The following is a 144,179-nucleotide window of genomic DNA, read 5'->3' as shown; positions in this document are numbered from 1 at the left end:
ATCACTTGAACCTCATCCAGTCGTCGGCGGAGACTCTCCCTCACCACCCAATGTCAGCGTCACCTCCAGACGCCCAGGGATCTCTCTTCTTCATGTCGCAGTCCCGCATCACAACTACACCTACGCCTTCCCAGCGGACGTGGGACGCTAGAGGACACAGACCCAGCCCCGCCATTACAAACATCATCAAAAATTCCCAATGTTTGTGTAAACACTGACTTTTTAAACAGCACCATCCCCCACACCTCTCTTCTTATATCCCCCAACGGCTGTAATGTGAGTATTTCCCCTCTATACTTTTAGCCTTTTGTTATTACTGTTATTATCATTAGCATTATTATCATCATTATCATTATTATCATTACTATCATTACTATCATTATCATTATAATTATCATTACTATTACTGTTATTATCATTACAGAGAGGGGCCTCGCGGTGGAGACCAAACGGATGTTACAAAATATTTATCTCACAGCCATGTGAATCTTCACCGACGGATCACTTACGAACCAGCTATGTTTCTGAAGCCAACAGAGACGGATGCCTTGAGATGTCACTCACTCATCCCCCACACTGGGGCAGCGCTACACAGCCAGCATGCAGCCCTCCACTCAGCACTAGCCTTCCTCATCAACTCTCACTGTAGAGGGATTCTGATGTGTGACACAGTCACCTACGTCTCCTTCTGTGGTTAACCAAGTCAAGCATTGTGACGCTCCACCAGTACTCCCTCACCACCACGTTGTTATGGATCACTTCTCATACTGGAGCTGAGGAGGAGGACAGGATGGGCAAGCGATCCTGTGATCTTCCAGTTCCCGATACTCCCTACAATTCCTTACATCTCGTGTTACAGGAACTGTATGGTAACATAACGTCACAGCAACACAATCAGTAAATAACTATTTCTTGTGTGCACATCCACGATGATTGAAACACTGATGTTGCGACATTTAGACTGGTCTATCGACTACTCTGGTCGGTGACCAACAACCAAGATGCTCCAGATAAATGTCTCCTTTGTCAACGAGACACCATAGCTCATTACTGCTATGTTGCAATATATTCGTCTCAGTGGTTCAAAAAAAGACACTCCATTTGAAACGTATTTGAAGTTAATAAAGACTCAAGGGCCTTGACACCCTTCTTGCACTTCATCTTCCGCTGGAAGCTGGAGATAAAGTGTTTATTGTGTTCATATTGACTGCAGCACCTTGATCCCACCTTAGACCGCCCTTAGGGCATACTACGCGACCTGCGAGACGTTAGTCCCATTGTTACAGATAACCACCAGGCTCAGCTGGCCTGTGTACAAGGATGTACTCTCTCCCTTAACGGGGGTCTATAATTACCAATTATCATTATTATCATTATCATTCTCATTACTGATGGTGATAGTAGTAGTAGTAGCACTACTACGATTAATAATAACAATGATAATAATAATAATAATAATAATAATAATAATAATAATAATAATTATTATTATTATTATTATTATTATTATTATCATTATTATTATTATTATTATTATTATAATCTACTCACTCACAGTAAAGTATATTTATCTTCACTTGTATAAACTTCAAACACGTACTTTTAACGAGAAAGCTCAGATTAGCAACACACACACACACACACACACACACAATCAGTGTGGAGAACTGTAAGCAACTCACCTTCCATCACACTCACAAGCACATCCAAGTCATAAATGAAAACCCATATAGTCTTAAAAGAATCGCACTCCATCATGCTTACAGACACACATACCAAGATTTCTTTTATATGATATACGGAATTTTAGATCTCGTGTCGAAACACACATTAACATGATATCTATAAACATTATATATTCGGCGATGTCCATTGTCCTCTGCAGTTCCCATAGCAAAACATTTCCCTGACAAAGCCTCTGAAATCTTTAGATTAATTATTTGAATAATTAATGTATTTCCAGCCTTTATGTCAGGGAATAATGACATGACTAATTACTATACATGGCATAAAAAAAAGGTACAGCGACTCGTGGCTGCAGGCAGCTATCGCCTCTGTGTAGTGTTCACATATGTCCGATTTTGCTGCTGTTGATCCCAAAGCTTGGCTTTTGTATAACCCAAACTGCGAGCCATTTACAACCTTGTACGCTCCTGATGCAAAGGTCACCATGACCACTCTCAGTGATGATACTTACGAGAACCAGGGAGTATTGATCAGTAGGAAGACTATGTTGATACCTATTGATCAGAATCACTTGAGGACACCAACAACGATCATGATACCCCTCCAGGAGTACTGTGTGTGAGGTAGGAAGTCCTAATGGTGACCTGTTCGTAAGTGAGGTAGGATGTCCGAATGTTGACCTGTTCGTGCGTGAGGGAGGATGTCCTTAATGATGACCTGTTAGCTTATGACGTAGGATGTCCAAATGGTGACCTCCACGCCAGGTAGACAACCTGATGATGACCTGTTTCTCTGAGAGGTAGGATGTCAAATATGACTGTTTGTGAGGATGTCCCAAACACATCTTGTCTCACTGTGTTGCTCAGTAACTCTAACGTCATCACACTACAACGGTATACCATACTCTCTCTCGCGCGAGATGTAACGTGTGGCGTCATTCAGCATGATCCACATAAGCGAAGGTTTCACAGCCATAACTCAGCGCTGGGACAAGTGCTCCCTGCAAGCTCCATACCCACAGTGTGCTTAGTCTCTCTCTCTCTCTCTCTCTCTCTCTCTCTCTCTCTCTCTCTCTCTCTCTCTCTCTCTCTTCTAACCTCCAATCACCAGAGCTTTCAGTGCATTCATTTTCATCTCCCTTTCACTGCTCTACTTTTAGCTTGAACTCATCCATCACCATCCTCTGCGAAATTTACTCCACGAAATCAAAAGTCATCCACAACTACCAGGTCTTTGCCACTCAAACTGCTATTGCTCCTCGATCTCCCATGCCTTTATAAGAGAAAATAGCCGTATCTGTCTTCGTATTAATCTTCGTCATGCCCACTTTATATACATACAAATATGCCTTAGATTCACAACACGGCATCATCTGCATACACTAAGTGTTGCAGCTTCCATTCAGCACGTATACAACGTATATACTTACGTACATCCGTGACTACAGACTTTCCTGTCCCTTAGATGATATCGAGGACGGCTGGACGCTGTGTGGCGTGAGTGACACGTGACGTCAGACGACGGGGAACGCATGTAACAAACACAGGAACAAGACGACGTGAACACTAAAGTAATGAAACGCCAACATCTTCAGCCACCAGCACACCAACACAGGTCTGTGTGTGTTCCTCTGAGACACAGACACAAGAACAGATACTGTGGCATGAGCACAGCTCTAGCTAGACGTGGTAGTATACTGTTCATGACCACCTGGTGGTATACTAGCCATCACCACCTGAGAGGTGGTAGTATGCTGTCCATGACCACCTGGTGGTATACTAGCCATCACCACCTGAGGTGGTAGTATACTGTCCATGGCCGGCTGGTGGTATACTAGCGATCACCACCTGAGAGGTGGTAGTATGCTGTCCATGACCACCTGGTGGTATACTAGCCATCACCACCTGAGAGGTGGTACTATACTGTCCATGACCACCTGGTGGTATAATAGCCATAAACAATTTGTTATAGTCATCATCAATTTGTTATATCTTCGCCATTACTACCTGAGAACATACCAGACATAACCACCTGGAGGTGGGTTATCCATCACCACTTGAATCTATAACAACCTCACCACTTAGGCGTATACCATTCATCACCACCTAGAGCATCACCATCTGGGAGTCTAACTGCCATCACATCCTACAAGTATACTGCCAATTAGCACGTGGTATTATACATGTCATTGTTACCAGCAACGAGACGAGCTAACCAACCGTCAGCACCCGGAATCATACCAGCATTATATACCATTCCTCCACGCCAGGTACACAACGACCCATTACCACCTGCGAGTCTACCAGCCCTCATCACTTGGCAGTATACCAACAACCATCACCTGCTACTTGAATCCGCTTTTACCAAATGGCAGTTTATAATCATTACCTTTTACTGATATAATGACCGACATGGTACGTGCGAAACATGCCCCAACTGAAAGGCCATCTCGTATAGGAGCGACAACATTAATAAGCATCAGAAGTGGAAATCAATCAGGGTTCCGCAGGTGTTTGTAATCCTGACTCTTAGAAGCAAAAAGGTTGTATGGAGAGAGGAAGACAAAATGAAGGAAAAGAACTCCACAACTAAGCTGGTCGAGGGAAGGAGAGGCATCATTACGGCCACTCCTTGAGTGATCGGTCTCCACAAATAAATCATGGGAAGCAACAGCCAACGCGTGCCTCATATCCAAGCCCTAAGGGAGGGAACACGCGCACACAGCTCACAATAACAGTGACGAAAGTAATCCCTGTAGAAGAGAGAGAGAGAGAGAGAGAGAGAGAGAGAGAGAGAGAGAGAGAGAGAGAGAGAGAGAGAGAGAGAGAGAGAGAAAAGCAATATCGAGCGTGGGCAAAGGGAAGGTTGAAGAGAGGCGATGCCAGGAGAGTCTATGAGACGGAAGGATTTTTATTCCAACTCTGGTCAACAGAGAGGTGAAGGATGGGCCAACCTTGATGTGTGAGCAGTGCTCCACACTTGGGATCAAAACCTCTGTAAGTATGAGAAAGTTGATCATGAGAGAAATAATCATGGCATCTGTATAACACTGCCAACATCCCTGTTGATAAAACCATCATTGCACCGGAATATACCATCTATCATCACCACCTGGCAGTGTACCATCTATCACCACCACCTGGCAGTATACCATCCATCACCACCAGCTGGCAGTATACCATCCATCATAACCACCTGGCAGTATACCATCCATCATCACCACCTGGCAGTATACCATCCATCATCGTCACCACATGGCAGTATACCATCCATCATCACCAGCTGTCAGGGCAGTTGGCTTCACCCGTCACAACCCTGGCAGCACCTCTGTATATACAGGTCCTCGAGGGGCGGGTGTCTCCTGCCAGGGGAACCGATTTCAATTTGAGATAAGTCAAGTGATGAGGGAGCAGGTGAGGCTGACGTGATACATACTGTACACACGACGGTGGAGGATGGCAGGTCCCTGTGGTATAGGCGGGCAGGCACAACACTCCACTACTGGCCAGGTCGTGGACGAGAGGAGACGAATACATTTGGTATACCACCCGGTTAAGGAGAGTGAGGAGGCGAGGATAGTTAGGGGAGAGTGTTATGGAAAAACCTAATTGCTGGCACTATTCACAGTAAAGGGAGATAACGAATCTAAAATCTTTCTTTTTTTTTCTTTTCTCTTTTTGAAATATGAAGTTTTGGTGGTGAAGATGTTCTAGCATTTGAGAGGAGATATGAGAGATATTTGAGAGGGTTTAAAAAAGGGTAGAATATTAGATTTACGATCAATCACTGAAGAAGTTCTGGAGGAATGCGGTACTAGAAAAGTTAGGGGTTATCTGGCGAGGCAGAAGGTATAATCAAGGTTGGAAAAGTTTTCAGGCAGACAGATCATGATGGTGCTAGAGATATGTTGGGAAGGAAAGTAGCGGAGCATGAGTTACATTTTATCTTTTGTTGGGAGTGGGTGGGAGAGAGCAAAGACTCTAACGTTCAGATTCTCTAGGAATGGTAGGATGGTGGAGCAAGTATTGGAGATGTTTGTGAGAGGGAGGGTAGCGGTGCCAGTGTTGAAGATATTCAGTGGGATGTAGAGCAGTAGTGCTAAAGTAGACTTGCCATGTGGGATGCAAGACAGCGATGCTAACGACAGAAAAGTCTTGAGAGAAGCAAAACAGTGATTGAAATGGTGGAAATGTCATGGAGGAGGGTGAGCAGCAGGAAGGTTAATGTTGGAGTTACTGCAAGACACAGACACAAAAATTATACACAATCATCATTCACATAAACAATGTACCACAGTACGTCGTGGGTGAGGTAGTCAGGCGTGGCCAGCACCTGGCTGAGGCAGTGAGAGGCGTCGAGGGACAGGAGCTGTGTCGTGTGAGGTGAACCTGAGGACAACGACTTGATTAAGTGCTTGTGTCCTCGCTGGTGATGACTAGAACACTGGCGTTATGGATCAGTGAGGAATGATGCTTTTCCTGCTGTAAATGACGCCCGAAAGTGTCCATGACAGCACACGGCGCGTTATGATAACCGCAACTCTCTATGCATCTTGGTTGCAGTTCTTGTTTAGCCCAAGACAACAGGAACGAGTGACTTGATCCAGTGAGCAGTAAAACTCCAACTTTAGAGTGGATGAGACGTGTGTGAAATTTTCCCCATGTTATATTACCTTAGTTGAAGAAAGAACATCCACACAATGTAAAGATATGCTTCATCCTTCCCTCAGAGCTGGTTGATAAATGGATACCTGGCTTAGGCTTGGGTGCGCGAGGACATATATGTTTGACAGCAAAAACATGGTACGTATGTACCAGTTTAAGAGACGGAGCAACACGAGCATAAAAGTCTCTCCCTGTAGGACAGTCATCACAATAATCTCTCTCTCTCTCTCTCTCTCTCTCTCTCTCTCTCTCTCTCTCTCTCTCTCTCTCTCTCTCTCTCACACACACACACACACACACACACACACACGGTTACCGTCACAGACCATGATTCAAGCAAGAGCCCGCCCGGGCTCGAATCCTAGGAGTGGCAGTCGGCCCACAGCCAATCGCAGCCGTTCATCCTCCAGAAGAGAGTAAAGACATAATACATATACATTAGGTTACGAGACGAGGCAACACGGGTGTAAAGTTCACTCCCCATAACACACAAATAGTAATCACAAAATGAAAAAAACATTGAAATAAAGTTGTGAGTGTCAATACGAGAACGGCAAACAAGTTTAAAATGTTTGATGGTAGAGAAAGATCAAAAGATGGTCCCCCACGAGCGTAAAACTCCTTCCATCTGCGGTACAAATTGGCATCAGACACACGAATAAAATCATTGACACAAAACCGAAGCTTACTCACATTAAACCTAATAAAATCAACCTCAGGTCTCCTACGACAGACACATGTACAGATATAACCAACCAGCTCATCTCCACACGTCCTATATACACACCACAGACCATCTACACACCTCTCCTTACACCCACATACTTTCTCAGGGACCACAAAGTAAAATAGAGGATGAATAAAATGTCAACGATTCTAACAAACTTTTTGGTAACGAGTCTTGATTTCCCTGGTGGCTGGCGTGAACACTTTAGTTCCCGACATTCTGCTGTTGTCTGGCTGTGTTGACTGGTTATGATGACTGGTTGTGGAGACTGGCTGTGTTGACTGGTTATGATGACTGGTTGTGTAGACTGGCTGTGTTGACTGGTTATGATGACTGGTTGTGGAGACTGGCTGTGTTGACTGGTTAGGATGACTGGTTGTGGAGACTGGTTGTGTTGACTGGTTATGATGTCTGGTTGTGGAGACTGGTTGTGTTGACTGGTTATGATGTCTGGTTGTGGAGACTGGTTGTGTAGACTGGTTATGATGACTGGTTGTGGAGACCGGCTGTGTTGACTGGTTAGGATGACTGGTTGTGTAGACTGGCTGTGTTGACTGGTTATGATGACTGCTTGTGTTGACTGGTTGTGTTGACTGGTTATGATGACTGGTTGTGTAGACTGGCTGTGTTGACTGGTTATGATGACTGCTTGTGTTGACTGGTTGTGTTGACTGGCTGTGTTGACTGGTTATGATGACTGGTTGTGTAGACTGGCTGTGTTGACTGGTTATGATGTCTGGTTGTGTTGACTGGTTGTGTTGACTGGCTGTGTTGACTGGTTGTGTTGACTGGCTGTGTTGACTGGCTGTGTTGACTGGTTATGATGACTGGTTGTGTAGACTGACTGTGTTGACTGGCTATGATGTCTGGCTGTGTAGACTGGTTATGATGACTGGTTGTGAAGACTGGCTGTGTTGACTGGTTATGATGACTGGTTGTGGAGACTGGCTGTGTTGACTGGTTATGATGACTGGCTGTGTTGACTGGTTATGATGACTGGTTGTGGAGACTGGCTGTGTTGACTGGTTATGATGACTGGTTGTGTAGACTGACTGTGTTGACTGGCTATGATGTCTGGCTGTGATGACTGGTTGTGGAGACTGGCTGTGTTGACTGGTTATGATGACTGGTTGTGGAGACTGGCTGTGTTGACTGGTTATGATGACTGGTTGTGTAGACTGACTGTGTTGACGGGTCATGATGACTGGTTGTGTAGACTGACTGTGTTGACTGGTTATGATGAATGGTTGTGTAGACTGGCTGTGTTGACTGGTTATAATGACTGGTTGTGTAGACTGGTTATCATGTCTGGTTGTGTAGACTGGCTGTGTTGACTGGTTATCATGTCTGGTTGTGTTGACTGGTTGTGTTGACTGGCTGTGTTGACTGGTTGTGTTGACTGGCTGTGTTGACTGGTTATGATGACTGGTTGTGTTGACTGGCTGTGTTGACTGGTTATGATGTCTGGTTGTGTAGACTGGCTGTGTTGACTGGTTATAATGACTTGTTGTGTTGAGTGATTTGTTGGATGGTTGTGTTGACCGACTTATCAACTGTGTTGACTGGTTGTGTGACTGGCTATGTTGTTGGGTAATGTTGACTGATTATATTGACTGGCTGTGTTAACTAGCTGTGTTGACAAGCTATGCTGACAGGTTGTGTTGACTGGCTGTGTTTAGTGACTGTAAGTAGGGTATGGTAAAAATCTTTTTGGCAAGTAAAGACTTCTTCCTTCCTCAGCTGTGAGGGGTTGGTGTGTGGTGTACACGAGTGTTCACTATGACGTGACAAACAGCAAATGTCGCCATCTGGATCATCTTGCCCAGCTACAGACACACATCTGATATGACCACTCACAACAACACGCTGTGACACTGGGCTAAATAAGCCACACTGAGGAACACGTCGCTGTGACACTGGGCTAAATAAGCCACAATGAGGAACACGTCGCTCGACCAATGTTGTTCTACCGTCCACCATGAACCACTCAGGGGTAGTAATACGTCAGCTGTAATACATGGAAACATTACCAGCCTCCTGTCGCTTGTAATTCCTCACAAGATATTAATTCCTGCCACTCCTGCCTGCGGGTCAAGGTAACTGTATGGCGCTGTTCATGGTGGGAATAAATAAACAAACAACAATGGGGGTGATAGTTACAAAACTATTATTCTTCGTCTCTCTCTCTCTCTCTCTCTCTCTCTCTCTCTCTCTCTCTCTCTCTCTCTCTCTGCACTGTCCATAGGATTACTGGACTCTTTTTGTCAGTTGAAACTGTACATAGAACGAATATAGAATGGAAACCCTTTCGAGGAAAGAGAAAGAGGTTATTTCCGGTCGAGAAATGACTATCAGTTGCCACCACAAGTTTATCATCGTTCACCAGCCACTGCGCGTTAAGTACTCCTCCTCACACACGAACCTTTAAAACCACGTCATAATGCGAGGACTTCACACCAAACCCTCCATCGTGATACGGGAATAATGTCGTCATGCGTCGAAGTTGTTGTCAAGAAGGAAATCCGACGTTTGAGGGCCAATCATCAGACACCGATACTGGCACGTACGATGATAACCTCCACGATCACCACACTGCACACAGGCCTACCATCACTCACTACCTCACCAGTCGGTGGGTCGGTCAGTCATTCCCCGTCAAATATTCGTTCACTAACGTTGAGAAATTCAGCTACAATCTTTCCACGGAAACTGTTCTTCTTAAGCCAAATATAGAGCACCGAGAAGCAAACTTGTCCGGACGAAATATTGGTTTTTACACTTACTTCAGAAACTGTCGAGCGTTCCTTTACTTACCACGTATCAGAATGCTTCGCTCAGAAACTGTCGAGCGTTCCTTTACTCACCACGGATCAGAATGTTTCGCTCGTCATCCAGAGCCAAGCGTTCACTTCTTTTTTTTTTTTTATACGGCAAATTTCGTCAGACTTTCCAACTATTTCGTCAACATTTTGGGCTTCCGGCAATACGTATGAAAAGCTGTTTCTAGATATTCTGTCGAAACCTCCTACCACATCGGAGGAAGTTCAAGATATCAGCTAGTGTTAAGGCAAGACGAAGGACTGTACTACACACACAGATCTACAGAGTGGTCAATGTACCGTCAAAACAGAGGTCATGAAACACACCTGACCATAGCTCTATCCAGTCCTCTGTCTGTCGAGACACAGGTCTTGAGAGACACCTAACCAGCGGTTCCCAACCCTCTGACACCACCCGTCGAGACACAGGCCTCAACCTTAGTGTGGCTGAGGCGCGTCCCAGGACTTGTCTCCCTGACTGAACCCTCCACCCATGGCTGGCCATCCAAGATGTGTACTCACAGAGCAACACACACACACACACACACACCTCCAACGGGTCGCCCGTGACTACATGTTGCTGGATATGAACTTGCTAATGCCAACGGTATACAAATGCTTCCAAAGCTTCCAAATGGTAGGGAAAGTCTGAGAGATGAGGTCCAGGCAGGGTAGAATTCTCTCCTTGTATTGCACAAATAGTTCATAAAACACGGTCGAAATGGAAACGCATTCTCTCGACGCCATATTTCAATATTACTGACCTGTTGTGTGGAACTTATTTGTACTTTAAGAACGGAGGATTCTACCTTGGTGGGTCCCGCTCCTTTAAACTTTTTTCCAAACTCATATGACATTTGAGACTTCTCTCTGCTGCCCACGCTCACAATTTTGCCAATCGGTTTATTCCATTCCTCCACCATCCGTTCAGTAGGAGCACCAAAGGACCTTACATACATCTCTTCTAAAAAGCCTCCCGCTTAGTTGCATGCTGTGGCATCTGGTTGCTCCATCCTTCATTCTCTCGGAGATCTGTTCTCCTTCGACGTCATCAAAATGGCTTTAAAAACTTAAAAGGTCATGATCAGGGAGACCTTAACTCTTCTCTCCTCTCTTCCATGGCGGACACATCGGAAGGCCCTGCATCTCGGCTCTCTTCGCTTTTGTACCATCTACGTTGCCCTTCTCCAGACCCTCTCTATCTAGTTCTTTTTGCTTCTTTCAGTTCAGTGACCAAACATGAGAAGCGTAATTCAGTTCTGACCTCCAGTAAGGTGCAAGCAGCTTACTGAGCATCTTCGTATTGATTCACGTGAAGTCAATTCCAACATTTGTCATAAGACAAGTGGTCTCCTTTACCATCCTCATGAGATGGGACTTTGGCAGAAGGTTTGGGACGATGTCTACTCCTAGGTCTCTTTAACACACAAGTTCCTGCAGATGTGCGAGTGTGCGAGTGTGTGTGTGTGTGTGTGTGTGTGTGTGTGTGTGTGTGTGTGTGTGTGTGTAATTTTCGTTTTAGGAACTCCTCTTATCATTTCCTTACCTAACAATACAAACATCATGATAATCTATCATTTCAAAATAATAGCTATCGTTTCAGATTAACGTTAATGTTTCACATATCAATATCAGCTTTAAGTACTTAGTTGCATACAATTTTTATTCGTATGATGCTTTCATTATAACTTTTTTGACTGATTATAACATTTTGCTGCATCAATTCATTCTGATTAGCACAAAAACGCAATATCGACTCACTTTAAGAGGATAATGAGTTCTTTAATGGTATAAAGTTAAGAGTTAATTGATATATACGATTTTACCCTTGAGAAATGGCTATGTGATCCTTTCAGTGGCAATATTGGCTTCTACGAAGAGAGAGAGAGAGAGAGAGAGAGAGAGAGAGAGAGAGAGAGGAGGTGCCTCAGCGTAGTGCAAGTGTTGATCTCACAGTTATAGGAACCAGTGGTGTTGACCCTTTTATCTCCTGGTTGTTCTGGTATGTATGTTTCTGTTTTCCAGAAGACCATAACTACTGGTGACCATGAAGGGGTCTTCTTTTTTTTTTTTTTTCTAAGAAACTGTCGCCAGTAGATCTTGGTAAGACCAGACCTGTGTGTAGTGACAACACCGTGACAGTGAATATTGTGGTGATAATGTCTACACAAAATAGATCTTAACATCCCTAATTCAAACAGAATGAGAAAAGAGTTAAAGCAGATGATAATTATGGAGAGAACATCCCTTAGAGAGGACAGTTCTCGGACAGGACAACCTTTGGAAAGGAGGCGCCCTTGCAGAGAAAAGGTCTTGGAGAAGACAGTCCACGGAGAAGACAGTTCTTGGAGACGACAGTTCTTGGAGAAGACAGTTCTTGGAGAAGACAGTTCTTGGAGAAGACAGTTCTTGGAAAAGACAGTTCTTGGAAAAGACAGTTCTTGGAAAAGACAGTTCTTGGAAAAGACAGTTCTTGGAAAAGACAGTTCTTGGAAAAGACAGTTCTTGGAAAAGACAGTTCTTGGAAAAGACAGTTCTTGGAAAAGACAGTTCTTGGAAAAGACAGTTCTTGGAAAAGACAGTTCTTGGAAAAGACAGTTCTTGGAAAAGACAGTTCTTGGAAAAGACAGTTCTTGGAGAAGACAGTTCTTGGAGAAGACAGTTCTTGGAGAAGACAGTTCTTGGAGAAGACAGTACTTGGAGAAGACAGTACTTGGAGAAGACAGTACTTGGAGAAGACAGTACTTGGAGAAGACAGTACTTGGAGAAGACAGTACTTGGAGAAGACAGTACTTGGAGAAGACAGTACTTGGAGAAGACAGTTCCTGGAGAAGACAGTTCCTGGAGAAGACAGTTCCTGGAGAAGACAGTTCCTGGAGAAGACAGTTCTTGGAGAAGACAGCTCTTGAAGGCAGTTCTTGGAGAAGACAGTTCTTGGAGAAGACAGCTCTTGAAGGCAGTTCTTGGAGAAGACAGTTCTTGGAGAAGACAGCTCTTGAAGGCAGTTCTTGGAGAAGACAGCTCTTGGAGGCAGTTCTTGAAGAAGACAGTTCTTGAAGAAGACAGTTCTTGAAGAAGATAATTCTTGGAGAATAGAGCCCTTAGTGAGGACGGCTCTTGAAATAGAAGAGCCTTGGAAAGGACGAACTTCGGAAGAACTGCTGTGGATGACGAGTATCGAAAGTAGGGAGACAGTCATGGAAAAGCACGACTCTGATGAGGACACACACCACACATCCCCTGGGCAGCGAGACCAAAAACAACTGCGAATCGTATGCGGTGGAGTGTGGCCCTGGACAGGATGTCACGTCAGTGCACGTCACAACGAGAGAACATACAGAACAACCTCAAACAGGCCTGAGAAGATGGATCCTCCGGGTAATATCCTTGGAGAAGACGTCCCTGGAGATGTGTAGGAAATGAACGCACCGTGAAAGCCTCGGCCAACGTGTATCATACACAGGCCAGAGTGTTGACTCGCTGAGTGGCAGCCATGGAAATAACCTCTCATCCTTGTGATGTGGCTGCTTCTTGATCACGAGGACCTCCCAGCCTGTGTGGTGCTTCTCGCTAGTTTTTTCTCACGCACTTTTTTTTTTGCACCACTTGAACCAGGTTCACCGAGTGTTTCGCATCAGTTTCGTCTGCAGTTACGGATCACTCCAGTGGTCTCATGTTTATATCATTTCTCTAACGGAGTCCTTCACAGTGTAGAAAGATCAAGTCATTCCGAACATCTTACTCAAGGAGGAATCTACTCAATTCGCTGCTGTTATTTCCTTTACGAGCTGTACGCTGTACAGAAGGCAGTGTTGCATGGGTAAGAGCAAATATTTGCTTCTAAAGCACTTGATATTTCTGGGATATAAAGTTATCGATCTTTACCGAATAAGATATCAGTTCCACCTTGCTTATCTTTAGTCACTGAGACATATACGCTGTCATTCATAAATAAGGAAATAATGATATATGCCTTAAAGCAATATTTTTTAGGGAAAATACAAGCTATTTTTGTTTTAACAAGTAGAGTGTGTGTGTGTGTGTGTGTGTGTGTGTGTGTGTGTGTGTGTGTGTGTGTGTGTTAGCTAGGAATGTGTTCCCTATAGGCGTATTATTAGGCAGCGTTAATGGGTTAGTTCCCCTCTTATAACAGCCAGTTGTCACATAAACGAACATGTTAAAGTGTGTTAATATGTTAACATCAGCCCAGCATGAGCCAGCTGGTCCACGTGACTGACTTGTTGAAATGGGTCGACAAGACGGGTAAGAAAACAATAATAAACATGACAAAAATTTAGCAAATCTCGGGAAAGGAAACTTCAGAATTTCCTGGCGTCAATACCTTCAAATTTTGTCTCGCAAAACTGAAGTTTCCCCTCTCGTACTTGTATCAACACCAGGTCCATAACGAACTTAAATATTCTCTCTTTCGTCGCGTGTTACGCCCAAGCTACACGCAAACATGGCAACGTGAAAACACACACACACACAGGAATGATCGATGAAAAGACACCTGGGTATGAGAGTGAAGACTCGACACATAAGGAACACAGAAGTATACCCGTCCTCGACAACCACCATCACCTCACCTTTTCATATCATTCTGCTGCTTGCATCATAGGTCATCATTCTTCCATACCCTAGAGTGTCATTTCCCAAGGGAGAAAAAAATAAAACATAAAACTCTGGAAAAGTAACTTGAGATTTTCTCCGACCCGAGTTCTGTTGTCCTTGGGTACTGACTGACGGCAGTCGCTGGGTGGCCAAGATGAAGGCTGGGAGCTGGTCATAGTGTAACAGACAGACGAGTCAAGTGTGACCCTGGAGACTACCTCATCCAGGCTCCCACTAGCACCAGGAACTCTTGCCTAGTGTCCAGTACTGCGTCTCCCAGACAAGGGAAGGGTTGGTTATCACTGTATGTTAACGACATACATCTGCTTCATGTCGTTGACGTGTTGAGCATTACTGCGTCACAAAAGGCAACATAACATTTCACCTTAGTATCGTCAAGGGAAATTACTGTGGGTATGACACTGCTCGTTATATACTCAGGAGAGAGAACATGTTTATCATCTAGTTGTATACCGGTAAGGTTTAGGTAAAGCTGCTTGAGTCACATGTTAAACATCACATGTTACATAAAGTTAACACAGTTGGTGCAGTTGAAGGCCGGTGGCTAGTACACACCTGGGGCACGACAGGAAGGTATGTACGTACACTACCATCCTCCAGGCCAACCGCCCACCAGGAGGAGGAGGAGGAGGAGGAGATGTTTCCCCTGATGTACACCTGGTACGTCGGGCCAGGATGTATACACCTGGTACGTCCGGCCAGGATGTATACATCTGGTACGTCCGGCCAGGATGTACACACCTGGTACGTCGGGCCAGGATGTATACAACTGAACGTCAGGCCAGGATGTACACACCTGGTACGTCGGGCCAGGATGTACACACCTGGTACGTCGGGCCAGGATGTACACACCTGGTACGTCAGGCCAGGATGTACACACCTGGACGTCGGGCCAGGATGTACACACCTGGACGTCGGGCCAGGATGTACACACCTGGTACGTCAGGCCAGGATGTACACACCTGGACGTCGGGCCAGGATGTACACACCTGGACGTCGGGCCAGGATGTACATCTGGTACGTCGGGCCAGGATGTACACACCTGGTACGTCAGGCCAGGATGTACACACCTGGTACGTCAGGCCAGGATGTACACACCTGGACGTCGGGCCAGGATGTACACACCTGGTACGTCAGGCCAGGATGTACACACCTGGACGTCGGGCCAGGATGTACACACCTGGACGTCGGGCCAGGATGTACACACCTGGTACGTCAGGCCAGGATGTACACACCTGGTACGTCAGGCCAGGATGTACACACCTGGTACGTCAGGCCAGGATGTACACACCTGGACGTCAGGCCAGGATGTACACACCTGGACGTCGGGCCAGGATGTACATCTGGTACGTCGGGCCAGGATGTACAAACCTGGACGTCGGGCCAGGATGTACACACCTGGTACGTCGGGCCAGGATGTGTACACAGATGAAACTGTTATGCTCACCTTAACCTCTGACCCAACAACATGAGGACCAGCAGCTCATCATCCCCAGCGATACCCTGCAACATAACGACCAGCAACACCCGCTCCCTGCAACATAACGACCAGCAACACCCGCTCCCTGCAACATAACGACCAGCAACACCAGGCAACACACGCTCCCTGCAACATAACGACCAGCAACACCCGCTCCCTGCAACATAACGACCAGCAATACCCGCTCCCTGCAACATAACGACCAGCAACACCAGGCAACACCCGCTCCCTGCAACATAACGACCAGCAACACCCGCTCCCTGCAACATAACGACCAGCAACACCCGCTCCCTGCAACATAACGACCAGCAACACCCGCTCCCTGCAACATAACGACCAGCAACACCAGGCAACACCCGCTCCCTGCAACATAACGACCAGCAACACCCGCTCCCTGCAACATGACCAGCAACACCAGGCAACACCCGCTCCCTGCAACATAACGACCAGCAACACCCGCTCCCTGCAACATAACGACCAGCAACACCAGGCAACACCCGCTCCCTGCAACATAACGACCAGCAACACCCACTTCCTACAACATGACCAGCAACACCAGGCAACACCCGCTCCCTGCAACATAACGACCAGCAACACCCGCTCCCTGCAACACCTGTATTGCACACAACTTGTCCAGGTTCGCGAATACACATTGGTGGGTCAAGAGTTTTCATGGTATAAAGTGTAATGTCTTGCCATAGCGGGAAGCGGGGATGGTGGAAGCCGTGCAGGTTTAAGAGAGACGGTACTTGCTCACACCACGGCCAAGTGCAGAGCAGAGAACCCTTCAGATTCAAGTGTAATGGTAACGTTGATGCTTCCTGTAAAGTGAGGTTGGCAGCGCTCCCTCCTGGCTTCTCCCTCACTCTCATGCTCCCTTCTCTCCGGCTCCTCCAAGCTCCCCTCTCCCTCCCATCCTCTCCCTCCGACCCTCTCCCCAGGTCATTCTGAAAGAGCTAATGGATTTTTTTTTTTTCTGCCTCGAAATTAAAAGTTCGTTCCCAACAGTCGAGTGCCAGACACTTGGTCGCTCATAACACGACCAGAATGTTTTCATTTTGTTTTGCAAGTCTTTTGCCTGGTAACACAGGACGCAGTACACGCCGGGCTTATATGAATATGTATCATTTTTTGTTACGAATGATCTACTTTTTCTCCGCCAACAGGTGTATAGTGCAGTTCCTGGTTGCATCAGCACGAGTGGTTGGCACTCTGCTTATTTCTTGGCTTTTTTTTGCCATTCCTTTTGTCTATGTCCATGTCTGTCTGCTTAAGTGATCCTTTGCTTTCGTAAGGCAAAGAATCATTACCTATCATAATGTACTGTGTATATATATATATATATATATATATATATATATATATATATATATATATATATATATATATATATCTTTTTCTTTCATACTATTCTCCATTTCCCGCGTTAGCGAGGTAGCGTTAAGAACAGAGTACTGGACCTTTGAGGGAATATCCTCACCTGGCCCCCTTCTCTGTTCCTTCTTTTGGAAAATTAAAAAAGAAAAAAAGAAAAAAGAGAGGGAAGGATTTCCAGCCCCCCGCTCCCTTCCCTTTTAGTCGCCTTCTACGACTTCGTCTCCAGTCAATCCCATCCTCTGTACCTCCTGTGTGCCTGTCCCCAGCAAGTGTGACTCGTTGTGTAGTCCTGACCCAACGTATTAGTGATACAGCGGTCAGGAAGGATCCTTCTCAAGACTCTGATAAGCAGATCATTAAAACTATCTATATTTCATCTTAGCTGAGTTGACACGAGCAACTGAATTCCCTAATCAAGGCCATTACATATACACACAGCTGATGATACAGCGCTGGTGGCTGATTTGGGTGACAAACTGCAGAAGCTGGTGACTGAGTTTGGTAAAGTGTGTGAAATAAGAAAGCTGAGAGTACATGTGAATAAGAGCAAGGTTATTAGGTACAGTAGGGTTGAGGGTCAAGTCAATTGGGAGGGAAGTTTGAATGGAGAAAAACTGGAGGAAGTGAAGTGTTTTAGATATCTGGGAGTGGATCTGGCAGCGGATGGTGAGGTGTTTTAGATATCTAGAAGTGGATTTAGCAGCGGATGAAACCATGGAAGCGGAAGTGAGTCACAGGGTGGGGTAGGGGGCGAAGGTTCTGGGAGCGTTGAAAAATGTGGGGAAGGCGAGAACATTATCTTGGAGAGCAAAAATGGGTATGTTTGAAGGAAAAGTGGTCCCAACAATGTCATATGGTTGCGAGGCGTGGGCTATAGATAATGTTGTACGGAGGAGGGTGGATATGTTGGAAATGAGATGTTTGAGGACAATATGTAGTGTGAGGTGGTTTGATCGAGTAAGTAACGAAAGGGTAGGAGAGATGTGAGGTAATAAAAAGAGTGTGGTTGAGAGATCAGAAGAGGGTTTGTTGAAATGGTTTGGTCACATGGAAAGAATGAGTGAGGAAAGTTTGACAAAGAGGTATGTGGGTCAGAGGTGGAGGGAACGAGATGTGGGAGACCAAATTGGAGGTAGAAGAATGGAGTGAAAAAAATTTTGAGCGATCGGGGCCTGAACATACAGGAGGGTGAAAGGCGAGCAAGGAATAGTGTGAATTGGAACGATGTGGTATATTGGGGTTGACGTGCTGTCAATGGATTGAACCACGGCATGTGAAGCGTCTGGGGTAAACCATGGAACGTTTTGTGGGGCCTGGAAGTGGAAAGGGAGCTGTGGTTTTGGTGCATTATACATGACAGCTAGAGACTGAGTGTGAACGAATGTGGCCTTTGTTGTCTTTTCCGAGCGCTACCTCGCACGCGCGCGGGGGGAAGGGGATTGCCATTTCATGTGTGGCGGGGTGGCAACGAAAATGGATGAAGGCAGCAAGTATAAATATGTACACGTGTATATGTCTGTGTATGTATACGTTGAAATGTATAGTCATTTATATGTGCGTTTGTGGGCGTTTATATATATATATATATATATACATGTGTATGTGGGTGGGTTGGGCCAATCTTTCGTTTGTTTCCTTGCGCTACCTTGCTAACGCGAGAGGCAGCGACAAAGTAAAACACAAAAAAAAAAAAAAAAAAAAAAATATATATATATATATATATATATATATATATATATATATATATATATATATATATACATATATATATATATATATATATATATATATATATATATATATATATATACATATATATATACATATATATATACATATATATATATATATACATATATATATATATATATACATATATATATATATATACATATATATATATATATACATATATACATATATATATATATATACATATATATATATATATATATATATATATATATATATATATATATATATATATATATATATATATACATTTATATACACAAACAAAAACACACACACACACAAAATCGCAACAAACACGTGATTTCATAAATGCTGAAAAAAACATGTAAAAGGAAACACGAGAACCTGAGCGTTTACGCGTATCAACACATTTTCAGAGGACAGTTTTCCATGTTTTTCAGTATATCTAACATACTCCGGGCAGCCCGTAGATGCGTCATGGTCAGCAACGCCAACCGGTAATACGAAGTCGGATCTTTTCATTACCCTACAACCTCTTCACACAGTACACTCATGAGCACGATGCGAAAACAGGATATACTCTCAGCATTTCGGGTACCTCACCATTAAAGTAATCTGCCACGTCTTGCCGGATTTGCTTATCCCAAGCTCTGAAAACTTCAGCTTACTCACAATCTATTTTCAAGGCGCTCTGGGAGGTGTGTCCCCACTTGCGCCCACACATACACATTACGATTCATATGATTAACATTTCCACACGAGCTAACCAGGCACCAGTGCACGTAGCCTAACTCTAATCTAGCAGCGACAGCTTGTAGTCTAATAAACCTGTTAATTTCTGGGTACATACACATTAATCAAGATTTTTCAATATGTTGAACATGGAACCTGATAATGCTACCTTAATTCTTCTAATTGCCTCACCAATGACTGACAGCTCTTTCCCGACTGCATCTTTCAAACGTGTATGATAATTCAGTATTATTTATGTACAACAGCTTTATCATCTGCTGTAGATTTGGCCAAGTTATCATCTGTGTCACGTGGTTATCTATGCGAGAGGAAATCCACTGCAATCTGACATGTATCCATTTACTAGCATCGCGAGCATATCTGACCTTGGCTCTAGGGGTTAGCGTGCTACATTCTGATGTTAGGGCATTTATGACAAGGAATGAAGACACAGAGTCAGAGACAAGTAAGGTCTCAGTGGTTGCGGTGACTGGAAGGCCAAGAACAAGGAATGAGGACACAGAGACAAGTAAGGTCTCAGTGGTTGCGGTGACTGGAGGGCCAAGAACGATGAGTACGGTGAACCATTTACTTTACAAGGTAGTTGACCAGTTATACAACACTGTCCCCGATATTGGTGACACTGCCAGCCCGCCGGTGAGAGACCCCGTTATATTCTGTGTTACGTTGTCACCAGTTTGGGTTAGGTATGTGTTCATTAGTACTGGTTCTGGCAACGTGTTGACGGTGAGGACTGTGTGTAGTGAGCTTCTCAAGTGGATGTTAGCAATGCTGTTATCATCGTCAGGGTGGCGGGGGGTGGTGCTGCTACTGCTTCCTGATCTTGTACAAATGGTGTAACCCAAACACTGTCACGTGAATGGCTGTTATTTAAATCACGATGAAATGGAATATGACATGTCACAGAGAGCCAGTTTCACTTTCGAAAAGTTTCCTTAATTAACACATATCCAAAATGTCCTTTACTCCATACACGATAAACTATCGTGTAACATAATTCTTATAATTCGTAAATTTATCACTCCTGGGTAGCGGAGGGTTACGTACTTACGTAGGCTGGTCATGGTTACGATGGCTGGGGAGGAGGTCATGTTGGTTGGGACAAGGCTATTTTGGCAGGTACATTGTCTCGTTCGTTGGCATAAGGTTATTTCGGCCAATACAAACGTTATGATGGCTTGTACCAAGTTGGTTGTGGAATAGCCATATCAGTTGGTGTCCAGCTAGACTAGTCAATGAGAGTTAACACTGGGCAGAGCAAAGGTATGTAGGTCTGCGCATGGCTAGTGCAAAGCCATTTCGATTGGTGTGAGGCCAAGTTGGATGTTTGCACGTCCGCGTAGGCTAGTCAACTCTAAAAGGAGCATTTGCTGGTCTCGTCCGATGCATTATTTTCAATTACCATTAAACATTATGTAAACAATCTAGATGCCTCTGTAACTGCTTCATCTAATGCAACTGATTCCTCCCCTTAACCTACATGAGCTCCACCTCAAATGTTTTATCATCATTTCGACAGTAATATTTCTCTACAAAAGTGATGCGTTAGTCGTGTTAAACAGTCGCAGAACAACGTTTTATCGGACCTTCCAAGTGCTGATGGAAGAAATCGCTTGTAAGTTATCTTCCTAAGTTTTGATCGTTGAAGTATTCTACCGCGTGGTGACCCAAGGAGTTGGGGCGCGGGACCACATGGTGACTGGCTGGAGTTCCCACAAATAAGAGACAAACATTTCGGACTCATCATGCCAAGGCCCAAGGAAGTAATGGACAGTTTTATGTCTACAGTTCTGTCTAGTTTGTTTATACAGTAGCTTGAGACTGGAATACTGATACATACGTTCATCCTTACTCTCTCTCTCTCTCTCTCTCTCTCTCTCTCTCTCTCTCTCTCTCTCTCTCTCTCTCTCTCTCTCTCTCTCTCATCTCCAGTCCCCTGAGGGCTTGTTACCCAGCCATCACCAAGCTGTTACAGTGAGACCCACTCCTGTAAATTGTTTTCCAACTTCACCCTGGACGATGCTCACCCCCGGACGAATGTCTTCATCTCATCATTGCAGTTGGTCCCGCGCCTCCCCAGTGCTCGCCGGTCACAACGTCAGGGACATGAATGATAAGGAACGCTACGCAAAGTAAACCTATTTTCTCGTAGTTCTACCGTGGCTCCTCCGAAGACACTGTCAGTCAAGCGTTGAGAGCCTGAGGAGGCGGGAAATTATCAGGAAAGCTCATTTTCGCTACGTGCTGTTCCCGTTCTCTAAATGTTTGTGTTGTCTCCACTTTTTTTTCTCTTGTCGCTCAAGAACATCATCTACTCAGAGGAGACCAATAAATAATGGATACATTTTCGAAATATACGAAAATGATCCTTTTTCATTTGCTGCCAAAAATGGTCAACAGATACAAATCTGGAACGCGTGAAAATGCATTTTATCACCTCAAGTGAGGCAACATGATAATCAATGAATTTCACGCATCGGAGACAACAATTAATCATTTAACATTTCAATTTCTGTAAAGATTTATGATTAACGATTAGAAAAAAGAACATTGGCTAATTTTTGAAAAGTAGAGTCTTTCAATATATATATTAAGACACATGGAACAAGGGAGAAAGAATACTTCCCACGCATTCCTCATGTGTCGAAGAAGGCGACTAAAGGGGACGGTAGCGGAGGGCTAGAAACCCTTCCCTCCTTGTATCTTAACTTTCTAAACGAGAAAACAGAAGAAAGAGTCACGCGGGGAGTGCTCATCCTCCTCGAAGGCTCAGACTGGGGTGTCTAAATGTGTGTGTGGATGTAACCAAGATGAGAAAAAAGGAGAGATAAGTCGTATGTTTGAAGAAAGGAGCCTGGAGGTTTTGGCTCTGAGTGAAACGAAGCTCAAGGGTAACGGGAAAGAGTGGTTTGGGAATGTCTTGGGAGTAAAGTCAGGGGTTAGTGAGAGGACAAGAGCAAGGGAAGGAGTAGCACTACTCCTAAAACAGGAGTGGTGGGAGTATGTGATAGAGTGTAAGAAAGTAAACTCTAGATTGATATGGGTAAAACTGAAAGTGGATGGAGAGAGATGGGTGATTATTGGTGCATATGCACCTGGCATGAGAAGAAAGATCATGAGAGGCAAGTGTTTTGGGAGCAGCTGAGTGAGTGTGTTAGTGGTTTTGATGCACGAGACCGGGTTATAGTGACGGGAGATTTGAATGCAAAGGTGAGTAATGTGGCAGTTGAGGGAATAACTGGTGTACATGGGGTGTTCAGTGTTGTAAATGGAAATGGTGAAGAGCTTGTAGATTTATGTGCTGAAAAAAGGACTGGTGATTGGGAATACCTGGTTTAAAAAGAGAGATATACATAAGTATACGTATGTAAGTGGGAGAGGTGGCCAGAGAGCGTTATTGTATTACGTGTTAATTGATAGGCGCGCGAAAGAGAGACTTTTGGATGTTAATGTGCTGAGAAGCGCAACTAGAGGGATGTCTGATCATTATCTTGTGGAGGCTAAGGTGAAGATTTGTAGAGGTTTTCAGAAAAGAAGAAAGAAAGTTGGGGTGAGGAGAGTGGTGAGAGTAAGCAAGCTTGGAAAGGAGACTTGTGTGAGGAAGTACCAGGAGAGACTGAATACAGAATGGAAAAAGGTGAGAACAAAGGAAGTAAGGAATGGGGGAGGAATGGGATGTATTTAGGGAAGCAGTGATGGCTTGTGCAAAAGATGCTTGTGGCATGAGAAGCGTGGGAGGTGGGCAGATTAGAAAGGGTAGTGAGTGGTGGGATGAAGAAGTAAGATTATTAGTGAAAGAGAAGGGAGAGAAATTTGGACGCTTTTTGCAGGGAAATAATGCAAATGACTGGGAGAAAAAATAAAAGAAAGAGGCAGGAGGTCAACAGAAAAGGTGCAAGAGGCGAAAAAGAGGGCAAATGAGAGTTGAGGTGAGAGAGTATCATTAAATTTTAGGGAGAATAAAAAGATGTTTTGGAAGGAAGTAAATAAAATGCGTAAGGCAAGGGAACAAATGGGAACATCTGTGAAGGGGGCTAATGGGGAGGTGATAACGAGTAGTGGTGATGTGAGAAGGAGATGGAGTAAGTATTTTGAAGGTTTGTTGAACGTGTTTGATGATAGAGTGGCAGATATGGGGTGTTTTGGTCGAGGTAGTGTGCAAAGTGAGAAGGTTAGGGAGAATGATTTGGTAAACAGAGAAGAGGTAGTAAAAGCTTTGCGGAAGATGAAAGCCGGCAAGGCAGCGGGTTTGGATGGTATTGCAGAGGAATTCATTAAAACAGGGGGTGACTGTATTGTTGACTGGTTGGTAAGGTTATTCAATGTATGTATGACTCATGGTGAGGTGCCTGAGGACTGGCGGAATGCTTGCATAGTGCCATTGTACAAAGGCAAAGGGGATAAGAGCGAGTGCACAAATTACAGAGGTATTAGTTTGTTGAGTAGGAAATTATATGGGAGGGTATTGATTGAGAGGGTGAAGGCGAGTACAGAGCATCAGATTGTGGAAGAGCAGTGTGGTTTCAGAAGTGGTAGAGGATGTGTGGATCAGGTGTTTGCTTTGAAGAATGTATGAGAAATATTTAGAAAAGCAAATGGATTTGTATGTCGCGTTTATGGATCTGGAGAAGGCATATGATAGAGTTGATAGAGATGTTGTGTGGAAGGTATTAAGAATATATGGTGTGGGAGGTAAGTTGTTAGAAGCAGTGAAAAGTTTTTATCGAGGATGTAAGGCATGTATACGTGTAGGAATAGAGGAAAGTGATTGGTTCTCAGGGCAGGGGTGCGTGATGTCTCTATGGTTGTTTAATTCGTTTATGGATGGCGTTGTTAGGGAGGTGAATGCAAGTTTTGGAAAGAGGGGCAAGTATGCAGTCTGTTGTGGATGAGAGAGCTTGGGAAGCGAGTCAGTTGTTTTTCGCTGATGATACAGCGCTGGTGGCTGATTTAGGTGACAAACTGCAGAAGCTGGTGATGAGTTTGGTAAAGTGAGTGAAAAAAGAAAGCTGAGAGTAAATGTGAATAATAGCTAGGTTAGGTACAGTAGGGTTGAGGGACAAGTCAATTGAGAGGTAAGTTTGAATGGAAAAAACTGGAGGAAGTGAAGTGTTTTAGGTATCTGGGAGTGGATTTGGCAGCGTATGGATCCATGGAAGTGGAAGTGAATCACAAGGTGGGGGAGGAGGCGAAAGTTCTCGGAGCGTTGAAAAATGTGTAGAAGTCGAGAACGTTATCTTGGAAAGCAAAAATGGGTATGTTTGAAGGAATAGTGGTTCCAACAATGTTATATGGTTGCGAGGCGTGGGCTATGGATAGAGCTGTGCGGAGGGTGGATGTGCTGGAAATGAGATGTTTGAGGACAATATGTGGTGTGAGGTGGTTTGATTGAGTAAGTAATGAGAGGGTAAGAGAGATGTGTGGTAGTAAAAAGAGTGTGGTTGAAAGAGCAGAAGAGGGTGTTTTGAAATGGTATGGTCACATGGAGAGAATGAGTGAGGAAAGATTGACATAGAGGATATATGTGTCAGAGGTGGAGGGAACGAGAAGTAGGAGACCAAATTGGAGGTGGAAAGATGGAGTGAAAAAGGTTTTGAGTGATCGGGCCCTGAACATGCAGGAGGGTGAAAGGCGTGCAAGGAATAGAGTGAATTGGAACGATATGGTATACCGGGGTCGACGTGCTGTCAATGGATTGAACCAGGGCATGTGAAGCGTCTGGGGTAAACCATGGAAAATTTTGTGGGGCCTGGATGTGGAAAGGGAGCTGTAGGGTTTTCATTTCATGTGTGGCGGGGTGGCGACGGGAATGAATAAGGGCAGACAGTATGAATTATGTATATGCAGGGAAAAAATGCAATTGAGTGGGAGAAGTATAAAAGAAAGAGACAGGAGGTCAAGAGAAAGGTGCGAGAGGTGAAAAAAAAGGGCAAATGAGAGTTGGGGTGAGAGACTATCAGTAAATTTTAGGGAGAATAAAAAGATGTTCTGGAGGGAGGTAAATAGGGTGCGTAAGACAAGGGAGCAAATGGGAACTTCAGTGAAGGGCGTAAATGGGGAGGTGATAACAAGTAGTGGTGATGTGAGAAGGAGATGGAATGAGTATTTTGAAGGTTTGTTGAATGTGTCTGATGACAGAGTGGCAGATATAGGGTGTTTGGGTCGAGGTGGTGTGCAAAGTGAGAGGGTTAGGGAAAGTGATTTGGTAAACAGAGAAGAGGTAGTAAAAGCTTTGCGGAAGATGAAAGCCGGCAAGGCAGCAGGTTTGGATGGTATTGCAGTGGAATTTATTAAAAAAGGGGGTGACTGTGTTGTTGACTGGTTGGTAAGGTTATTTAATGTGTGTATGACTCATGGTGAGGTGCCTGAGGATTGGCGGAATGCGTGCATAGTGCCATTGTACAAAGGCAAAGGGGATAAGAGTGAGTGCTCAAATTACAGAGGTATAAGTTTGTTGAGTATTCCTGGTAAATTATATGGGAGGGTATTGATTGAGAGGGTGAAGGCATGTACAGAGCATCAGATTGGGGAAGAGCAGTGTGGTTTCAGAAGTGGTAGAGGATGTGTGGATCAGGTGTTTGCTTTGAAGAATGTATGTGAGAAATACTTAGAAAAGCAAATGGATTTGTATGTAGCATTTATGGATCTGGAGAAGGCATATGATAGAGTTGATAGAGATGCTCTGTGGAAGGTATTAAGAATATATGGTGTGGGAGGCAAGTTGTTAGAAGCAGTGAAAGGTTTTTATCGAGGATGTAAGGCATGTGTACGTGTAGGAAGAGAGGAAAGTGATTGGTTCTCAGTGAATGTAGGTTTGCGGCAGGGGTGTGTGATGTCTCCATGGTTGTTTAATTTGTTTATGGATGGGGTTGTTAGGGTGGTAAATGCAAGAGTCTTGGAAAGAGGGGCAAGTATGAAGTCTGTTGGGGATGAGAGAGCTTGGGAAGTGAGTCAGTTGTTCGCTGATGATACAGCGCTGGTGGCGGATTCATGTGAGAAACTGCAGAAGCTGGTGACGGAGTTTGGTAAAGTGTGTGGAAGAAGAAAGTTAAGAGTAAATGTGAATAAGAGCAAGGTTATTAGGTACAGTAGGGTTGAGGGTCAAGTCAACTGGGAGGTGAGTTTGAATGGAGAAAAACTGGAGGAAGTGAAGTGTTTTAGATATCTGGGAGTGGATCTGTCAGCGGATGGAACCATGGAAGCGGAAGTGGATCATAGGGTGGGGGAGGGGGCGAAAATTTTGGGAGCCTTGAAAAATGTGTGGAAGTCGAGAACATTATCCCGGAAAGCAAAAATGGGTATGTTTGAAGGAATAGTGGTTCCAACAATGTTGTATGGTTGCGAGGCGTGGGCTATGGATAGAGTTGTTCGCAGGAGGATGGATGTGCTGGAAATGAGATGTTTGAGGACAATGTGTGGTGTGAGGTGGTTTGATCGAGTAAGTAACGTAAGGGTAAGAGAGATGTGTGGAAATAAAAAGAGCGTGGTTGAGAGAGCAGAAGAGGGTGTTTTGAAATGGTTTGGGCACATGGAGAGAATGAGTGAGGAAAGATTGACCAAGAGGATATATGTGTCGGAGGTGGAGGGAACGAGGAGAAGAGGGAGACCAAATTGGAGGTGGAAAGATGGAGTGAAAAGGATTTTGTGTGATCGGGGCCTGAACATGCAGGAGGGTGAAAGGAGGGCAAGGAATAGAGTGAATTGGAGCGATGTGGTATACAGGGGTTGACGTGCTGTCAGTGGATTGAATCGAGGCATGTGAAGCGTCCGGGGTAAACCATGGAAAGCTGTGTAGGTATGTATATTTGCGTGTGTGGACGTGTGTATGTACATGTGTATGGGGGGGGGGTTGGGCCATTTCTTTCGTCTGTTTCCTTGCGCTACCTCGCAAACGCGGGAGACAGCGACGAGGTATAAAAAAAAAAATATATATATATATATATATGTCTGATGTATAGGTATGTATATGTGCATGCGTGGACGTGTATGTATATACATGTGTATGTGGGTGGGTTGTGCCATTCTTTCGTCTGTTTCCTTGCGCTACCTCGCTAACGCGGGAGACAGCGACACAGTATAATAAAAAAAAAATGGAATAAATAAGAGAAATTTACTTTTGTAGCGTCAAGGATTCGAACCCCGGTTCTACCGCATGGCAGGCCGTAAGACAAACCATTAGACAAGGCCACAGAACTTTCCATCTCGGACCAACCAATGGTCAGTGAGTCCCCATCACATGTGACCTGGGAGGCTAGAAAACCCCGCGCCCACATGTCTCGTAAGCAGCACCAAATCAATCCTCCAAGGCTTCGGTAAAGTTTATTACAACAGTGAATCACACCAAGAGAAGACTGGCGCCTTGAGTGATCCCTGTATCACACCATTTGTTACGTCTAACCAATTTGAGGATCACCATGAATCACTACTCTGTTTACGACCAGTCAACTAATTTGCTAACCATTGAAGTACACAACCCTGTGTATCCCATGTGACTTTACTTTTGTTTGTAACCTTTGACGTGGAACTTATGGAATCCTTCTTGAATCTCGAAACAGATGACATCAAATGCTTTACGTTCATCATACATGTTATAATATAACGACAGAAATCAAGTAAATTTGTCAAACATGAACGATTTTGACGAAAATCATGAGAAGATTCGCTTATCAAGAGGTGGTCCTCCAAATGGTTTACAATATTGTCCCGAATGATGGTTTCCACAAGTTTTCCAGCTACAGACGATAATTTCCGGGCGGTGACGTAATACGTGCTTTCAATATGCGTTGGTGTTACGCTGACAAACCTCCATTCCTCTGGAACTTCTCCAGTAAAGAGAGAATCACTGGAAAGAGCAGCCAAGGGTTCAGCTATCTCATTTTACCGCCCCTTCCATTGTTCTTTAATAGAACTCATCAACAGTATTCTTATTCAGGTGACCCACTTACTGCATCCACCACCATAGAAAGTGACCACTGTTCGATTTTCACTTAAAGGAACAAAGAGCCGAACCTCAGATAAAAATGATAATGCGTGTGTGTGTGTGTGTGTGTGTGTGCATGTGTGTGTGCATGTGTGTGCATGTGTGTGTGTGTGTGTGTGCATGTGTGTGTGCATGTGTGTGTGCATGTGTGTGTGCGTGTGTCTATCTATTTGTAATTATTTATACATAACGGAGGAGGAGCCTTGAATTCGCGGGGCTCCATCTCTTAGTACATTTTATACCAACAAGAAAACTTTTCAATATTTGTAATCAGAGACAGTCATCTTCTCTTTGCTTAAACCATTCCAACCATCCGTTCCCCTTACACTAAACCAGTAGTTTTTTTCCACTTTCTGAGCTTCTTGTCACGGCCTCTGGTCTCTGACACTGCACTCCGGGAAGAAATGTTTACAGTCATCTTCATCCAATTGATTTAGGACCCTAATGGATGTTATCAGGTCACTCCTCTCTCTTCTTTCCTCCAAGGTAGGCAGCTATATAGTCCTCAACTTTTCACTGTAGCTCGACTCTCTCTCTCTCTTCAGTTACCAAGATATCTTGATCGTCTCTGAATCATCTTTGTGATTTTCAGGTACGGTGAGCAGACCTGATGGGCGTCATCCAGCTTTGTCAGTATACGTACGTAGTCATCAGTGTTTTCAAATGATCTTTCTAATAATTCTGTAAACCACACTCGTAAGGCCTGTAGTTGAGGTCGCTCTACCGGTCCCTTTCTCAAATACAAGAACAACATTTGGAACGACCCATTCCTCAAGTGTTCCAACGGACTTTATTTCAAGGGCCCAAGCAAGTGCCTCCTCGCATTCCTTCAACACAAGGAGAGTCTTCATCAGGTCCATGGGCCTTATATGGGCCAAGCTGTCTTGGTAGCCTCGTCATATCATCTACCTACGTTGCGAAGCTTCTCCCGCCCACCTTCCTAACACCAGTGTATTATCATCCTCAAGTGTGAAAACACCTTTACAACCGTCACTTATCCCCACACGTTTCCTCGTTTACATCAAGAATTCTTCCCTCTCCGTTCCTTAGCCCGATGAGTTATTCTTTAACCAAGAGTATGTTCCACTGGTAATACTATGGGTTGTCTTTAGCCTTGTCCACAATGTTTCTTTTCAAAACCACTCTGCTCCTCCCTATTCACCTTGCACTGTCCATCTCTTGCTCTTCTGTATCTTTCAAATGTTGTCCCGCTACAGTTACGTGTGTGCCTCCTCCACGGTGCATTTCTAAGCTCTCTTGCTTTTTGAAATTCCACGTTAAACCAAGTCACTTTCCATTTCCTTCTCCATCCTCTTTTTGAGTTCCAAGTCACACATAACCCCGACACTTTGAAGCAGATTTCACAAAACCTCCGATAGCACTAGTTACAAAACTCCTTCCAACCTACATCCTCAAAGGAAGTTTCTTGATATTACCCAAAACGTCGTTCAAAGAAATTCCTGGTGCAACTCAAGGCCTCTTTCAGAGAAAGTCCTGGTAAGAAAAACCCCAGTGTTACCCCAAGACTTCTTTCTAAGTAAGCTCTGGTGTTGCCCAAAACCTCTTTCAGAGAAAGTCCTCGTGCTACCTACGACCTTTTTCTAAGAAAGTCCTGGTGTTATCCAAGACTTCTTACCAGAGCTACTGCGACCCAAGGCTTTACTATTTCCAGGAGCAGGGAAATTGGATTCCTCTGAAGTAAGAAATTCCTTGACAATAATACATTTCCAATGATGTAGCCACGCCAAAGGAGATTTTCACACCCTGTAATACCTCAAGCAGGCGTAGTCCGGCAAGTCAAAAGTTGATATATATATATATATATATATATATATATATATATATATATATATATATATATATATATATATATATATATATATATATGAGACAGACAGACTGAAGTGAATTAACACACTGGAAGGTCAGATTACGGTTCACTGGAGAGAAATGTGTTCTGGAGGGGGATCAAGACATTGTGAAGCGAAGTGATGAGAAATGTGAGAGTAAATGGTGTGGATGAGAGCGAATCTTGGTGATGAGATGGGTAGGAGAAGAGAGTAGGAAGAGCATCTGGAGGACATTGTGCAGGTGAAAGACGTGAATGACGGCGAGGGAGAACCCGACTTGATGAGAAATGAATGATGCAGGGTGAAGGTGTTAAATGAATGATACAGTGTGAGGGCGTGGGCTTAGTGATGTAAGGTGAGGGTGTGGAGTGAGTGATGTAAGGTGAGGGTGTGGAGTAATTGATGCAGGTCACGTGAGGGTGTGGAGTGAGTTACGCAGCGTGAGGATGTCGCGTGAATGAAGAAGAGCGAGGGTGAGGTATGAAAGACGTAGGGTGACTGTGAGGAGTGAATGATACAAAGTGTGTGGGGGAAACTGAATTACACGGGATAGATAGAGGAATGAAAAATGATTGAGGGTGAGAGTGGGGTCAGTCTGGTAACACTATACCGACAACAGTTGAATCATTTGACGCTACGGGCTGGCAACTCTTGTCCCGGCTCCTGTAGAGTCCAATGAGGCAGCAAACATTCACCAAATATGATAAAATCATAAACAAATGTTGAATGCTCAGTACAGTATATCTATGTAATGTCTAAAAAAAACTGATGTATGAGTGGGGGAAGAAATGTACATGTCTGCTGGTACAGAGGACACCGGTTGCTGCTCTGGGCGACCCACACCGACTTCGTGCGTACAGTACATAACAAATCCCCAACAGCCATTCAACTGATGAGTTCGTAACTCCTAGGCTCATCTCATACCCTCCCCATGCACTGCTTTGGAAGTCAAGGACACTGTTAACGGACATGACATTTTGCATCTGTATACACACATTCACGTATGTATAGACAATCAATATTCATCACATACATATAAAAGAAACATGTGTGTAAAGAACTGAACATGTTCTACATCGCTCAAAAGTCACGAGAAATAAAGCTTCCACTGCAGACATGCACAAAGCTTTCAGAGAAAGGTTTGTTCACTTTAGGCTGGCTCCATAGCTCTTGCTGTCTCTCTCTTTACAATATACAAGACCGTCACTTACAATTTCCTTGGTTTTCACCACACCGAATTCTTGTGTTGTCTCGTACTGTGATTTGTTATGAAACTTACGAAACTCGTAACAGACTTTTGTTACCTGCAGACATGGATAAGAACGGGAGAGTCAATAGCAGGGAGGCTGGACGTGGAATACCAACACATCCTTGTGGACCTCTGTGGTGTAGCGGTTAACATCGACGCATTCTCGAGCCGCTTGGGGTTCAGCGAGCTGGTTCGAATCCTGATTCAGGCATTCCGTCTAAAGTCAACCCAGCAGCTCATACCCCCCAAAAAGGTACTCGAAAATTTGGATATCTGACATAAGGAATATATATTATATATATATTATATAGAAGAGCGCGTTCGTATGGATTTGGACGGTATTGCTCTGGAATGCATAAGTTTGATGAGTATTCCTGGGAAATTATATGGGAGGGTATTGATTGAAGGGTTCAAGTCATGTACAGAGCATTAGATTGGGGAAGAGCAGTGTGGTTTCAGAAGTAGTATAGGATGTGTGGATCAGGTGTTTGCTTTGAAGAATGTATGTGAGAAATATTTGAAAAACAGATGGATTTATATGTAGCGTTTATGGATCTGGAGAAGGCATATGATAGAGCTGACAGAGATGCTCTGTGGAAGGTATTAAGAGTATATGGTGTAGGAGGCAATTTGCTAGAGGCAGTGAAAAGTTTTTATCGGGGATGTAAGGCTTGTGTATGAGTAGGAAGAGAGGAAAGTGATTGGTCTAAGTCAATGTCGGTTTGCGGCAGAGATGCGTGATGTCTCCATGGATGTTTAATTGGTTTATGGATGGGGTTGTTAGGAAGGTGAATGCAAGAGTTTTGGAGAGAGGGGGAAATACGCAGTCTGTTGTGGTTGAGAGGGCTTGGGAAGTCAGTTGTTGTTCGCTGATGATACAGCGCTGGCGGGTGATTCGGGTGAGAAACTGCAGAAGTCGGTGACTGAGTTTGGTAAAGTGTGTGAAAGAAGAACGTTGAGAGTAAATGTTAGAGCAGGTTATTAGGTTCAGTAGGGTTGAGGGAAAAGTAAATTGGGAGGGAAGTTTAAATGGAGAAAACTGGAGGCAGTGAGGCGTCTTAGATATCGGAGAGTGGATTTGGCAGCGGATGTAACCAAGCAAGTGGAAATGAGTCATAGGGCGGGGAAAGGGGCGAAGGTTCTGGGAGCGTTGAAGAATGTGTGGAAGGCGAGAACGTTATGTCGGAGAGCAAAAATCGGTATGTTTGAAGGAATAGTGGTTCCAACAATGTTATATGGTTGCGAGGCGTGGGCTATGGATAGGGTTGTGCGGAGGAGGGTGGATGTGTTGGAAATGAGATGTTTGAGGACAATATGTGGTGTGAGGTGGTTTGATTAAGTAATGAAAGGGTAAGAGAGATGTGTGGTAATAAAGAGTGTGGTTGAGAGAGCAGAAGAGGGTTTGTTGAAATGGTTTGGTCACATGGAAAGAATGAGTGAGGAAAGATTGACCAAGAGGATATATGTGTCAGAGGCAGAGGGAACGAGGAGAAGTGGGAGACCACATTGGAGGTGGAAGAATGGAGTGAAAAAGATTTTGAACGATCGGGGCCTGAACATACAGGAGGGTGAAAGGCGTGCAAGGAAAATGATGAATTGGAACGATGTGGTATGCCGGGGTCGAAGTGCTGTCAATGGATTGAACCAGGACATGAGGCGTCTGAGGTAAACCATAGAAAGTTTTGTGAGGCCTGGATGTGGAAGGGTAGCTATGGTTTCGGTGCATTAAACATGACAGCTAGAGACTGACAGTTGAACGAATGTGGCCTTTGTTGTCTTTTCCTAACGCTACCTCGCGCGCACGCGGAGGTAGGGGGTTGTCATTGCATGTGTGGCGGGGTGAATGAACAAAGCAGCATGTATGAATATGTACATGTGTATATATGTCTGTGTATGTACGTGTATGTTGAAATGTATAGGTATGTATATGTGCGTGTGTGGGCGTTTCTGTATATACATGTGTATGTGTGTGGATTGGGCTATTCTTTCGTATGTTTTCTTGCGCTACCTCGCTAACGCGGGAGACAGCGACAAAGTATAATGAAAAAATAATAAATGAAAACAAATATATATACATATATATATATATATATATATATATATATATATATATATATATATATATATATATATATATTTCTTTCATACTATTCGCCATTTCCCGCGTTAGCAAGGTAGCGTTAAGAACAGAAGACTGGACCTCTGAGGGAATATCCTCACCTGGCCTCGTTCTCTGTTCCTTCTGGAAAATTAAAAAAAAAACGAGAGGGGAGGATTTCCAGCCCCCCGCTCCCATATATATATATATATATATATATATATATATATATATATATATATATATATATATATATATACGAATAAAGTGCATATGAACGCGCATCTTCATAGAACATACAAACCTCCAACAGCCAGGATCGAACCTGGGACCCCTGTGCAAGAGGCAGGCATGTAACCGCTAGGCTATGGGACTGTATAATAGGAAACAACTATTCGAAATACTGAGTACTCGAATACCCTTCGTCTCACAATGGTGAGCAACGGGGTCTATACTTGGTTGTTTCCTATAGCCTAGCGGTTAGCATGCCTGCCTCTTGCACAGGGGTCCCAGGTTCGATCCTGGCTGTTGGAGGTTTGTATGTTATATATATATATATATATATATATATATATATATATATATATATATTTAATGATAAGGACTTGATTAGGGCATTCAGGTCCCAGTGCCGTCGCAGCTTATATGAAAAAATTGAAGTTGAGTTTTAACTCTCTTATGTGGGATGTGGTCATTACAGAAATAATGAGAAGGATAACATGAAACAATTTGCAGTGTATCTTGAGGACCATCACCTCAGACGTCCATTAACTTTCATGTTCATGCTAATTTCTGAAGTTTACCATTAAAATCCAGGTAAAAAGATGAGAATTATTATTCTAATCTTAGCTGGCACCCGAATCACAGCAAGACTCTCTCTCTCTCTCTCTCTCTCTCTCTCTCTCTCTCTCTCTCTCTCTCTCTCTCTCTCTCTCCTCACCCTATGAATGGTTCTTGTCACTTTCACTCCCAGTTCTAAATATAGATGTACCACCAAGATAACGACTGTCCTCCCAACATTCTACAGAGCCACAGACACCATCACCGGTCTCGAGGAAACACGTCAACGAGCCCAGACGTATGTTCTTATTACGTCGTGCGTGACAGCTTTGAGGACATCTGGCTCTGTGTAGCGTGAGAGAGAATAAGGGAAAGTTTAAAAACTAATTCACTCTATTGAAGACATAATTTGCCACTATCTATTACTCATATATAAGGTTGAGGGCCACACATTACTTCGATGTAAATAACCAGTGCCATGGAGTCACTACACAGGAGAAACATGTTGCACCTAACTGTATAAAAGTACGAGTGTGGTAATGACTGTGCGAGGCCCTCTTGAGATTCCCACAGGGTAAGGGGCCATTCCTTATTATTTACGGGTCCTGGAGCCCTTTTCTGTGGCAGCCGTGCGTGAGGAGGTGGTGGCCACAGCCAAGGAGTGTTTGTGTTGGGATGTTCACCGTCCTCTTCTTCCTCCTCCTCCACTGTTCTCCGCCACTCTTGCCCCTCGCCTTTCCTCACCTTTCCCTCACACCACATCATCTTTATGTGTCCCATCCTCGACTTTACATCGTGCGGTGTAGTTTCCCTTCCACGGTCCGTATATTTTTCAACCGTACATTCCACTCGATATCACCCCCTCACTCCACCACTTATCCCAGCTCCACTTCCACCTAGTCTCCCCGCTTGTCTTCCACTGTCCACAGCCACTAGGCCTCCCTCTCGGCCGTAGACCATATCTCTACGGGATGGTCCCAACAGGTTATCACATACGCGGCCCACACAGTCATGAAACATTCTCTCCCAGCAACTGTCCCACAGCCAACTCTCTGGGAGGCTCTTCCTCCCACCTGACAGAATTGTGTCTGCAGGTAAGGGAAGAAACCCAACGTCCAAAACATTATTACAGTTTTGTCAACACAAACGTATAATAAATATTCCTCGTCATATTGATAGAATTCATTGTCGATACATGAAAGAAAAGGTCACTCTTTATGCAGTTATATATACAGAGAGAGAGAGAGAGAGAGAGAGAGAGAGAGAGAGAGAGAGAGAGAACAACATAAATAGAGAGAGAATATCAATTAATGAACTCAGCATACGTTCCAGCCCAAACCATTCATCATTTCCATGTTCCAGTCAGAGTCCGGTGACTCTCGGCGTACAGCCGATTCACAAATTTATGAAGCTGTCGCCGGCAGCGAAATTCTGCTCACGCCTGATGTACAACTTCATCTGTTACGTCCCTGAAGCATTACCAAGTGTCAGCACAAATACACAAAATTAAAAGTGTGTGTGATCTGCGGCAACTGTACTACCCAGCGGTCTCCCTATGCTGAACCTACTGACACAATCGCCCCCCCTTGATGTGGCTAACCGACACAGCTGATCCCTCACATGTCAGGTCAGCCACACAGCAGATCCATCACATGTCAGGTCAGCCACACAGCTGATCCCTCACATGTCAGGTCAGCCACACAGCTGATCCCTCACATGTCAGGTCAGCCACACAGCTGATCCATCACATGTCAGGTCAGCCACACAGCAGATCCATCACATGTCAGGTCAGCCACACAGCAGATCCATCACATGTCAGGTCAGCCACACAGCAGATCCATCACATGTCAGGTCAGCCACACAGCTGATCCCTCACATGTCAGGTCAGCCACACAGCTGATCCATCACATGTCAGGTCAGCCACACAGCTGATCCATCACATGTCAGGTCAGCCACACAGCTGATCCATCACATGTCAGGTCAGCCACACAGCTGATCCATCACATGTCAGGTCAGCCACACAGCAGATCCCTCACATGTCAGGTCAGCCACACAGCTGATCCCTCACATGTCAGGTCAGCCACACAGCAGATCCCTCACATGTCAGGTCAGCCACACAGCAGATCCCTCACATGTCAGGTCAGCCACACAGCTGATCCCTCACATGTCAGGTCAGCCACACAGCAGATCCCTCACATGTCAGGTCAGCCACACAGCAGATCCCTCATGTCAGGTCAGCCACACAGCAGATCCCTCACATGTCAGGTCAGCCACACAGCAGATCCCTTACATGTCAGGTCAGCCACACAGCAGATCCCTCACATGTCAGGTCAGCCACACAGCTGATCCCTCACATGTCAGGTCAGCCACACAGCTGATCCCTCACATGTCAGGTCAGCCACACAGCAGATCCCTCATGTCAGGTCAGCCACACAGCTGATCCCTCACATGTCAGGTCAGCCACACAGCAGATCCATCACATGTCAGGTCAGCCACACAGCTGATACCTCACATGTCAGGTCAGCCACACAGCTGATCCATCACATGTCAGGTCAGCCACACAGCAGATCCCTCACATGTCAGGTCAGCCACACAGCTGATACCTCACATGTCAGGTCAGCCACACAGCTGATCCATCACATGTCAGGTCAGCCACACAGCAGATCCATCACATGTCAGGTCAGCCACACAGCTGATCCCTCATATGTCAGGTCAGCCACACAGCAGATCCCTCACATGTCAGGTCAGCCACACAGCTGATCCCTCACATGTCAGGTCAGCCACACAGCAGATCCATCACATGTCAGGTCAGCCACACAGCAGATCCCTCACATGTCAGGTCAGCCACACAGCAGATCCATCACATGTCAGGTCAGCCACACAGCTGATCCATCACATGTCAGGTCAGCCACACAGCAGATCCATCACATGTCAGGTCAGCCACACAGCTGATCCCTCACATGTCAGGTCAGCCACACAGCAGATCCCTCACATGTCAGGTCAGCCACACAGCTGATCCCTCACATGTCAGGTCAGCCACACAGCTGATCCATCACATGTCAGGTCAGCCACACAGCTGATCCATCACATGTCAGGTCAGCCACACAGCTGATCCATCACATGTCAGGTCAGCCACACAGCTGATCCATCACATGTCAGGTCAGCCACACAGCTGATCCCTCACATGTCAGGTTAGCCACACAGCTGATCCCTCACATGTCAGGTCAGCCACACAGCTGATCCCTCACATGTCAGGTCAGCCACACAGCTGATCCTCTGCATGTTGAGACAGTTAACATGACAGATCCCAAACGGTTCGAATCAGAGACACAACACACATCTCGAGTCGAGTCCATCATCACAACAACCAATCAACGATGTCGTGAGGTAACGCGGCTGATCCCTCCATGTTGGGTCAGCTGACACATCTGCTGACTCCCACATGGTCAGGCAGCTGACTCCCACATGGTCAGGCAGTTGACTCCCACATGGTCAGGCAGCTGACTCCCACATGGTCAGGCAGTTGACTCCCACATGGTCAGGCAGCTGACTCCCACATGGTCAGGCAGTTGACTCCCACATGGTCAGGCAGCTGACTCCCACATGGTCAGGCAGTTGACTCCCACATGGTCAGGCAGCTGACTCGCACATGGTCAGGCAGCTGACTCCCACATGGTCAGGCAGCTGACTCAGTTGACCAGTCCACACCAGGTAAATGTCAAAATGATTTGCTTATTTGCTTTATCTCTACATGCGCGCGCAAGCTGAGAGAATCCCATAATCCAAAACAGTACACAAAAACAGCCACCTGTTGTTATGACGCAGACGTACCTGATGTTCACACGTGTTATGAGGAGGAGGGAAAGTGCTCACGAGTTTACAGGCCTCACGTGCGTAATATGTAACTCTGGGAAGAAAAAAAAACACACATTAAAACTTTCACTACGTCACAAGCACCATTGCCGACCCCCAAAATTAATGCAAGTTTTCTCTCCTCTGTACTTTTTTAGGTTCTCAGAATCTGGAGCATCAAGTAGTCGTTGTAATATGATATAGTCGGTATGCAGTTAAGGCCTGGATCTAGGTTCATGAAACACGATCTTAATATGAGATGGAGTCATTATAGTTTTCGATAGATCCTAATTCACAGATTGATATCGTTAGCTTCCATCCTCACATAAAAAAAGGTAAGTTTCACACTGTACATTTGACTAGACCTTGGCAGACCATGCGTTTTGAAGTGCCTATGACGACGCGATTGGTGGATAGTTTAGGAACTTCTTCCAGAACTGCTGGAGGAGGTCCAGGTGATGGCTGGATCGAGTCGTGAGGGGCAGTGAGCTTAGCACCTCATCTTCCAGGTCTTGGAAACCTTAATCAAGTCTTTATTGTGTATATCTTTGGTGTATGCTTTCTGTCTTAACTGCTCTGAATTCAATAAATTGCACGTTATTATCATCATTCTTACTGTCTTATCATCATATCAATGATCTTACTGCTATCTTAATCATTTTATTGATAACACTGGCACATGGCTCTTACTTTTATCAGCACACGATGCAACATAGTCATGCACTTAACTCACATCGTAATCATGTTAACATATTTATCCCTACATTACTTGATCTACCATTCTGTTAGTCTCATATTAACACTCACATCAACATGTTAACATTGTCATCTGCACGGTTAACACTCTTCTTGTTACAGATTTTCATCGTATGAGTTACAAAGTCCTATCATTATTATCATACATTATAATCTACATAATCACAATCTGCTGATCTTACTGCTACGTTCATATTAACACTTTGGGTGAGCCAAGTCAGTGTGGTAGTCAACTTATCAAACTGAGAAACTTTTCTGAACTCATTAAAAAATAATTATACTACTCATTATCCTCAGTATCCAAATTTAATATGGGATTCTCTTTCCGAGAAGCAAGCGGACTAGCCTGTGTGGGGCGCTGAGAAATATCTTTACTCTCCTACTTTCCTGATGTTGTTTTTTTTATCCCAGGGAATGTGGCTGGTTACTGGACCATCATCCTTTATGAACTCGTATCGCTACACTTCTCCACAAAAGCTAAGGATTTATGATTGAAGACAACGTTCCAGATCTGACGTCAAGATTTTGTTTGAGTTATTTTCTTCGTGACAACAATAATCTTGTGATATGAACCCATCATCATCAGTCAGGACTTGCTCAAGTGTCTGGTTATGATGGACGCGATCATGTAATCCCCAGTTACTAATGTATACCTGAGTCTGTACACAGTTACTGTATGTATACCCGACTCTGTACGCAGTTACTGGAGAACAGAGAACTGTATACTTGACCCTCTGCATAGTTAATGATGTGCAGAGCACTGCATATATACATGATCCTATACACAGTTACTGATGTATAAATTAGTAGATATCTGACCATAATACATGTAACGAATCATGTGATGCTGATGACAGTGTTGTACAAGCTGACCTCGGCAGATATTTGAACTCCGTAGCCAACCACGTAACCACCCCTCCTAAGTCAGACATTATAAACAGTTATTAAATAAATAAGAGCACACCATCTCAGGTGAACCTAATGGTACAGCGAGGGTCATCCACCCACGAGAAAGAACATCTATCGTAATAAACATCTGGATGATGTGATATCGCCTCACCACATTATCCTTCAAGTGACAGGGTCCTGTTGCAGAACTGTCTCTCCTCTAAAGTCACACAAGTGATGACCTCAGTAATGATCATCATCACGAAGCGAGTGGAGAGAGTCTTGACCCAAGGATAGTGACGCAAACGTGTGGACGACATCAGGTGTCAATGGCGGAACCTTTCCCTTTGACAGCCGAGGGCGATGGTTCCCCTGGGGACGCGACCTTACACGCTTTGACCCGCCTATCAGAAGGAAGTGCATAGCTCATACATCTTTAGTGGCTACAGAAATTCCACTTCCTGGTGGACATCACGTCGAATTCAACTGACCTTCACAGAAAACCACAAAGAAAGTGAAAAACACATCTTTCATACTTTTATAAAGAGATGTTATCATGTAAGCGGGAGCCACCATCATTTGAGACAGATTCACTGCTTCATTTCCCATCAATGAAGCAATGAAATGAAGCGACGCACTACGAACTCGACTCCGCTAACTTAAAAAAAAAGAAAATTCTTTCCAAAATGTGAAAATCCACTGGAGGACGTTTTTAGGTATTCAGAAGGGAAAAGGCCGTCATTGTCATTAGTGATGAAAACCCCCTGAAGCAGACACTTTTCCATTTGAATTTTCAGATTTACCGGAGACGACCGAACAGAACTGAAATTTGAATTAAACGATTTGCAAGAAAAAAAAAAAAAGTCATGTAGACTACAGAATTTTAAGCCTCGTTAGCGGAAGTTTGAAATCTACAAAAGCAAAGGAAAAAAAAAACCTATCCTGTCGCTTCAAAAGTGAAGGTCGGAATTACTTGACATAGAAAAACGTCGATCAGAATTGGGTTTGAAGTGTGGGATTCAGCATCGTATGCCGAGAGAAACAAGAATTATGCGTTTGAGATTCTTCTCTTCACCAGAGTCCACTTAACCCCGTGAGCGAGTGTTTTCTAGCGGGAAAGTCTATAAGAAAAAAAAACACACAAACTGCGAGATGCTAAATGAACGACGTAAGAGTCACACTCCTGCACATAGCTCAGAAGCAGCAGCCTCTCTCTCCCAAACAATGAGGGGCTCGCCAGAGAAACTCGAGAGCAAATATCGCATTCAGCAGTCAGTAAGCTGGAAATTATCTGAAGATTAATTCGGTAGCAGAATCAATTCATGACCCGTTCTGCTGATATGGAACTGGTTTCTGCAATGTAAAGAATGAGCGATGTTTTGAGACGTTAGTGATGAGTCTTTAAGAGCAAATGATAAAGTCTTGCCTCCATAAGCTGTGGATCTGTCAGACAAATTCAATGTCATAAAGATCGTGCCAACAGTTCAATAAAGGGCAATGTATCGGAATGTACGAAAAAAGTACAAGGTATCGAAATCATATACAGAATATAAGATATCGGAATGTAATATTTAGTATAAGGCGCCCGAATATTTTGTATAGGGTATAAAGAATCCCAATGCTTAAAAAAAGATTATGGTACTAGTACGTCATAAAAAGTATAATGTATCGGATCATCTATCTAAACTATAAGGTATAGGAATATGTACAAAAAATGTGTAAACCCCTTTTCATTTCGTTGCGAATCACAATGTGTGTGTTTATGTATGTGTGCTACACGTGTGTGCTGTAATGATAAAACGAAACATTGTTTGTGCCTGACTCCAATTGTTCCTAGTGACAATAAGGAAATAATAATGATAATAATAATAATAACAATAATAACAACAATAGCAATAATAATGCTAAACGGTTTCTTGTACTGAATGAAGCCAAAGCCTAAAAAAATACATGAAAAAATACTTCCAACAAAGGGGATATAGCAAAGGTAGAAGGAGGAAAAAGACAGTCTTTGAAAAAACGCTGGGGTGGTCGCCTACTGGTCACTTTCCAAGTTTACAGAGGCTGGGATGGGACTGTTCTTGTAGCCGTCTGTACAAGCTTGGACGTGGAGCCACACTGCAGCCATGGGAAGAAGGACTTCTGGTGACAGGAGGTGACGGTGGTGTAAACTGCGCGAAGGCTTCTTTCCGAACTGTCAGATGAGGTGAAAACGGTAGATGAGTCTGGAGGATCAGCGTCTTTCGTGTGTCTTGATTAGTGATGTTACAGGCACCAAGAATTACCATGCTGTGTGCTGGACGGGGAAGAAGGCCAAGCTGGGGAGGAAGGCCAAGCTGGGGAGGAAGGCCAAGCTGGAGAGGAAGGCCAAGCTGGGGAAGAAAGGCAAGCTGGTGTCTTGAATCTACGATGATCATAGAGACGAAGGTAGAAGGATTTGATGATGGTGCTGACGCGTTCCTTCCAGCATCGGGAAGACTCTGGTTACTAATATAGCCTGCAAGCACCTGTACCATATACCTCTGGGTACAAAGTTCCCACAGCCCGTAGTGTGCAGTAACAAGGCGTACCTTGCCTTTCTCTCGAGAGCACACAATCTGTGGTAACAAAATGCTCTTTGATCCAAGAGGAGAGAACTTGCTTTGTTACAAGGGCCTGACTCTCATGTTCCTCTAGGGATCAGCTGAAAGTTGCACTGTATCCTACGTGATCTAAAGAATCCTCAAGCTTAATGAAAATCCACTTTGTGTCTGTCTGTCTGTCTGTCTGTCCGTGTGAACACAGTAACCAAGGCAGTTGTAGAACTAAAGAATGTCTTGATACATCTCAACTGATACCATTGAGCTCAATAACCTATATAAGTGGTTTTACAACCTAGAATATGTACAACAAGTGTTCATCGTCCCACTGTACAGCAGCAGCAGGGAAAGGTGCAGGAGAGAGTAAAGGTAGCACACTGGCTGGGAGAGATGTAGTGGAGAGTGTAGGTCAAACACTGGCTGAGAGAGAGGGTCAGGGTAGGACACTGGGGATATATCAAACACCGAGTGTACATACGTTACACAGCCGATAAGAAGTTACGGGTGTCAGAGGTTTGAACATGTGAGGCAGGGGAATCCTTGGGAGGGAAGGGGAGGAGAGTAATGGCCGTGGAGGATAGGGGAGTGCAACGAAAGGACGTAGGAAGGAGAGGTAACAGGAGACCTGATAGTAAACAACGAGGCTATCTGCTAAGGGACATTGGGAGTGTCTTCGAGTCATAATCTGTGGTAAAGACAAGAGAGAAGTGCAAGCAGCACCTCCCCCACCTACCACTACCCGAGGCTCAACAGCTGTCAGAGAAGAGAGAGAGAGAGAGAGAGAGAGAGAGAGAGAGAGAGAGAGAGAGAGAGAGAGAGAGAGAGAGAGAGAGACAGAGAGAGAGAGAGAGAGACAGACAGACAGACAGACAGACAGACAGACAGACAGAGAGACCGACCTTGTCGTGTGGAAATATAAATACTGCCTTGGAAATTCTATGGGGAAGTATGAAAGGAGTAAGTTCCCTACAGGAGCTGAAGTGGGTTTCTCTGAAGGTAAACTTGGAAATAGAAAAATATGTTAACTTTCAATAGAACTCTTTTTTTCGTCCATCATGAAACAGGACGATTTACTGATGAAACATTTCACTGAAGTGTTTGTCCAGCCTTGATGTGAAGGGACTCCTAGTCTTTTACATCCGGCTTTTGTATATTTCCATATCCTGCAACTCCATAATAGATAGATAAAAAAAAGAACTACATCCACGTTACTCTAATGTTTCCTGCGTTATAATTCCATACTGTTGCTTACGGACATTGGCCTGTTTCTAGGTGGAGAGGACAGGAGAGGACAGGGCAGGGAAAGACAAGGGAGCAAGATAGATAAGATAGAAAGGCAGGGGAGAGCAAACGGAAAACAGTGGAAGACAGTTCAAAGCAGGATAGGAGAGGACAAGGTAGGATAGAGGAAGACAAAGACTTTGGATAGGAGAGGGAAGGGGAGGGCAAGGGAGGACTGACAAGGACAGGAGGTGGCAGAGGAATGGAAGTAAGGCAGGAAGAAGAGTAAGGGAGGGTAGAGCAAGGCAGGAGGGAGAGTAAGCGAGGGAAAGTAAGGCAATAGGGAGAGTAAGACAGGAGGGAGCGTAACGCATGAGACGGCACACACTGGAAAATAAAGGGCAGTACAGGTGTCAAAGACCCAGCAAGGCGCCCCCGGCCATAGACACGATGGACGAAAAGTTCGTGCTATACTTTTTCCCCACCGAGCCACCAGCGGTGTGAGGAGGAACTCCTGGGGAAGAAAAGTTTGTCCTGACGTTTCTTGTGAATGGTGGACGGTTTGCCGTGAGCCAGGTGAGGTCCTGGAGGGTGAAGGGAAGCTAACTGCACTTCGCTGACATAAGAGGCTGTTGATGGTATCCAGGAAGTCGATATACTTCACTAAAACGTGATGATATTGGTAGAAATATAAGGAAGATATGACGACGCTCATGATGGAAATATGGTACACAGATGAGGAAGATCTTGATGGTGGTGAAGTGTGAGGTGACATTCTGCTGGAACAGGAAAGGTAGGCATGGCATTAAGCAGAGCCACTCTGGACACATCACAAACAACCGAAATTATAATTAAACATCCGTTGAGGGCCGGCTTCGGCCACACTAACATCCCTATCAACAGAGCTCAGCTGAATCAATTGTATTTAGAATGGTTCTTGGCCACTGACGCACGATTCACAAAATTGGCGTCAGGAAATACCTAAGAACATAGGAATCAAGAACACGGGAATCAAGAACACGGGAAGCAAGAACACGGAAATCAAAAACACGGGAATCTGTTTCTCTTGATTTATGTAAAACGAGACATTTGTCGGGAAACAATCAACGCTTGACGTCATCATTGCTCGTAAGGATGACCGGATCACATTCTAACGAAGCAACTACAATACTCACCTTACCTAACGTACGTATTTACAATTCGTGGAACTCCTTCACATCGAACCAACCCAGAGAGGATCACCATCAAGTGGTAACTATGTCACTTTCTGATCCAAAAGCCTCAGTCAGAACAGTGACCAAAGGACGTGTCAAGATCCTAGCGGCCCAACTTCTCCACATCCGTAGTGTTGTGATGGGTCTCCACACCTCCGTTGATGCTGTCATGGGTCTCCACACTTCCGTTGATGCTGTCATGGGTCTCCACATCTCTACTGATGCTGTCATTGGTCTCCATACTTTACAGCAAGCCCTCAACCTAGGAACGTATATCAATTCAGCATGTCAAAGACCTATTACTACCAAAACTTCTTGTTTATACTATTTTGAATTATGTATCTATCTACCTCTGTAATCTCAAAATGAGATAATGGCACTAACACTGCTCAGTATCCTTGGCAGGTTTCTGTTATGTCTTCAGTCAACCTTTTCATTTCTAATTACTAATCCAGCGCTTTCCTTCAATTACAGTATGTTCTCGTGCCTATACGAATGTATGACGTAGTACTACGAAAACGTTTGAGACACCTAACTAAACTCCTTCACATACAGTCATCTTCCCACAGCCAACCGCACAGGAGACCACTCAAACTTCCTCTGTAGTCAACTGTGCAGCCTACCAGCCAACGTTCTCCACAGCCAGCAGTGAAGCCTACCAGCCAACTTCCTCACAACCAGCAGTGCAACCTACCAGCCAACGTCCTCAACAGCCAGCAGCGCAACCGAATAGCCAACGTTCTCGAAAAGCTAGCAGCCTACCAGCCAACGTCCTACAAAGCCAGCAGTGTAACCTACCAGCCAACGTCCTCTAAAGCCAGCAGTGACACCTACCAGCTAACGTCCTCTACAGCCAACACTGAAGCCTACCAGCCAACTTCCTCCAAAGTCAACAGTACAGCCTATTACCCAACGTCTTCCATAGCCAGCAGCGTAAACTATTAACCCACGTCCTCTGCAGCCAAAAATGCAACCTACCAACCAACGTCCTCCACATCCAGCTGTGCAGTCTACTACCCACTGTCCTCCACAGCCACAAGTGTTCCCTATCATTCCATGTCCTCTGCAGTCAACAGTGCAGCCTACCAGCCACTTCCTCCACATCCAGCAGTGCAGCTACAAATCAATGTTTTTAACAGTCAAAAATGCAACCTACAAGCCAACGTCCTCCACAACCAGCAGTGCAACCTAACGGGAACTTCCTCCACAACCAGCAATGTAGCCTACCAGCCAACAGCCTCCACAGCCAGCCATGCAGCCTAACAGCCAACGTCCTCCACAGCCGGCATTGCAACCTACCAGCCAACATCCACCACAACCAGCAGTGCAGTCTAACTAAAGTCCTCCACAGCCAGCATTGCAACCTACCAAGCAACGTTCTCCACAGCTAGCAGTGTAACCTACCACCCAACGTCCTCCACAGCCAGCACTGCAGCCTACCAGCCAACGTCCTCCACATCCAGTCGTGCAGCCTACCAGCCAACTACATCATCAACCAGCAGTGCTACCTACCAGCCAACTTCTTCATCAACCACCAGTGCAGCCTACCAGGCAAAGTTCTCTACAGCCTGCTGTGTAACTTACAAGCCAACGTCCCCACAGCTGGCAGTGCAGCCTACCAACCAAAGTCCTCCACAGCCAGCAGTGCAACCTACCAGGCAAAGTTCTCCACAGCAGGCAGTGCAACCTATCAGCCAACGTCCTCCATAGCCAGCAATGCTACATATCAGCCAACGTCCTCCATAGCCGACAGTGCAGCCTATCAGCCAACGTTCTCAACAGCCACAAGTGCAACCTACCAGCCAACGTCCTCCACAACAAGAAGTCCAATCTACCAGCCAACTTCCTCCACAGCCAACAGTACAGCCTACCAACCAACTTCATCCGCAGCCAACAGTGCATCCTTCTGCCCATCGTCCTCCACAGCCAACAGTGGAACCTAGTAACCAAAGTCCTCCACACCAGTAGCGCAACCTACTACCCAACGTCCTCCACAGCCAACAGTGCAACATATCAGCCAACGTCCTCCACAGCCAGCAGTGTAGCGCACTATCCAACGTTCTCTACAGCTAGCAACCCACCAGCTAACGTCCTCCAAAACGAACAGTGCAACCTACCAACTACCTAACGTCTTCCATAGCCAACAGTGCAGCCTACCAGCCAACGTCCTCCACAGCCACAAGTTCAACCTACCAGCCAACGTCCTCTACAGTCTACACCTACCAAGCAACCTACCAGCCAACATCCTCCACAGCCAGCAGTGCAACCTACCACCCAACGTCCTCCACAGTCACGGGTGAAACGTATCACCTAACGTCCTCCACAGCCAGCAACCCACCAGCTATCGTCCTCCAAAGCGAGTAATGCAACCTACCAACTAACGTCCTCCACAGCCAGTAGTGTGGGTTATCAGGTAACGTCCTTCAAAACCAGTAGTGTGACCTACCAGCCAACGCCCTCCACAGCCAGCAGAGCAGCCTGCCACACAAAGTCCTCCAGAGCCAACACTGCAGTCTACCAACCAACGTCCTCCAAAGCCAGCTGTGCAGCCAAACAGCGAACGTCCTTCAAAGCAAGCAGTGCTGCCTATCAACCAAGATCCACCACAGCCATCAGTGCAACCTACTAGCCATTTCCACAGCCAGTAGTGCAGCCAACCAACCAACGTCCTCCACAACCTGCAGCGCAACCTACCAGCCAACGTCCTCCACAGCCAGCAGTACAACCTACCAGCCAACGTCCTCCAAGGCTGGCACTACAGCCTGCCTGCAAACGTCCTCCACAGCCAGCACTCTAACCTACCAGCTAACTTCATACACAGCCAGCACTGCATCCTACCAGCCGACATCCTCCAAAGCCAGCAGTGCAGCCTACCAGCCGAAGTCCTACACGGCCAGGAGTGCAACCTACCAGCCAACGTCCTTCACAGACGACAGTGCAGCATACCAGTCAACGTCCTCCACAGCCAGCAGTGTAGCGTACTATCCAACGTCCTCCACAGCCAACATTGAAGCCTTCCTGCCAATATCATCCACAGCCAGCAGTGCAGCCTACCTGTCAACGTCCTCAACAGCCAGCAACCCACCACCTAGCGTCTTCCAATGCGACCAGTGTAACCTACCAACTAACGTCGTCCACATCCAGCAGTGCAGCCTATCAGGTAAAGTCCTTCGAAGCCAGTGGTGCAGCCTACCAGCCAGCATCCTCCACAGCCAGCAGTGCAGCCTACCAACCAACAGCCTCCACAGCCAACAATGCAGCCTACCAGCCAACATCCTCCTCAGCCAGCAGTGCAGCCTACCAATCAACAGCCTCCACAGCCAAAAATGCAGCCTACCAGCTAACGTCCTTCGAAACCAAAGTCATCCACAGCCAGCAGTCCAACCTACCAGCCAACCACCTCCACAGACAGCAGCCCAGCAGCCAACATCTCCCACAGCAAGAAGTGCAGCCTACCATCCAACGTCATTCAAAACCAGCAGTGCAACCTACCAACCAAAATACTCCACAGCCATCATTGCAAACCTACTAGCCAACGTCATCCACAGCCTGCAATACAGCCTATCGGTCAACGTCATCCACAACCAGCAGCCTAACGGTCAACGCTCTCCAGAGCCAGTACTGCAACCTACCATCTAACGACCTCCGCAGTCAGCAATGCAATCTACAAGCTAATTTCCTCCACAGCCAGAAGTGCAATCTACCAGCCAACGTCCTATATAACCAGTAGTGCAACCTATCAGACAACGTGCTTCACAACCTGCAGTACAGCCTACCATCCACGTCCTTCTAAGCCAACAGTGCTACCTACCAACAAACATCCTACTAGCCAACGTCTTCCATAGTCAGTGATGCAGCCTACCAGCCAACATCCTCCACAACCTGCAGTGCAATCTACCAGCCAACGTCCTCCAAAGGCAGCATTGCAGCCAACCAGTCAACGTCCTCCACAGGCAGCCGAGCAGCCAACCAGCCAACGTTCTCCATATTCAGCACTGCAGCCTACCAGCCAACGTCCTCCAAAGCCAGCAGTACAGCCTACTACCCAAAGTCCCCCACAGCCTGCGAAGTAACCTATCAACCAACGTCCTCCACAGCCAAAAGAGCAACCTATCGATCAAAGTCCACCACAACCAGCAGAAAAGCCTACCAGGGAACTTCCTCCACAGCCAGCAGTGCAGCCTACCAGGGAACTTCCTCCACAGCCAGCAGTGCAGCCTACCAGGGAACTTCCTCCACAGATAGCAGTGCAACCTAACAAGAAACGTCCTCCACAGCCAGCAGTGTAACCAACAGCCAAAGTCCTCCACAGCCAGCAGTACAGCCTACCAGCCAACGTATTCTACAGGCATCAGTGTAAGCATTCATTCAACGTCCTCCACCGCCAGAGGTGCAACCTAACAGCCATCGTCCTCCACAGCCAGCAGTGCAGCCTATATCCAATGTCCTCCTCCACAGCCAGCAAAGTAACCTATCAACCAACGTCCTCCACAGCCACAAGTGCAACCTACCAACCAAAGTCAACCACAGCCACCCGTGCAGCCTACTAGCCAAGGTCCTCCACAGCCAGATGTACAACCCATGTGGAAAAGCCCTCCACAGCCAGCATTGCAACCTACCAGCCACGTCCGCCACAGCCAGCAGTGCAGCCTACCAGCCAACGTTCTCCACAACCAGAAGCGTAACCTACCAGCCAACGTCCTCTAAAGCCAGCAGTGCAACCTCAGCCAAGGTCCTCTACAGCCAGCAGTGCGACCTATCAAGGAAAGTCCACCACAGCCAGCAGTCAAACCTGCCAGCCAACGTCCTCCACAGGAAGCAGTGCATCCTACAAGCCAACTTCCTCTACAGTAAACAGTGCAGCCTATCAGCCAACGTCCTCCACAGGAAGCAGTGCAACCTACCAACCAAAGTTCTCCACAGCCTGTCGTGCAACATACCAACCAACGTCCTCCAAGGCCGGCAGTACAGTCTAACTGCAAACGTCCTCTACAGCCAGCACTCCAACCTACCAGCTAACTTCATACACAGCTAGCACTGCAGCCTACTAGCCGACATCCTCCAAAGACAACAGTGCAGCCTACCAGCTGAAGTCCTGCACAGCCAGTAGTGCAACCTATCAGCCAACGTCCTCCACAGACGACAATGCAGCCTACCAGCCAACGTTCTCCAAAGCCAGCAGTGCAGCCTACCAACCAACATACTCCATAGCCATCAGTGAAACCTACTAGCCAACGTCTTCCACAGCTTGCAGTGCAGCCTATCAACCAACATACTCCACAGCCATCAGTGAAACCTACCAGCCAACGTCATCCACAGCCTACAGCCTGCAGCCTAGCAGCCAACGTTCTCCAGAGCCAGCACTGCAACCTACCACCTAACGACCTTTACAGCCAGCAGCGCAACCTACAAGCTAACTTCCTCCACAGCCAGCAGCGCAGCCAACCAACCAACTTCCTCCACAGCCAGCAGTGCAACCTACAAAGCAACGTTCTCCACAGCCAGCAGTGCAGCCTACCAGCCAACGTCCTCCACAACCAGCCGTGCAGCCTAAAAGCCAACGTCCTCCATAACCAGCAGTGCAACCTACCAGGCAACGCCCTCCATAAACAGCAGTGCTACATATCAGACATCTTCATTCACAGTCAGTAAGGCAGCCTACCAGCCAACGTCCTCCACAAACAGCAACGTTACCTACCAGCCAAACTTCTCCACAGCCAGCTGTGCAGCCTTCCATCCAACTTCCTCCACAGCCAGCAGTGTAGCCTACCAAGAAACGTCCTCCGCAGCCAGCGGTGCAGCCAAACATCCAACTTTCAACGCAGCCAGCAGTGCAACCTACCAAGCAACGTTCTCCAGACCCAGCAGTGCAACCTACCAGCCAACTTTCTCCACAGATAGCAGTGCAACTTAACAGCCAACGTCCTTCAGAGCCAGCATAGCAACCAACAAGCCAATGTCACCCAGAGCCAGCATTGCAACCAACAAGCCAATGTCACCCAGAGCCAGCACTGCAACCTACAAGCAAACGTCCTTTACAGCCAGCAGTAAAGCCTACCAGCCAACGCCCTATATAGTCAATAATGCGGCCTACCAGCCATCATCCTCCAAAGCGCAGCCTATCTGCCAACTTCCTCAACATCTAGCAGTGCAACCTACCAAGAAACATCCTCCACAGCCTACCAAGAAACGTCCTCCACAGCCAGCAGTGCAGCCTACCACCCAACGTCCTCCATAGCCAGCCTTGCAGCCTACCAGCCAACGTCCTCCACAGCCAGCCGCCCAGCTAACGACATCCACAGCCAGCAGTGCAACCTACCAAGAAACGCCCTCCACAGCCAACAGGGCAACTTACCAGCCAACGTTCTCCACAGCCAGCAGTGCAGCAAACCAGCCAACTTCCTCAACATCTAACAGTGCAGCCTACCAAGAAACATCCTCCACAGCCTATCAAGAAACGTCCTCCACAGCCAGCAGTGCAGCCTACCACCCAACGTCCTCCATAGCCAGCTTTCCAGCTTTGCAGCCTACCAGCCAACGTCCTCCACAATCAATAGTGCAACCTACCAGCCAACGTCCTCCACAGCCAGCAGTGCAACCTACTAAGAAACGTCCTCCACAGCCAACAGTGCAACTTACCACCCAAAGTCCTCCACAGCCAGCAGTGCAACCTACCAAGAAACGTCCTCCACAGCCAACAGTGTAACTTACCAGCCAACGTCCTCCACAACCTGCAGTGCAAACCACCAGTCAACATCCTCCACAACCAGCAGTGCAACCTACCAGCTAACGTCCTCCAAAGCCAGCAGTGCAGTCTATCTGCCAACGTCCTCTATAGCCAGCAGCGCAGCATACCATCCAACTTCCTCCACAGCCACCAGTGAAGCTTACCAGCAGCCATCGTCCTCCACAGCCAGCAGTGAAACCTACCAACCAAACTTCTCCATGGACAGCATTTTTTGTTGTTGTTCCATTTTGTTTACTTACTTCTGTTTGTCATATAAAATCTTAAAGAAACAGTGAACATGAACAAAACTGGTGGTATTCGATAATACAAATGTCAGTGATATACTAAAAGCAATCAAAATAACGGATGGAATATTAAACTATTTTCTTAGTATATATCTGATAAACATTAGAAATTGCAGTTGTAATAACAAAACTAGATTATCTAAATTTGTTATACCACTACAATATTTTCTAATTATTAAGATACTCAGAAAATGTAAGGAAGCGTAACGCCATACACGAACATGGACAAGCGAGAGCATCGCTAGGCAGTCTTACCAACAGAAGTGTGAGCAGTGAATACGTGTAAATAAATGTGGAATGTCCCCAAAATGATCCTCAGATATATTCATTTACGTTAGTTAATATCATTTGCAGGGTATACGTATATACTGCTACCCGTTTTCCTAAGTATATTAAAAATCAGGTTTAAATAGTAATGATTATTGACGGCTATTTCTGTTCAAGGTTTCGATACATGAGTTTGGTATCACTACTTCATTATTAGTTTGATGATGATCAGGGAAGTTATGACACCTGTTTTATGTTGAAATGGGTGACCATAACGCCTGCTCTTTGATGAAATGGCTGGCCATGACACCTATTATATGTTGAATGACATTTATTAGATGTTTTGTTCGTGGTTTGAGTGGGCATGAATGTGCTTTTTACAGTGGTTGACGATGTCAGGCAAGCTGGAGGAGACAAACTTAACCTGCAAAAACCATGCCTTTCTTTGCAAGTTGTTATGCTGTGTTACTGCATCTTCCTCTATACAGTTCTATAATCCTCAACACCTGGTGTTGTATCTCATATATATACCGATGCACAGTGTAACACACCCGTCTCTATCTTAAATCTGCCACATGCGTTTTCTCTATGAAAAAGTGACGTCGTCACATCAGTTCTATAAAACCGGTAATCGACTGAATTTATAGATTCGATCAGCTGTCAGAAAAGGCTTCTACATACTAACTTTTTCACTGTTAGCCCTGTTTTGCAAGCTTATGGACAAACACTTCACCTAATACATTACCATGTTATATCTATTTGAGCATCAACAGAAACATTTTATCATGGAACATTTGTAGATGTATTGGTGAAAGTATTATAATATTTGGTCCTACAAAATAACATAATTTCATAAAATATACGAGTTACCGTTACAAACGAATTCATTCTCTCACGACGGAGAAGAATATCCGTTTTCTATAATAAAGAGCTGGAAATATTGTATAGTTATCGTTTAAACAAAGTCTACTTTCCCAAGTACCAAGTATGTTTTCAGTAATAAAGGTGCTAATATTCCAGATGCGACTCCAACACAATTAGCAGAAACTGAAAGTTCCTTTACCTATATTCCTAAGAGCGTGTGGTCGCCTGAGGGTTGCGAGTTCTTTTGGATATTTTCTGTTTCTCCAGGGACTTTGTTCAACATAGATTCATTACTACACGGTTTTGATAAATAGTGAGCTTTGTTACAATCTTTTCTTAATATTCTGATTATCAATTTTGACAATACTCTTTGAAAATCAAGTCATCCATTTTTCTCTCTCCCCTGAGAAAGTTAAAAGTTAAGAGCGCTTGTTATATTCAGTGTATTAATACAAAATCTTTAAGATTACGAAAACAATTAAGTTAATCCAATCACCCTCGACAACATCGAGTCTTGTCACATAAAGTTGGGATCTCGATTGAATCTAACATTTATATATTTGGACAAACGTTAAGAAACAATCTTTACATGTGGTAACTCTTCACCCTTACCCACGAAGTCAGCCTTTTAACAGAATTCTTTTGTAAGAATCAATTGTAAACAGATGTCCTCTGTGCAGGTCAGTTCTATCTGTCAATAACTTGTCAGGCATCTTGTATGCACACCTCTCCAAGATACAAAATTGGTGCATACCCGTACTGTATCTAATGTGGTTTCGTACCCTAATTCTTAAAACAGTTGTGCCTAGGATAGTGAAATTTATTCGTCATCAATGTTTACGAAAGTTCTTTAGCTTAGCCATCTTTGGCGTAGGTGACACGTAGAGAACGTTCGAAATAATTTCGAGCTAAACTCATCTTTCCCTTGGTTTCAGTGGGTTGGGCAACCGTTTGGTTCTTTCCTCTGATGACGCAGTAGGGGTATCGATTCGAAAACTACCTATTCAGCTCCAACGCGATTCATCTCATTTACAGTATTCCTGTGTCACACAAACTATGTAACCCCAGCTAACCGTGGTCATAGTCTAATTCTTCATACGGCAGTATCATAATCAAACGTATAGTTACGATTCTTGGGAAGCTAAAGTTCACGAGCAGGTAGAACTGTATATTTCCTCCTCTCAGCACGTCCACCGAAAGACCAGGGATTTCTAAGCAAAATCTCCAGTGCGCCGGGTCTTTGGGGGGTTTTGTTAGTAAAATAATCAAAAAGATGCTAATAAAGTAATCAAACACCAGAAAATATAAGTTAAACATAATCTATAACCATCTTCTTTTTCAGTCTCTACCGGGGCGGCGTTTGCTATGGATCCACAGTGTGCCAAGCCTTCCCCAGGGACCGCCTCAACTCTCAGTGGCCCTGTAACCCGTGACCCATCTCGTACAAATAAATCTCATGTCACTCGGAGTTCCAGACCATAAACTTGGTCTGAAAGTGATATCGTCCTATGCAGCCGATTCAGAGAGTTGGGTGAATTTTCTGAGCGCCGGAACCACAAAGAATTACAAAATACACAAACAAAAGTCATGGAAAATAGTGTCTTGACCTAACTTTTGGTCTGGAAAACCTAATCTTATGATTTCATTGTTTCTGATATCTATCTTGTCCATAATTTCTATCCGCCTGAAAATTTAGTTTTTTGTGAAATTACTTAAGTAATTAGCTGTGAAGGTACGAGAAAAACAAACAATTTGGCAGAATTCCTATAGTAACTCCTGCAGCATTCTATCCCATTCTCTACTACCATAACAGAAAACGTTGAATTTTGAGAGTAACGAATTCAGATCACTTCTATTTTTACGATACAATAAAAGTTCTTTGTACTAAAAGTAAAGTAAAATGCCTTTAATTGATCTTGACAATTTTGCGGACAGACCTTCGGTTAGCGAATCTACACTCGCCCCGGGTCACATGAATAGGGAGGGTGAATGTGGTCTTAAGAATTATCTTTAACACCTAAAGAAGGTATTAATCGCATTTTCGACCACAACAAACCCGTTACTCGTATAGTGGACCTGAACACTAAACAAAGCTTTATTTAACACAGAAAACTTTCAGTGACCAGCTCTAAGCGCTCTTCCCTCAGAAACGGCGACACTCCCTCCGCCCCGACTCCTCCACCTTCTCATGCACTAGACATGACTCAAGTCTTCACAAACAGGCACGTTGCAAACCTACAACACAACCTCCCAACACAAAGTTCATCAAAACCAACCCGAAATTTCCGTATGAAGCACAATGAGACTCCTACAAACAAGCTCACATACAACAACGTCAAACACATAAAGACAGACACATCTCTTTACAGATACACGAAACCATTCCCAAGCGGCTAACCTCACAATTCTCAGCACCACATACACCCCACGATATAGTGTCATTCCCTGAGCCAAAGCAGAAAGAGACTTACGGCATATTAGAGACATTGATTCTAACAACACACACACACCACGTTAACTACCGTCGGCTCTCACTACCTCCTGTACCACATCCTAAAAAGCTTAAAAGACGACCAAAAAAAAACTGGACAGAATGACAGAAGAAATAAAAACAGAGTTAAATCCCTACGTGACTACTGGAGAGTGATACACAAACTGGAAAGGAATCCCTAGCCCCATTTCTGCTCTCTGACAATATACGACAGAACCACCGCTGACCCAGACGTTACTAAAAGCATCAAACAACACTGGGAACATGTCTTGAATCCCCACACACTCAATCCTCGAGCAGCAACAGAGGCCCGGAAGATCATGGCCTGGAACCGACACAACACACACCACACAAACACCATGCCATAACCCAGACAACATACTGCAAATTCCTATAGTGGATGGATTCAAGGAGTTGTGCAGCGGGCGCTTCAGCCATCGGCCGAGATGTGTGGACACCTCCCGACTCCATAACAACAGCCATAACCCACTCACAACGCCTCACTATCATCCAGCTATTTTCTGGCCCACTTTAAAGAAACAACAAAAATAATCCTTAAGCCTAGCATGGCCTCACACACCACAGTCATTACAGGCCCATAAGTGTGAATCTCTTTCTGAACAAAAAAAACATTCGAAAGATTGATCAACTAAAGACGTAGACTATACAAGAAAGACGCAGACACTCACCCTCAAACATTATGGTTTTACACCACACCGCGACACAAGACGTTCCTGACTTTGTTTAATTACTTAAACATCAATAAGTGAACTGGTTAGAAAGCTTCCTTAATAACTAGAGACATGGCGCGAGCCTTGGACACAGTGTTGCACGGAGGCCTGACCTACAGAGTCTGTACTCCGTCCAACCTTCCCTAATCATTACGAAAACTTATGTACAATTCCCTGCATGATAAGAAGACGCAGATCAGATACCACAATCAACCTTACCTTCGACAACTTCCTATGATTAATCATATACATCAACAAAAAGACTACAAGACACACAACACCCTTGCTGGGCTACATCGATTTCGATCAGCAAACACCAAGACCATACATACGAGGGTATCCATGGTCTAGAGGTTAGCGTTACTGACGATCAGTCATCACGGACCTGCCTAGGGTCGGGCCTGGGCGAAGAAGTCGGCCCAAAGCCAATCCCAAATGTTCATCCTTCCCTTCGGAGCTGGTCGATTAGGATAGAATGTGTGTGTGTGCATAACCAGAAGTAAGACATGATACATAAATATACAGAGATAACAGGGCAGCCCGAGTGTGCTACTCTCTCCTTGTAGTACACGAACAGTAATCAGACTATCACAAAGCCCTCATCCGTCCACTCTCGTCCTATGCCATTACTTTTACCATCAAATCGAAACCATAAAACCACAGCGGGTCCAGATCAAGGCCTCGTGCTCGATACTGACCGCAAAATGGGCCGATCTTTCAACATCCATGTACTAGCGCGCCGAGATGCCTCCAATGAACACTCGAAGACAGGCATGCAATTCGCCTAAGGGCCTACCATGACTCGTTGGTCGATTTCCTAAATTAACGAACCACTCCCAGGCCCAAGATCTAGGCCTGAAGGATAACCTACATTTCTCATAACCTTTCCCATATGCACGTCATCCTCACCGATGCACTTAGGTAGCATATAAAAATGGGGGCTAACTCACCCATATCCTCACCTAGAGGCTAAAATCAATCTTCAAACGGAAAGAAAAACGTAAACCCATAAGAAACCTCTACTTCGAGTCCCGTCCTGCGTTAAGCGGGTCTTAACCCTATGTACGGTGGGTCAAGCGTAGGCTCTACCACTAAAATCCTCCTCTCCCCACTGATTCTTCCCCATCTTGCTTCTGCCCGCCCTCCCCCTGAAGGATGATCATCACCCTTCAGGTATTCACTTCATCATACCCTACCACGACCTGACCCGTGTACGTGACGGCGTCGCTCTACTCGCTGCCTGACTCCCTACAGAGACCGTACTTCGTAAAGGTGGCCAGGCACACAAAAGGAGTGGCACACACAACACTGGGCCACCACTGTCGTGGTTCTTCACCTGGAGTTGGTCATTCCCGCTGGATGAAACTCAAACCATGCTGCCGCAGATCGCCTCCCCCACGTTCATAATCACGACTTACCATACACTCATCAAGTTCTCTTGTTCTCATGTTTTGGACAATCATGTTTACCAAATGGCGTCCTAGCTTCGTCTCTTCGATGTATATCAACTGACTGTTATATTTCTCTCTTGTATCTCCCCTGATTATGTGATTATTACACGAAAGTGCACTTGGGAACTTTTCGTGTTTCAATTTCCCCGTGGGCTCATAGGAATATCTTGATCACGCGCAAAATTGTGATCCTTTCCAATATATATATATATATATATATATATATATATATATATATATAGTCAATTGGGAGGTAAGTTTGAATGGAGAAAAACTGGAGGAAGTGAAGTGTTTTAGATATCTGGGAGTGGATCTGTCAGCGGATGGAACCATGGAAGCGGAAGTGGATCATAGGGTGGGGAAGGGGGCGAAAATTTTGGGAGCCTTGAAAAATGTGTGGAAGTCGAGAACATTATCTCGGAAAGCAAAAATGGGTATGTTTGAAGGAATAGTGGTTCCAACAATGTTGTATGGTTGCGAGGCGTGGGCTATGGATAGAGTTGTGCGCAGGAGGATGGATGTGCTGGAAATGAGATGTTTGAGGACAATGTGTGGTGTGAGGTGGTTTGATCGAGTAAGTAACGTAAGGGTAAGAGAGATGTGTGGAAATAAAAAGAGCGTGGTTGAGAGAGCAGAAGAGGGTGTTTTGAAATGGTTTGGGCACATGGAGAGAATGAGTGAGGAAAGATTGACCAAGAGGATATATGTGTCGGAGGTGGAGGGAACGAGGAGAAGAGGGAGACCAAATTGGAGGTGGAAAGATGGAGTGAAAAAGATTTTGTGTGATCGGGGCCTGAACATGCAGGAGGGTGAAAGGAGGGCAAGGAATAGAGTGAATTGGAGCGATGTGGTATACAGGGTTTGACGTGCTGTCAGTGGATTGAATCAAGGCATGTGAAGCGTCTGGGGTAAACCATGGAAAGCTGTGTAGGTATGTATATTTGCGTGTGTGGACGTGTGTATGTACATGTGTATGGGGGGGGGGGTTGGGCCATTTCTTTCGTCTGTTTCCTTGCGCTACCTCGCAAACGCGGGAGACAGCGACAAAGTATAAAAAAAAAAAAAAAAAAAAAAAAAAAAAAAAATATATATATATATATATATATATATATATATATATATAGATAGATAGATAGATAGATAGATATACATGTATATATATGTATATATATATATATATATATATATATATATATATATATATATATATATATATATATATATATATATATATACTGAAATTAACCGGGGCAAAGTAAGACCCTATCAAGGCCATCTCGAATGAAAGAAACAAGTAAAACAAAAGGATAAAAACAATGCAATTTTGCAGTTTTTCTAAATTTGATTCTTAAAGAATGAAAGGTTATATCAAAAGGGAAAGACAAAAGAAGGATAAGAGTTCCACAGTTTAGGTAGCAGCCCGAAGAAGTGGGCATTGTAACATCAGTCCTTCAGGGAAAGTCTCTACACACAAACATTAGGAAGCAGCACCGAAAATCATCAACCATAATAAATACTTGCTTAAGGTCAAGTGTTCGGCGCTCGAAGAGGCAGACGAGCTGGCTGCCACGGGGAGTCAGGCGTTTTAATGTAATCATCTCGTAACATCGTAAGGGAAGACTACAAGCAAACCCCCAAATGCTTTACGTGCCTGAAACTGGACCGTAAGAGACAGCGCTGTCAAGGAACACATACGTGCTAGGAAAGGGCACTTCTGGTAAGCACAGATAGACACACAAAGTGCTCTAACTCCCAAGTTGCACATATCCTCAATTGCCAGACCGCCATCCCAACCACTCTCAACCAGCCAACTATCCCAGTCCCCTTCTGACCCAGAATCATCACCACCACATACGTCACTTCCCTCTTCAGTGCCTGCATCACTTACGCTCACCCCAATACACAGTGACCCCACTTCAGACGCAGTCCTCGTCAAGGTGGCAACAAGGCAGGACGCGCGACTTGGTCGTCCAAAGTGTGATACTAAGTGGTCATCACTACGCCTTCTCATCCAGAACCCCACAAGTCACACGACTAGTTTTACTGTTCTCGCCATGATTGAAGCCGCTCAAGTCCATGGGGACGATCAGATCTCAACGACCAACAGCGATTCCACCACTGAGGAAGATATACCGACTCATAATGGAAAATGAGGCGAGCCACTTTCAGACTGGTCCACAGTATATCACGCGGAAAGAAAGAGCATCAGCATAAACACAAAACTTAAACAGTTGCTGACAATGACATGCCACAGGTAAAATGTACCGACACTGACCAAGCGTAACTTCCCTGAAGGAACTGATACCGCTCATTGTCAATGGCTGTATGCGGGTAGTCTGGCTAATGTCGTCAAGATCATAACACTGACACGGAATGATAATTATGTCTTCATCACCATAGCCTAGGATTTCATTCAACTCCCACTTAGCACCCAATGTGCTAGCATCAAAACAAAACGCCATCCACCCAAACTGCTGCCTAAGATATACACTGTCATCCACAATGTCAACGACAGTGCGGAGTCTTCCTCATTCAGGATTGACGTAGTCGTCAGTTCACGACGACTGGCCAACCACATCCTGGTCGTAGCCGAGTGGGTTGGTCCTTCTCATATTCCATCACGCATTCCTTTCAGGACGACATTTTCAAGATCCCACAAGATTTCTGTACACCAGCCTTCGATCCTTCAGATGCCAGCGATGGAGACATATAATCAAGATTTGAGTCTCAACCACAAGGAATGGGACCTATGTTGATCCTCAAGATACGAGGAACTGCTGGCCCCACGATAGAGATTCAGAAATCAAGAAGTGGGTGAACTGCCGAGTCGTGGGTGAGGAATATCCCATGGCCACGCCACTACCCAGCAGCGGTGGGCTGCCACTTGTTCCTGAGTGACAAACACCTACACCTCAGACACCCCCCCCCCCCCATAGATGCTAGGCATAGGATAGCAAATCCAGCTAGGCATAGGATAGCAAATCCAGCTAGGCATAGGATAGCAAACCTAACTCCCCAAACCCCTCACCACTTGCTAGGATGCAAGCTAGACATAGGATAGCAAATCCCACTCGTGTGTGTGTGTGTGTGTGTGTGTGTGTGTGTGAATAAGAGCAAGGTTATTAGGTACAGTAGGGCTGAGGGACAAGTCAATTGAGACGTAAGTTTCAATGGAGAAAAACTGGAGGAAGTGAAATGTTTTAGATATCTGGGAGTGGATTTGGCAGCAGATGGGACCATGGAAGCGGATGTTAATCATAGGGTGGGGGAGGGGGCGAAGGTCATGGGAGCGTTGAAGAATGTGTGGAAGTCGAGAACATTATCTCGGAAAGCAAAAATGGTTATGTTTGAAGGAATAGTGGTTCCAACAATGTTGTATGGTTGCGAGGCGTGGGCTGTAGATAGAGTTGTGCGGAGGAGGGTGAATGTGCTGGAAATGAGATGTTTGAGGACAATATGTGGTGTGAGGTGGTTTGATCAAGTAATAATAGGGTAAGAGAGATGTGTGGTAATAAAAAGAGTGTGGCTGAGAGAGCAGAAGAGGGTGTTTTGAAATGGTTTGATCACATGGAGAGAATGAGTGAGGAAAGATTGACCAAGAGGATATATGTGTCAGAGGTGGAGGGAATGAGGAGAAGTGGGAGACCAAATTGGAGATGGAAAGATGGAGTGAAAAAGATTTTGAGTGATCGGGGCCTGAACATGCAGGAGGGTGAAAGGCGTGCAAGGAATAGAGTGAATTGGAATGATGCGGTATACCGGGATCGACGTGCTGTCAATGGATTGAACCAGGGCGTGTGAAGCGTCCGGGGTAAACCATGGAAAGTTCTGTGGGGCCTGGATGTGGAAAGGGAGCTGTTGTTTCGGTGCATTATCACATGACAGCCAGAGACTGAGTGTGAACGAATGTGACCCTTGTTGTCTTTTCCTAGCGATATCTCGCGCACATGCGGGGGGAGGGGGTTGTTATTTCACGTGTGGCGGGGTGGCGATGGGAATGAATAAAGGCAGACAGTATGAATTATGTACACGTGTATATATGTATATATCTGTGTATATACATGTATACGCTGAGATTTATAGGTATGTATATTTGCGTGTGTGGACGTGTATGTATATACATGTGTATGTGGGTGGGTTGGGCCATTCTTTCGTCTGTTTCCTTGCGCTACCGCGCTAACGCGGGAGACAGCGACAAAGTAATATATATATATATATATATATATATATATATATATATATATATATATATATATATATATATATATATATTTACGAACAAAGTGCAGAGGAACGCGCACCTTCATAGAACATACAAACCTCCAACAGCCATGTGTATTAGCAAGGATTTTAAGCTGATAACGCAGTTTCAAGATGAAGCTCTTTACCAACCACAGAGTAGCGTTAGGCAAGTTTTCCACCAACCCCAGGAACGCCTCAAGGATCTTGAACTTCAAGAGCGCCATCACCGCGGGGCACTGGATGCCATCAAGTCTTAGTGTACACAAGGGAGAGTCTCGTGGAGCCTCTCGAGATCATCCATCAGCCTCCTGCAGTGTAAGTGATCGTATGGAAGAGTGTCACACATTCCCTCGCTCCCTCCTCTCTTGCCCCGTTGCCAAAACCGTAGCGCAAACCGCCCACCTTCCCCAGTGGTGTGCATCGTTATGTTAACGTATGTCCCTGACATAAGGAGCAAAGAGTGTATGAGGTCGATTTCTACAGTAGTAAGAAAAAGACGTTCTTTCCTGGGACAGATACTTTCATTTTTACGTCGAAACACTAAGACTATACCCGGCCGACTACCAAACGAACAATGGCTCAATATATTGAACCTTCTGTACTCACAGTCCTGACTTGATCACTGCTTCACTCATAAGGAGGTAGCCTGACCTTCACCATAAAGGTACTACAAAGACAACATGGAGTCCCTTTTGGGTCACTGACACCCAGACTACTTTTTTTGTGTGTGATGTGTTATGAAATTCCTGCTCGTGCGTACAAATTGATGATCATTGTGGAGTTACAAGCATGGAGCTTTATTTCATGGTTTTGCACATGATCATGGAATGCAAAACCATGAAATAAAGCTCCATGCTTGTAACTCCACAATGATCATCAATTTGTATGCACGAGCAGGAATGCTTAACACATCACAGCAGCCAGAATGTACCCAATCAGAACAATACCATAAATTGAGAGATTTTAAAATTCCAGACACATTAAACTGGCAACCCCAATTATACCAACGCAAATGGTCAGCAGCTGTTGATACGGTAATTCACAAGATATACAGCTCTGAACGGACCAAGAGCTAACTTAAGACCAAGACGATATCCTTGATCTATATATAGGTTTCAATATCTCTGGTACTACACATCCCAGGACTACCAAATTTGACATTTCTAACACTATCCTCCCTGGGAGGGGGGGTTACAATTGGCATTTCTTATACCATCCTCCCTCGGAGTACAATTGATATTTCTAATACTATTCTCCCTGAGGATAAGTTCAAAAGAAAGTTACTCAAAATTCCTGCTGATGTATGGATCAATGTCACAACTTTATTTCACACTCGTCAGGCTCTACTGAGGAGTGTCATAATAAGTTAACAACCCAATAGAATTATCCAGCAATTCCCATAGCTACCTTGACGGACTAGGAGACCCAATACCACATCCCAGCCTAACAAAAACAGATATCACTCCTAATAGTGTAACTAAAGAAAAACAAAGTCGCGCTTAGAGAACTTGAATAGCTTTCAGGCAATCACATACAACAGAAATACTGGAAGTGCTCCAGTCTGCCCTAGCAACTGCCTGGCAGCGTATGGCTGTCTTACACAATTTGACAGGGATATATTCGTTGATGGACTGATCATACATACTTTTGGCTGTAAAAGCGTAGAAAAACATTAACAAAATCAACTTTAGGTAAACCAGGCAAGTCTCACATCTAAACGAGCCAACGACTACTTAACGTCCGGGCCACTTTGTCTACTTTTGTAAATCTACAGTTTTCTCGAGATGCAGGCTGAGCTAAACTTAAACTTTAACGTAAAAACTAGTCCACTTCATGATGATTGCAATGTTCTGTTTACTTCGCTGGAACATGTCACAGTGATAAGTACAGGCAAAGCTACATCCCCAGGAGAGAATGGTATTACCAACGAAATCATACGGCTCCGACGCAACGTACCCAGCCATCTCACTCTTGTACTATATAATATAGCTATGTGACAGTTCTCCCTACCCCCTGGACGAATACCCTCATCACTGCAATACCCATTCAGCCTGATGCCTCTGACAAGTTGTTTACGTAAACCCTCTGATGGGATGATCCTCAGTCGTCGTTTACAAAGAAATAGTTTTTATGGTTTTATGATGGCACACCGTCCTTGATCTTAAAACTTCTTCCAACAATGCTAATCGACACGTAATCTTGTAAGAACTAGCTAAAAACGGATATAGGGGCTGGCTTATGCCCTGAATCTTTGGCTACCTGTCCAACAGAGAGTCATCATTCTGTCTTTAGAACAAGAGCCTTGTAGAATCTGGAAAAGTCATCGCCGTAACTATAAATGAACTGTATCGTTCCGAGACATGATAACAACGATGCGAGGAATATCAGGTAATTACCCGATGGTTAGATGATCACTTGCAGAAGTATTACAGACATCCATGAAAAAATCATCAGCCAAATGATTTGATATAAAATTTAAGACAAACATGGTATCCTTGTCTTTCTGCATGAACGAATCATGGGACACGTCAGTTAAAGCCAAGCGGACCTCAGCAAATGAACTTCTCCCCAGATTATATCCAAGGAACTTACCTTGATACCTTGACAAGGTCGAAACTCTCCATGGCGACAATCTAATACAAACGTTGAGTATAACGAAGACGAACGTCACAGAACACACACAACATACCTGAAAAATGAAGATACGTGAACATTCAGAATCAAGAAAAACTATTGGAATCTCTTAAAAGTTATAACCGAGGGTCCTTATAAAATCGAGGAAACGATAAAGAAATGCCAATACAACTCACTAATAATGGGATTAATGTACTAAATGAAAAATACTAAACTTCATGGTCAGGTCGTTGATGGTCAGCTGATTCCTGGATAAACTGTAATTTAATCATTTTGCACTCAATCTAAATTTCTGAAACATCCATGTGGATAACTGACGATAACAATACAGGTACACGAGGTAATGATATACAGTAAAAGTGTAGACCCAGCTTCAGTGCTGTTCTACCTCAAAAGTCATGTTCTCCAATTACCTAAAAAAAATGCGACCAAACTGTCGTGCATTGAGCAAACTCACATATAAACTTATATATTTAAACAAAAAACACCCATTACAGAAGTCCTTAACAGATGGTGCGAGTCCATAAAAGAAAATATAAATAAAGGAAATTATGAAACAAATATAAGTAAACATATATACAACATTAAATATCTATGAAAATAGTACAACACAAAAACGCGACTAGGCTTTCTCACACTACGCTGAACTATATAATTTGTCTTGAAATTACTAATCTCTGTTAAACTCCCTGTAACACATATGGACGACCGTTGATATCTAAATAATTTGCATATCACAAAATGGTACCTATATAAACATCTACTACAGAAAACATAACTAAGTGCTCAATTTGGTCAAACGTATAAGTTTCACTGACCTGTTACATCCTGCAACGTGCATGAGTCCTGGTAATGGAAGATGCAATGCCAACAGACACATCTTCTTCTCTCTTTGATGTCAACACAAGTTCTTTTCACGCTTACACTCGACTTGTTTCCCACAATAGATCAGTTCCAGTATGTTTTTCTTTTCCTTACCTGAACCAATGTACAGAAGTTTACACATCGCAGTTCGTGAAGCATATCACCTGGTATCACGATTTATGAATAGATCAACGCACATTACAACCATACACTTCCGCCGACGATATCTATCTGGTGTTTAGGTGACACACTAACAAATGGGCCGCAAGCCTCGGCCCTCTGTCATTGGTCAAGCTGCACCAATCATCGGACAGAATGGTTTGTTTACATTTGCTGTACGACAACGATTGTTCCAGACACACGTCAGTCGTTACATACATTTCCACTATAGAAATGTGTGAGTTTGTCTCCACTTTTTCACGAAATAGGAAATAAAATATGGCAGTTATGTGAAGGACAGTTGTACAAAACTTGAACAATTCAAAATGTTTAAAAGAATTAGATAGATAACCTTTCATCAACACAATAAAGATGATGTAACGTGTTGACGATGAATGAATTCTTGACACGGAGGGTGAGCCAATAGCAAGATAATAAAGATAAATGTCTTAATTGTAAACTCATTACTGGATCCATATGCAAGATAACCGTCTCAAAAGACTTTTAAAATCAACAAGAAGATTTAATTTTTTGTATTGAGGAAGTATATCACATTACTTATACAGGTAGCAAACTGTGTTTGAGATAAACACTGTCCGGGGTCCAGCCTGCGCGCTCGGAGCAGCGATCACCACAGGAAAATTTTTTAATAATGATGAGACGTGTGCGTTACATATTGTCGAATGAGTGTGTAAAATAGAGAGCGTTTGTGGAATGAATGCCAACTATCCATTAGTATGTAAGACAACCTGGGCCATAGAGGAGACTTTGACAGCCACTGTAATACAAAGTTTCTTTCGGGCCCCCTTCCCTTCTCCATAAGTCATCCTGTTCTTATCCACAACGGTTTTAATCCACGAACTGTAAGGCCAAAAGGGTGTGTGAAATGAGAGTGGGGTGGATTGGGGACTTTGTAGATTTTCTACATTTTCTGAGATATCAGGAAATTCCCGGGGCCCCTTTTGGACCCCGAGCCCGGGTACGATGTACCCCGTGCATTCCCATCTCAGAGGCCCTTGGTACACTGCACCACCGTCATTAACTATCCCGATACCCACGATGCCCTTTTTTGTTATTTGAGATTAAACCTGCTTACAACACAGGAGGTGCGGGCCCTATTCACTGAGGCGGCACGGCGATGGTGAGGGACCTAAGCACTGGGCCTAGGGGGTTGGGCTTGTTATCCCATCCGGGACCCGCGAGAGCCAGGCTTTCTCTGCCCTCTATGTGTGTGTGTGTGTGAAACTTGCCTTACGCATTTGCTTCGTGTAATTGGTAACTGGTACAGTACCGGAGGGATGGGGTGATCTACTCCCATGGGGCCTCATCTGTAAAACATTATTATATATCTTTTTAAAATTTTGTACGCCGGCATCGTTCTTAATTCCATGCATGTCCGTCTGTCTGTCTCCCTGTCAGTCTGTGTGATGTTACATATGCAGATATCCTACACATAAGTACAGCAACGTTTCCAATGTGTACGAAAGAGACAGTTTATGTATAATATACATAATGATATTCCCGTAAGTGTACGAGTATGATGATACGTAACTATAAACAAATGGCGTACTAGCTACGTCTCTTCGTTGTATATCAACTGATACATTTCTTATATCTCCCCTGATGATTTGATTATTACACGGAAGTGCACTTGGGGACTTATTGTGTTTCATTTCCCTGTGAATTCATAGGAATATACTTGAACACGCGCTCAATTGTGACCCTATTCCAATATATATATATATATATATATATATATATATATATATATATATATATATATATATATATATATATATATATATATATATTATATTTATATTTTCCTTTGTCGCTGTCTCCCGCGTTAGCAAGGAAACAAGACAAAAGACCCACATACACATGTATATACATACACGTCCACACACGCAAATATACATACCTATATATCTCAACGTATAAATATATATATATATATATATATATATATATATATATATATATATATATATATATATATATATACACACAGACATATACATATATACACATGTACATAATTCATACTGTCTGCCTTTATTCATTCCCATAACCACACCGCCACACATGAAAAAAACAACCCCCTCCCCCCGCATGTGCGCGAGGCAGCGCTAGAACAAGACAACAAAGGCCACATTCGTTCACACTCAGTCTCTAGCTGTCATGTAATAATGCACCGAAACCACAGCTCCCTTTCCACATTAAGGCCCCACAGAACTTTCCATGGTTTACCCCAGACGCTTCACATGCCCTGGTTCAATCCATTGACAGCACGTCGACCCCGGTACACCACATCGTTCCAATTCTCTCTGTTCCTTGCACGCCTTTCACCCTCCTGCATGATCAGGCCCCGATCACTCAAAATCTTGTTTAATCCATCTTTCCACCTCTAATGTGGTCTCCCACTTCTCCTCGTTCCCTCCACCTCTGACACATATATCCTCTTGGTCAATCTTTCCTCACCCATTCTCTCCATGTGATCAAACCATTTCAAAACACCCTCTTCTGCTCTGTCAACCTCACTCTTTATATTACCACACGCCTCTCTTACCCTATTATTACTTACTCGATCAAACCACCTCACACCATGGGGGCTAATGGGGAGGTGATAACAAGTAGTGGTGATGTAAGAAGGAGATGGAGTGAGTATTTTGAAGGTTTATTGAATGTGTTTGATGATAGAGTGGCAGATATAGGGTGTTTTGGTCGAGGTGGTGTGCAAAGTGAGAGGGTTAGGGAGAATGATTTGGCAAACAGAGAAGAGGTAGTAAAAAGCTTTGCGGAAGATGAAAGCCGGCAAAGCAGGAGGTTTGGATGGTATTGCAGTGGAATTTATTAAAAAAGGGGGTGACTGTATTGTTGACTGGTTGGTAAGGTTATTTAATGACTGTATGACTAATGGTGAGGTGCCTGAGGATTGGCAGAATATTTGCATAGTGCCATTGTACAAAGGCAGAGGGGATAAAAGTGAGTGCTCAAACTACAGAGGTATAAGTTTGTTGAGTATTCCCGGGAAATTATATGGGAGGGTATTGACTGAGAGGGTGAAGGCATGTACAAAGCATCAGATTGGGGAAGAGCAGTGTGGTTTCATAAGTGGTAGAGGATGTGTGGATCAGGTGTTTGCTCTGAAGAATGTATGCGAGAAATACTTAGAAAAGCAAATGGATTTGTACGTAGCATTTATGGATCTGGAGAAGGCATATAATAGAGTTGATAGAGATGCTCTGTGGAAGGTATTAAGAATATATGGTGTGGGAGGCAAGTTGTCAGAAGCAGTGAAAAGTTTTCATCGAGGATGTAAGGCATGTGTACGTGTAGGAAGAGAGGAAAGTGATTGGTTCTCAGTGAATGTAGGTTTTCAGAAGGGGTGTGTGATGTCTCCATAATTGTTTAATTTGTTTATGGATGGGTTTGTTAGGGAGGTGAATGCACGAGTTTTGGAAAGAGGGGCAAGTGTGCAGTCTGTTGTGGATGAGAGAGCTTGGGAAGTGAGTCAGTTGTTGTTCGCTGATGATACAGCGCTGGTGGCTGATTCATGTGAGAAACTGCAGAAGCTGGTGACTGAGTTTGGTAAAGTGTGTGAAAGAAGAATGCTGAGGGTAAATGTGAATAAGAGCAAGGTTATTAGGTATAGTAAGGTTGAGGGACAAGTCAATTGGGAGGTAAGTTTGAATGGAGAAAAACTGGAGGAAAAGAAGTGTTTTAGATATCTGGGAGTGGATTTGGCAGCGGATGGAATCATGGAAGCGGAAGTGAATCATCGTTCCAATTCACTCTATTCTTTGCATGCCTTTCACCCTCTTGTATGTTCAGGCCCCAATTGCTCAAAATCTTTTTCACTCCATCCTTCCACCTCCAATTTGGTCTCCCACTTCTCCTTCCTTCCACCTTTGACACCTCACTCATTCTCTCCATGTGACCAGACCATTTCAATACACCATCTGCTCTTTCCACTACACTCTTTTCACCACCACACATTTCTCTTACCCTTTCATTACTTACTCGATCAAATCACCTCACACCACATAATGTCCTCAAACATTTCATTCCCAACACATCCGCCCTCCTCCGTACAACCCTATCTATAGCTCATGCCTCACAACCATATAACATTGTTGGAACCACTATTCCTTCAAACATACCCATTTTTGCCTTCTCGCCTTCCACACATTCTTCAATGCTCACAGAACCTGTCTGTGGGCATAAGTGATCATAGTCATGCACTGTACATACAAGAATATTTATATGCCAGTTAGGATCACACTTCATGTGCAATCGAAATCAAACACTTCTAAGAAATATCCTAATCCACAGCTCAACAGCAAGTATATCATTGTGTGACAGCAAGGAAACCACAGCTAGCATACCACAATGCCACAGCTAGCATACCATTAGGCACTTCATTTCCATCACATCCACCTTCTTCCATACTTTATAGCTAAGGTTTATGCTTCACATCCATATCACACTCTCAAAAATTCCTATCTTTGCCCTCACAGACAGAGACCTCTCTTTCCATACACTTTTTAATGTGCCCCAACCACTCATCCCTCTTCGTGTAGCTTACTTCAACTCCCATGATTCCCTCTGTCAGCATGTCCAATCCTAAGTATGTAAAACAGCCTGTTTCTAGCAGGTTTTCTCCATTCAAACTCCAACCAACTAGTCTCTCCTTCTTGCTAAACTTTATAACTTTATTTTTAATAACATTAACTCTTAACTTCCTCCTCTTACCCACTTACCCAAACTCAGACACCATGTTCAGCAGTTTCTCAGTTGAGTCTGACTCATCTCCCATCAGACTTGAGACCTACCTTCTTCTCTCCAAAAACTTCACATTTACCTCTCTAACCACCCTAACACATACCCTTGCCACAGACCCACCTTCACCTTCTACAAGCCACCTATCCTCCTCTCTTCCTACTTACTTGCACACCTTACTCTCTCAAGGGAAACTGCTCACTGCATCTGGTGGTTTTTCTCTGACAACATATATATATATATTTGTAGCACTTTCTACAAACCATCTCTGTCAAACCATCTTTAACTCCATAAATGCCACATATAAATCCTTCTCTTTCTCTAAATATTTCTCACACATATTCTTCAAAGCAAAAACCTGATCCACAAAACCTCTACCACTCCTGAAACCACATTATTCCCCCCAAGTCTATCGATATTTATAGCAGCAGTTAACAAACTCACTTCATAATGGATTACACTCAACAGTTAAAGAAGGGACGAGAGCAAATCAAAAACTATTCTTTGTTCCTGGCAATACCTTTCTTATTCAGGTGAACAACTATGAAAAAACCTCTTGATGGTAATGTTACAGAAACAATAAAAAACAGCATCATAAACTAATAATCATTATAAACATTTATGCTTTGCTGACTGTGACCTGTATGTAAATCTTTCATCTTGGGAGTAACAGGAATTCTCAACCCCTCATGCATGGAAATATGAAAAATTTGGATAAAGAATAAACAGCAGTTTAAGTAAATCATCTTTAGAATGAATAATATTTTCATGTGAAGTTAAACAAATGAAAGACCAATCAACCTATTAGAAGGAACAGAAAAAGGTAAGTGCTGGCGAGGGTGTATCTTTAGAGTACAATCTTGTCATGGAACTTCTAACATCAAAGGAGTCCATCCTCTCCCTGCTACTGTTTGCTGTGCAACCTTGGAGCTGCAAAAACCTTTGGGAAGGGGGTCATTGGGTTATACAATAAGGATAAGAAAAAATGTAAAGAACTGAGAACAGAAGAAGGCTTAAAGGATATCAAATATCAACTAAATGGAGTGTCCATCAATAAAACATTAATGAATATTAAAACTACAACCTAGAAAATAGAGTAGTACCACACTGAACATAAAAAAGGACTTATTTTGATGTTAATAAGTGTTAGAAAAACGTCTGGAAATCATCCTTCAACTTTATCTACCTTTATGGTGACCTCAACTAAATTATATCAAACAGTTTTGGTCAAAGAACTATAGAATGTATACAGATTCCCTAAAAGTATGCAGAGAAGACTGAAGAAATTTGTATGAACAATAAGCAATTTTCTATGATGAGATATTGAGAAAATGAAATATCTCTTTATCTATTATCATACTTTGTCGCTGTCTCCCGCGTTAGTGAGGGAGTGCAAGGAAACAGACGAAAGAATGGCTCAACCCCCCACGTACACATGTATATACATAAATGCCTACACATGCATATATATGCACATATACATACCTATACATTTCAACATAAACATACATATACATACATAGACACACATCCTCCTCGAAGGCACAGATTGGGGTGTCTAAATGTGTGTCGATGTAACCAAGATGAGAAAAAAGGAGAGATAGGTAGTATATTTGAGGAAAGGAACCTGGATGTTCTGGCTCTGAGTGAAACAAAGCTCAAGGGTAAAGGAGAAAAGTGGTTTGGGAATGTCTTAGGAGTAAAGTCAGGGGTTAGTGAGAGGACAAGAGCAAGGGAAGGAGTAGCACTACTCCTGAAACAGGAGTGGTGGGAGTATGTGATAGAATGTAAGAAATTAAACTCTAGAGTGATATGGGTAAAACTGAAAGTGGATGGAGAGAGATGGGTGATTATTGGTATATATGCACCTGAGAATGAGAAGAAAGATCATATGAGGCAAGTGTTTTACGAGCAGCTGAGTGAGCGTGTTAGCAGTTTTGATGCACGATACCGGGTTATAGTGATGGGTGATTTGAATGCAAAGGTGAGTATTGTGGCAGTTGAAGGAATAATTGGTGTACATGGGGTGTTCAGAGTTGTAAATGGAAATAGTGAAGAGCTTGTAGATTTGTGCGCTGAAAAAGGACTGGTAATTGGGGATACCTGGTTTATAAAGAGAGATATACATAAGTATACATATGTAAGTAGGAGAGACAGCCAGAGAGCTTTATTGGATTATGTGTTAATTGATAGGCGCGTGGAAGAGAGACTTTTGGATGTTAATGTGCTGAGAGGTGCAACTGGAGGGATGTCTGATCATTATCTTGTGAAGGCGAAGGAGAAGATTTGTAGAGGTTTTCAGAAAAGAAGAGAGAATGTTGGGGTAAAGAGAGTGGTGAGAGTAAGTGAGCTTGGGAAGGAGACTTGTGTGAGGAAGTACCAGGAGAGACTGAGTACAGAATGGAAAAAGGTGAGAACAAAGGACGTAAGGGGAGTGGGGGAGGAATGGGATGTATTTAGGGAAGCAGTGATGGCTTGCGCAAAAGATGCTTGTGGCATGAGAAGCGTGGGAGGTGGGCAGATTAGAAAGGGTAGTGAGTGGTGGGATGAAGAAGTAAGATTATTAGTGAAAGAGAAGAGAGAGGCATTTGGACAATTTTTGCAGGGAAATAATGCAAATGACTGGGAGATGTATAAAAGAAAGAGGCAGGAGGTCAAGAGAAAGGTGCACGAGGTGAAAAAGAGGGCAAATGAGAGTTGGGGTGAGAGAGTATCATTAAAGTTCAAGGAGAATAAAAAGATGTTTTGGAAGGAGGTAAATAAAGTGCATAAGACGAGGAACAAATGGGAACATCAGTGAAAGGGGCTAATGGGGAAGTGATAACAAGTAGTGGTGATGTGAGAAGGAGATGGAGTGAGTATACTGAAGGTTTGTTGAATTTGCTTGATGATAGAGCGGCAGATATAGGGGTGTTTTGGTCGAGGTGGTGTGCAAAGTGAGAGGGTTAGGGAGAATGATTTGGTAAACAGAGAAGAGGTAGTAAAAGCTCTGCAGAAGATGAAAGCCAGCAAAGCAGCAGGTTTGGATGGTATTGCAATGGAATTTATTAAAAAAAGGGGGTGACTGTGTTGTTGACTGGTTGGTAAGGTTATTTAATGTATGTATGACTCATGGTGAGGTGCCTGAGGATTGGCGGAATGCTTGCATAGTGCCATTGTACAAAGACAAAGGGGATAAAGGTGAGTGCTCAAATTACAGAGGTATAAGTTTGTTGAGTATTCCTGGGGAATTATATGGGAGGGTATTGATTGAGAGGGTGAAGGCATGTACAGAGCATCAGATTGGGGAAGAGCAGTGTGGTTTCAGAAGTGGTAGAGGATGTGTGGATCACGTGTTTGCTTTGAAGAATGTATGTGAGAAATACTTAGAAAAGCAAAGGGATTTGTATGTAGCATTTATGGATCTGGAGAAGGCATATCATAGAGTTGACAGAGATGCTCTGTGGAAGGTATTAAAAATATATGGTGTGGGAGGCAAGTTGTTAGAAGCAGTGAAAAGTTTTTATCGAGGATGTAAGGCATGTGTACGAGTAGGAAGAGAGGAAAGTGACTGATTCTCAGTGAATGTCGGTTTGCGGCAGGGGTGCGTGATGTCTCCATGGTTGTTTAATCTGTTTATGGATGGGGTTGTTAGGGAGGTGAATGCTAGAGCTGTGGAGAGAGGGGCAAGTATGCAGTCTGTTATGTATGAGAGAGCTGGGGAAGTGAGTCAGCTGTTGTTTGCTGATGATGCAGCGCTGGTGGCTGATTCGGGTGAGAAACTGCAGAAACTGGTGACTGAGCTCGGTAAAGTGTGTGAAAGAAGAAAGCTGAGAGTAAATGTGAATAAGAGCAAGGTTATTAGGTACAGTAGGGTTGAGGGTCAAGTCAGTTGGGAGGTATGTTTGAACAGAGAAAAACTGGAGGAAGTGAAGTGTTTTAGATATCTGGGAGTAGATTTGGCAGCGGATGGAACCGTGGAAGCAGAAGTGAGTCATTAGGGTCATTAGGGGAGGGGGCGAAAGTTCTGGGAATGTTGAAAAATGTGTGGAAGGTGAGAACGTTATCTTGGAAAGCAAAAAAGGGGTAAGTTTGAAGGAATAGTGGTTCTGACAATGTTATATTGTTGCGAGGCGTGGGCTATAGATAGAGTTGTGCAGAGAAGGGTGGATGTGCTGGAAATGAGATGTTTGAGGACAATATGTGGTGTGAGGTGGTTTGATAGAGTAAGTAATGAAAGGGTGAGATGTGTGGTAATAAAAAGAGTGTGGTTGAGAAAGCAGAAGAGGGTGTTTTGAAATGATCTGGAGAGAATGAGCTAGGAAAGATTGACAAAGAGGATATATGTGTCAGAGCTGGAGGGAATGAGAAGTAGGAGACCAAACTGGAGGTGGAAAGATGGAGTGAAAAAAATTTTGAGTGATCGGGGCCTGAACATGCAGGAGGGTGAAAGGCGTGCAAGGAATAGAGTGAATTGGAATGATGTGGTATACCGGGGTCGACGTGCTGTCAATGGATTGAACCAGGGCATGTGAAGCGTCTGGGGTAAACCATGGAAAGTTCTGTGGGGCGTGGATGTGGAAAGGGAGCTGTGGTTTCGGTGCATTATACATGACAGCTAGAGACTGATTGTGAACGAATGTGGCCTTTATGGTCTTTTTCTAGTGCTACCTTACGCACATGTGGGGGGAGGGGGTTGTCATTTCATGTGTGACAGGGTGGCGACGGGAATGAATAAGGGCAGACAGTATGAATTATGTTCATGTGTATATATGTATATGTCTGCGTGTGTACACATATGTATACGTTGAGATGTATAGGTATGTATATGTGCGTGTGTGGACGTGTATGTATATAAATGTGTATGTGGGTGGGTGGGGCCATTCTTTCATCTGTTTCATTGTGCTACCTTGCTAACGTGGGAGACAGCGACAGAGTATAATGATAAAAAAAATGATAATACATATTCATACATGCTGCCTTCATCCATTCCCAACACCACCCTGCCAAACATGAAATGGTACCCCCCTCCCCACACATGCACACAAAGTAGTGCTGGGAAAAGACAACAAAGACCACATTCATTCACACTCAGTCTCTAGCTGTCATGCGTAATGCATCAAAACCACAGCTCCCTTTCCACATCCAGGCCCCACAAAACTTTCCTTGATTTACCCCAGATGCTTCACATGCCCTGGTTCAATCAAATATATATTCTCTTAAAAGGCAAATAGTCATGATGAACAAAGTTTGTTGAAATGGATGAAGGGACTGAAAAAGATGACATATTTAGGATATTCAAACTAAGTAATCAAGAGGGAGAATGCAACGATGGTTTTAAAAAAGAAAAAATTAGATAACAGAAAGAAATTATGAAGTACTGGTTTTGATATAGATTTGCAGACAAGCAGATTAAGTTGCAATGTAGTATCATTGGTACAAAGACCCTACAAAATATCAAACATAGGCTGGATATACACATTAGGAATACCAACTAGGTGTTAGCAAGAACTGACTTAAAAGGGCCAAAAGGCCTATTCCAGTCTCCTGTTATTATGTTATATAGTCATAACGTCATAAAGTGGTTTTAATGACATGCAACCCAGTTACAGAGAGGAAATTGCTTTTATTCATCAATCTGATATATATCTTTTTAGAGAAATAGATCTATTTGACCAACTGAAACAGGTTGAACGAGAAAATCAAAACAAAGTACAGAAACTCACACCAATGGCATGCCATAACATAAACCTGAAAGATAAGCACCATTTTAAAGCACTTCTTGTTAAATGTGATGTACATAGTGTGTAACAGAGCTTATTTTCTTTTATCTTAATGGACTAGCCTGCATTACTAAAAATTTTACGAATAACCTACACCTAATGAAGCTGGCTCTTTCAACACTGACTTTATACTCACATCTATCTTATGAGTAAAAATTGTGGTAAGTGAATAAATAAGAAATGAATTATCAAAATCATTCCAGATATAGGAATTCCCTTCCTGCAAGATGAGTCTGTATATGAAATATACATGGATACTGATATTACACAAAAAAACTTATTACCAACGTAACCACCACAAGGAAATAATGGAAGTGACAAAGTGTTCTCCCTAAACACATCACAAATAACTTCTTTTTTTCAGGGGATACACAGCCAGGTTTATGGTGTTATATAAGTTGCTGTTAGTCTCTTTAAGGAATCAAAGAATGCTGTTCTGTTGCAGTCACTATATCTATACTAACTAGTGAAAGGAAGATTTTTATGTTCAGCACAACTATTAACTTAATGATGCTCAAACCTCTTCCTTAATAATGACCATGTCATCCATCTCAGCTTTTACAGATGACTCGGAGACAATTTTGGTGTGTTCTGCATCAGTTCTAACTCCATGATTCTCTCCCTCAAAACCATCGGACTTCTCTACCATCGAGTGAGATGTTAAATGGGCCTCACAAGTTTTTTGGCTTCTCTGACCAGTCTTGTTGTGGAAGTCTTCAACAGAGTGAGCACTTGTTAAAGACTTTTCTTGTTTGTGAAGTTCCATGTGCTGCACTAAATAACTCCTTTGGGAGAAGCTTATTTGACACTGTGAACATTCATATGGTTTCTTTCTTGCATGAACACTCATGTGATGTACCAAACTCTTTTTCCATGAGAATGCCTTTTGGCACTGTGAACATCCATATGGTTTCTCTTTTGTATGAACAGTCATGTGCTGCACTAGAGTACTCCTCTGGGAGAAAGTCTTTTGGCACTGTGAACATTCAAATGGCCTCTCTTCTGAATGAACACTCATGTGCTGCACTAGAGTACTTCTCTGGGAGAAGGTCTTCTGACACTGTGAACATTCATATGGTTTCTCTCCTGTATGAACAGTCATGTGTTTCACTAAATTACTCCTCTGGGAGAAGGTCTTCTGGCACTGTGAACATTCATGGGGCTTTTCTCCAGTATGAACAGTCATGTGCTGTGCTAAAGCACTCCTCCGGCAGAATGTCTTTTGGCATCGTGAACATTCATATGGCTTTTCTCTCTTCTCTCCTGTATGAATAGTCATGTGCTCCACCAAACTACTCCTCCACGAGAAAGTCTTTTGGCATTGTGAGCATTCATATGGCTTCTCTTCTGTATGAATAGTCATATGGTGCATCAATGTACTCCTCTGGGAGAAGGTCTTCTGGCATTGTGTACACTCAAATGGTTTCCTTTCAGTATGAACAGTCATGTGCTTCAATAAAGTACTCCTCTGTGAGAAGGTCTTTTGGCACTGTGAACATTCATATGGTCTCTCTCCTGTATGAACAGTCATGTGCCGTACTAGAGTACTCCTCTGCGAGAATGTCTTCTGGCACTGTGAACATTCATATGGCTTCTCTCCTGTATGCACTGTCATGTGCTTCAATAAATTACTCCTACACCTGAAAGTCTTTTGGCACTGCGAACATTCATTTGACTCCTCTCCTGTATGAATAGAAATGTGCGTTAGTAATTGACTCCTCCAGGAAAAGGTCTTTTGGCACATTAAACATTCAAATTGTTTATCATCTCTGTGAACTTTTACACATCTCTCAAGGTTACAATGTTGAATAAAGCTTTTCTGGTACTGTGAACACTTGAAAGGTTTCTCCTCCACGTGGGTGAGCATATGCCTTTTCATCATAGAGTTCTTTAAAAAGGTTTTGTTGCATAGTGAACATGCTATTCGTTTGCCCTCCATAACACAGTACATAGAATAACAATACCCCACAGCACAGTTGCAGCCTCTGACAATCTCAGATGTTCAGTGAGTATAGACACAGGTAGAGTTAATAAGATTTGCTGGTGTGCTGTGGGGAAGATGCATGACAAGATCAGCATGTGGAGCACCTGTCTTGACTTAAACTATCCCAAGTAACCCTGGGTCAACTGATAGACCACAAACTACATGTGCTGGAGAGTGTAGCAGTTTCTAGTGTCACATTTGCCTTTCCCAGTAATGTCATACAAGGTCAACCATCTCTCCCCAATACAATGAAACACTACACTCTCCAACCTTGCATACCCTGCCAGATGTGCCAGTTACCCTGGATTACAATCTGTATTCCTCTTATTTTGTGTTCCCATTATTGCAAATAGAATTCAGTAGAGTTTTTGCATGGACTTCTCTACTGGTCCCTTGCTTTCTTACACTGCAAGTCTGCTACTTATGTCTGCTCTTGACCATGGTTGACAACAACTCGCTCAAATTTGTTTGGTTCATTCTAATATCAATAACTGAACGACTGTCACAAATACCCAATCCTAGAATCATCTTTTAGGGAGGGGTATAAGTACAGAAGTATTTACATCTTGGCATCTATATACATGGTTAGCCTTTTATGAGTTAATGCCATGACTTTTTAAAGATAGCTAACTTGGCACAGGCAGATTTTGTTAACAATGCATATGTTAATACTGACTAACTTCAAGGAGTGAGAAGATTTTTGAAAAATGTACAATCTGCAAAAGACATCTCAATACCAAAGGATTAAACACTTTAATGTCATCAATCATAGGCATAGATATGCAACCAATGATAACAATGTTGATATTACAAAATATGCGATTGCACTTAACATCAAAATTGGTCCTTTTCATTAAGTGAAATCTTTTCCTAAGGCTTTTGACTTGCTACTTATCATAAACCTTTCATCTTTAAGCCATCAAAAATGGTCCTTTTTATTAACAGTGAAATCTTTTCCTAAGGCTTTTGACTTGCTACTTATCATAAACATTTCATCTTTAAGCCAATGTCCCTTCACTGCTGTAATCAACGCTTATCATATTGCCTCCGTTGTTAGTGTTGGTATATGCCCTTACTGTTGTTAATGTTCTTCAGTTGCCTCTACTGTTGCTGCTGCTCTGGCCATAAAGTTTGAAGGGACAAATCACATTCTTGGGCTGAACACAGACAGCTGCCAATATAAAAAAAGAGTAAACATTAGAATTAAATGTCCATGGTAGCACAGAAGACACCCCCTATATTGAGGTATCCCAACAAGTAAGATATTAAGTTTACAGGAAATGCTTATGATGTACCAGGATGATCTTGTCATTATCAAATGCTTATGATATGAAGAGCTTAGACCTTAAATTTATGATGTCAGCATTTTCTGGGATAAGATCCTTAATATCAAATACTATCAAAACAAAGATAAAACCTAAGACATCACATGCACATTAAATTCTGACAATATATTAATAGTGAGGGAGCAAAGGTTCTAGGAGCATGAAAAAAATTTGTGGATAGAGGGGTCACAATCTGGGAGGGTGAAAATGAGTAGTCTGAAAGTATAGCAGCCCCAACAATGTTGCATGAATGCAAGACAGGGAATGGGGTGGATTCATTGGATATGAAATGTATGAGGATAAAATGTAATGTCAGCAGGATTGTTTGACTAAGTAAAGTTAAGGTAAGAGAGAATTGTGGGAACTGAAGAGGGTGTGCACACCTGTAGCACACCACTTTTCACATCTAACCATTCTGTGGGTTGATCATTAATTACTACTCTTTTTTTTGGGCAAGTCAGCCAACTTCCTAACCAGTGAAGTACAGTGGTTCCACGGTACAGCACAGTTTGATATAATTATCTTCTTGTAGCTTGTAGCATGAGCTCCTAAATTATTCTCAGTTTTTATTATAACACAAGTCACCACAATACAATGCAAGCCCAGCTGGCCACACTCAGCGAGGTGCAGGTGGTGTGCATGCCACTCTGTCCACTGCGGCAGTTCTCTGCAAGCATTTAAAGAGTGAAGACACATTGCATGCCACTTGCATATTTCGAAGTGTCTGCCAACTTGAACTAGCCACTACTTTCCCTATGCAACCAGTAAGTGTTCCTACTACATGTGAACTTGCCAAATGGTAATGAAAACCCTTATCTAGAAGGAAAATTTCAAGACGTTGACTGACCTTGAGCATGGGTCTAGCTCTTCAGCAGTACCTCATTGTTTTGGCATTAATGAAAGCAGCATCTGCACCAGAAACAGAACAACCTTTTCTCAGCCATTTATCTTAAAGATGGCAATGCATCTCAGGACACTGACACATGTGAAGATGGAAGATGACCTGAAAATATGAGTGCATGAAATGCAGGAGTGACAATTTTCTAAGACTGGGCAAATGATGAAAAATAAGGCCATAGAGATTCAAGAAGAGTTAATGAAGGAAGAAGATAACCTATCAGTGAAAGTAAATTTATCTTCATGTAATGTTCTTTTGTTATTCACCCTTGTGTAGCGTAATGGCTCAAAACATACATCTATAGTGAATGATATGGTAGATCTAATTCATTATAAATATTATTTACACAGTTCTCTTCAGTACATTCATACCTAATGCATGAATCAATAGTTATCAATATACTCAGAAAGAATATAGGAAAAATCTTATCTATCCTATCCCAGATCTCTACAAAATGTGGATATGAACTGTCTATCATTTTCTGTACATAGTGTATGTTATTTTCCCTGCTTGTATAACATTTTGAGTATTATTTGGTACATTATTTCCATCATCAAAATAATGTTCTGAGCATATTCGTGATTTTTTTACTCTGTAACCTCTTGTTTACATGGAAATTAATGTAACAATATAGCATGATTTGATACTGCGCAAACCTTTTGGTACCTATCATGCTATATCCCAACCCTATTGTACAACCCCATCCATACTACGTGACTTAACTTTTGTTATTGGCCTTTGATGTAGAATTTATCAAATACTTTTAGAAAATCTAACGAGATCACATCAACTGATTTACTGTAATCAGATTTCCCATGCAAGAACATTTCATCAAAAACCATGCTGAGAATTAGATATCAAGTGGTGGTTCTCTAAATGCTTTACAATTTTACCCCAAATGATAGCTTTCATAAGTTTACCAACTATAGATGTTAAGCTAAGTGAATAATAATTTCTCGGCAGCTATTTATATCACCTTTTTCGAATATTGGTGTTACACTGGCAAACTTCCATTCCTATGGAACAATTCCCTTATCAAGTAACATCATGGAATGAGAAGTCATAGGTTTTTGCCTCTTCAATCTTTCCTCAGATAAAGCTGAGCCTGGTCAGCCATTTTATTTACTTTTGTTCCACTTAGCACTGATAACATATCTACATCATTTATGTCAATACATTGCAATATGTTTTCCCTTCTTAGCAATGGAACTGGAATTCAGACATGATTAGTATCTTCAATTGTAAATATAGGATCAAAATAATCATTCAAAATCTTTGCCATATGATTAGGTTATGAATCTCTTACATTTAACATATCATAAAGCCCTTTAGGCCTTCATTTGCTATTTTCAGCAATAAACGCTTCAGACTGATGTGTAAGACACTTAGTTTTGAATGACTGGGACCTGAATATGGAGGAGGGGGAAAGGTGTACACGAGATAGAGTGAACTGGAACAATGTAGTATACAGGGGTCAACATGCTGTCCACGGACAGAACTTGGTCAAGTGAAAAGATTGGGGCAAACCATGGAAAGGTCTGTGGGACCTGTTTGTGGATAGGGGACTGTGGTTTCGGTGCACAGTGCATGACAGCCTCTCTTCATCTGTTCTTCCTAATGCTAACTCACTAACCCAGGAAACAGCACTCATGAATACATATCATTATATATTTATTTATTTTTTATACTTTGACGCTGTCTCCCTCATTAGCGAAGCAGCGCAAGGAAACAAATGAAAGAATGGCCCAACCCACCCACATACACATGTATATACATACACATCCACACACGCACATATACATACCTATACATTTCAACATATACATATATATACATACACAGACATATACATATACACACATGTACATAATTCATTACTTGCTGCCTTCTTTCATTCCCGTCGGCAATCTGCCACACATGAAATGAAAACCCCCTCCCACCCACACACACATGAGGTAGTGCAAGGAAAAGACAAAAAAGGCCACATTCATTCACACTCAGTCTATAGCTGCCATGTATAATGCACCGAAACCACAGCTCCCTTTCCACATCCAGGCCCCACAGAACTTTCCATGGTTTACTCCAGACGCTTCACATGCCCTGGTTCAATCCACTGACAGCACATCGATCCTGGAACACCAAATCGTTCCAATTCACTCTATTCCTTCCATGACTTTCACCCTCCTGTATGTTCAGGCCCTGATTGCTTAAAATCTTTTTCACTCCGTCCTTCCACCTCCAATTTGGTCTCCAGCTTCTGCTTGTTCCTTCCACCTCTGACACATATATCCTCTTTGTCAATCTTTTCTCACTCATTCTCTCCATGTGACCAAACCATTTCAGTGCACCCTCTTCTGTTCTCTCATCCACACTCTTTTTATTACCACACATCTCTCTCACCCTTTCATTACTTACTCGATCAAACCACCTCACACCACATGTCCTCAAACATTTCATTTCCAACACATCCACCCTCCTCCGCACAACCCTATCTATAGCCCATGCCTCGCACCCGTATAACATTGTTGGAACCACTATTCCTACAAACATACCCATTTTTGCTCTCTGAGATAACATTCTCACCTTCCACACATTCTTCAATGCTCCCAGAACCTTCACCCTTTCCCCCACTCTGTGACTTCCTTCCGCTTCCATGGTTGTTTAATATGTTTATGGATGGAGTTGTTAGGAAGGTGAATGCAAGAGTTTTGGAGAGAGGGGCAAGTGCGCAGTCTGTTGTGGATGATAAGGCTTGGGAAGTAAGTCAGTTGTTGTTTGCTGATGATACAGCGCTGGTGGCTGATTCACGTGAGAAACTGCAGAAGTAGGTGACTGAGTTTGGTAAAGAGTGTGAAAGAGGAAAGCTGAGAGTAAATGTGAATAAGAGCAAGATTATTAGGTTCATTAGGGTTGAGGGACAAGTTTATTGGGAGTTAAGTTTGACTGGAGAAAAACTGGAGGAAGTGAAGTGTTTTAGATATCTGGGAGTGGATTCAGCAGTGGATGGAACCATAGAAGCGGATATATATATATATATTATTATTATTATTATCACTATTATTTTTTTTTTCTTTTTTTTTTTTGCTTTGTCGCTGTCTCCCGCATTTGCGAGGTAGCGCAAGGAAACAGACGAAAGAAATGGCCCAACCTAACCCCATACACATGTATATACATACGTCCACACACGCAAATATACATACCTACACAACTTTCCATGGTTTACCCCAGTCGCTTCACATGCCCTGATTCAATCCACTGACAGCACGTCAACCCCGGTATACCACATCGATCCAATGCACTCTATTCCTTGCCCGCCTTTCACCCTCCTGCATGTTCAGGCCCCGATCACACAAAATCTTTTTCACTCCATCTTTCCACCTCCAATTTGGTCTCCCGCTTCTCCTCGTTCCCTCCACCTCTGACACATATATCCTCTTGGTCAATCTTTCCTCACTCATCCTCTCCATGTGCCCAAACCATTTCAAAATGCCCTCTTCTGCTCTCTCAACCACGCTCTTTTTATTTCCACACATCTCTCTTACCCTTACGTTACTTACTCAATCAAACCACCTCACACCACACATTGTCCTCAAACATCTCATTTCTAGCACATCCATCCTCCTGCACACAACTCTATCCATAGCCCACGCCTCGCAACCATACAACATTGTTGGAACCACTATTCCTTCAAACATACCCATTTTTGCTTTCCGAGATAATGTTCTCGACTTCCACACATTCTTCAAGGCTCCCAGGATTTTCGCCCCCTCCCCCACCCTATGATCCACTTCCGCTTCCATGGTTCCATCCGCTGCCAGATCCACTCCCAGATATCTAAAACACTTTACTTCCTCCAGTTTTTCTCCTTTCAAACTTACCTCCCAGTTGACTTGACCCTCAACCCTACTGTACCTAATAACCTTGCTCTTATTCACATTTACTCTTAACTTTCTTCTTTCACACACTTTACCAAACTCAGTCACCAGCTTCTGCAGTTTCTCACATGAATCAGCCACCAGTGCTGTATCATCAGCGAACAACAACTGACTCACTTCCCGAGCTCTCTCATCCACAACAGACTTCATACTTGCCCCTCTTTCCAAAACTCTTGCATTCACCTCCCTAACAACCCCATCCATAAACAAATTAAACAACCATGGAGACATCACACACCCCTGCCGCAAACCTACATTCACTGAGAACCAATCACTTTCCTCTCTTCCTACACGTACACATGCCTTACATCCTCAATAAAAACTTTTCACTGCTTCTAACAACTTGCCTCCCACACCATATATTCTTAATACCTTCCACAGAGCATCTCTATCAACTCTATCATATGCCTTCTCCAGATCCATAAATGCTACATACAAATCCATTTGCTTTTCTAAGTATTTCTCACATACATTCTTCAAAGCAAACACCTGATCCACACATCCTCTACCACTTCTGAAACCACACTGCTCTTCCCCAATCTGGTGCTCTGTACATGCCTTCACCCTCTCAATCAATACCCTCCCATATAATTTACCAGGAATACTCAACAAACTTATACCTCTGTAATTTGAGCACTATGCACGCATTCCGCCAATCCTCAGGCACCTCACCATGAGTCATACATACATTAAATAACCTTACCAACCAGTCAATAATACAGTCACTCCCTTTTTTAATAAATTCCACTGCAATACCATCCAAACCTGCTGCCATGCCGGCTTTCATCTTCCGCAAAGCTTTTACTACCTCTTCTCTGTTTACCAAATCATTTTCCCTAGCCCTCTCACTTTGCACACCACCTCAACCAAAACACCCTATATCTGCCACTCTATCATCAAACACATTCAACAAACCTTCAAAATACTCACTCCATCTCCTTCTCACATCACCACTACTTGTTATCACCTCCCCATTTGCGCCCTTGACTGAAGTTCCCATTTGCTCCCTTGTCTTACGCACTTTATTTACCTCCTTCCAGAACATCTTTTTATTCTCCCTAAAATTTAATGATACTCTCTCACCCCAACTCTCATTTGCCCTCTTTTTCACCTCTTGCACCTTTCTCTTGACCTCCTGTCTCTTTCTTTTATACATCTCCCACTCAATTGCATTTTTTCCCTGCAAAAATCGTCCAGATGCCTCTCTCTTCTCTTTCACTAATAATCTTACTTCTTCATCCCACCACTCACTACCCTTTCTAATCAACCCACCTCCCACTCTTCTCATGCCACAAGCATCTTTTGCGCAATCCATCACTGATTCCCTAAATACATCCCATTCCTCCCCCACTCCCCTTCCTTCCAGTGTTCTCACCTTTTTCCATTCTGTACTCAGTCTCTCCTGGTACTTCCTCACACAAGTCTCCTTCCCAAGCTCACTTACTCTCACCACCCTCTTCACCCCAACATTCACTCTTCTTTTCTGAAAACCCATACAAATCTTCACCCTAGCCTCCACAAGATAATGATCAGACATCCCTCCAGTTGCACCTCTCAGCACATTAACATCCAAAAGTCTCTCTTTCGCGCGCCTGTCAATTAACACGTAATCCAATAACGCTCTCTGGCCATCTCTCCTACTTACATACGTATACTTACGTATATCTCGCTTTTTAAACCAGGTATTTCCAATCACCAGCCCTTTTTCAGCACATAAATCTACAAGCTCTTCACCATTTCCATTTACAACACTGAACACCCCATGTATACCAATTATTCCCTCAACTGCCACATTACTCACCTTTGCATTCAAATCACCCATCACTATAACCCGGTCTCGTGCATCAAAACCACTAACACACTCATTCAGCTGCTCCCAAAACACTTGCCTCTCATGATCTTTCTTCTCATGCCCAGGTGCATATGCACCAATAATCATATATATATAGTGCCATTGTACAAAGGCAAAGGGGATAAGAGTGAGTGCTCAAATTACAGAGGTATAAGTTTGTTGAGTATTCCTGGCAAATTATATGGGAGGGTATTGATTGAGAGGGTGAAGGCATGTACAGAGCATCAGATTGGGGAAGAGCAGTGTGGTTTCAGAAGTGGTAGAGGATGTGTGGATCAGGTGTTTGCTTTGAAGAATGTATGTGAGAAATACTTAGAAAAGCAAATGGATTTGTATGTAGCATTTATGGATCTGGAGAAGGCATATGATAGAGTTGATAGAGATGCTCTGTGGAAGGTATTAAGAATATATGGTGTGGGAGGCAAGTTGTTAGAAGCAGTGAAAAGTTTTTATCGAGGATGTAAGACATGTGTACGTGTAGGAAGAGAGGAAAGTGATTGGTTCTCAGTGAATGTAGGTTTGCGGCAGGGGTGTGTGATGTCTCCATGGTTGTTTAATTTGTTTATGGATGGGGTTGTTAGGGAGGTGAATGCAAGAGTTTTGGAAAGAGGGGCAAGTATGAAGTCTGTTGGGGATGAGAGAGCTTGGGAAGTGAGTCAGTTGTTGTTCGCTGATGATACAGCGCTGGTGGCTGATTCATGTGAGAAACTGCAGAAGCTGGTGACTGAGTTTGGTAAAGTGTGTGAAAGAAGAAAGTTAAGAGTAAATGTGAATAAGAGCAAGGTTATTAGGTACAGTAGGGTTGAGGGTCAAGTCAATTGGGAGGTGAGTTTGAATGGAGAAAAACTGGAGGAAGTGAAGTGTTTTAGATATCTGGGAGTGGATCTGGCAGCGGATGGAACCATAGAAGCGGAAGTGGATCATAGGGTGGGGCAGGGGGCGAAAATTCTGGGAGCCTTGAAGAATGTGTGGAAGTCGAGAACATTATCTCGGAAAGCAAAAATGGGTATGTTTGAAGGAATAGTGGTTCCAACAATGTTGTATGGTTGCGAGGCGTGGACTATGGATAGAGTTGTACGCAGGAGGATGGATTTGCTGGAAATGAGATGTTTGAGGACAATGTGTGGTGTGAGGTGGTTTGATCGAGTAAGTAACGTAAGGGTAAGAGAGATGTGTGGAAATAAAAAGAGCGTGGTTGAGAGAGCAGAAGAGGGTGTTTTGAAATGGTTTGGTCACATGGAGAGAATGAGTGAGGAAAGATTGACCAAGAGGATATACGTGTCGGAGGTGGAGGGAACGAGGAGAAGAGGGAGACCAAATTGGAGGTGGAAAGATGGAGTGAAAAAGATTTTGTGTGATCGGGGCCTGAACATGCAGGAGGGTGAAAGGAGGGCAAGGAATAGAGTGAATTAGAGCGATGTGGTATACCGGGGTTGACGTGCTGTCAGTGGATTGAATCAAGTCATGTGAAGCATCTGGGGTAAACCATGGAAAGCTGGGTAGGTATGTATATTTGCGTGTGTGGACGTATGTATATACATGTGTATGGGGGTGGGTTGGGCCATTTCTTTCGTCTGTTTCATTGCGCTACCTCGCAAACGCGGGAGACAGCGACAAAGCAAAAAAAAAAAAAAAAATATATATATATATATATATATATATATATATATATATATATATATATATATATATATATATATATATATATTTTTTTTTGCTTTGTCGCTGTCTCCCGCGTTTGCGAGGTAGCGCAAGGAAACAGACAAAGGAAATGGCCCAACCCAACCCCATACACATGTATATACATACACGTCCACACACACAAATATACATACCTACACAGCTTTCCATGGTTTACCCCAGACGCTTCACATGCCCTGCTTCAATCCACTGACAGCACGTCAACCCCGGTATACCAATTCGATCCAATTCACTCTATTCCTTGCCCTCCTTTCACCCTCCTGCATGTTCAGGCCCCGATCACACAAAATCTTTTTCACTCCATCTTTCCACCTCCAATTTGGTCTCCCACTTCTCCTCGTTCCCTCCACCTCCGACACATATATCCTCTTGGTCAATCTTTCCTCACTCATTCTCTCCATGTGCCCAAACCATTTCAAAACACCCTCTTCTGCTCTCTCAACCACGCTCTTTTTATTTCCACACATCTCTCTTACCCTTACGTTACTTACTCGATCAAACCACCTCACACCACACATTGTCCTCAAACATCTCATTTCCTGCACATCCACCCTCCTGCGCACAACTCTATCCATAGCCCACGCCTTGCAACCATGCAAAATTGTTGGAACCACTATTCCTTCAAACATACCCATTTTTGCTTTCCGAGATAATGTTCACGACTTCCACACAATCTTCAAGGCTCCCAGGATTTTCGCCCCCTGCCCCACCCTATGATCCACTTCCGCTTCCATGGTTCCATCCGCTGCCAGATCCATTCCTAGATATCTAAAACACTTTACTTCCTCCAGTTTTTCTCCATTCAAACTTACCTCCCAATTGACTTGACCCTCAACCCTACTGTACCTAATAACCTTGCTCTTATTCACATTTACTCTTAACTTTCTTCTTTCACACACTTTACCAAACTCAGTCATCAGCTTCTGCAGTTTCTCACATGAATCAGCCACCAGCGCTGCATCATCAGCGAACAACAACTGACTCACTTCCCAAGCTCTCTCATCCACAACAGACTTCATACTTGCCCCTCTTTCCAAAACTCTTGCATTCACCTCCCTAACAACCCCATCCTAAACAAATCAAACAACCATGGAGACATCACACACCCCTGCCGCAAACCTACATTCACTGAGAACCAATCATTTTTCCTCTCTTCCTACACGTACACATGCCTTACATCCTCGATAAAAATTCCCTATATATATATATATATATATATATATATATATATATATATATATATATTTTTATTATTTTTTTTATTATACTTTGTCGCTGTCTCCCGCGTTTGCGAGGTAGCGCAAGGAAACAGACGAAAGCAATGGCCCAACCCCCCCCCCATACACATGTATATACATACGTCCACACACGCAAATATACATACCTACACAGCTTTCCATGGTTTACCCCAGACGCTTCACATGCCCTGCTTCAATCCACTGACAGCACGTCAACCCCGGTATACCACATCGCTCCAATTCACTCTATTCCTTGCCCTCCTTTCACCCTCCTGCATGTTCAGGCCCCGATCACACAAAATCTTTTTCACTCCATCTTTCCACCTCCAATTTGGTCTCCCTCTTCTCCTTGTTCCCTCCACCTCCGACACATATATCCTCTTGGTCAATCTTTCCTCACTCATCCTCTCCATGTGCCCAAACCACTTCAAAACACCCTCTTCTGCTCTCTCAACCACGCTCTTTTTATTTCCACACATCTCTCTTACCCTTACGTTACTCACTCGATCAAACCACCTCACACCACACATTGTCCTCAAACATCTCATTTCCAGCACATCCATCCTCCTGCGCACAACTCTATCCATAGCCCACGCCTCGCAACCATACAACATTGTTGGAACCACTATTCCTTCAAACATACCCATTTTTGCTTTCCGAGATAATGTTCTCGACTTCCACACATTCTTCAAGGCCCCCAGGATTTTCGCCCCCTCCCCCACCCTATGATCCACTTCCGCTTCCATGGTTCCATCCGCTGCCAGATCCACTCCCAGATATCTAAAACACTTCACTTCCTCCAGTTTTTCTCCATTCAAACTCACCTCCCAATTGACTTGACCCTCAACCCTACTGTACCTAATAACCTTGCTCTTATTCACATTTACTCTTAACTTTCTTCTTCCACACACTTTTCCAAACTCAGTCACCAGCTTCTGCAGTTTCTCACATGAATCAGCCACCAGCGCTGTATCATCAGCAAACAACAACTGACTCACTTCCCAAGCTCTCTCATCCCCAACAGACTTCATACTTGCCCCTCTTTCCAAAACTCTTGCATTTACCTCCCTAACAACCCCATCCATAAACAAATCAAACAACCATGGAGACATCACACACCCCTGCCGCAAACCTACATTCACTGAGAACCAATCACTTTCCTCTCTTCCTACACGTACACATGCCTTACATCCTCGATAAAAACTTTTCACTGCTTCTAACAACTTTCCTCCCACACCATATATTCTTAATACCTTCCACAGAGCATCTCTATCAACTCTATCATATGCCTTCTCCAGATCCATAAATGCTACATACAAATCCATTTGCTTTTCTAAGTATTTCTCACATACATTCTTCAAAGCAAACACCTGATCCACACATCCTCTACCACTTCTGAAACCACACTGCTCTTCCCCAATCTGATGCTCTGTACATGCCTTCACCCTCTCAATCAATACCCTCCCATATAATTTACCAGGAATACTCAACAAACTTATACCTCTGTAATTTGAGCACTCACTCTTATCCCCTTTGCCTTTGTACAATGGCACTATGCACGCATTCCGCCAATCCTCAGGCACCTCACCATGAGTCATACATACATTAAATAACCTTACCAACCAGTCAACAATACAGTCACCCCCTTTTTTAATAAATTCCACTGCAATACCATCCAAACCTGCTGCCTTGCCGGCTTTCATCTTCCGCAAAGCTTTTACTACCTCTTCTCTGTTTACCAAATCATTTTCCCTAACCCTCTCACTTTGCACACCACCTCAACCCAAACACCCTATATCTGCCACTCTATCATCAAACACATTCAACAAACCTTCAAAATACTCACTATATATATATATATAGGAAGGTGAATGCAATAGTTTTTGAGAGAGGGACAAGTATGCAGTCTGTTGTGGATGAGAGGGCTTCGGAAGTGAGTCAGTTGTTGTTCACTGACGATACAGTGCTGGTAGCTGATTCAGGCGAGAAACTGCAGAAGTAGGTGACAGTTTGGTAAAGTGTGAAATACGAATTTGAGAGTAAATGTGAATAAAAGCAAAGTTATTAGGTTCATTAGGGTTGAGGGACATGTTAATTGGGGGTTATGTTTGAATGAAGAAAAACTGAAGGAAGTGAAGTGTTTTAGGTATCTGGGAGTGGACTTCGCAGCAGATGGAACCATGGAAGCAGAAGTGAGTCACAGGGTAGGGGAGGGCAGCGAAGGTTCTGGAAGCATTGAAGAATGTGTGGAAGCCAAGATCATTCTCTTGGAGAGAAAAATTGGGTAGGTTTGAAGGAATAGTGGTTCCAACAATGTTATATGGCTGTGAGGCATGGGCTATAGATAAGGTCGTGTACAATGTACAGACACCACTCATCTCTGCCATGTTTTCTCTTTTGGAAGAGATTGTAAATAGTGAGTTCAGGTACTCATTACAGAGATACAGGAATCTCAGCCTGTGTGAGACAGATTTCATAAGTATGAACTCTATCTCAAACTTTAAGTAGACTTCTGAACTTACCCAAAAAACTGTAAAACTTGGATCAGGTTTTATTTAAACATTATGGCCTATGACCATTCATTGGAATGCAAAAAATAATGAAACAAATATAGATTTACAGTCAAGTTTTTTGCTTATTACACCTTCATTCGTTTTATAACTTGACATATAAACTGAATGAAGCTCTATAGAGGTCAAACGTGAAATTGCTTTACTAGGCATCCATAGCATGGACTGATTTTACTAGGCATCCATAGCATGGTTGATTTTTATGTCCTTGCATGACAAATGTGGAGAGTATTAAATGATGCCGGGACACCAAAGGCATCCCTTCTCTACAGTTGCTATATGCAACATTTCAATAAAAGTGTTATGAATGCATCACTTACTCTGTCTTTTATGTTTTGAGTGTTTATAAACCACAATTTCCCCTCTACTTCAAAGCCCTGTACGCTTTTAAAAAAAAATCAAAATTGGAGTTATAAGGGATACATCTAAAATTCTACACTCTTTTTCAACTCTAACATTGTAAAGAATCAGTTGGCACCAATTTCGTAATCTTTTATCATCTGTCAAAATGGTGTCCGTTTTCTGGACCAATAAGTTTATATATTTTCCCAAAACTCAAACTCATAAACCTACGTTTCTTCCAAATCCATATATTTTACGGTGATGCAACTACACTGAAACTTTACCACAATCAGCGTTGAAGTGGCATAAGGAAAAGTTGCCATTATCGGCCTCATATCATTTGATCCACCTCTTGGCAAATAATCACGTCGTAACTGTATGATTTAATGCAAATTACTGCTTGATTACGCTACCTCATCCCTTCATATTACCAAATTCATCTGACAGTCCAGCCTGCCGGTTTTTTTTACACCATATATCACGCATGATAATACCTTTAACCATGCTTAACAGGACAACCGTAGACAATAGACATGCCACAGCAGACGATACAGTTTACACTTTACAGCTTTAAAGTTCATGTTGTTATTGTACTAGCACTCACCTCCATCAGCGAATCGATCAACCAGCACTCAAACAGAGTCAGCGTATATAGTATCCAGCATACACACATATTGTATTCATCATGCATTACACATTGACAACGCATCCAATACACAGTCAGCGAATCCACCATACAGTAAAGTCAGAGTATTCACAGTTCAGCAAAAAATAGAAAATATATACGGTTAGTGCAACCATCATCCAGCACACAAAGTCTGAGCATTCACCATCCAGCACACAATCACCGCATTCATCAATCAGCACAAGAGCCAAAGTGGTGGAGTGCCTATCGTTGTTGACCACTGGCTAGTACGAGAAAGCTTCAGGTTGGACCAGACCAGCATGGGTACGAATCTTGGGTTCGGCAGACATACATTGGGTTGGTCTGTAATGGGGTACCTGGCTCATGACGGTGTGTGTGAGTGTGTGTATTGCATACACAGGAATAAAGACAAAATATAGAGGTGTATACGAGTTTTAGAACGGCAAAACACAAAGAAATCGCAAAGATAGTCAGCGCATCTATCATTCAGCATATCCACCATTCAATCTTGTTGACAAGGCAGGAGGAAATCCGAAACTTTCCCATAAATTCATCAGTGGTCATTTGTCTGTTAAAAAGCAGCCAATCAGGCCAAGGGATCCAAAGGGTACAATTGCTGGGGATCACGTAAGGACATAAGAAGTGAATAACAAGATCAAAGGTGTTTTATGGTGGAAGATGATATAGCCTGAACACCAGCGAGATGGACAACTCCGAAAACCAATGGTTTTTGTACGTCATGAAAGACTTGCCGATTTGGATGAATTTTGTATTACGTTCTATTATTGTATTTTTTGATTGAGGACATGTAATATCATGATTATATTTGATTATTCAGCATAGACTCAAGTACTTACGACTGGATTACTAAACAGATGCATAAGGATGTGCGACGGTATTGGCCAAGCCACATCATAATTAGGATTAGAAATGGAGTTAGATAACGGACATTGAAATTAAAACACTTGTGTAAGAATTCGAGGCTTGCCTTGGTTCGAGGTACGATATAGACTTAAGTTTAAATCTTTATAATACCAGTGACTGCAATGTAAACTTCCTCATAATACCGACTTGCAATGTAACCTAACCTCATGATACCAATGATATATTGTAAACTAACCTCATGATACCGATAATGTAATGCAAACTAACCTCATAATAACGATGATGCAATGTAAACTAAACTATTCCATCGAAAAATATCCATCAAACATGAATACAAAACATGTCTAAAATATATTTTACAAAATATGATTGTTACCTTCGTCTCTGACGAGAGAAAAAATTAGTTATGATCTGATCCATAATACAGTATAATCCATAAGATATACTGACAGTTTGAGATGATTATCCATAAAGCTATTATAGGGAACCACTGTCGCATCACAGTGTTATTTGCCTGACGACGTCTTGATTGGATGACAGATTACAGCGTGTAACCTCACCTGAATTATAATCCCCGGAAAAATGTGTTTAGTGGCCCAACCTACGGCAGCACATGCAATATTTATCGCTGACACCCATGCTCAATGTTTGGCGGTGACACTTCAGAAATTGCCACTGTGATTATTCAGTTACATAGATGACTTGAGTATTTCCACGAGAGGCGCTGCTCTTACGGACTTAACCTCAGTCCAACAGCATGAAGAAAGGTCAGAGCTTGTAATATTCAGCCTCGACGTCTTTAATTCCCTTTGGAAATAGCTACCCCAAACAGACCTGACCTCGCTGCCTTTTATATACTCGGACACCACAAAAGGAAATCAAGCTCTAACTTGGCCTTTAGACACACAAGCTCATTTCACTAGCGCCTTGATATACCCTACCAGGACGCTGACTCAAGGGGCTACTGTAGTGCTTTCTTCGTAGGCATCAGTCCTCCTTGTGAACTTTGACTTTTCACCTTCACATCATAAACTTGCACCTCCGATAGTTCATTGCCCTCTGTTGCCTCACCTCACATATAATAATAAAGCTGGGTAACCATACCAGCCGTAAACGTAACTGTCAACCACTAGTCCAGCTAGACTCACTGGTATTATGTGATGAGCGTCAGTCACTAGCCTGGCTAGACTCATTCACTTTATGTGATGAACGTCGGTCTGCAGCCTGGCTTGACTCACTTCTACCATGTATTCTGTGTTGGTATTTCCTGTTCATCAGTAAATATTTCTGTTGTAAAACTAGAATATTATTCCTTCCTACAAACATTTAAAAATCACACATAAAAACAAACAGATAGATACATAGACAGATATAACCATACTTGTTCGCCGTTTCCCGCGTTAGCAAGGTAGTGCCGGTAACAGACGCAAAAACCTCTCATTCACTCCCATTTCTTATATGTCCTGTATAATGCACCGAAACCACGTCCCCCTATCCACAACCAGGGCCCATAAACATATCTGTGATTTCCCCTGGCTGCTTGTCTAAGTGCCTGGATTGCTAAAGCTGGGAGTAAACGAACCTAGAGGAGTTGGTGACTAATGGGAGGTATTTAGGGAGGCGGTGGTCATGTTCAAGAGAAGCGTGTGCCATGAAAAATGTGACTTGCACAGATTATTAAGGGTAGTGAGTGGTGGGATGACGAAGTAAAATTGCTTGTGAAACAAAAGATGAAATCTGGATGGTACTCACAGGGAAGAAATGTAAATGACTGGGAGATGTGTAAGAGGAACTGGCAAGAGGTCTGAAAAAGAAGGCAAATGAGGGCTGAGGTAGGTGAGTATCAGTTAATTTCAGAGAAAATTATGTTTTTAAAAGGAGGTTAATAGTGTAAGAAAAACAAGAGAACAAATGGGAACATTTTTGAAGAGTTGGAAAAATTATTTTGAAGTTTCTTAATGTGATTAATGATAGGGTGGCAGATGAGGGGTGTCTGGGTCGGACGTACATAAGGAAATCAAGGCATGTTTTATCAAAGAGAGAAGAGGTGTTGAAAGCCTTGCCTAAGATGAAATGTGGCAAGGCAGGTAAAATGGATGGTATTGCAACTGAATTTCTGGAAAAAGGTAGTGATTGTGTTGTTGACTGGTTGGTTAGGATCTCAAGTGTATGGATGGATAGATCAAGATGAGGTACATGAAAATTAGCAGAATGCATGTATAATGTCATTGTATAAAGGAAATGGGGATAAGATGATTGTTTGAATTACAAAGTTATTTTAGCTGAGTGTTACCTGCTAAGTTGTAGGAGAGAGTGGTAATCAAGAACGTCGTGGTATGCACAGAGCATCAAACTGAAGAACAATGTGGGTTCAGGGGTGGAAGATGATAGTGTGAATCAGATCCTTGCACTGAAAAAAGATGCTCAGAAAAAGAGAAGAATTCGCATATGGCATTTATGGATTTCGGGAGAGCTCATGATAGGGTTGATAGAAATGCCTTTTGGAAGGTATAATATATATATATATATATATATATATCATCCCTGGGGATAGGGGAGAAAGAATACTTCTCACGTATTCCCTGCGTGTCGTAGAAGGCGACGAAAAGGGAAGGGAGCGGGGGGCTAGAAATCCTTCCCTCTCGTTTATTTTTTCTTTTTTTTTTAATTTTCAAAAAGAAGGAACAGAGAAGGGGGCCAGGTGAAGATATTCCCTCAAAGGGCCAGTCCTCTGTTCTTTACGCTACCTCGTTAACGCGGGAAATGGCGAATAGTATGAAAGAAAGAAAAGATATATATATATATATATATATATATGCACCAGGGCATGAGAAGAAAGATCATGAGAGGCAAGAGTTTTGGGAGCAGCTGAGTGAGTGTGTTAGTGGTTTTGATGCACGAGACCGGGTTATAGTAATGGGTGATTTGAATGCAAAGGTGAATAATGTGGCAAGCTCAGGGAATAATTGGTCTGCAATGGGTGTTCAGTGTTGTAAATGGAAATGGAGAAGAGCTTGTAGATTTATGTGCTGAAAAAGGACTGGTGATTGGGAATACCTGGTTTAAAAAGAGAGATATACATAAGTATACGTATGTAAGTAGGACAGATGGCCAGAGAGTGTTATTGGATTAAGTGTTAATTGATAGGTGCGCGAAAGAGATTTTTGGATGTTAATGTGCTGAGAGGTGCAACTGGAGGGATGTCTGATCATTATCTTGTGGAGGCGAAGGTGAAGATTTGTAGAGGTTTTCAGAAAAGAAGAGAGAAAGTTGGGGTGAAGAAAGTGGTGAGAGTAAGTGAGCTTGGGAAGGAGACTTGTGTGAGGAAGTACCAGGAGAGACTGAGTACAGAATGGAAAAAGGTGAGAACAAAGGACGTAAGGGGAGTGGGGGAGGAATGGGATGTATTTAGGGAAGCAGTAATGGCTTGCGCAAAAGATGCTTGCGGCATGAGAAGCGTGGGAGGTAGGCAGATTAGAAAGGGTAGTGAGTAGTGGGATAAAGAAGTAAGATTATTAGTGAAAGAGAAGAGAGAGGCATTTGGACGATTTTTGCAGGGAAATAATGCTAATGACTGGGAGATGTATAAAAGAAAGAGGCAGGAGGTCAAGAGAAAGGTGCAAGAGGTGAAAAAGAGGGCAAATGAGAGTTGGGGTGAGAGAGTATCATTAAATGATAGGGAGAATAAAAAGATGTTTTGGAAGGAGGTAAATAAAGTGCATAAGACAAGAGCAAATGGGAACTTTAGTGAAGGGGGCTAATAGGGAGGTGATAACATGTAGTGGTGATGTGAGAAGGAGATGGAGTGAGTATTTTGAAGGTTTGTTGAATGTTTTTGATGATAGAGTGGCAGATATAGGGTGTTTTGGTCGAGGTGGTGTGCAAAGTGAGAGGGTTAGGGAAAATGATTTGGTAAACAGAGAAGAGGTAGTAAAAGCTTTCGGAAGATGAAAGCCAGCAAGGCAGCAGGTTTGGATGGTATTGCAGTGGAAATCATTAAAAAAGGGGGTGACTGTATTGTTGACTGGTTGGTAAGGTTATTAAATGCATGTATGACTCATAGTGACGTGCCTGAGGATTGGCAGAATGCTTGCATAGTGCCATTGTACAAAGGCAAAGGTGATAAAAGTGAGTGCTCAAATTACAGAGGTATAAGTTTGTTGAGTATTCCTGGGAAATTATATGGGAGGGTATTGATTGAGATGGTGAAGGCATGTACAGAGCATCAGGTTGGGAAAGAGCAGTATGGTTTCAGAAGTGGTAGAGGGTGTGTGGATCAGGTGTTTGCTTTGAAGAATGTATGTGAGAAATACTTAGAAAAACATATGGATTTGTATGTAGCATTTATGGATCTAGAGAAGGCATATGATAAGAGTTGATAGAGATGCTCTGTGGAAGGTATTAAGGGTATATGGTGTAGGAGGCAATTTGCTAGAAGCAAAGTTTTTATTGACAATGTAAGACATGTGTACAAGGAGGAAGAGAGGAAAGTGATTGGTTCCCAGTGAATGTAGGTTTGCGGCAGGGGTGTGTGATGTCTCCATGGTTGTTTAACTTGTTTATGGATGGGGTTGTTAGGGAGATGAATGAAAGGGTTTTGGAGAGAGGGGCAAGCATGCAGTTTGTTGAGGATGAGAGGCTTGGGAAGTGAGTCAGTTGTTGTTCGCTGATGATACAGCACTGCTGGTTGATTTGGATGAAAAACTGCAGAAGCTGGTGACTGAGCTTGGTAAAATGTGTGAAAGAAGAAAGTTGAGAGTAACTGTGAATAAGAGCAAGGTTATTAGGTACAGTAGGGTTGAGGGACAAGTCAATTGGGGGTAAGTTTGAGTGGAGAGAAACTGGAGGAAGTGAAGTCTTTTAAATATCTGGAAGTGGATTTGGCAGCGGATGGAACCATGGAAGCGGAAGTGAGTCACAAGTTTGGGAATGCGGCAAAGGTTCTGGGAGCATTGAAGAATGTGTGGAAGGCGAGGACATTATCTCGGAAAGCAAAAATGGGTATGTTTGAAGGAATAGTGGTTCCAACAATGTTATAGGGTTGCGAGGCATGGGCTATAGATAGCGTTGTTTTGAGAAGGGTGGATGTGTTAGAAATGAGATGTTTGTGGACAAAATGTGGTGTAAGGTGGTTAGATCGAGTAAGTAATGAAAGGTTAAGAGCGATATATGGCAATAAAAAGACTGTGGTATGGAGAGCAGAAGAGGGTGCGTTGAAATGATTTGGTCACATGCAGAGAATGAGTGAGGAAAGATTGACAAAGAGGATATATGTGTTAGAGGTGGAAGGAATGAGAAATGGGAGCCTAAATTGGAGGTGGAAGGATGGAGTGAAAAAGATTTTGAGCGATCGGGACCTGAACATGCAGGAGGGTGAAAGGCATGCAAGGAATATGAGTGATTTGGAACGATGTGGTATACCAGGGTCGATGTGCTGTCAATGGATTGAACCAGGGCATGTGAAGCATCTGGGGTAAACCACAGAAAGTTCTTTGGGGCCTGAATGTGGAAATGGAGCTGTGGTTTCAGTGCATTATACATGACAGCTACAGACTGAGTGTGAACGAATGTGGCCTTTGTCATCTCTTCCTAGCGCTACCTTGCACGCGTGCAGGATGAGAAGGGTGTCATTTCATGTGTGGCGGGGTGGTGATGGGAATGAATAAATGCAGCAAGTATGAATTATGTACATGTGTATATGTCTGAGTATATACATATGTATACATTGAAATGTATAGGTTTGTATATGCGAGTGCATGGACATGTATGTAGGTGGGTTGGGCCATTCTTTCATCTGTTTCCTTGCGCTACCTCGTCAATGCAGGAGACAGGGACCAAATTTAATGAATAAATGAAAATAAATGTTGATATGTATACATATGTGTGTGTTATGGCATTTATGTATATTTATATATATATATATATATATATATATATATATATATATATATATATATATATATATATATATATATAAATTATATGGTAAATTATATGGGAGGGTATTGATTGAGAGGGTGAAGGCATGTACAGAGCATCAGATTGGGGAAGAGCAGTGTGGTTTCAGAAGTGGTAGAGGATGTGTGGATCAGGTGTTTGCTTTGAAGAATGTATGTGAGAAATACTTAGAAAAGCAAATGGATTTGTATGTAGCATTTATGGATCTGGAGAAGGCATATGATAGAGTTGATAGAGATGCTCTGTGGAAGGTATTAAGAATATATGGTGTGGGAGGAAAGTTGTTAGAAGCAGTGAAAAGTTTTTATCGAGGATGTAAGGCATGTGTACGTGTAGGAAGAGAGGAAAGTGATTGGTTCTCAGTGAATGTAGGTTTGCGGCAGGGGTGTGTGATGTCTCCATGGTTGTTTAATTTGTTTATGGATGGGGTTGTTAGGGAGGTAAATGCAAGAGTTTTGGAAAGAGGGGCAAGTATGAAGTCTGTTGGGGATGAGAGAGCTTGGGAAGTGAGTCAGTTGTTGTTCGCTGATGATACAGCGCTGGTGGCTGATTCATGTGAGAAACTGCAGAAGCTGGTGACTGAGTTTGGTAAAGTGTGTGGAAGAAGAAAGTTAAGAGTAAATGTGAATAAGAGCAAGGTTATTAGGTACAGTAGGGTTGAGGGTCAAGTCAATTGGGAGGTGAGTTTGAATGGAGAAAAACTGGAGGAAGTGAAGTGTTTTAGATATCTGGGAGTGGATCTGGCAGCGGATGGAACCATGGAAGCAGAAGTGGATCATAGGGTGGGGGAGGGGGCGAAAATTCTGGGGGCCTTGAAGAATGTGTGGAAGTCGAGAACATTATCTCAGAAAGCAAAAATGGGTATGTTTGAAGGAATAGTGGTTCCAACAATGTTGTATGGTTACGAGGCGTGGGCTATGGATAGAGTTGTGCGCAGGAGGATGGATGTGCTGGAAATGAGATGTTTGAGGACAATGTGTGGTGTGAGGTGGTTTGATCGAGTGAGTAACGTAAGGGTAAGAGAGATGTGTGGAAATAAAAAGAGCGTGGTTGAGAGAGCAGAAGAGGGTGTTTTGAAGTGGTTTGGGCACATGGAGAGGATGAGTGAGGAAAGATTGACCAAGAGGATATATGTGTCGGAGGTGGAGGGAGCAAGGAGAAGAGGGAGACCAAATTGGACGTGGAAAGATGGAGTGAAAAAGATTTTGTGTGATCAGGGCCTGAACATGCAGGAGGGTGAAAGGAGGGCAAGGAATAGAGTGAATTGGAGCGATGTGGTATACCGGGGTTGACGTGCTGTCAGTGGATTGAATCAAGGCATGTGAAGCGTCTGGGGTAAACCATGGAAAGCTGTGTAGGTATGTATATTTGCGTGTGTGGACGTATGTATATACATGTGTATGGGGGGGGTTGGGCCATTTCTTTCGTCTGTTTCCTTGCGCTACCTCGCAAACGCGGGAGACAGCGACAAAGTAAAAAAAAAAAAAAAAAAAAAATATATATATATATATATATATATATATATATATATATATATATATATATATATATATATATATATATATAAATGTGTATATGTGTGGATGGGCCTGTGGATGATCTGTCTTCACACCATGTGAAGAGTAACTTTATGGACACTGACGCTTTCAGTATCTAAAGTTGAACAAGATGAGGCAGAAGATTTTCTAACTAAAGTAGAAGGAGTGTTGTCAGTGCCTGCCTGATCCAGAAATATTGTGTCTAATTGGTGCAGCTGGTAATTTTTCTGTTTCCTGGTGCTGTGTCTGTGATGAGGACAGTGTAACATGATGTACAAGAGATAACCATCATTAAGGTATTCAGTTGCCCATGCCACCTCAGTTAACATATAAAAATATATATAGGGCCTGAGTAATGGGCCAAAGGATCTACTGCAATTTCCACTCTTTATCTTTTTATGTGTCATGGAAAGCAGTTGTGAATGGCATACTTGCTTCTATGTGGTATTCTCAACCATTCATAGGAAAGATAAATATTCTAGTTTTACAACAGGAACTTTTATTGATGGACAGAAAAACCAACACAGAATATATAGGTACACCAATGACATGTTAAAACATAAACCTGAAACAAAAGTATCATTCTTAAGCAAAATATAAAAATAAAATGTGCTACACAAACTGTGTGGCACAGCTGACATCTATCTCTAAAACTCTCTCAACCTCTGTTTGAATAAAACTTATTTTCATGACTTTAATTATCAACACTACATCATAGCAGTTCCTCTTCAAATAATCAATACTAAATAGACCTCACTCCTCTGTCTCTGGCTTTACACTGGTATCTATTCTATGCAGTATCAATACAGCATTGACAAGAAAAAAAAAAAGAATCTCATTCATTCAGGGAGTAGCAATTGCAAATTCACTTTAAAATCTGTATCACCTCATTGCACAAGGAAAGCATGTGACTGACACCATGTTTTCCCTGAACACACCACAAATAATATGTTTTCTCAAAGTATCCATCCATAGTCAATTCACTGACCCTTTGATAAGTCACTGCTTTGCTATCTACATACAGAATGGCTGATTGTTCTGTTGCAGTGATCATATCTTTACTTATTAAAGAAACGAAGAACTTTATCCTTAGCAAAGAAATGAACCCCTAAACACCTCTCAGTGGTTATTTACCAAAGCTGAATGACACCTCTAAATGGATATAAATACAATGAGTTTCACATCTCTGTTTCAAGGCTGTGCTCTGAACCTGGATGTCAGCACATAAAAGTTTCTCTTCACAGTCAATTATTCTTCAAACATGCTAATGACAGCACATTTTCTTAAGTTTTCTTGGAAGGGAATAGAGCAGCTTTCAGCTACATTTAGGGGACAGGCAGATGATCCTGAATAAATTGACAATGATGATCTGTCTTCACACCATGTGAAGAGTAACTTTATGGACACTGACGCTTTCAGTATTTAAAGTTGAACAAGATGAGGCAGAAGATTTTCTAACTAAAGTAGAAGGAGTGTTGTCAGCGCCTGCCTGATACAGAAATATTGTGTCTAATTGGTGCAGCTGGTAATTTTTCAGACTTTTATAATCTGACTCTTATGAATATATAATCAATGAATCACAATGATCATAATTAGAAAAGAATTCTTTCATATCATAGAACATAATAACAGTTGGTAATCAATTTTTGGGAGTAGGTAAAATAGATAAATTATGAATAGTGGTAACTAGTCACTCAGGCCTTACTCCTACACTTTCTAGTACATTGTCCTGAAACATCTACAAAATTTTGACACATTAGAATGAAGATAATGGATGAAACAACTTAAATTACTTTCATCACTGTCATATACATAGTAAGTAGTGGTTGGTAGGCTGCTACCATCCAGGGGTATATTAACGGTACTACCCGCCTCGGTAGTGGGATGTTATTAATGACTGCATAGTGAGCCAACACTTCCATGGTTGCCAATGCGCACTCCTTTGACCCAGGTAGCTGTCTTTTCTTTCTGCCTCACCCACATGTGGACTGCTGGTATTCTGTTCACAACCATACAATCTCTCCTTGTCACAAATAACACTTGACAACACCAAACTTACACAACTTATTCTTTGCAACTCTAGATTTTCTTGTGGTGAGTGCTTTGCACTAGCCCTGCCTTTTGGCAAAATGGTAGAGACAATAGCTATAAGTAGTATGTAGGAACATTAAACAGTAGTAGGTTGGAGCATTACCTGGAAGCATTAGGTAAAAGTAGTAGGTTGTAACATTAGGCAGGAATATTACATAGACACATTAAGTTGCAGAAATTAGTAGGAACACTGGGTACAAGCCTCTGAAAACATTGCACTGAAGTTGTCCTCTCCCAGCGGCCTGTTCAGGGTGAGGCACTAAAGGCTAAAGATCAGCACTGGAGACCAACAGTTATGAAGACTTTTCATGACCATCCCCTTGAGGGAGTTCCTAAAGGAATGGGCATCAAAGGTATAGATAGATAGATAGATTGTTATATATATATATTTGAAACCATTATGTTAAATAGAATAAAAAATCCAATAAAAATGAGGGTTGGAAAAGGAAAACTTAGTTAATCATTAAGGGTTTGACATTAGAAATTCAGATCTCCTCCTTAACAATATCAATATTGTCTATCTCAGCACATACAGATGGCTGAGGGACAATCAGTTCTGGACAATCTTCTGTCTTGATGATGACAGATTTTGCATCATTACCAATTTTCTGTTTCACTCTTTCTTGGATCCCATATTTCTCTGCTTCTGAATGACTCATCAAATTGTCCTCAGATGTTTGCTGATGGGACACCCTGTTACGGTGAAATTCACCGGGGAAAGATATGTGGCACATCTGACCAGCCTTGCAGCAAATGCACTGTCCTGAGTGAACACAAGAGACTGGCTTATCTTTGAAGTGAACTTTCATATGCTGTACTAGATAACTCCTTCGGGAGAAGGTCTTCCGGCAATGTGAACATTCATGTGGCTTTTCTCCTGTATGAATAGTTATATGTTGTGTTAAGGTACTCCTCTTGCGGAAAGTCTTATGGCACTGTGAACATTCATAAGGCTTCTTACCTGTATGAATATTCAAATGCTCCACTAAAGTGCTCCTTAGAGAAAAGGACTTTTGGCAGTGTGAACATTCATATGGCTTCTCTCCTGTATGAATAGTCATATGCCTTACTAACTGACTCCTTTGTGAAAAGGTTTTCTGGCAATGTGAACATCCATATGGTTTCTCACCTGTATGAACAGTCATATGCACCACCAAATTACCCCTCTTGGAAAATGTCTTTTGACACTGTGAACATTCATATGGTCTTTCTCCTGTATGAGTTGTCATATGCCGCACTAAAGAACTCCTACGAGAGAAAGTCTTCTGGCAAAGTGAACATTCGCATGATTTCTTTCCTGTATGAACATTCATGTGCTGCACTAATTTATTATTGTTTGAGAAGTTTTTCTGGCACTGCAAACATTCATATGACTTTTCTCCTGTATGAACTTTCATATGTTCCCATAAAGTACTCCTCTGAGAGAAGGACTTCTGGCACTTAGAACATTTGTATGGCTTCATTCCAGTGTGAAGAATCATGTGCTCCATTAAAGTACTTTTCTGGCAGAAAAATCTTTGGCATTGTGAACATTCATATGGTTTCTCTCCATTATGAACTCTTATATGCTGTAATAATTGACCATTCTGGGAGAAAGCCTTTTGACACTGAGAACATTCAAATGGCTTCTCCCCTGTATGAATCTTTATGTGCTGCACTAAATGGCTACTCTGTGAGAAAGCCTTCTGACACCATGAACACTGATATGGCTTCTCTCCTGTGTGAATAGTCATGTGCCTTACTAAGTTACTCCTGTCTGAGAAGGCTTTTTGACACTGTGAACATTCATGTGGCTTTTCCCCAGTATGAACCCTCATGTGTTGCACTAAATGACTCCTTTGTGAGAAGAACTTCTGACATTGTGAACATTCATGTGGCTTCTTTCCTATGTTATCAGCCATGTGCTGCACCAATTTGCTCTGGTCCAAGATTTTCTGGCACTGTAAGTAATCATACGGCTTCTGTTGTGTATGAAGAGGTGTGTGCTGCACTAAATCATTTCTCCAAGAGGACCTGGCATGGTGAACATTCATATTGTTTATTATATGATCTTTCATGTCTCTCAAGACCAAAATATTAATGCAAGTTTCTCTGGCACTAAAATCTATTTATTAAGGTTTCATACATGTAAGCATATCATATAAGTATATGACTTTTCATGATATTTTTTTTTGCATTGTTAGAATGCCAGTCAGTTGCCTTTCCTAACACAGTCTTGCTGAATAGCAGTACTGCAGTCCAAAGCGGCAACATTTGACAACCTATGATGTTCAAAGACTGAATAATACAGGTGGAGTGAATAATAGTTGATGTGGTGTGTGGGAAGTGTTCAGACTGATGAGTGGTGAATTAACGATTTAGTCAACTAAGGTGAAGAAGAGTCATCTGTAATGAAAATAACTGTTTACAACTCGTGCATGGTGGAGCATATTAGCTCTTTATGTCTGCCTTATCCATGATGGTCAGATTCTCCCGCTCACCTTTTCATCCATATTATGAAATACTACATCCTCCAAGATATATCAGATCAAGTTTAGGATATAGTTTTCCCAACTTGAATTTACAGTAAAGAATGAGAGTGCTTTCCACTATCTTAGTCTTCTTTTGACTACTATCAACAATCACAGATTCAGTTTGTGTGGTTAATTCCAACTAGAAAAAGTTTTATTTGGAATCTACGATCACCTTAATGAGATATGGATAAGTTCTTTTATTTCACCTTTTCAGTGTTCAATGCATCTGTTCAGACTTCAAGTTCAGATTTTTGACATAGTTATGCTGGTGTTGACTGTGAAACTTGAATAACATACAACCATTAACTGTAACAATTTGAATGCAGTGTAGTAAGAAAATGAAATCTAAAAAAAAAAAATAGTCTCAGTAAAATTATTTTAATATACATACATTATATAGTTTGATTTAATTAATATCAACTAAGGTCCTTGTTATCAAGATGTGTAGCAAATGATAAAGAATTTTGATAGCATGAAAAAATTTGATCAACTAAAAATCAACTAGGTTCTGTATAAAGTTAAATCTTTCCCTGTGCCTTTTTTCTATGTTTCTCTTGTTCATATATCCTTTCATGCCAATATCACTTTACTTATGTTATTGATCCTGTCTGTTGGCTCTGCTGTTACTGCTTCAACATATTCTTATTTTTGTTTTTTATGCGTCAGTTACTTCTACTGTTATGACCATTAAACATTGTTCTTATTCTGCAGCTACTTCCACTGATGTTTTTGCTTTAATACATAGAGATATCTTTTTACTGGTGCTGTTTCTCTTTCCTTGCAGCTGACTGAATGATCATTATTTACTGCTGCTTATACAGGGCTCTTCATACTGTTATAGTTGCCATACTTCATTCTTGTTGCAGCTTTTCAATGAAGAAAGCTTGAAGACATATATCACATTCTTATGGCAGTTTGTTAGTCTGGAAAATGTGGACCAAATATCTCTTTCTAGTGCTGAACGCCAGGGCCTACCGAAGACAGAGTTAACATTAGTATCAAATGTTGAGGGCTGCCAACAGGTAGATTTAAACATTCATACAACATCCTGTCAATATATCGAGATGTGGTCATCAGCATGTGCTTATACTGCAGAAAGCCTACATTTCTAATACACAATGTCAACAACATATAAAGAAGAAATTCTAAGCATGACACACAGTCCATATATAGAGATAAGATTTCTATTTCTAATATCATATATAAACGTTATAAGGCATCAAGCATTGATAAATGCTGATGGCATACTGAGTCTGAACCACAATCATCACACAGTGATAACATATAGTAATAATGCCTGACATCAAATACTGATGATATACAGAAATCACTTCCTAAGGATAAGGTGTTAGTTTTCATTACAAAGCAACAAAGAAGCTCTGTGTCTGCTAAAAGATGTCGTAAAGACATGAGGGCAAAAGATTACGAAGAAGAACGATGACTTCAGTCAAGGATAAATTGAAGGACAAGAAAAGTTATTATGATATGAAGAGAAAGCACAAAGAAAAAAAGTTTAGCAAGAATTAAATCCAAGAGACTGGACCTGTCAACAAACGGACCACCAAAGAAAAGGTTGCAAGTTTTGAAGTTACAAGGACATCAAAACCTCAACATTAGGTTTTAATGATGTACTGTAGATAGACCGTAACTTTGACCTTAAGCTTTCAAGAGATACAGACACAAGGCACTTTATATCAAGTGCCGAATATGCTTTATATAGAGATAAAACAAGCAATATCAAATTCTACTGAAAGGTAGAAATAAAACCTTTAACATTAACTGTCTAATACACTGGGTTAAAAAATAAATGATAAAATTTTGATGATAAACATAATCCCTTTATGGTCAAGGAAAAAGAATTTTGAAAACTCCCATTATCATCAACTGTTGAGATATAATCTCAAACCTTTAATATGATGTGTTAATAATATATTGTTACCATATCCTAATGTTGAGTTTCAGTTATGAACATAGGTCTGATTTATATATATATAGCTTTAGGTTTCTGACCTATTTAGTAAATAAATCTTGATAATGCATTTATCAACAAACTTTACCAGAATTCCAATCAGATGTACCAAAAGCAATCTTTCATTACAAAAAATATAAATACCATATTGACCTTCCATAATATGCTGGTAATAATACATATTGGGACAAGGTATATTGGAGACATTTACAACATTATGACTAGATAAGCATAAATGATTCCAAAAGAGGGCCATAATCTCACAACTGAAACTCAGAAACAAGCTACTGAGAAACAATTAAAGAAACTCAAAATCTTGCTTTCAAAAGAAGCAAAAGCTCCATGGTGACAATAATAGATTTCAGGATAATACCAAAAGAAAATAATTCTACTGGATATATCCTCCCCTCTCGTTTTTTTTTTTTTCTTAATTTTCCAAAAGAAGGAACAGAGAAGAGGTCCAGGTGAGGATATTCCCTCAAAGGCCCAGTCCTCTGTTCTTAACGCTACCTCGCTATCGCGGGAAATAGCGAATAGTATGAAAAAAAAAAAAATATCATTTGAATTACACAGGGATCCTGTAAAAATCAATAAAGGACTAAGTTTGAATGTAAAAATTTCCCTTCATTATATAGAAATAACTTTGAATTTCTGTGATCTGTCTTGCTAGTATGAGAGACATTCTATTGGATATCTAAAAGGTAACAAGGGTTAAGACCTTCCAATCCTTATTATTTCTAGTAATGACACATCCACTTTCTTCATCCTTTGCTAACAACCTAACTGTGGCAGTGGAAGCTTGCTCACCTCAGACCCATCCTTGACCAGTCAAAGACTGCCACATGAATGTTATTATAGACTCACTTGGTCCCAGCTGCAAGCAGGTCATGCACAATTCTATGGGATAAATGCCATCAGTAAGCCTACTGCTTGCTACCAGAACAGCTTTCTCTATCCCATGGATCAGTAACCTTATTTCTTCTTTTTTCTATAAGTTTTTTTATTCACTGCATCTATCATACTTGATTGCCATTTTCTAAGTTACCGAGGTAGCACCAGTAAATAGACAAAGAAAGACCCATCCACTCACACATATGTATAAGTGTATGTTAATACACATACATATCTATATATATATATATATATATATATATATATATATATATATATATATATATATATATATTTTTTTTTATTATACTTTGTCGCTGTCTCCCGCGTTTGCGAGGTAGCGCCAGGAAACAGACGAAAGAAATGGCCCAACCCACCCCCATACATATGTATATACATACGTCCACACACGCAAATATACATACCTACACAGCTTTCCATGGTTTACCCCAGACGCTTCACATGCCCTGATTCAATCCACTGACAGCACGTCAACCCCGGTATACCACATCGATCCAATTCACTCTATTCCTTGCCCTCCTTTCACCCTCCTGCATGTTCAGGCCCCGATCACACAAAATCTTTTTCACTCCATCTTTCCACCTCCAATTTGGTCTCCCACTTCTCCTCGTTCCCTCCACCTCTGACACATATATCCTCTTGGTCAATCTTTCCTCACTCATCCTCTCCATGTGCCCAAACCACTTCAAAACACCCTCTTCTGCTCTCTCAACCACGCTCTTTTTATTTCCACACATCTCTCTCACCCTTACGTTACTCACTCGATCAAACCATCTCACACCACACATTGTCCTCAAACATCTCATTTCCAGCACATCCATCCTCCTGCGCACAACTCTATCCATAGCCCACGCATCGCAACCATACAACATTGTTGGAACCACTATTCCTTCAAACATACCCATTTTTGCTTTCCGAGATAATGTTCTCGACTTCCACACATTCTTCAAGGCTCCCAGGATTTTCGCCCCCTCCCCCACCCTATGATCCACTTCCGCTTCCATGGTTCCATCCGCTGCCAGATCCACTCCCAGATATCTAAAACACTTTACTTCCTCCAGTTTTTCTCCATTCAAACTTACCTCCCAATTGACTTGACCCTCAACCCTACTGTACCTAATTACCTTGCTCTTCACATTTACTCTTAACTTTCTTCTTTCACACACTTTACCAAACTCAGTCACCAGCTTCTGCAGTTTCTCACATGAATCAGCCACCAGCGCTGTATCAACTGATGTTGGGTGATTTAAGACTATGTCCAGAAATAGCTGAACAATGTTAGCTTTCTACTGAATAATTATCATACTTACCAACACATCAAATCAATTTTAATCTTTGATCCACATATTCAACCTTGTTCCATGTTCTCCAAAACTTCACATTACGTGCAAATTATCTTTATTGGGCTACAGATTTCATGGCTTGTGCATTCCCCAGAACTGTTCTCTGTTATGTAATGGGCAAGCCATGAGCTCTGAAATCCACATTCACCAGCCTCAGAACTTCTAATTCTACTTTCAAAGCTACAATTCTTCTGATCCCTTCTCTGAATGAGGCTACATTGCAAGTGAAAAGTCACCTTGTATCATTGTCAGTGGATCCCACAAAAGGAGGCCTAGGGTTATATAATCAAACACCCAAATGAGGTTTGTACCACCACTGTTTACTGGACAGACCAGCTTGAAGGATGCCAACACTTGCTGAAAATATACTGCCTGCTAGAATGATTAGCCACTATCACCATTCAGTCTTTATGGCTTTTCTTCACATCCACATTACTTTAATTTTTCTACAAACAGCATATATGTAAAAAGCAATACATTAGAAATTCATATTGCTTCTGTAAATATTTATGACCAATCTACAATAAACAAAAATTTTGCTCTTCTCTTAATATCACAACCATTACAAGATCCAATGATCTGCTGCTGTTTATATGGTGAAAAATTGTGACTTGTGAATGAATTCATATACTTAAGAGTAAAGTTCAGTAAGAACAGTAAGGGGAAATCTGAAGAAACACACTCATCTGCAGCAATGCACATGACATCCAAGAGCTGCATACAAATATAAGGCCATAACAATCACACATTTTTCAAATACTGTGAGTGAATAAAAAAATATACTAATGGCTACTATGAGAAGGTAAGCGAGCTTAACAAGACCATTTTTGTCTAGCTGCAATTTCATATTCCTACCATGCTTTATTTAGTATCTATAGAATTTCTAATGAAGTGGTAGGATTTACTGTAAAGTATGTGAAGTATATATTAAGACCACACGGACATTATTGGAATAATTCTTTTAATCCTTTTAATAGCTTTATTGAAAACATCCAAGAATTAAAACATAACCTCTATTCCAAGAGCTCCTGCATCTCTAAGGCTGTGCTACTTCTGGTAACAGGTAAGTGATGGACTCCTCTGGAGTGGGAATATCTTTGACAAGACTGTATTCTTGCGCATGATAAAACCTCATTTTTCCCGAACAGGCAGAGTTTGGTAACAAATCCAATGATGAGGTCTTCATTTACAGTGATGTCATATTCACAACACTCCTAAAGTATAAAAACTCGCATACCTAAAGCCTACCATCTATAGATACAGTACTATACTCATAACAGCTAGAGGCATGATCTTGTATCCCTAGCCTACCAGCTACAGATGCATCCCTGTACCCATAACATACAAGCTAATATAGAACTCCCATTATTTTATTTTATAATACTTTGTCGCTGTCTCCTGTGTTGGCGAGGTACCGAAAGGAAACAGACAAGAGAATGGCCCAACCCACCCACATACACATGTAGATACATAAATTCCCACACATGCACATATACATACCTATACATTTCAACGTATACATATATATACATACACAGACGTATACACATATACACATGTACATATTCATACTAGCTGCCTTCATCCATTCCCATCGCCACCCTGCCACACATGAAATGGCACCCCCCCCCTATCCATGCGTGCACATGAGGTCGCGCTAGGAAAAGGCAACAAAGGCCACATTCACTCACACTCAGTCTCTAGCCGTCATGTGTAATGCACTGAAACCACAGCTCCCTTTCCACATCCAGGCCCAACAAAACTTTCCATGGTTCACCCCAGATGCTTCACATGCCCTCGTTCAATCCACTAACAGTATGTCGACCCCAGTATACCACATCATTCCAATTCACTCTATTCCTTGCATCCTTTTCACCCTCCTGTATGTTCAGGCCCTGATCGCTCAAATCTCTTTCACTCTATCCTTCTACCTCCAATTTGATCTTCCACTTCTCATTCCTTCCACCTGTCAGATATATCCTCTATATCAATCTTTCCTCACTCATTCTCTCCATGTAACCAAATCATTTCAATATACCCTATTCTGCTCTCTCAACCACACTCTTTTTATTAACACACATCTCGGTTACCTTTTCAGTACTTACTCAATCAAACCACCTCACACCACATATTGTCCTCATACATTTAATTTCCAACACATCCACCATCCTCTGCACAACCCTCTCTATGGCCCATACTTCATAACCATATAACATTGTTGGAACTAATATTCCTTCAAACATACCCATTTTTGCTCTCCGAGATAAAGTTCTCGCCTTCCACACATTCTTCAATACTCCCAGAACCTTTGCCCCCTCCCCCACCCTGTGATTCACTTCTACTTCCATGGTTCCATCCACTGCTAAATCCACTCCCAGATATCTAAACACTTCACTTCCTCCACTTTTTCTCTATTCAAACTTACCACCCAATTAACTTGTCCCTCAGCCCTACTGAAACAAACTACCATGCTCTTATTCACATTTATCTCAACTTACTTCTTTCACACACTTTACCAAACTCAGTCACCAACTTCTGTAGTTTCTCACCTCAATCAGCCACCAGTGCTGTGTCATCAGCGAACAACAACTGACTCACTTCCCAAGCCCTCTCATCCAGAACTCTCTCCCTTTCTACATCTCCAAAACTCTTGCATTAACCTCCCTAAGAACCCCATCCATACAGAATTAAACAATCATGGAGACATGATGCGCCCCTGACACAAACTGACATTCACTGGTAACCAATCACTTTCCTTTCCACTGTGTGGTAATAAAAAGAGTGTGGTTGAGAGAGCAGAAGAGGGTGTGTTGAAATGGTTTGGACACATGGAGAGAATGAGTGAGGAAAGATTGACAAAGAGGTTATATGTGTCAGAGGTGGAGGGACGAAGGAGAAGCAGGAAACCAAATTGGAGGTGGAAAGATGGAGTGAAAAAAAATTTTGAGTGATCAGGGCCTGAACATACAGAAGGGTGAAAGGCGTGCAAGGAATAGAGTGAATTGGAACAATATGGTATACCGGGGTCGACGTGCTGTCAATGGATTTAACCAGGGCATGTGAAGCATCTAGGGTGAATGAACCATGGAAAGATTTGTGGAGCCTGGATGTGGAAAGGGAGCTGTGGTTTCAGTGCATTAAACATGACAGCTAGAGACTGAGTGTGAACGTATGTGGCCTTTATGCCTTTTTGTCTGTTCCAGGTGCTGCACTGATGGGGGGGAATCTATTTCGTGTGTGGCAGGGTGGCGATGGGAATGGCCAAAGGCAGCAAGTATGGATATGTACATGTGTATATATGTACATATCTGTGTATGTATATGCATGTATACATTGAAAAGTATATGTATGTATATGTGTGGGTGTGGGTGTTTATGTATATACATGTGTATGTGGGTGGTTAGGCTATTCCTCATCTGTTTCCTTGTGCTACCTCGCTAATGTGGGAGACAGCATTTAAGTATAATAAAAAACAATAATAATATATATAATAATACATACTGTTGTAAAGGGCTTCTTTCCAATGCACCAATGATAAGTATTTCAGTTCCCAAGGAACCATACTCACACCTGTTATATTCTTTATTCCAATCTCTGACAAATGCAAATACTGGTCATAATATCAAGTCACTCTAAGCAGATGATATCACAAAGAATAAAAATCTAATCAACACAAGAAAGTGAAAAACTATAAACAGATGTAAACAAAGTCTACCACTGGGTCATTGAAAACAGCATACTGCTCAATATTGAAAAGTTCCAACTTCTGGATGGAGAGGAAAAAACAATGAAACATAGTACAGAATACTGGACAGACAGAGGCACCATCATATCATGACTGAACACTGTCGAAGATCTTGAATATGTCTGATGACTTTACCTTCAGTAAACACAAGGTAACAGCTGCCCCTGGCAAAATGATGGTCAAGTTGGGTTTACCAGACCTCCAAGACAAGAGGAAAAAACTAATGACATTCTTAAAGGAAATACTACTTTCACAAACCAATGATGATATTCCTCAAGGAACAACTATTTTCACAAACAAAATACTGCTATGTCTTATATCATCTTTATGGCAGTCAATATTGTAGAGGCACTAAATGTGTAAAGATCTTTCACTGCAAATTATTTAAGTCACTGAACTGCACTCCCTGGAGTACAGATAGATAAGGGGTATCATCAGTTACACTTGAAAAATCCTGGAGGGCATGATTCCCAAAGAGTGCAAGAAGCACAACAATAGAAAACACCTTGAACATCTGGAGCCCAGGACTGTCCAACACAATATGGTGTACAAAGTACAAATTTAAGAAGGCCCTGCATAAGTCTGTAAAATGTGTACTTGATTAGCTAAGGTGTGGTGGTTGACATGGCCTGTGAGCTACAGCAACCATCAGCTTGGTCAACCAATAACAAAACCCAGCAGTATGGACTCTGCCTGAGCTGTGAGGGTACAGGATCTCTACATTTCAAGATGAGAAGGTAAAATCTGGTGAGACTGATGCTTGCATTCTGTCATCATTCCACACTGCACTCTTCATTCGTCTTTACAGAACAATAACAACCACTTTATAAATGACATTTCTGTCTAAATCTCCATCAGGTGCATATCCATGACCTGGTAAGGAAAATGTTATGAATTCATGAAATCACTCAAACAATGATGAAAAGCTCAACACAAGAATGGTTACTCATTGTGTCTTTACAGAATTTAGTGCTTTTGAGTTACTTGGATGCTAAATTCAAATAATAATATCAGTCAAATTTTCATAAAATTGAATACAATTGTTTTAATACTTTGAGTTTATAATGGGCATGGCGACCAGTTCTGAATGAAAATAAATTTGATAATTAGGGAAGTTTTGTTTGATGGAGCAAATCTAATGTTATGAAGTGAGAGGAAATTTCTTTATGATAAAACTTATGTAACTGTTTTGGCAAAGTGGCGAAAGTGACAAAGTTGTGTTACTCGTTACAAATATAAATCACTGTAAGAGCAAATTAAACATTACATAAATTTTCGCTTCGAGGGACTTAAAGTGTTAGAATGATAAAAAGAACATAACAATCATCATCATTAAGTTTGTAATATATTGTGAGCTCAAGAGAGGGGAATGGCTAGTGTTGTCGTTACATAACACATTAAATGTGGTATCATATTATTCTTGATAATTAACAGGCAACAGTAATGAGGGACAAGAGTATTAGGAGAATTGTGGGCTTAATCAAATGTACCAGGATGGCATTCACTTGCAAGAAACAGTCAACAAGATCTACGAAAACCTCACTTAACTTCCCTAGTAATGATATTTATCTTTTCAGTATCATAGTCGAAGTAGCTATATCAAATCACACTAATGTCTAAGCATCAGGCAACTCCCGTAGAATGTCAACAAACAGACGACAGACTGAGCGGCAAGTCGTACCAATGGCCAGCCTCCCCACGTGCAGCTATTCCAGCGATCCCCAGCAGCAGACCACTTTAATGCTGTTATATTTCTACAGCACATTTCGGAACCTAGACTTTGTCCATCTAGTAGAATTATTTCCCCCCCCCCCCTTCTTTTTTTAAAGACACATTTTTTTCTGATATACCACAATATCGTTCATTAGAACAAATGCTTTTGTATACAGTTGCACAGGTATACTATAGACACTATGTATCCAGTGCTAGTTTCAATACGAGGGTAAAATGAACTTTTATCGCTAGCTTTGGAGCATTACTGAACTAGTAGATTACTAGTCAAGGCATCAGCTTGTCGTCCATTGATTGTGCTGACATTCTAGGGAGATGTTCATACGTTACATTTCATTCACATTTTAGTCCATACCGCTACATCCTACGGTTTCCACCTGTTACACTAATACGCTGACGTGCAAAATCTGCGTATACAGTTTTTCAATTAAACTTTCAGCTATATTTACCGACCCCGGACCATATAGGTAATAGCGGCCTTTGCCATCAGATGACACTTTCTGGTGTTGACCTGAGATACAGTCTTTGGTGTTGATGGTTATGCCAGTTAACACATGAATTTGTACTTGACCATCACACACACACACACACACATATATATATATATATATATATATATATATATATATATATATATATATATATATATATATATTCTTTTTTTTTGTCGCTGTCTCCCGCGTTTGCGAGGTAGCGCAAGGAAACAGACGAAAGAAATGGCCCAACCCACCCCCATACACATGTATATACATACGTCCACACACGCAAATATACATACCTACACAGCTTTCCATGGTTTACCCCAGACGCTTCACATGCCCCGATTTAATCCACTGACAGCACGTCAACCCCGGTATACCACATCGCTCCAATTCACTCTATTCCTTGCCCTCCTTTCACCCTCCTGCATGTTCAGGCCCCGATCACACAAAATCTTTTTCACTCCATCTTTCCACCTCCAATTTGGTCTCCCTCTTCTCCTCGTTCCCTCCACCTCCGACACATATATCCTCTTGGTCAATCTTTCCTCACTCATTCTCTCCATGTGCCCAAACCATTTCAAAACACCCTCTTCTGCTCTCTCAACCACGCTCTTTTTATTTCCACACATCTCTCTCACCCTTACGTTACTTACTCGATCAAACCACCTCACACCACACATTGTCCTCAAACATCTCATTTCCAGCACATCAATCCTCCTGCGCACAACTCTATCAATAGCCCACGCCTCGTAACCATACAACATTGTTGGAACCACTATTCCTTCAAACATACCCATTTTTGCTTTCCGAGATAATGTTCTCGACTTCCACACATTCTTCAAGGCTCCCAGAATTTTCGCACCCTCCCCCACTCTATGATCCACTTCCGCTTCCATGGTTCCATCCGCTGCCAGATCCACTCCCATATATCTAAAACACTTCACTTCCTCCAGTTTTTCTCCATTCAAATCCACCTCCCAATTGACTTGACCCTCAACCCTACTGTACCTAATAACCTTGCTCTTATTCACATTTACTCTTAACTTTCTTCTTTCACACACTTTACCAAACTCAGTCACCAGCTTCTGCAGTTTCTCACATGGATCAGCCACCAGCGCTGTATCATCAGCGAACAACAACTGACTCACTTCCCAAGCTCTCTCATCCCCAACAGACTTCATACTTGCCCCTCTTTCCAAAACTCTTGCATTCACCTCCCTAACAACCCCGTCCATAAACAAATTAAACAACCATGGAGACATCACACACCCCTGCCGCAAACCTACATTCACTGAGAACCAGTCACTTTCCTCTCTTCCTTCACGTACACATGCCTTACATCCTCGATAAAAACTTTTCACTGCTTCTAACAACTTGCCTCCCACACCATATATATATATATATATATATATATATATATATATATATACATATATATATATATATATATATATATTTATATATAGATAGATAGATAGATAGATAGATAGATAGATAGATATGCTGATAAGCACGATTACAATGAAACACGATAAGCTCCCAAGTGCACTTTCGGATAAGGATCACATCCTTAGGGGAGGTACAAGAATGAAGTTGAAGACTTTGTGAATCTATATACAAAAGAAGAGACGGTAAACACTTGCTTAACGGAGTCGTAGCTTCGCCTCTTAGTTTATATATAAACCGACTGTTCCGAGTCTTCTATATCATTTTTTTTTTTTTTATCTCCCCTGACGATGATTCTTACACAAAAGTGCACTTGGGAGCTTACGTGCTTTACTTTCCTCTTGGTTATTAGCAAACACTATATCACCACACCACTGTGACCTATTGCAATATTTCTTTTTCTTATGTTGAAGGGTCCAGTCACGGACAAAGTTCACACCAAGGCCGAGTCTAAATTGATATATAGAGAGACTTATGAAAAGGGGGAAAAAAAACACAAGGGAAAGTAGTTACGAATTTATGAGGACGTGAGAGACCTGTCTTTGAAGTGTGCCAAGTCATAGTTATTGGGAAAGACATGAGAAGGTACAGAGTTCCAAAGCTTCGACGTGTAGGGAAAGAAGCAGGTAAACAAACGGCCCACCCTTGCGTTGCCGATGACCACACAAGCAGCCAGCTTTCGGGAGCGAAAACCAAACTAATACCTATGGAAGAGGGAAAGTGAACCTCCATTGCGGCGTAGTACGAGGGAGTCAGATTTGGAAGTTAGCCTAGAACAGTTTATAGCATGATCATACTAGTCCGTGATATTTTTACGAAGGGGTAATCCACTTCACTAGTTCAGACAATGTGTATTGTAAGGTTTCAATAAAAAAAAAATCTACGAAATCTTACTGAAGTGATGGGGCAAATGGGGAGATGATAACAAGTAGTGGTGATGTATGAAGGAGATGGAGTGAGTATTTTGAAGGTTTGTTGAAAATGTGTTTGATGATAGAGTGGCAGATATAGGGTGTTTTGGTCGAGGTGGTGTGCAAAGGGAAAATTATTTGATAAACAGAGAAGAGGTAGTAAAAGCTTTGCGGAAGAATACAGCCGGCAAGGCAGCAGGTTTGGATGGTATTGCAGTGGAATTTATTAAAAAAGGGGGTGACTGTATTGTTGACTGGTTGGTAAGGTTATTTAATGTATGTATGACTCATGGTGAGGTGCCTGAGGATTGGCGGAATGCGTGCATAGTGCCATTGTACAAAGGCAAAGGGGATAAGAGTGAGTGCTCAAATTACAGCGGTATAAGTTTGTTGAGTATTTCTGGGAAATTGTATGGGAGGGTATTGGTTGAGAGGGTGAAGGCATGTACAGAGCATCAGACTGGGGAAGAGCAGTGTGGTTTCAGAAGTGGTAGAGGATGTGTGGATCAGGTGTTTGCTTTGAAGAATGTATGTGAGAAATACTTTGAAATGCAAATGGATTTGTATGTAGCATTTATGGATCTGGAAAAGGCATATGATAGAGTTGATAGAGATACTCTGCAGAAGGTATTAAGAATATATGGTGTGGGAGGCACGTTGTTAGAAGCAGTGAAAAGTTTTTATCGAGGATGTAAGGCATGTGTACGTGTAGGAAGAGAGGAAAGTGATTGGTTCTTAGTGAATGTAGGTTTGCGGAAGGGGTGTGTGATGTTTCCATGGTTGTTTAATTTGTTTATGGATGGGGTTGTTAGGGAGGTGAATGCAAGAGTTTTGGAAAAAGGGGCAAGTATGCAGTCTGTTGTGGATGAGAGAGCTTGGGAAGTGAGTCAGTTGTTGTTCGCTGATGATACAGTGCTGGTGGCTGATTCGTGTGAGAAACTGCAGGAGCTGGTGACTGAGTCTGATAAAGTGTGTGAAAGAAGAAAGCTGAGAGTAAATGTGAATAAGAGCAAGGTTATCAGGTAGAGTAGGGTTGAGGGACAAGTCAATTGGGAGGTAAGTTTGAATGGAGAAAAACTGGAGAGAGTGAAGTGTTTTAGATATCTGGGAGTGGATTTGGCAGCAGATGGAACCATGGAAGCGAAAGTGAATCATAGGGTGGGGGAGGGGGCGAAAGTTCTGGGAGCGTTGAAGAATGTGTGGAAGGCGAGAACATTATCTCGGAAAGCAAAAATGGGTATGTTTGAAGGAATAGTGGATCCAACAATGTTGTATGGTTGCGAGGCGTGGGCTATGGATAGAGTTGTGCGCAGGAGGGTGGATGTGTTGGAAATGAGATGATTGAGGACAATATGTGGTGTGAGGTGGTTTGATCGGGTAAGTAATAATAGGGTAAGAGAGATGTGTGGTAATAAAAAGAGTGTGGTTGAGAGAGCAGAAGAGGGTGTTTTGAAATGGTTGGTCACATGGAGAGAATGAGTGAGGAAAGATTGACCAAGAGGATATATGTGTCAGAGGTGGAGAGAACGAGGAGAAGTGGGAGACCAAATTGGAGGTGGAAAGATGGAGTGAAAAAGATTTTGAGTGATCTGGGCCTGAACATGCAGGAGGGTGAAAGGCGTGCAAGGAATAGAGTGAATTGGAACGATGTGGTATACCGGGGTCCACGTGCTGTCAATGGACTGAACCAGGGCATGTGAAGCGTCTGGGGTAAACCATGGAAAGTTCTGTGGGGCCTGGATGTGGAAAGGGAGCTGTGTTTTCGGTGCATTATTACATGACAGCTAGAGACTGAGTGTGAACGAATGGGGCCTTTGTTGTCTTTTCCTAGCGCTACCTCGCACACATGAGGGGGGGAGGGTGTTGTTATTCCATGTGTGGCGGGGTGGCGATGGGAATGAATAAAGGCAGACAGTATGAATTATGTACATGGGTATATATATATATATATATATGTCTGTGTGTATACATATGTATACATTGAGATGTATAGGTATGTTTATGTGCTGTGTGTGGACGTGTATGTATATACATGTGTATGTGGGTGGATTGGGCCATTCTTTCGTCTGTTTCCTTGCGCTACCTCGCTAATGCGGGAGACAGCGACAAAGAAAAATGAATAAATAAATAAATATATATATATATATATATATATATATATATATATATATATATATATATATATATATATATATATATATATATATATATTCCTATGAGTCCACGGAGAAAATGAAACACAGTAAGTGAACTTTCGTGTAATAATCACATCATCAGGGGAGATAAAAGAAAGAAATATGTCAGTTGATGTACAACGAAGAGACGTAGCTTGGACGCCAATTGGTAAAGAATTGATTGTTCAAGACAGACAACGAGCGTATTATAAACTTATTATGTGGACAAGAAGGGAAATTGTTTACAAGTTTCGTAAACAATAAAGTATCTAATTTGTATATCATTCTATTTATCTATTATACTTTGTCGCTGTCTCCCGCGTTAGCGAAGTAGCGCAAGGAAACAGACAAAAGAATGGCCCAACCCTCCCATACGCACATATATGTACATAAACGCCCACACACGCACATATACATACCAATACATTTCAACGTATACATACATATCCATACAAAGACATATACATATACACACATGTACATATTCATACATGCTGCCTTCATCCATTTCGCCGCCCCCCTGCCATATGAAATGGCACACCCCTTCCCACGCGAGGTAGCGCTAGGAAAAGACAACAAAGGTCTCATTCGTTCACACTCAGTTTCTAGCTGTCGTGTGTAATGCTCCGAAACTCCAGCTCCCTTTCCATATCCAGGCCTCACAAAACTTTCCATGGTTCACCCCAGACGCTTCACATGCCCTGGTTCAATCCATTGACAGAACGTCGACCCCGGTATACCACATTGTTCCAATTCACTCTATTCCTTGCACGCCTTTCACCCTCCTGTATGTTCAGGCCCTAATCGCTCAAAATCTTTTTCATTCCATCCTTCCACCTCCAATTTGGTCTCCCACTTCTCCTCCTTCCCTCCACCTCTGACACATATATCCTTTTTTTTTTTTTTAATCTTTCCTCACTCATTCTCTCCATGTGACCAAACCATTTCAATATACCCTCTTCTGCTCTCTCAACCACACTCTCTTTATAACCACACATCTCTCTTACTTTTTCACTTCTTACTCGATCAAACCACCTCACACCACATATTGTCCTCAAACATCTCATTTCCAACACATCCACCCTCTTCCGCACAACCCTATCTATAGCCCATGCCTCGCAATCGTATAACATTGTCGGAACCACTATTCCTTCAAACATACCCATTTTTGCTCTCTGAGATAATATGTGTGTGTGTGTGTGTGTGTGTGTGTGTGTGTGTGTGTGTGTGTGTGTGTGTGTGTGTTTTCCGTTTTGTAAATTGACATAAAAGAAGGGGAGGGTTTCCAGCCCCGGCTGGATATCTCAGATATCCGGGAGTGGACTTAGCAACGAGTGGGACCATGGAAACGGAAGTGAGTCACAGGATGGGGGAGGGGTCGAAAGTTCTGGGAGCGATGAAGAATGTGTGGAAGGAGAGAAAGTTATCTCGGAGAGCAAAAATGGGTATGTTTGAAGAAATGGTGGTTCCAACAATGTTATATGGTTGCGAGGCATGGGTTATAGATAGGGTTGTACGGAAGAGGGTGGATGTGCTGGAACTGAGGGGAATACGTGGTGTGGTTTGATCGAGTAAGTAATGAAAGGGTAAGAGAGATGTGTGGAAATAAAAAGAATGTGGTTGAGAGAGCAGATGAGGGTGTGTTGAAATGGTTTGGGCATATGGAGAGAATGAGTGAGGAAAGATTGACAAAGAGGATATATGTGTCAGAGGTGGAGGCAACAAGGAGAACCGGGAGACCAAATTGGAGGTGGAAGGATAGAGTGAAAAAGATTTTAAGCGATCGGGGCCTGAACATACAGGAGGGTAAAAGGCGTGCAAGGAATATAGTGAATTGGAACGATGTGGTATACCGGGGTCGACGTGTTGTCACTAGACTGACTGAACCAGGGCATGTGAAGCATCTGGGGTAAACCATGGAAAGGTCTGTGGGGCCTCGATGTGGATAGGGAGCTGTGGTTTTGGTGTATTACAAGTGACAGCTAAAGATTGATTGTGAACAAATGTGGCCATTTTGTCTGTTTTCCTGACACTACCTCGCTGAAGCTCAAACAAGTCTCACACTGGCAGAGCTGGAAGCACTGCCAAAGTAACCCACCCCAATAGTCCAAGATTCAGAGAATGCTAGAACAAACAGGTGGACATCTCACTTACAATCTGAACTGTTTGCCATATCTATCATTCTCAAATTTGCAGATCCTACAACTACAGACCATTTCATCGGCTCCAACTTTTCATCCTCATTCCTTGCAATGAATATCCAGACATTAGAGTGGAATATGCTCATTTCTGGTCTGTGCACATACTTATCCATATCCTCGAGCTGTCTGCATGTATCCATGCTATCAAGGCTCGGACCAGAGACAAGCTCAGGAAGTTTCCCATAGTTTTTGTGTGTTTATTAACCACTCAAGCGTTGGTCATTTTGATATCTTTCTAAAGCAACCTGTAGAAAGAGGTTCTGAGTGATATCAGGACTCTTTCAAAGAAAGTGGTCCTAAAGTACCTATAAATAAATGTATGGGTGTCATAGGTCTTCGCCTGCACGTGAAAAATCACTTTTAGCGAGGCTCTATCACCGGGAGCAGAGTTTCGTCAAAGAACTTATCACTCCAATGGAGTCTCCTTTTCTCTGCTACTGTAAATAGCACACAGCCTTAGCTGCAGGAAGCTTTGGAAAGAGGTCTTTGGAAAACCACGATTCTTTCATAGAATATGGTCCTGGGGGTAAATCTAAGTAGACTAACATGGAGCAATGTGGTATACCGGTGGCAACGTGTTCTCAGTGGGCTGAACCAGGGCTTATGAAGCAGCCGGGGGAAACTACGAAAAGGTCTGTGGGACCTGGTTGTGAATAGGGAGTTGCGGTTTCGGTGCATTACGCATTGCGGTTAATGGATGTGGGCCGATGAGGCTTTTTCTTCGTCTGTTCCTGGCTCTTCCCCGCTAACGTGGGAATCGGCGAACAAGTTTATTTTCATACTTGATCGAAGTTTCCCGCGTTAGCAAGGTACCGCCAGGAACAGATTTTATGAGTAATGTACCGAAACCACAGCTCCCTATCCATATCCAGGCCCTACACTTCGGACTCTTCACATGCTGTGGTTCAGTCCACTGACAGCACGTTGACCCAAGTATTTCATATAGTTCCAATTCCCGTGCACGCCTTTCCCAACTGCTCAAAATATTTTTCACTCCAACCTTCCACCTCCAATTTCTTCTCCCAATTCTCCTTGTTCCCTCTACTTCTGACATATATATATATATATACTCTTTGTCCAAACCATTCCAACACACACTCTTCTGCTCTCTGAACTACTCTCTTTTTATCACCACGCATCTCTGCTACCTTTTCATTACTTACTCGATCAAACCACCTCAAACAAAAAGGCACAAGCTACACACAGACGGGAAACCAACCATTCAGTACCATGGCAAGTACTGTCAGTCTCAGCTGCCATTTTTCTCTCAGGATAGTTCAACAGTACAACATGAATCTGGCATCTTTAGTATTCTTACAGTCAATTACCATCAGAAAGCCTACGTATATGAGGAGTGTACAGAATGGAGTTAGAAGGATTACAGTCACAATGTCTCTACTTTTGAAAACCACAGTAGCAGTAAATATGTACACAAAGTGAAGTACGTTTATAGATCAGAATCTTCTACTCTCACATTACTGTGTCTCTGAGGTCCAACAGAAGACTGAAACTGCCATCATGCACCAATGCTACGTTCAGACTGAGGCTGCCATTATGTACCAGTATTACATACAGACTGGGGTTGTCATCATGCAGTGTCACAAGCAGACTGGGGTTGTCATCATGCAGTGTCACATGCAGACTGGGCCTTCCACCACTCACGAGTGTCACATACAGGAAATCTTTCATACTAAAGTCCATCATCATGTACAGTGTTACTGGACGTCACAGCATGTCCCAATATATTTTATGTAATCCACAAGAGCTGCACTGAATGCGTGAGAGCATATCGTACTTATTGTATAACTGCATTTTCTTCCAAAATTTTCCGAGTTGCAAATGTAAAACAAATCCATTAGGCTAATAAAGCACCTATTCATCTATGTATGTGGATGTTTGAGCGATCTGAGCTTTTGTATGTTCCGCCTCAGTTAACCCTTTAGACAGAATCAGAGTCGACTGGGATGTGTAGATTGTACACGATGCATGTGTATGTGTAGCTTCATTAACTCAGAATGGCACGAAGCTAAAATCATACTCAAGATGCCAGGTATAATAAAAACAGAAGGTGGCAACTATCCAATGGCAACACCCGAGAGATACTGACATCTGGCGGCAGCGTCCGTTACTACATATACAACAACGGTAGCTATAAACAGTGCATTCAGATGTCTGTTATATTCCAGAAACGGGGCCTGTGGGATATCAATTAGTGAGTGTAATAGATGGAATACATAAGAAGAAGTACTACTCAACAATCAAGTAAGGACCACAGTATGCCTGAAATATAAGGTGTTAACCTTATATCTTTAAGATTCCTTTGAGTATGAACACAATCGATGGTATATAGATGGAGGACCAGCTGATTTATTGAATATCATCAATTCACATAACGGGTTTTATGTTTTTCCATATGATGATGATTTAACCACACCTTTTGTCCTGCATAAACAGTTAAAACTCTTGATTTAAGGATGAGTCAGAAAAATGAAATAATCTAACAATTTTCAATTATCATTTGCCATTTATCATCAATCCATATTTAGTGTGTAAGTAAAGAAGTGACTATTTATGTTTTCACTTCGATTCTCACCTTCTCCATAACAAATTGCTTCCCATATATCCGATCCCCTGACATCCCTACAGCATCATCTAAAATATCTTTAGCCAAATATTTTATCTTCGAGTTCTAAGCTTACTCTTAGTTGGTTATTACTAAGAAATACTGATTGACGATGATAGAGAGGTTTGATGCTTTACATTACTACAGTACATACATAGACACATGTAAACTTACTCGGATGAAATTTACAAGCAGATAAATAATGGGCAGATAAATGTGGAGTCAGCGATTTCACTTCCCCATTGTATTTATCATCATCATCACTGGGTACATGTGATCAGTTTAAGCAATGCTGGAAATAATTTGTATATGTGTACAATACTGGAATAAGTCATGGGTAGGAAGGGAAACATTTGGATGTAAATGAGTAATTGCTTTTATATTGGAAACTTCTCAGTTTTATAGAATTAATACGATGAAGACAAAATATTACAACGGAAAGCTAGCAGCAGCAGATCACAGGGTTCTTTTGATGTTTGTTTCGGCAGAGTGGAAAGCCAAAGAGACTACTTGAAAAATACGGGGTGCTCATGTTAGTCGCGGTCTAAGGCGAAATTATCATCGCTTTAAACATGATTTTCTCATTACTTTAAGTAACGCAATCCGTATGTCGAGCATCCCCTTGAGGAAAATTATATATGACTCATTCGAAGTAAAATAAATTTGCCCACGAATTTGATCCATTACTAGGAATAAAATCAGATCTAGCCTTTTAATAGTTGCGTAGATGAAGGTTGTCGAAGCTTTTGCTAATTCTTGAAGCTTTTGTTAATTCTTAGAGTTACTTTCGAATCACCTCTTTAACATGCTCTTTTATAAGTAAAACGAGTTCAAGCCTTCAAGGCGGCATGTGTGTGATTTATACCTCACTCCGGGAATTACCTTAGCAGCGTAGTACACTGCTGTACAGTCCTGGTGTCTTGTCAAATAAGATTATCGTTACTTTTAACTAACACTAAAACACCAGGGGTTACTTTGCTTCCTGTCATTGTTTAATACATTATGTTATTTTGTAATGGGAAATGAAGCTCGTACGTTTGTTACCTGGTAATCAAGAATCAGAGGTAACAGTTAGTTTGCTCCTGGATCAACGTGAGAGCTGGTGAAACCTCTGTAACGGTCATCTTTCCTGGTATAGGTTTCTCTTCCAACCCGACGATGGCTAACTCCATGAACCCCGACAGTGACTTACTCCCCGACACTCAACGGAAGCTTATTCTCCAGCACACGACAGTGAGTCAGTCCCTGACATCCAGAGGTAGCTCACTCTTGACGTGCGACGGCGGCTTACTGCCTGACATGTGACGGAAGTTCACTACTTGACACATGACGGTGGTTCACCTTCGTACACCCGACAGTGGCTCACTCCCAGACATCTGACGGTGAATCACTCCCTGACATCTACAATGGTTTACCCCCACAGAACACGTTGGCTCACCCCCCATACACTCAAGGGTGGCTCAACCTTTGACACATGATGGCTAACTTGACACGTCATGGTGGCTCACCTTTTGATACATGACGATGGCTCTTAACTCCCTGGCACAGCACAGTGGTTCGCTTTCTAACATACAGCGGCGGTTCTCCCTGGAACATGACGGTGGCTCACTCCTTGATACCCAACATTAGCTCTACCTTTGACACACGACAATAGCTCACTCCCTGAGACAATGGTTGCTCTCTCCCTGAGATGGTGGTGGCTCACTCCTTGATAACCACCTTTGGATCGCTCCCTGACAAATAACCCTGGCTCACTGTCTCATGCACGATGTTGGCTCTCCCTAATACACGACGGTGGCTCTCTCCCCGATACCCAACTTTGACTCATTCCTTGACGCAAGACGGTGGCTTTCTCCCTGAAACCCAGTGATGGCTCCCCCCATTGACACATGACAATGGCTTACTCCCTGACACATGACAGTGGCTTACTCTCTGACACACGGCAGTGGCTTACTCTCTGACACATGACAGTGGCTTACTCCCTGACACATGACACTGGCTTACTCCCTGACACATGACACTGGCTTACTCTCTGACACATGACAGTGGCTTACTCCCTGACACATGACAGTGGCTTACTCCCTGACACATGACTGGCTTACTCTCTGACACATGACAGTGGCTTACTCTCTGACACATGACAGTGGCTTACTCTCTGACACATGACAGTGGCTTACTCTCTGACACATGACAGTGGCTTACTCTCTGACAAACAAAAGTTGTTCTATCTCAGACAAGAGAGCTTCTCATCCCTGAAACATACCATAATCTATTCCTTTATACATGACACTAACGTACTCTCTAACACACGAAGGCGGCTCTCTTACTGAAACACAATGGTGGACCTTTTCCTCACACTCGATGGAAGCTCCCTGACACCAGTCCGTGACAACGATGGCTCCCTCTGTGACTCCTGGGATCTCAATAATCCTGTCTCTATCCACTGCCAATCCTGATAACCTTGTTTTTATCTCTATTCTCAACTTTCTCCTGTCACACATTCTTCCAAACTCGATCAAATTCTACAATTTTTCATTGGAATCTGCCACCATTGACTCATTTCTCAGGCCCTCTTCCCCAAGACTGCAGACATCCTCTCTCTAAGGCCCTTGCATTCACCCACCTCACTACCCCATCCATAAACAAATTAAACACCCATGGAGACATCACACACCCCTCCACTATCCCGCCTTGACCTAAAACCACTCATCCTCCTCTCTTTCTATTCGCACACACGATTAAATATTTCACAGCTTCCAGCAACTTTCTTACCACACCATATTTGTAACATCTTCAGCAGGGCATCTCTGTCAACCCTACCATACGATTTCTTCGGATCCATAAACGCCACGAATATATTTGAAATCCAGTTGTTCTTTGCCAATCTGATGCTCTATGCATGCCAGCACCCTTTAAGTCACCGTTCTCCCATACTACTTACCAGGTACACTCAACAAACTTTTACCACAGTAACTCAGACAGACAGTATGATCCTCCTTGTCTGTAAATAGGGGCACTATACAGTCTTTCTGCCAATCCCCAGGCACCTCACAATGAACCAAACATCTGAGAAATTTGACTACAATCCCATCCACTCCAGCTTCTTTTGCCACATTTCATTTTAAGCATGGCTTTCACCTCCCCATCTGTTTTCACCAATCCACTTCTGAAATTTATCCCGTTGTGCACTTTCCCAACCCAAACATCTGACATCTGCCACCCTATTATGTAACACATTCAACAATCCTTCAAAGTATTCAATCCATCTCCTCTCGACTCATCGCTTCCCTGTTCGCCCCTCATAGGTGTTCCCATTTATTTCCTTTTTGTTTTTATCGCACTATCAATCTCCCTCTAACATATTTTCTTATTTTCCCTAAAGTTTGCTGGTATTCGCTGTCAAACATTCACATTTGCTTTCTTTTTCAGCCCCTGCACGTTCCTCTTAGACTTTTGCCGCTTTCTCTTGTATATCTCCCAATCATTGCACTCTTTCCTTGCAATAATGCCCATACACCTCTGTTTTCTCTCTCACTAGCACCTGAACTTCATGCCACCACTTAGCACTCTTTCTCACATGCTCAAACCCCACTTTCCGCATGCCACCCACTTCTCTTGCACACGTTAGCACTGCTTCCTAAATACTTTCCATTTCTTACGAATCCCCTAGCTTCATTTACTCTCACATTTTGCCATTCTACACTCATTTTCTCCAGGTACCTCGTTACAAAAGTTTCTTTTCCTAGCTCACTCACTTTCACCTTCTTCCCTTACTCCCACCAAGTAATGATTAGACATATCACCATCTGTCTCACTCAGCGCATTCACATCCAAGAGTCTCTCATTTGTTCACATATCAACCAGTACATATCCGCTTACCATCTCTCCTCACCCATGCATAATTTTATGTCCCTCTTTTTCCTTTTAAAACAGCTATTCTCAATCACTGTTATTTTTCAGTACACAATTCTACAAGCTGTCAACCCTTTTAAAACACATAATTTTTGCAGAAATTGAAGGCAGGCTTCAGGAGAAAATAAAAGTAGGATTAGTTTATAGGCTCCTAGCACTGACATTAGAGGTAGACGAAAGACTCTATGATGAATGAGCAAAAATTTGTAACGAAGAAGATTTGATCGTAATGGGAGGATTCAAACCTTCCGGTTTGTAAGTGGGGAGACTCCCTTTCCAGGTGCACCGAGTGTGGACTCTACTTGAATTTACATGATACTGCCCCTACACAATTAGTTTAGAAACCAACGCACAACGAGGACATATATAATGCTCAGTTCCTCATTTCAAATGAAGTGGACAAAAGTAACTTTCAACATTGCATATAATACTGGCGAACGTGAAGGTCAAGAATGAATACCAGATTTAATACTTTCATATATGACTGTTATCGTCATTGCTCGTGATGGGCAAATCTGGGATGACATCTATCATGATACTGATAATGGGCTGCATTGTGAGACATCAAAATTTCTCGAACGATACTAATTTGGAAAATGTATGCACAACTGAAATTGAAAGTTTACAGCTTCTCTTGAACTACAAAAGGTGAAGGAGATAAAAAGACTCTGTGTAATGATATTTGTTGACCTAAAGCCAATTAAGCGAAACGAAGCAGTAATTCAAACAATATTCTTGGATTCTTTGGTAGGACTTTCGAATCTACGTCAGGGGAAATTATCCTCACTCTTTACAAGTCACTGATGCGTCCACGTCTTGAATACTGTGTTCAGTTTTGGTCATCCTAACTTGAGGAAAGACACAGACAGAATGGAGAGAGACAGAGGCAAGCTGCCAAGGTGATTCCCGGACAAAAAAAAAAAAAAAATGTTATGAGAGCTGACCAAACGACTTAAATCTATTCAGGTTAGAAAATAGATGGTTAAGAGGTGATCAAATACAGGTATTCAAGATTATCAAAGGCTTCAATAATATCGATCTAATAATTACACTCGCAGCAATGGATACAAACTGGTGGGAAAATGTTTTACGTCGAATGAGGCGAAGTATTTTTTCTTCAACAGAATTGTTATCATTTGAAATAATTTTCCAATCAGAGTAGTTAAAACCGATACCATACATTTATTCATACATAGACTCGATGATTATTTTACTTCAAATCCACGAATGACATTCTTTGCACCTCTGTAGTCATATGAAATGTTTACAGACTCTTTGCTCTTTGGAAAATTTGTATCATTTTACGCTTACCACACTGATTCATGAGCTTTTGTTTTCTTTCATTATCGAAACAGGTTCGTTAGGACCCAGTGGTCTGTTGCAGTCTGAATTCCTGTATATAACGGGATACACCCCCCTCAATATATACTCTTAACTGCTATATAAGCCACTCTTGTATTCAAGTCACCCATCAATAATACCCAATTGTTCTTATCAAAATTGCAGACATTCTCACTCAGCTCTTCTCAAAACACCCTCCTCTCTTCCTCATTCCTCTCGCTTCCACCAGTTGGTTATCCTCCATTCATAATCCTTTTTTTCAGTTTTACACACCGCAGTCTGGGGCTCACTTCTTAGCATTGTCACACATTTTCACAACTCCTCCCTCAGCAGGGTTGCCACCCCTTCCTTAGCTCTCGCCCTCGTACTAAACTAATAGACATTTCCAAGCCAGTCTTTCCCCTTCCTCTTGAGCTTTGTTTCACTCAGATCTAAAACATCCAGGTTCGCCTCCTTAAATATACCATCCATTTCTCCCTTCTTCTCATCTTGTTTGCAACCAAACACATTCAAATACCCTACCCTGAACCTTCAAAGAGGATGAGCACTCCTTATTTGGCTCCTTCTGTCTTAACTTTAAGCATCTTTCACTCCATCCTTCCACCTCGTCCTTGGCTCCTCCCTCTTCCTTGTTCCCCTACTTCCAACATGTATAACCTCTTAGTCATTTTCTCAATCATCCTCTCCAGATGTCCACACCAATTCAGCACACATTACTTCTTTTTAACACACTACGCTTCCTACCCTTCAGAAAGCATCTCTATCATTTCTATCACATTCTTTCCTCAGATACATAAAAAATATTACATACATATCCATCTGTTTCTCTAAAAATTTCTCACACATTCTTCAAAGCAGACACCTGATCCAGACATCATTTACTATTCCAGAAGCCACATTGTTCCTCACCAGTCTGATGCTCTGTGCATGCCACAACCCTTTCAGTCACCATTCTCCTATACAACTTACCAGATACACTCAACAAACTTGCACGTGTGTAAATCGAACGTTCATTTTTGTTCATGCTTATACATGCATTCCACCAGTTCTCAATCATCTCACCATGGCCGTATGTCAAATGAAAACCCTAACCTGTCAACAACACATTAACCATCTTTCTTAAAAAAAATTCAACTTCAGTCTCATCCAATTCAGCCACTTTGCCGCACTTCTTCTCAACCAAGGTTTTTACGACCTTTTCTCTTTTCATGAAACCACTTGCCATGACTCTTACTTTACATACCTTCCAGACCTAAACACCCAGCATCAGCCTACCTATTATCGAAAACACTCTACAGTATTGCTTTTTTAACATTCAGTCCTAATGTTTACTTTCCTATCGTTGGCAGGTCCTGGTGTTCAGCACAAAAATGTGATACTTTCCTGACGGACAAGCTGCCACAAGAACGTCCTGTGGCAAACTGTAGCAGTATGAAGGGCATTGCAAAGACATTCAACAAGTATACAGACAATCAAAAGAAAACAGAAACAAGACCAAAATAAACAGATCTGTAATGATTAGATGCAGAATTAAGAACAACAGTAAAGTTCCACTAACAACTGAGGCAACAGGAAAAGCAGTCATAAAAACATCAGCATTATCATCAAAGTGACAGTGGCATTAAAATGATACATGGTTAAAAAAAATCAGAGAAAAAGATTAAACTTTCAGTGATAAAAACTAGTTTACGCTTTGTAAATTTAACTTCATACTATTTATCAAAATTCTGTTTAGTCATATTTTATAATGACAAGAAATTGTTGATATTAGGACAAACTACTCGATACAAATATCAAAATAATTTTGGTGAGACTATGTATTCTGATACGTCGTTTCCTTACTGTGTGACAGTTAAATATTCACCGTCAAAGTCCATGTATTTGAGAATCGCTGTCAATGCCGATTTAACTTTCTATGAAACATCCCACTGTGTACCGTGAACTGGCACATCACACATGGAGAATACGAGTTATAAACTCGTATCTATATTCCTTAGAGATGATTACTGGATACATATAGGAGAGTGTTCAGCTGTTATTAGTGGAAATAACAATACAAATCAAATCAAGTATTGCCGACATGAACAGAAACCAGACCTGAAAAGCAGGCCAGCAGGGTAAGGAGGCAAGCAGTATAATGACCTATACATGTAGAGAGGCTGCCCATTGCTCATGTATAAGAGTAGTGTAAGCAAAAGCTGAGAGAAGTATCAATATTTAACTCGAACTGCCGTACTTAACTGGATGTGGTGTGTCAGTGCATGGACATACTGGGGATGGCAGACGTGGCCAGCTGCTGCAACTTCCACCACACACGGATTGTGAACAATACAGCTCATTACAGTTGATTATGGGTGATGTAGAGATGGGTAGATCGACGCCACACCCCTCACTAACTTTGTGCACTTCCCACACACATCAGCCAGAATCATTCACTCCACCTCAGTGAACATCGAAAGCTGTCACGAGCAGCAGCTGTGGACTCGAGTTTTGTTTGGCAATACAACTTCATGGAGGACAAACGACTGGTACTTTGATAATGAAAATGAATAGTATTAAAGTGATATGCACATGCACACAGGTATGGAACCTTACCAGAGCTCATAGTGATAGAAAAACTTTACCAAATGTAAGTCTTGAGAAGCACAAAAGAGACTCAACATGAATATTCAAAGTGCCAACTCCCATAGAAATGATTCGGCTCAGCATATGAGTAGTCATACAGGAAAGAAACCATATGAATGTTTACAGTGCCAAAAAGCCTTCTCTTACATGAGTAAGTTAGCGCGGCACATGACTGTGCATACAGGAGAGAAGCCATACGAGTGTATACAGTGCCATAAGTGCTTTACACAAAGGAGTCATTTAGTGCAGCACGAGAAAATTCATGAAAAATCATTTGAATGTACCCAGTGCCAAAAGACCTTCTCCCATAGGAGTTATCTAATTACGCATGGGAAAGTTCACACAGGAGAGAAGCCGTATGAATGTTCACAGTTCCCGAAGGCCTTTTCACAGGCTTGTTCTTTAGGGCAACCCATGACCATTCATACAGGAAAGAAAGAAAATGAATGTTCACAGTGCCCGAAGACCTTTTCAAAAAGGTCTCATTTAGCTCAGCACATGAAAATTCATACAGGAGAGAGGCCATATGAATGTCCACATTGTCAAAAGACTTTTTCACAGGGGAGTCATTTAATGGTGCATATGAAAGTTCATACTGGGGAAAAACCACATGAATGTTCACAGTGCCAAAAGGCTTTCTCACATAAGAATTCTTTAGTGCAGCACATGAAAATTCATACAGGAGAGAAACCATATGAATGTTCACAGTGCCAAAAGATCTTTTCACGGAAGAGTCATTTAATGGATCACTTGAAAGTTCATACAGGAGAGAAGCCATATAAATGTCCACAGTGCCAAAAGAATTTTTCACAGAGAAGTCATTTAGTGGAGCATATGCATATTCATACAGGAGAGAAATCACACGAATGTTCGCAATGCCAAAAGACCTTCTCACTAAAGAAGAGCTTAGTACAGCACATGAGAGTTCATACAGGAGAGAAGCCTTATGAATGTCCACAGTGCCAAAAGACCTTCTCACAGAAGAGTACTTTACTAGTACATAAGAATGTTCATTCTGAAGAGAAACCATATGAATGTTCACAATGCAAAAGGTTCTTCTCCATGAAAAGATATTTGGTGCAACACATGAGAGTTCATACAGGAGAAAAGCCATATGAATGTTCAGAGTGCCCAAAGGCCTTCGCACAGAGGGGTTCTTTAGTGCATCACATGGCTATTCATACAGGAAAGAAAGAAAATGAATGCTCACAGTGCCCAAAGGCCTTTGCAAAGAAGTCTCATTTGGTTCAGCACATGCGAATTCATACAGGAGAAAGGCCATATGAATGTCCACAGTGTCATAAGACTTTTTCACAGGGGAGTCATTTAATGGTGCATATGAAAGTTCATACTGGAGAAAAACCATATGAATGTTCACAGTGCCAAAGGGCTTTCTCGCATAAAAATTCTTTAGTGCAGCACATGAGAATTCATACTGGAGAGAAGCCCTATGAATGTTCAGAGTGCCAAAGGACGTTCTCACTGAGGGGTAGCTTAGTGGAGCATATGAAAGTTCATACGGGAAAGAAGTCATTTGAATGTTTACATTGCCAAAAGACTTTCTACCACAGGAAAGATTTAGTGAAACACATGACTACTCATATTGGAGGGAAATATGAATGTTTACAGTGCCAAAAGACATTTTCTAAAAGATGTAAACTCAGGGCACACATGGATATTCATACAAGAGAGAACCCTTATGAATGTTCCCAACGCGAAACATCTGAGGACCGTTTGATACCTCACTCAACAGTTAAGAATTCTAGTAATCCTGAGAGAGGAAAACAGGACGTTAGTATTGGTCAAAAATCTATCATTGTAAAAACGGAACATTGTTCAGAACTAGCCAGAATTGTTCCTCGATTGTCTGTAAGGGCCGAGATGAATGATATTGACATTGTTAAGGAAGAACTCTGAGCCTTATGAACTTAATTTCTGAAATGAAGATGAAAAGCTAACTTCTCTTAATATGTATAGACGTGGTGACAATAAAACAACTCACAGTCACTATGATTCATCACACAGTGTAGGAGCAACTCGTGTAGGAGTTTATGAACTTGACAATGGATCCCTTGAGAAAATATTAGTAGCAGTGTGGGCAACAGTTCCAATACCCACTACTTACGGTCTGTGCTGCATCGTCACAAGTACTCTAAAACAAAATCTCCATAAGTTTATTATTACGATTGAATAGGAGCATAATTTAAAGAAGGTGAATCACAACTCAACTTGGTGAAACGTACGGTGTGCGCGCTACCCCTTTTCAACTTGAATTTCTTTCTTACGAGGCATAAAGGCACTTCATGAGTCTGTTAGGAACCTGTAGTGAGACGTGTGGCGTTCCTGCAATTTTTTTTCCACATGATTATGATCAGAGAAGTTTTTCATCGGTAATATCTAATGTAAGAGTGACACAGCTTCAAGAACTATTACATAACGTAAGGGCACAGATCCCGAACGAGCTTCTTTGACATCTCCACATACAAAGACCAGTGCATGAAAAAATTTGGGCTGTAACGTATGGTAACAATGCATTGTATTTTCCGTCTCAAGGCAAAAGTAACCGATTTGAATATGGAATACGTACATGCCCCAACTGCATTGAATGGGTTTAGATAAATATATATGTGAAGGCCATCGCTAAATCTTGAATTATTATGATGGCTATTGGGAAAAGCCTCAGGATTATTCATCATGTTAGATGAATGAGGTAACAGGACTAATATATAACTTGTGACAAAGAAAATGTAGTTAGTTATGAACACAAAGGTTGAGAGATGCTTTCAGTAACAGATGTAACCTGTGCCAAGCGAATTATGTTAGTATTGTTATGATATTTAGAGAGGTTATTATATTTCATTCTCATATTTTCGTATGCCTAGGGTGTATGTGTGTGTATATATAGTAATGTTACTTCAGTTCATCAATAAATGCTCACAATGCTAACCTATATTCCATACCTGTTCATTTTTGCTATTCAAGAAATATCCTTCCTTAGTCTTGATCTTACTTTATAAAAGCGAGAGAGAGAGAGAGAGAGAGAGAGAGAGAGAGAGAGAGAGAGAGAGAGAGAGAGAGAGAGAGAGAGAGAGAATTCCAGTCTCACCAACTCCCCGACCCAGATGTTGCTTCTGACCCATCTTCGCCTTCTGCTACTACCTACGTATACTCGTAAGTGAGAAGTATACTTTCTTTCCCCATCATCAGGGAAATATTTTGAACCTATACAGTAAGTAGGGGCAAACGTTCCCTGTAGTAACCATCGTCTGTGTATATGGACTTGAATTATAATTTGAACAACTTAAGAAATACTGAAACTGCAGTTTGCTCTTTGGGCTAATTATAGCCAGCTCTCGTTTTCACCTAATTTTCATTAATACATCCAACTTATGTTTGAAGTTATCAAGCATTTTTGTGTTAATGATAATGGTAATCAAAACCAACATATTCTTTTATCTTTCTAATGTGAGCTGAATTAGACCAAAGATGTTTCCAGCAACTACATGGGTTAGTAACTCTATTCATGTCCTGAATAGTGATTTCTTTCATATGTATCAACACGTCATCCTTCATTCTATGTCCTTCGAGAGAATCTAGTTTTTTTCAAACTAAGAAAAATTGCTGATTAAATTTCTCACTGCTTTTCAGATAATTTATCTGTCATACGGCACTGCGACCAAAACAGAAAAGCAAAAACTGAGATGGTCGTCAGTAAAGCTACTTAAAAGTGAGGCTGAATCGCGCATCCCTTGCAATACTAACAATTTGTGACACAAAGCTAAGAAACAAATTTGATTTGTTACAGGCAATGCTTGCGTGTTGTCTTGATGTAAACCTTTGGTAACCGTTCCTGCAGGGTCAATTTAACAAATGTTGTCTTAACCTCCACTCCAGTAAGTTAAGATTTGATACTTTTGTTAACGTATCTCGTGCTGAACTCCCCCTCCCCCCCCATATTAAATTGAAGTTGCCTCTTCTTCGTCCATTCTGATCATTAGTTTGCATCTTTAATCTGACTCATTTTCATCGGAAAATATTTTTCGACTCAACTTTGTGGCCGGAAGTTGCCATCCCTACGAGTTAATCCAGATATTTATTTCACTGGCACGTATTCCAGTGTTTGAGAAATATAAACAGTTTTAAACCAGAAAAAAATGATTATATTCTTAGAGTACTTTGTACTACAAATACTTTCGTTGTTTGCACATAATTACTTTCCAAGTGCTTTACCTTCTTGACAAGGTCATTACACTGGGCAAAACTAAATGTTCAAATACACATTTGAACTTGCCATAATTTAGTCAGTTATAAGCATAAGCTATCAATATAGTTAACGGTCCATGTTTAGTGAATATTCAATAAACTTACAGGCTACAGCGTTCAGATTTTTCTCTTCATAATAATCTAAAACAGGAGAGGATGATATTGTAAAAAACTAAGACCAACAAAAAATAGTTTAGTTTACCATATCCTTGATACATTATGGCAATTGATATTGAGCAACTTAATTGTCTGTGGTAGAGGATGTGTGGATCAGGTGTTTGCTTTGAAGAATGTATGTGAGAAATACTTAGAAAAGCAAATGGATTTGTATGTAGCATTTATGGATCTGGAGAAGGCATATGATAGAGTTGATAGAGATGCTCTGTGGAAGGTTTTAAGAATATATGGTGCGGGAGGCAAGTTGTTAGAAGCAGTGAAAAGTTTTTATCGAGGATGTAAGGCATGTGTACGAGTAGGAAGAGAGGAAAGTGATTGGTTCTCAGTGAATGTAAGTTTGCGGCAGGGGTGTGTGACGTCTCCATGTTTGTTTAATTTGTTTATGGATGGGGTTGTTAGGGAGGTGAATGCAAGAGTTTTGGAAAGAGGGGAAAGTATGCAATCTTTTGTGGATGAGAGAGCTTGGGAAGTGAGTCAGTTGTTGTTCGCTGATGATACAGCGCTGGTGGCTGATTCATGTGTGAAACTGCAGAAGCTGGTGACTGAGTTTGGTAAAGTGTGTGAAAGAAGAAAGTTAAGAGTAAATGTGAATAAGAGCAAGGTTATTAGGTACAGTAGGGTTGGGGGTCAAGTCAATTGGGAGGTAATTTTGAATGGAGAAAACTGGAGGAAGTAAAGTGTTTTAGATATCTGGGAGTGGATCTGACAGCGGGTGGAACCATGGAAGCGAAAGTGAATCATAGGGTGGGGGAGGGGGCGAAAATTCTTGGAGCCTTGAAGAATGTTTGGAAGTCGAGAACATTATCTCGGAAAGCAAAAATGGGTATGTTTGAAGGAATAGTGGTTCCAACAATGTTGTATGGTTGCGAGGCGTGGGCTATGGATAGAGTTGTACGCAGGAGGGTGGATGTGGTGGAAATGAGATGTTTGAGGACAATATGTGGTGTGAGGTGGTTTGATCGAGTAAGTAATGTAAGGGTAAGAGAGATGTGTAGAAATAAAAAGAGTGGTTGAGAGAGCAGAGGAGGGTGTTTTGAAATGGTTTGGTCACATGGAGAGAATGAGAGAGGAAAGATTGACCAAGAGGATATATGTCAGAGGTGGAGGGAACGAGAAGTGGGAGACCAAATTGGAGGTGGAAAGATGGAGTGAAAAAGATTTTGAGTGATCAGGGCCTGAACATGCAGGAGGGTGAAAGGCGTGCAAGGAATAGAGTGAATTGGAACGATGTGGTATACCGGGGTCGACGTGCTGTCAATGGATTGAACCAGGGCATGTGAAGCGTCTGGGGTAAACCATGGAAAGTTCTGTGGGGCCTGAATGTGGAAAGGGAGCTGTGGTTTTCGGTGCATTATTACATGACAGCTAGAGACTGAGTGTGAACGAATGGGGCCTTCGTTGTCTTTTCCAAGCGCTACCTCGCACACATGAGGGGGGAGGGGGATGGTATTCCATGTGTGGCGGGGTGGCAATGGGAACAAATAAAGGCAGACAGTATGAATTATGTACATGTGTATATATGTATATGTCTGTGTGTGTATATATATGTGTACATTGAGATGTATAGGTATGTATATTTGCGTGTGTGGACGTGTATGTATATACATGTGTATGTGGGCGGGTTGGGCCATTCTTTCGTCTGTTTCCTTGAGCTACCTCGCTAACGCGGGAGACAGCGACAAAGCAAAATAAATAAATAAATAATTGTCTGTCATAACTAATTCAAGAGAATGAGGAACGAACACATTGTGGCGGTAGAGACGGGAACGACAAACTTCTGTCAATACTAGTTCAAGAGAATGGGCAACAAATATATTCTCTACTGTCTGTTCCCTCGTACGCCCGCAATGAACCTCAGCTGCTACTTCAGAATCTTCAAATATTCTTTTCATATGATTCAGGTGGGTGTTTTAATACCACAATAGGCTACAGCCACTTCAGGAGCCATTACTTTATATCTTTATTTTCGTAATAATTCTTTTATTGTTTTGAAGTGCTTTTTTGCCATTGTGTTCGTTTTACGTTGACACCGCAACAGACCAATACGAAAATTTAGGGGGCTTCCCAAGACCAAGGTGTATACTGTTTATACAAAAATGTTTTGAGTCATTAATTACCAAGAAATATCAGGAAAATTGAAAAAAAAAATCAGTTACTAACCTCATTTGATGTCCAAACATTGAGATGTCGTGTGGCTGCGAGGAAGGACCAACCGCTGTTGAGTCGTCACACATGGCCGGCAGGGGTCTACCTACAGACCACTAAAACTGTTAGGTCGTAGCACCTTACACTTCAACGTAAATATTTCATGTCATTCATAAAGGATCATATAAATCATTTATATAAGGTGATAAATCTTGAATACAGCTGCGGGCACGTAACGCTATTCCTACGTGAAATAATTAGATAATGATGTTTACTATTATGACATTGTAACAATTGAATTTTTGTCCCTTGTGATATTTCGAGAATCGATGTAACTTCAGATGTTTGTTCTTAATTTTACATCTGCAGACACTCCGGTTCATCCATCTATGTAGTTTTATATTCCTTGCCGATACTGTCAATGTCAAAACAAAATGTCAAATAGCAGACGACATGAGCACATACGTCTGTTGTGGTGTCATCTAGCGTCAAATTGGGAACTAAAATAGATACGAAGTATCGCTTCCACACTAGATTAACATCAACTCAATTTCGGTATTATTACTTTGTCTTTACAACATATTTTACTGTTATGACTTGCCAAGACTGCACTCTTAACAGCTCAGCAATCAATTAAACAAAATATTTACGTAATGACAATTGAATTACAATAACAATGATAATAAGACGGATCATGCTGTCATTTCAATGATTACTGGATTAGTTACAAGTACAAAAGATACCTGTGAAAATAAAATATAATGGAAAGAAAATCTAATGAACAACAAAAATAGTTATACTTTAATAGAGTCAAGTACATCAGTCCAAATTTAAATTTTACAAGAAAAAAAACGAATCTCGCCATTCTGTTACCACAAAAGAGGAAAATGATACATACAGAACCCCATCCACTCCATCAAGATCGCCATTCACTATTGTTAACGATGGTTACACTGACCGTCAGCACCGGTTTACGACGAGTGTTTACAGTGTGCATTTCTAGTTTATTACTTTGTTTTTCAACCTGGAAGAAGGACACTAGATACTTCGTGCCAGTTGTTATTACCTGAGCTTTTATTTAGATGTACTTGTTGTGGTCGGTGTTCTGATGTTGACGCTGTCTGCTGTATTGCTGACGTTCTTCTGGGATGGTTTCTGGTTACGAGTTTTATAAAGTTCTTTCGGTATTCTTTTTCTTCCTTCAGTTTCTCAAACTTGCCACATGCTAGCACTATCCTCCTCTAGAACTTTAAGCTGTTGTTTATCATCTTTTACTGGTGATCCAAGGGATTCGCAGTGGCACTTTCCTCTTGGGAGGCTGGCTCGTGGTGTACTGACCGTGTGTTGCTCACTGTACCGTCTGTTTGTCTCCTGTTGAACCACAGTATCCGAACCAGTTTCGCTCTTTTCCGTAGTTATCGTCCTTCCGTCTTGACTGGACTTTCTCCACCATACCGTCTGCCAGTTTCTCCTTTATTGCCAGTCTCTCTGGCGATGTATTATGTTAGCAATAACTATGTTTATCTCTTGATGCACCTCTATAAAATTTGCCATAAAGTGTATGAGCAAAATGAAAATGTAATAGATTGTAAGCACTATTCCTCTGGAAGGAATTTTCGGATTTTTTCCCCTATTCATTCCTTGCTAGAAGAGGATGGTGTTAATTTGTGAGTTCACATGAAGCACCGGGCGCGAATAGATCCTTGCCTGGGTTCGAAGCTGTGAATCAGGGATGGAGCTCTGTCACGTGGGGTCTCGCTCTCTCTGAAGCTTCGTTCAAGGCTTCAGTGAGCAGTTTGCTTCAAAGTATAATGATAATGTCAGCAGTTGGGACATATGTCTTGTATCGCCTACCCATTATGCCACTACCTATTCTATGCAGTGTCCTGTCAGGTGATGCACAAAGAAAGCCCACACCCCCTAAATGGACGCCCGACTCTTACATACCCAAACCTATGACACCCGTAACACCATATCGTCGCTGTAATGTACACTCGGTATTTGAAATAAACTCCAGGACCCTACCTTCATTCTCTCCTACCCAGTGCAGGATGGGGTCGTGGCTAGAGATGCTGTCCTTTGTCATAGTCCTCCTGAGGCAGTCTCCACTAAACTGATGGGATGACCCAAGTGTATCCCACCAAAATATTGTTTCCCTTCATTAGCGATGTATTCCCTCCCAGCTCCTGCTCCCGGTCAAGTACATTCTGAGCTTCCCGGTCAGGTGTTGTTATAACTGCCTGCCCCTTAAGGACGTAATATATATAAAAGTTTACTTCTTTATATTCATGCAAAAGATACATCAGACATTTTGCTGATTCCCCCTCACCACGTTCAGGGATCTTGAATTTGACTGCCTTATAAGCTGTTGTCTCCACGTACACCAGACGACGTAAGGACGATTATCCTTGCTTTTCTTCACCCTCCACATTGTTTACAACACGTGTCTTAAGGGAGACTTCCACTAATGAGTTGAACTCAGTTCGGTAACAAACAGTTCCTTGGTCGCCCCACAGGCCAGCCGCTACCGAAGGTAAACAATACGAGTTGCCGGAGCTGGTTCATTAGTTGTTTGGGTTGTCAATAATGATAGCACAATGACATCTTCTCAAGATGATATTTCATGACCATCGATAATGTACATAAGGTCTTATCTCGCCGGTAAACTGGCAAATGAGACAGGAATACAACTGGAGACCTCTAAGTCTACACAAGAACGTAGCTGTGAAAATGATGCTTGGCCTAGTTGCTTGCAAGTTGTGACCTGAGCAATCTACATACATATATCCATACTCTCACTTTTTTTTCAGAACATTCCACTTTCTTTACATCACATTCTTATGATCAAAATCACATTCTGCTTTTGATGATAATGAATCATCATCTAGTGGATCAACATCATTCTCATTGGCCAGTATTATGTTGAGTGCGTAAAGCTCTTTTGGAAATAACCCTGCCATAACACATCAGGATTTTTTTTTCCAGTGTCACCGTCTGATCCATATGGTATACTCCATATGTTCTCTTAAACCATAGAGAAAGTATCTAATGGTTAGGGTACCTTGATTATATAACAATACTTAGAAATCGGCAGTAAAGAAAAAAAAAATTCTGTGCTCAAACAAATATATATAATGATTAGTTAATACAGATATGCACTAATACAGATGAAAATGTACACAATTATGTAACTTTTAAGTGATACTGGATAAGACCATTTACAGCAGAGCGTAATGATTTTTTTTTACCCAGATCACCGATGTTTTACTAGATTGAAAATGTACACATCGTATAATCTGTTATCTGAGACACAAGGATTAAGGTGGATACTGTTAGTGTGGTCAGTTTGTTTCTTGTTTTGATGAGGCTGATCGTTGAATATATCATCTCTCGTCACCGTTTGAGGTTAGCATTAAGTCATGTAATTCTGGAAGCATATAGGCTCACAGAAGTAATCTTTCATCGTATCAGTTTGTACTAAAAATCGTTCTGGGTCCCTTATACGTCATATGTGATCTGGGCACCTTATGTTTTCTACATTTCTTCATTCAGTATGTAGCTCTTGGTGGTTCTTTAGCAGGTATTCTTGGTTGAATTGTTGGTGTGATATAAGTGATAGGGGCACGGAAACTCGTTAAACAACAACAACAACAACGCTTTAAAGTCCATCCGTTAAACAACAACAACAACAACGCTTTAAAGTCCATACGTTAAACAACAACAACAACAACGCTTTAAAGTCCATCCGTTAAACAACAACAACAACAACGCTTTAAAGTCCATCCGATAAACAACAACAACGCTTTAAAGTCCATCCGATAAACAACAACAACGCTTTAAAGTCCAGACGTTAAACAACAACAACAACAACAACAACAACGCTTTAAAGTCCATAAAATGAGATAGCCCAGAGACAATGAGCCACTGGAAAGTAGGATTACCGTGGAAAAGTTAAGGTAGGTTGAGTAATACACAAGACAAGCTTGGTCGGGCAGTAATGCTGGTTAGGATGCCAGATAAAGCAGGAGCACACAGAGAGAAGTGCATGATGCCAACTTTACGCTCCTGGAGTGTGCGGCGGCTGCCAGTTTGAGCTTGGG

General features: G+C 42.3%; 2 protein-coding genes across 10 annotated transcripts; one reads left to right on the top strand and one right to left on the bottom strand.

Annotated features, from left to right (window-relative positions):
• Positions 1–71,352: 71,352 nt before the first annotated feature.
• Positions 71,353–142,555, bottom strand: LOC139755498 (uncharacterized). 9 transcript variants are annotated; one of them, XM_071673843.1, is made up of 4 exons: positions 141,146–141,741; positions 140,095–140,185; positions 80,760–80,915; positions 71,353–79,758 (listed from the first exon to the last, which is right to left on the bottom strand). In XM_071673843.1, the coding sequence occupies exon 4, from the start codon at positions 78,552–78,554 to the stop codon at positions 77,118–77,120; it is 1,437 nt and encodes a 478-aa protein (XP_071529944.1). In that variant the 5' UTR covers positions 78,555–79,758; positions 80,760–80,915; positions 140,095–140,185; positions 141,146–141,741; the 3' UTR covers positions 71,353–77,117. The 9 variants fall into 9 exon arrangements, with proteins under 9 accessions (XP_071529944.1, XP_071529948.1, XP_071529946.1 ...); XM_071673847.1 differs by lacking the exon at positions 80,760–80,915; XM_071673845.1 differs by lacking the exons at positions 140,095–140,185; positions 141,146–141,741 and adding an exon at positions 93,053–93,608.
• Positions 125,108–136,446, top strand: LOC139755496 (uncharacterized). Its single transcript, XM_071673837.1, has 2 exons — positions 125,108–125,255; positions 132,219–136,446. Exon 2 carries the CDS (start codon positions 133,531–133,533, stop codon positions 135,409–135,411), a length of 1,881 nt encoding a protein of 626 aa, XP_071529938.1. The 5' UTR covers positions 125,108–125,255; positions 132,219–133,530; the 3' UTR covers positions 135,412–136,446.
• Positions 142,556–144,179: the final 1,624 nt, after the last annotated feature.

This window comes from Panulirus ornatus, chromosome 19 (assembly GCF_036320965.1).
Source record: "Panulirus ornatus isolate Po-2019 chromosome 19, ASM3632096v1, whole genome shotgun sequence".
Classification (NCBI taxonomy): domain Eukaryota; kingdom Metazoa; phylum Arthropoda; class Malacostraca; order Decapoda; family Palinuridae; genus Panulirus; species Panulirus ornatus.
This window is presented reverse-complemented; position numbering and strand designations above follow the sequence as displayed.

Coding starts and splice junctions, on each gene's coding strand:
- LOC139755498 (XM_071673841.1), bottom strand. CDS start 105,623: ATGAAAGATCATATAATAAACAATATGAATGTTCACCATGCCAGGTCC.
- LOC139755496 (XM_071673837.1), top strand. CDS start 133,531: ATGAATATTCAAAGTGCCAACTCCCATAGAAATGATTCGGCTCAGCAT.